The sequence below is a fragment of the Labeo rohita genome, chromosome 7 (genome assembly GCF_022985175.1).
Source record: "Labeo rohita strain BAU-BD-2019 chromosome 7, IGBB_LRoh.1.0, whole genome shotgun sequence".
Taxonomy (NCBI): domain Eukaryota; kingdom Metazoa; phylum Chordata; class Actinopteri; order Cypriniformes; family Cyprinidae; genus Labeo; species Labeo rohita.
The window spans coordinates 30,217,023-30,333,728 of record NC_066875.1 but is presented as its reverse complement, the minus strand read 5'-3'; the positions used below and the strand labels follow the sequence as shown (position 1 = coordinate 30,333,728).

At 36.7% G+C, this 116,706-nt stretch overlaps 4 protein-coding genes, 1 long non-coding RNA gene and 1 pseudogene across 8 annotated transcripts; 3 read left to right on the top strand and 3 right to left on the bottom strand.

Moving 5' to 3' along the window:
• The first annotated feature begins 3,668 nt into the window (after positions 1 to 3,668).
• Positions 3,669 to 48,835, top strand: kcnc1a (potassium voltage-gated channel, Shaw-related subfamily, member 1a). 4 transcript variants are annotated; one of them, XM_051114574.1, is made up of 4 exons: positions 3,669 to 5,067; positions 26,496 to 27,426; positions 41,471 to 41,656; positions 48,155 to 48,835. In XM_051114574.1, the coding sequence occupies exons 1-4, from the start codon at positions 4,498 to 4,500 to the stop codon at positions 48,262 to 48,264; spliced, it is 1,797 nt and encodes a 598-aa protein (XP_050970531.1). In that variant the 5' UTR covers positions 3,669 to 4,497; the 3' UTR covers positions 48,265 to 48,835. The 4 variants fall into 4 exon arrangements, with proteins under 4 accessions (XP_050970531.1, XP_050970532.1, XP_050970529.1 ...); XM_051114575.1 differs by lacking the exon at positions 48,155 to 48,835 and adding an exon at positions 46,487 to 47,644; XM_051114572.1 differs by lacking the exon at positions 48,155 to 48,835 and adding an exon at positions 45,432 to 47,644.
• A 10,300-nt stretch (positions 48,836 to 59,135) lies between these two features.
• tph1b (tryptophan hydroxylase 1b) lies at positions 59,136 to 65,714 on the bottom strand. Its single transcript, XM_051113865.1, is given in 12 exon segments — positions 59,136 to 60,578; positions 60,676 to 60,809; positions 61,312 to 61,407; positions 61,524 to 61,559; positions 61,561 to 61,651; positions 63,146 to 63,281; positions 63,682 to 63,878; positions 63,966 to 64,033; positions 64,136 to 64,236; positions 64,349 to 64,508; positions 64,768 to 64,902; positions 65,551 to 65,714. Coding segments are annotated over 12 exon segments (1,419 nt in total). The 5' UTR covers positions 65,641 to 65,714; the 3' UTR covers positions 59,136 to 60,403.
• Positions 65,715 to 70,723: 5,009 nt separating this feature from the next.
• Positions 70,724 to 76,470, bottom strand: mns1 (meiosis-specific nuclear structural 1). The gene is made up of 10 exons (XM_051116198.1): positions 76,342 to 76,470; positions 75,931 to 76,155; positions 74,782 to 74,909; positions 74,593 to 74,695; positions 74,285 to 74,514; positions 73,919 to 74,135; positions 73,721 to 73,828; positions 72,104 to 72,361; positions 71,858 to 71,983; positions 70,724 to 71,738 (listed from the first exon to the last, which is right to left on the bottom strand). The coding sequence occupies exons 1-10, from the start codon at positions 76,342 to 76,344 to the stop codon at positions 71,625 to 71,627; spliced, it is 1,512 nt and encodes a 503-aa protein (XP_050972155.1). The 5' UTR covers positions 76,345 to 76,470; the 3' UTR covers positions 70,724 to 71,624.
• Positions 76,471 to 78,487: 2,017 nt separating this feature from the next.
• LOC127169005 (intelectin) lies at positions 78,488 to 83,295 on the top strand. The gene is made up of 8 exons (XM_051116203.1): positions 78,488 to 78,510; positions 78,592 to 78,658; positions 78,763 to 78,915; positions 78,997 to 79,244; positions 79,379 to 79,537; positions 79,638 to 79,758; positions 79,962 to 80,065; positions 82,862 to 83,295. The coding sequence occupies exons 1-8, from the start codon at positions 78,502 to 78,504 to the stop codon at positions 83,012 to 83,014; spliced, it is 1,014 nt and encodes a 337-aa protein (XP_050972160.1). The 5' UTR covers positions 78,488 to 78,501; the 3' UTR covers positions 83,015 to 83,295.
• A 2,361-nt stretch (positions 83,296 to 85,656) lies between these two features.
• Positions 85,657 to 89,659, top strand: LOC127169007 (intelectin-like; annotated as a pseudogene).
• A 5,123-nt stretch (positions 89,660 to 94,782) lies between these two features.
• Positions 94,783 to 95,063, bottom strand: LOC127169011 (uncharacterized). Its single transcript, XR_007828170.1, has 2 exons — positions 94,940 to 95,063; positions 94,783 to 94,850 (listed from the first exon to the last, which is right to left on the bottom strand). It is a non-coding gene; the product is annotated as an uncharacterized LOC127169011 (long non-coding RNA).
• Positions 95,064 to 116,706: the final 21,643 nt, after the last annotated feature.

The window sequence follows — 116,706 nt, the reverse complement described above, 5'->3', positions numbered from 1 at the left end:
TTGGGCCTACATTTACTTTTTTATGTATTAGTACATGATTACATTTTTATTTACACAATAGCAATAAATTATTCAGAATTTATTGATTGTCTCTAATTCCTCATTTTTCATCTTTTAAATTGCTCTTCTAAAATGGCCTAGGCCTACTGCTTATATACACTCAAAAAGTCTTAAGTTTTGTTAACATTTACACAAAGATGAGTCATTAGCAGCTGAGGACACAGCATTTGACCAAAAATCATTTCGCAACATTGCATTAACTAATTATGAACACATTTTTATTTGAATGATTACTCAGTGGTTATTTTACCAAGTATTTCTATGTCTTTGGTAAGCTTTTGTCTTTCAGATACAGTGCATCTGGAAAGTATTCACAGCGCTTCACTTTTTCCACATTTTGTTATGTTGCAGCCTTATTCCAAAATGTATTCAATTCATTATTTTTCCAGATTTTACAAACAATACCCCAGAATGACAATATGAAAGAAGTTTTCTTGAAATCAAATTTATTCAAAACAAAAAACGAAAAAAAAATCACATGTACATAAGTATTCACAGCCTTTGCCATGACACTCAAAATTGAGCTCAGGTGCCTCCTGTTTCCACTGGTCATCCTTTAGATGTTTCTACAACTTGATTGGAGTCCACCTGTGGTAAATTCAGTTGATTGGGTATGATTTGGAAAGGCACACACCTGTCTATATAAGGTCCCACAGTTACCAGTGCATGCCTCAGAAAAAACAAGTCAAGAAGCCCAAGAAATTGTTTGTAGACCTCCGAGACGGGATTGTATCGAGGCACAGATCTGGGGAAGGCTGCAAAAAAAAAAATATAATAAAATTGTGCTGCATCAACCTGGAGCTGGCCTCCTGGCCAAACTGAGCAATTGATTAAGAAGGGCCTTGTCTAGAGTGGTGACCAAGAACCTGATGGTCACTCTAGTTGAGTTCCATTGTCTTTATGGCGGTGTGACCAAACTCAATCCTCTCCGTGAAGACACATGAAAACATACTTGGAATTTGCACAAAAGCTGTTTTTCAGCGGCAGGGACTGGGGCACTCAGAGTAGAAGAAAAGCTCAATGCACCAAAATAATGAGATAGCCTTAATGAAAACCCAGTTCCAAGCATTCAGACTGGGCAGAAGATTCACTTTCCAACAGGACAATAAGCCTAAGCACACAGCAAGAGTGGCTTATAGACAACTTTGTGAATGTCCTTGAGTGGCCCAGCCACAGCCTGGGCTTGAACCCAATCAAATATTTCTGGAGAAGCCTGAAAATGTGCATCTGCCCCCATCCAACCAGACAGAGCTTGAGAGGCTGTAATTGGTGCCAAAGGTGCTTCAACAAAGTACTGAACAAAGGCTGTGAATACTTACCTGTGATTTTTTTTTTAAAATAAGTTTTCAAATATTTCAGACAAACTTCCTTTGCGTTGTCATTATGGGGTACTGTCTGTAGAATTTGGAGGAAAATAATGAACTGAATTCATTTTAGAATAAGGCTGTAATATAAAATGTAGAAAAAGCTGTGAATACTTTCTGGATGCACTGTACATTAAAATGCACACATCTAGCAAGTATCCAGAATCTGGCTTACATCAGTAACAATAAATCAAATGCAATGCAACAGCATGCAAAACAAAGGAATGGAGAAATAAGATGCAATACAGATGAAGTCATGTATGTCGGGAGGTTCAACAAACAAGACTTCTGTGTAGGATGCACCTGTGTTTTCTTTCTAATAAGGAAGCATAGACTGTTTACATTTGCATTAAAAATGCTAATGAATAAATTAATGCATCTATTTGATCATCTTCATGAAATTCAGCAAAAGAGTTAGTTAACTTCTGCGCTGTTAAAAACTTTCTGCCGCTAGATGTCACTAATATTCTCTGTAGCATCAGTTAACAGAGTGACCCTTAGAAAGGTTAGTATATTTAGCATACAGCCTATCTTACGTTTATGAATACAGTTTTTGTTATAGCATTTTTATATATTTTTATATAATAAATTCGCTCAGAGCTCTTTTAATTATGACGTGCTGCTTTATCCAACACAGAAATCTTTCTTTATTCCTTTTTTGTTACATTATAATAAAAGTTACGACATCATAACAAAGGTTTGTGATGTATGAATCAATTCACTTGCTATTACAAGCAGTATATAAATGTTGAGGCTGTTGAACGTTTTGGTTACCGAGAATAATTCCTACCCCATAAGAGTTAATGGGTTTCTGACAGTGGAGGTGATGCCCATGGGACCACGTACCAACAACCCACCAGTGTGAGTGGACATTATCTTTCCTTTGAAGCCTAATTGCTTTTCATCCTCAGCAGAACAGGATAATTTGGGATAAATCCCATTATGTGTTTTCTGAGAAGAAGCACATACTGTAATCTGACTTGAAGTTGTCAGGAATGATGATTTGAAAAAGAAACAGCAAAACTAGAACTGAAAACAGGCCTAGTCACCAATAATGTGATTTCTTAATGAGTTAGATCAAATGACTGATTACATAATTATCAGTAGCTACATCTGCAAAAATAAAACGCCTACAAATGTGTTTTTTTTTTTTTTTGTTAAAAATCTAATAACATGAAAACTGTGGACATTTTTCATACTTTGTTTGTAATTTATGTCATTGTCACTAAAACTATGATAACTTTTAATGAACACATTTAAGTTTTGTTTCACAGAAAAAAAAATTACACAGTCCTTAAGGGGGACGTTTTCCCCCACTCAACCCTAATTGGATTAAATTTGTACCAAGGGGGCATTTCACCCTACCTATTGGGCAAAACGCCCCTTTGGGTGGGGTAAAATGCCCCCCAGTCTGACAAAGCTATTTGCTTTAAACTTTCACAGCAAAATCAGAGTACAGACAGTTTTAGCTTTAAATAAAAAAAAAATATATATATATATAATAAAGAATAATGAATTACAAAATTATAATAGCCTATTTAAAACATTTTGTTAGCTGATGCTAATTGGCTAGCTAACTAGCTACCTGATGCTAACTTGTGGTCATTTTTAAATATATAAAATCCAAATATTTTATTCAACGAACTAGTTAGAATACATTTAATGGAAAAAAAACACAAAAGATTTAATGTTCAGAACAGAGTAACTACAGTAAACGCCCATTTTACCCCATTAACTATGAGCATAAAAATTGTGTCATTCTGAAAATATAATTATATTTTTATTAAATAACACATACGTCCTATCTACAGCCCCTACTGTTCTCATATCATATATAGCGTTTATGATCTACAAAACAACAAGCTTTAAAACACTTTTTTTCTTACTGCTGAAAATTAGATCAATCATTTCATCTTTTTGTGGTTATTTTGGGAAAAACAGTAGGGAGGCGTTTTACCCCATGGGGGCGTTTCTCCCCACTCCACCCTATATTAGGTTTTTCCCCAAACCCTGTAAGATTTCTGACCCTGACTCACACTTCATATTAATATTTATTCTCTGGCCTTCCATGTTAGCAAATATGTTTTTTATAAGCTGTAAGCTTTATGGCGCCGAGCTTTTTCAGGCTTTTGTCTCAAATATTGCATGTTTTTTTTAATAGAGCTTTCCACCGTCTGCAGCCATCCCAATATCTGATCTAGTGCACGCGTCGACTCATCCACTCAGCAATTGCGCATGCGCGTCAGTGGGCTCTAGAGGAGGCTCATGTTGTCTCTCCGCAGGAATGACGAGCCTCGCTCCACTCTCGTCGACAGGCGCGGAAAGGGAGACTGAAAATATTCATTTGGTGGAAATAAAGAGGATACGATCAATCACTTTCGAGCAAACACCGGAGGACGTCGCCAAACTGGACATTGTGGAGACAAAAGAAGATTTTTAAAGGATCTGTCATCTTCCACTTCAAAGCTGACGTCTCCTGTATGAGTGATGAGGTGATGTCTGTCGTGTTTGTCAACAAACGGCGAGTGATAATGGGCATCTGGATATGCTTTGAAGAAAACGACTGAGGTTGCATCGAAAAAAACGCTTAAAATGTGACCGTTCCAGTGAGTCTCGATCCCTCCACTTTTGTCGGATTTGAGGAGGCGTCTACAGGGAATCAGGGCAGTGCATGTGTCTCGTTTTGGAGAGAGGAGGGAGCGTGAGCGCTGGAGCTGTCCGTTCAGAACCACACACACACACACATCTGCCACCAGCGGTGCACCACAAGCCATCAGCCTCACACCTTCTCTGGACCCCATGGTGCGAAGCGCAAATTTATGACAACCTCTGCATTCATTTAACGTATTTATTTTCTCATTTTCTCTGGAGGCAATCCCTTATTCACCTGACAAGAACATCAAACGCTCATGCGGCGATTTCCTGCAGTTGAGCTGCCTTTGCGCACCTGTTTTTCTGCGTTTGCTCAGTTCCCTATCTTTTTTCCGTTGCCTAACAATTGCGCACATGTATCCTCCGGGTCTTTCAGCGTTGTAATGCCTGGCCCGGGCTCGAGACATGCCTAAGCGACGAGATGGGCCAGGGCGACGAGAAAGACCGTGTTGTGATTAACGTGGGAGGGATTCGACACCAGACCTACCGCAGCACCCTGCGCACTCTCCCCGGCACTCGTTTAGCCTGGCTCGCCGAGCCCGATGCCCACAGTCACTTTGACTATGACGCCCAGATCGACGAGTTTTTCTTTGATCGCCACCCCGGAGTTTTTGCACACATTCTCAATTATTATAGGACTGGCAAGTTGCATTGCCCCGCTGACGTCTGTGGCCCTCTTTATGAGGAGGAGCTGGCTTTCTGGGGAATCGATGAGACAGATGTGGAGCCCTGCTGCTGGATGACGTACCGGCAGCACCGGGAGGCCGAAGAGGCACTTGACAGTTTCGGTGGAGGGCCAGCTGAAATGGGCAACGATGATATGGACACAGAAGTTTTGGGTGATCCAGGGGATGGAGACGAAGAACTTGAGATGACTAAACGCCTGGCCCTCGGCGACTCATCTGACGCGAAAGGTTCTGGCTTGTGGCAACGTTGGCAGCGTCGTGTTTGGGCGCTCTTTGAAGATCCATATTCCTCTAAATATGCAAGGGTGAGTGATAAACAAGTTTAGAAGTGGCAACCCTGCTATTCACAGTTTTGGAATATATCCAAGCACGTGTTGCATTGGATAAGAATAGCCTGCCAATATTTAAGTCTGCTTGAGCTACCAAAAAACAAAAACAAAAAGCAAAACAAACAATATTAAAAATGTAATTAATGCCAATAAAAACATAACAATACAAATATAAAAACAAGTTAGTACATGTCTTTTATAATGAACAACTGTTAAGAGAAAAGAAAATTTGATATTTAAAGCCTGAGATTTATTTCTGAACTTTATTTCTAAGCTACATTTATTAAAATGCATGAAACATGTTTATAAAATATTACAGATAACTTGGCCAATGCGTCTTTAAAGAATCTCTCCAAATTTTCAACATCCTTATTTGACTCTTGAAACACTTATGCTTTTGAAAGCTGATTACAGTGTACAATTGCTACTGAACCAAACAAGAAGCAACTGGTTGTCTATATATTGACTGAGTGTTTGATGAAATTATAATGCATGCATTTCCTGTAGCGTTATTAGAGATATATCAGGCTGAAGCAACTAAACTGGGTCACCCTGGGGAAAACATGTGCAATCATTCCAGGCATCTTGCATGTAGCATTGATCGACAGCTCCTCTGACTGCAATACTGCTGTGCCACGCGCCGTGAGCTCCCTACCCTGCCGCGGGCGTGCTCGTGCACAAATTAATCACTATGGGAGAACATTAAAGAGAATACATCACGAAGCAAAGGCTTTTCTTTATTTATGTGCCCATGCTGCTTTGAGATAAGACACACAAGGCCGGTAACATCATTTTGCTCAGGAGGTCTGAGTGACAGCACTTGAGATACTAGATGTGTTACACATTAGTCCTGTCAGACTTTTACAGTGGGCATTAGCTGCTGTAACGTGTACAGTAATTGCTGAATCCTGTAGCTCAAACAGTAGAGCGGGGATTAGCAGTGCTATGGTTTCACTTCAGGACATGCCAGAACTGATAAAACATATGTCTACCTTTAATACAGTGTTAGTTGCTTTAGATAGAAATGTTAGAAAAATGTGGTCAAGAGGATTTTATGCATTCTGTATGTCAATTACAAGGTCAGTCTGGTTTGGACAATTGTGAGATTGCCCTGTCTGTTTTATGCTTGTTTAATGGGAGTAAAATGGACCAGGACCACTGCCAAGATCCAGGTATTGCACCCTAGGCTACTGAACTCTGATAAACGAGTCAAGGAATGTCAATGTACAGTTAGAAGTAGAGTGGATTTATGTTAGGAATCAATGAATCAAATGAACTTATTCTATGATTAGACAACACTGAACGCCTCAAAGCCAGAGACAAGCGTTCAAGTGCCGTTACGGAAATACACATCTTTTACTTTTATTTGTATTTTAATTGTAAAATATATTCACAAAACATTCATTTATTTGCTATTTAAAGATGTTGGCTTTGACATTTTGTCAAATTTGCAACAAATGTCATTTCATTTGGATGATAAAAATACACACCAAAATATTATTTATAATGTGGAACATAGTAATATTTCATTGGATATTAATAAGGGATAGTTCACCCAAAAATGAAAATTCTGTCATTGATTATGGGTTCCAAACCTGTAAGACCTTTGTTCATCTTTGGAACACAAATTAAGATATTTTTGATGAATCTGGGAGCTTTCTGACCCTGCATAGACAGCAGTGCAATTACCATGTTTAAGGTCCAGAAAAGTAGTTAATCCATATAGTCCATGTGACATCAGTGGTTCCACCGTAATTTTATGAAGCTACGAGAATAGTTTTTGTGCAAAAAAACAAACAAAAAAAAAAAACTACTTTATTCAACAATTTCTTCTCTACAATCAGTGTTCGACGTGCTTTCACCACAGTACCATTACTGTCATGTGCGGTGTTTGTGAAGAGCTCTAAAAGAGATCTGAGCAAGTCAGCCTTATGGCATTTTCACTGATCAGTGAATCAGCTATTCAGCACATCTGAATTAATAAAAAAAAGAAAAAAAAAAAATGAGTCATACATCTGAATGAACTGCAGGCTTTACCCAACACACAATGGACATGGCTCAGACAATCTTTATGTTTATTGTTCCTGCATGTGTGTGGGAGCATGAGATTGAGAGACAAAGACAGAGCAAAAGAGTGAAAGAGAGACAGAGTTGTTATCCTGTTGTCATCTGGCAGATGTTTGTGCTGGTTCCCAAAGGCACCTGATATTTTCATGTCCTTGGCAGGCAAGATGCTGCTTTTTACAGTGTATGTCTTGGGAATAAGTTGTCATGGCAACGCTTTCAGAGCTCTAATGAAACTGATGAAAGCTGGTCTTCCTCATGAGACGTCAGAAAATGCGGTAAACTTCTCTGGAGGCTTTCGGATGATGATTTGTCTGTGTACATGTTTGTCTCTGTGTCAGTTAGTTTATTTTGTAAATCCATCAAGTAGTATGAAGTTTTGTTTATGCAGTGGAAAAAATATAAGCCAATATATAAATAAAACACTGGAATAAAAATCTTCAAGCACTTTAGAGAAAGTGAGAACTGTTATGAATTCTCAAAGGTTTATCCAGTAGTTTAAAAGCAAATTATGATATACAAAAGAGGTGAGAAGGCTGACTGGGTACACAAAACTTACCACATATCAGCATGATAATCAGATAAATTATACAAATAATCAAGGCAACTTGTTTAAAATACGGCCAGTTGTGCTATGCGATATTCCCATAATGTCCCATTCCCCCAGGAGGCCATCTAAGCCATTACATGCTCTAGTGGGCCTTGCCCTGTACAACAACAGGAAAAGTGTTGGTAATTAATGCATTGGTCGATATGTGAATGCACCTGCTGGCTCATTCCTGAATGAGGGAATTGGCATGTCTCCCAGACTTCCTTCTTCCTCCCAGTCTCTCCCAATGGAAGCCCCACCAATGTGGAATAAAGAATGGTAGCTGCTAGGGCTTTATCTAGTTATCTTCTCACACGCTTGTCTTGTGAGAAACGAAGCAATTCTCGCTTTTACCCATATATGTCTTTGGTCAACAACAGTAAATGAAATAAGAGGACATGAGCTTTTTGTTCAGGTTTTATGGAATTGGAATGTGAGCGTCAGCTATTAAAGCAGGAACAATGGATTCATTTAGCAGATGCTTTTAGTCAAACGTGGCTTGCATATAAAGGTAAAATACAAAACAAGTGATTAATTATTAACAGGGCTGCAATCCAAAACTTTGAAATGTGATTAGATGAAAAAGGCTAGCTCTGTGCTTTGCTTGTATATTACAGTATATAACATTTGTTTTAGTAAAAGATGAATTAATTCAGGTCATTGGGGTTAAAAATACAGGTCCAGTTAAAAGCTTATGGTGGGATGTGAAAGTATCAATGACACCCACAGCTGTTTGCAGTAAAGAGTAGGATTTGACTCCAGATTGTACAGAATGAAAAATACTATGGAAATAACTAGAATCTGTGTATATGGGGATCCAAGGGATAGTTCACCCAAAAATGAAAATTATGTCATTAATTACTTAACCTCATGTTGTTCCAAATGCATAAGGCCTTCGTTCATCTTCTGGATATAAATTATTTTTGATGAAATCTGAGAACTTTCTGACCCTCCATAGACAGCAACGCAACTGACACGTGTCGTGAATGTGCGGCGGAGACTGCCACGGAAGAGAAGAAATTGTTGAATAAAATCTTTATTTTTATCTTCTTTGGGCACAAAAAGTATTCTTCATAAATTTATTGTTAAACCACTGATGTTATGTAAACTATTTTAATGATGTCCTCACTACCTTTCTGGGCCTTGAAAGAGTTAATCACATTGCTGTCTATATTAAGGGGCAGAAAGCTGTCGGATTTCATCAAAAATAATAATCTTAATTTGTGTTCTGAAGATGAACGAAGGTCTTACAATTTTAGAACGATATGTAAGTAATTAATGACAAGATTTTCATTTTTGGATAAATTAGCCCTTTAAAGGGGTCATCGGATTCTAAGTTCACTTTTACATGTTGTTTGAACATTAATGTGTATTGGCAGTGTATGTACAAATCTAGCCTATAATGATAAAAATCCATGCAGTGGTTTTTAATTAATCTGTAAAAATAATATCCCCTTTTTCAAATCGAGCTATTGTCAGATGCCTGTCGCTGTGGCGTCACACCAACAGAGGCCGCTCCCACGATAGTTGATTGACATGAGCGTCTTACCTCAGATCAGTTGTAACAGTCCAGCCTCTTTGTTTCGATGCCAGAGCAGGGATGTAAGTTAGACAAGAATATCTCTGATTGAGCGATTGAGGTGTTCTGTTGCTGGTTGTAATAATGAACATAGTGGTCATTATTTACTCCCGACATCTGAGCTGTTAAAGATGCAGTGGATTACGTTTGTTTGTGAAGGGAATGCACCTCCCGATCTACATATATTCGTCTGTGTTCGCGTGAGTCATTCGTGTTCCAACTTCACTTACAGCAGAAGTGAGTATAAGGGTTTTTTTATGAATCTTTGCGATCACCTTTCCTAATAATGTGCTAGTTAGGAAGTTTAGAGGCTGAACGTGGCTGAAGTAAACAGGCTCATCAATCCACAGAGAGAAGAGAGGGGCGGGGCGAGCAGAGCTCATTTGCATTTAAAGCAACCTCGACCAGAATAGGATGATTTTAGCTGATTTTGTAAATCTTACAAGTATAATGGATTAGCGAAAAAGTAAAATGTACAGGGTGAGGACTTGGTACTATACATCAGTTGTTGATTGGATTTCAAGATGTCGATGTTGCAATTAAAAATAAATGGGAGTTTCTGGAGTGGAGGGTGGACTAAATGATTGGAGAATTCTAGCATATTTTCATAGAGAAGACATATAACCGCACACTCACAACGTTTGTAAAAAAGTAAAAAAGAGTGTGCGGTTACATGTCTTCTCTACGAAACTTTGGTGTTTCCTGACCTGCACCTTGTACGGTGTGCATAAGCTTATTTATTTCAGTAAGAATTCTGGCATATGTCACTAGAGACGTTGCTGCGTAAATCTCACATTTGAAGAAGTACAGTATGAAGACAACTCCATGTTGTCTTTTGCAGGTCAAGCAGTGGTATGTCAATACATTAAACATACTTGAGAGTAGTGGTAGGTGAAAAGATGAAGCAAAATCAAGGCATTCTCAGTGTCTTTTTTAGTCTTCAGCTCTGGCTTGGCTGTGATAAGTTTGTTGTCACAGCAAGATCACATGATCTCCCACCTCCAACTCTTGTTTCTGTACCTGCAGAGAGGGAGGAAACACACATTATCACCTTCACCTCAACAGACTTCCTACAGTCCTGACCCGCTCACCCGCTGTTCTGATACTCTCACAAACACTGAGCAGAAAGCACTTCCCTGCCTCTCTACGCTAAATCACTCTCTCCACAACAGGGCTGTCCTATACATGCCCCTTGGCAGATCTCGAAATAGCCTAATTAGGAACAGAACAGGTTCTTAGGTGGCTTGTTTTGTGACTAGAGTCTCATTTAAATTGATAATGTTAACTGGCTTTGATGATATGATATAGTTCTTGAGGAGAAATGTTTAAAAAGAAATGTAGGTGCGAATAGGTATTATAAAGAATATTAGTCTATCTAAGGGGTGATGAGGTTTGGGGGTAGAGAGAAAGAGAGGGTGTTGGGGCAGATTTAATTTTAAACTTGATGAACAGCATGAAATCTGAAAGATGCTCATCAAATTTATTTGGTTGCCATAGAAACATTAGAAGGGGGTTTAGGAGAGGGAACCCACCACTGCGAAATCAACAGAGCTGACAAGATAAAATCTGTTATCATGGCTTACAATAATTACAATTCTAATCAAAGAGAAATGTCTCTTCAATTATGTTCCTGTGTGGGCCACAGATAAAAACTCAAAGGGGTCAAACATTTTTGAGAATATTAATCCCATAAGGAAAAACAGTCATCTTACGCTACACAAAACTGTCATTTGAAAAGAAAAAAAAGTTGGAAAAAAATTGGAAAAATCAAATCAAATATAAAAAATATGTGTGCCTAAATTGTGCTTAATCATGTTTAAGAAAATTAGCATTACTGAGCTCTGGCCAGAAAAGTCTTAAACACGCTCGACCGGGTTTGGACAGAGGACCACTAATTGATGACAACTGCACAGTATTGAACTCCCCTTTGACCTCTCTGATGTATCAGTCAGTGCAGTTACTTCCTCTAAATCAATCAAAAGGATGTTTAAAAATGACTGACATACCTGATTTAATTTGCGGGTCACAATTTGAGAAGTCCACCTGTTAAATTATAAAAAAAGTATTTTCTTAGAATTTTTAAGAAATATTACATAGGTAAAAGGGGCATAGGCACAAAGGATAAACAAGCTCAAATGTGCACTACCGTTAAAAAGCTGGGGTCAATACGCTATTTTAAAAGAAATTATATTCAGCAGGGATGCATTAAACTGATATTTTTGAACATCTTATTTAACAAATTATTTTATCCACAAAAACATTAATTAGCACAACTATTTTCAACATTAATTATAAGAAATGTTTATTAGATCATTTGAATGATTTCTGAAGGATCATGTGACACTGAAAATTTCAGCTATGCCATCACATAAATACATTTATTATTTTTAAAACTGCAACAATACTTAACGGGGACATCGGTTGCAGAATTCACTTTTACATGGTGTTTAAACTTAAGTGTGTCTTGGCAGTGTGTGTACACAACCCCACAAATAATAAGCACTTTCTTAGAGCAAGCTGTTCACAGATTCTGGAAAAAGTGATGTAAGACCCTTCTCCCTCCTCAAAAAACATAATGTCTTTACGACTTAAGAAAGAATGACGTGAATGGATGACAAGGGGGTGAGTACATTATCTGTAAATTTTTGTTCTGGAAGTGGACTTCTCTTTTAACAACTAAAAAGTCATTTACAGGCGTATTTTAAATTGTTTTTGATAGTTATAACTGCATGAATAAGAATTGTGACTTTAATGCACGACTGGAAGAGAGGGGCGGGGTGAGCAGTAGCTCATTATCATTTAAAGTGACATGCACCGAAATGGATCGCTGTGAACAGAGCTGTTTTTGACAAGGTAAAAAGGATACTGTTTTACACTACCATTGAAAAGTTTTAACCAAAGTATGTTATAGACTTTTCATGTAGACCCTAAAGAATCATATCAACTTGTGGAAAATGGTCCTCCCATGTCCCCTTTAACAATATTACTATTTTAACTGTATTTTTAAGCATTATAGATGTCTGTCAGAAACAACTATAAATCTTCTTTTGAACAGTGGTGTACATCTCAGATGTTAATGGGTGTAAAAGTGAAATGTATAGTATTCATTTATCAGATCTCTGTATCCTCAAACCATGAACACACTCTCTCTCTCTACAAAAGGTTACAAGCATTAAATCAAATAGATTTTGTACCTCTTACATAATCATTGTAATGTGCACTATAATGCATACAAAATATTGTGATGTTGGTCTTATATGTCACATTACGACATTAAGTCAAGCACACCATCTGTTATAATAAACTGGGATTTTTTTGTTCAGGCAAGGTTGCTTGCTATGTATGCTGGTTGTTTGAGGTCTGTGGGTACCAGGGTTTCACAAGCTCGTGATAGGAAGCGGTCAGGTATATAACAGGTCCCTCTGTGTGTGATTTGTTGTTACTTTATGCTGAGTCATTAAGCTTGGCTGTGATTTAAATGGAAAGGGACATAATTGATGCCTGGTCCAGCTTTTAAACTGAACACGTCAGCTTAAACAAAGTATTTATGCCTCCAGTGTCCTTAACAGGAGAAAAACATTATGCTTGGATGTCTTCTGAATGTCTGCTATCAGTGTATGTTCTAGCTACCTTATTTTTAACCTAACAGTGAAACCATATTTAACTTCAGTGTGCGAGGCTTCCTGTATAATCTGCTTTTAGTTATTTTAGCTTAAAAAAGTGTTATGCTGCATGATGTTGCCAAAATGATATTTGTAAGAATTTGTGCCATAAACACGCTGATTTGTAGTGCAAATAGTTTTACTATTTACCTCACTTTGTTATTCTTCTTGTTATTTACCAATTTTGGCCAATGAAAAGGAAGTCTTGCACATTTAGAGGGAACAATTTACTTCTACACTAAAAAATAAGGTGGATAAGTGCTGAGATATTTGGAGACAGAAAAAGACACTGGCAACATATGACGACGGACCATTATTGGTACACATAACTGGATTTATGTAATATATGTTTTTATGTAATATAAGTCAGCATGAAAAATTGAAACAAGACAAGAAGAGGTTTCCCAATCCCTGGATTCATTTTTATTTAATAGAACACTTTTCTATCTGCCTTGTGGCCACAGGCACATTTCTTTCATTCTTTTCTTCCTTCTCCTCTCTCTCTCGGTCTCCCTTAGTGAGTCATTTGTTTACAAGATCATTTTCACTATTATGACACAACTCAAAGGTTGTTATCTTGGAGACAGTATTCCAAAACACTGGACACTGAATGCCATGAAATAATCATGGGGCAATTATAAAACAGTGATAAGACAGACCTACCTGTTGTGAGACGTCTTACCCTCCTCTCATCCGAACAGGCAGCCCATTTTGGACTGAGGCTTGCACAGATTCTTGCTATGTAAATGCAGAACAGAAGCCAGCCCCAGAGGAAGCCTACAGTGATTAACATTAATTAGATTGCAGTAGCAGAGTAGAGCCCAGACCCCCTTAATTACCGGAGAGAGATAGGGTGGAGTACCTTGACACAGCGTACTGCCTAACCTCCGGCATGTTCTGCTGAAAATGATCTGCTGAGAAGGCACAGAGTACTGCTCATGATGCTTACAGCCAAAAAACAAGAACTTTAAATAAAAGGCATAGCAACATATACTGTAATATACACACTCTACTGTCCCATTCCTCTTAATTTTTAGGACAACCTGCTGCTACCTCCCTCTCCCACCCCATCTCCCCCAGTTCTGTCTATGAGCAGTAAGTAGAGCAGGACACCCTTTTAAAAAGCTTCAGGGCAGCGGCTCTAGAGACTCAGCAACTGTGAATAGCCTTGATACCATGGGCCATGAGAATTGGGTGTTAGACACTCAAACTGGGGCACCCAAATGCGAAGAGTTCTGGCTTTATAGTGTATTTTGCTCAAGGCAGGTGCAACTGTATTTAAGCTCCAGAGGATTTTGCTCCGGTGCTCCCAAACTGTTTTAAAGGCATAGTTCAACCAAAAATAAAAATTCAGTTATCATTTATTCCCTCTTATAGGGGTGTAATGATGCACTCAAATGACTAATGATACGGTGTTCTGATGGAACATGTTAAAAAAAAATTTATTTCTTTTTCTGTACTGTATTATTTTTCAAGAATGAGAGTACTGCATTTTGTTGTGTATGTCCACTCGATTTACACCTTTTTTCCCCCATTTGTATCATGGCCTATTTTGAATCTGCAAATAACATATTTGCTGGGTAGGAGAATTTATGTTATGATGAAACATCTGGCTCAAATACAGATTTTCATAATTATTTGTAATTTATATATATATATATATATATATATATATATATATATATATATATAATTATTATACACTACCAGTGATAAGTTTTTGAACGGGAAGATTTTCAGTGTTTTTAAAAAAGTCTCTTCTGCTCACCAAGCCTGCATTTATTTTATCCAAAGTACAACAAAAACTGTAATATTTTGAAATATTTTTGCTATTTAAAATAACTGCTTTCTATTTGAATATATTTTACAATGTCCATTGTCCATACACATTTCCATTATTCCCGTGATTTCAAAGCTACATTTTTAGCATTATTACTCCAGTCACATGACCCTTCGGAAAACATTCTAATATTCTGATTTGCTGCTCAAAAAATATTTATTGTTAATATTATGTTGAAAACGGCTGAGTAATTTTTTTTCAAGTTTCTTTAGTGAGTAGAAAGTTCAGAAGAACAGAATTTGAAATAGTAATCTTAGTAATTTTCATCACTTTTCATCACTTTTGTTTAATTTAAAGCATGTCTCAAAAAGCAACTTATACTCCAAGTTTTTGAATGGTATAATGTATAATGTTACAAAAGCTTTTTATTTAAGATAAATGCTGATCACTGGATAATTCTATTCATCAAAAAATCCTGAAAAATGTATTCAACTGTTTTAAATATTGAAAATAAAAATAACAATAAATGTTTCTTGAACAGCAATGATTTCCGAGGGATCATGTGACACTAAAGACTGAAGTAATAATGCTGAAAATTTAGCTTTGATCACAGGAATAATTTAGATTTTTAAATATATTAAAATAGAAAAGAGCTATTTTAAATAGTAAAAATATCACTGCTTTGCTGTATTTTGGATCAAATAAATGCAGGCCTGGTGAGCAGAACATAATTCCTTAAAAATCTTACTGTTAAAAAACTTTAGAATGGTACTGTATATAATTGTTTCTTTTCTTATAAATTATATTATCAAACTATTATCTTTTAAATAAAGTAAATTGTATAGGTTTGGAATGACATGAGGGTTAGAGTTTTTTTTTTTTTTTTGTTTTGTTAACTGTTCCTTTTAAGTCTCTCATTTCAAATGAACATATATGATTATTAAGATAATTTGAACTTTGCATAAAAGCTGCACATTAAGTATGATATTTTCAAATAAGAAAAAGGTTCATTTTAAAATAACCTGTCTATACCAGTGTTCATTTACAATCTAGCCATTGAATTCATGGTAGATTTAAAATCCTGTTTTATCCTGAAGGGAGATCCCAGAATAGAACAAGACATTAAGCGGAGCTTAAAACAAAGCACACAGTGAGAGCCTGGGGTATAAAGTGCTGCAGGAGGGGATGGAGAAGAGGCTTCGGTGCGAGAGATGTAGCAGCCTATCTGTGAAAACAGGGGAAGATAGCTGATACCTTTCATTTTAATCAGACCACTGTCTGCTGTTGTGAGAGAGTTTCGACCATTGTTCCTATGACTGCAGTTAGCAATGAGTTCACATGATTCCCAACCTAAACAGTCCAACAGGGGTAATTCATCTGTTTGAATACAGAAAGAAGAAAAGAATCAATATCACAGGTAAACAGTTGTGCTGACAAAGCCATTCAACAGTGCATGAACTGGTCATTCAGATTCAGCCACCTGTCAGCCTCACAGAAATGAATGTTCTAATAGCCATTGAGGGGCGGCTTATTATGCATATAGCCGAAAGGCATTTGTGTAAACAGGAGAAGATAGCCGATACCTTTCTTTTTAATGGACTTTATGATATGCTGACTTGCTTCCGTTGCAGTTTAGTCAGACCACTGTCGATCAGCTCACTTTATTGAGGCAGGGCAGTCTGTTTTCACCAATAAGCAAGGTTACGTGATTCTCAAACAAAATATAGGAGCAGCAATTCATCGTGAACACAGAGGATAGATAAAAATCATTGTCACAGGTAAACAATTACACTGACAAAGCATTAACAAACCCATTAATGCTAATTCTGAAAACAAAAAATACACGACATGATTTGTTTAAATATTGTACAGGAGTCTATCTGGTGGTATTCATGAGGATTTATCAGTAAAGTTTTAGGGTTAATAAAGGGATCATCGTACATTTGCTGAGGTGGACGTGTGTTTTATGCATTATGGAGTGGATGCTTTGCACGTGGATGAATGCACAGTATTGCTCTGTATAGAAAGTAAGTGTGTGATTATTTGTGTTGATAGGAATTGCCCCATTAATAATAATTTGTACAATGCTGTCATTTGAGATCCAGTGGTGACAATGTGAACAAATACAAAGCTGATGAATGACAAGCTATTAACTAGTTAATTAGCTGAATGACTTTCCTATAGATGTTAATTTAGTACTGTGTAAACAAACTACACAGACCTTATTGCTTCTATCCATACCAGTAAAACCAAGTGTCAAGGTGATTTTTTTTTTTTTTTGGAAACAAGTAATATTTTAAACTAAACACCTGCAATAAACAAAGTTTAAACTTCCATTGTTCTTTATTTATTAAAAAAAAAAAAAAAAAAAAAAAAAAAAACATGCAAATGTGTGAGATTTTTAAGAGCCCTTGCTGGCCAAAAGCGACTGCATTAATTTATTTAATTTAAGTTTTCTGCTGATGAATGACAAGCGATTAACTGGTTAATTAGCTGACTGACTTTCCTGTAGATGTTAATTTAGTACTGTGTAAAAAAACTTCACTGACCTTATTTCTTCTATCCATACCAGTAAAACCAAGCGTCAAGGTGATTTTTTTTTTTTTTTTTTTTTACATTTACATTTATTCATTTGGCAAATGCTTTTATCCAAACTGACTTACAGTTGAGAAAAACAACATTCATCATAAGATGGCAATGAACACGAGAAGTGTCAGTTTTCAGTCATTGTTCAAAACAATGAAAGGACAGGAATATATTAGGGGAAAATAAGAGCATAAAAAATATGCATATATATATATGTATATATTATGGGTGTAACGTACACAGATGTCACGATTCGATATGATTTCGGTACAACAGAAAAAAAAAATCTACTATGTTAGATTTCTTTTCATTTATTTTAAACAGACAGTAGTACAAATTACAATTTTTTCCACCTACATGTAAAAATACTAAATATTATATCAAATTATAATGTCATATATATGCTATAAAATCTGCAGTACATATATACACACAAGGAATAAATACCTGACATATATTTAATTTAGTTAACTGTTAGACAAGTCAAACAGCGTTTCATTACTGCGGGCGCCCCCTTCTGGATTGAAGATGAATTGCCTGTAATCGTTGTAAGGTCTCATGCACCGGACCGAGATGCCCGTAATGCCTGTAATGCCCGTACCGTGCCGGTTCGGTACGAATACATGTTTCGCCACACCCCTAATATATATATATATATATATATATATATATATATTATAGCAGGAAGAGGCAGTTAGATGCTTGGAAGATGCTTTTTTACATAACAAATAACATGCATTCAAAATCAGAGACAAAAATGTAGTTTGTAATTTTAGTATCCTGCTTTGTTTGCATGCTTTTTTTTGGATTTCACTTGTGAATCAATATCCGCAGCTTTTTAGAAGACAGGGTGTGGCCTTGTGTATTACACACAATAAGCCACAATAGGCGTCTTTTACACTGCTAGGATAAGTTGGTTTTGCTGCATCTGTAGGTCTGCTAAAGCAAGCATCTGACTCACTTGATGTCCTAGTATGAGATGCAACTCAAATAAGATTTCATTTCACACCATTTAAATAGGTAGCCCCACCTCAAATTCACACTTGTGGTTAAGCCAGTGTTCTTATGTCACAAATAGAATGCATTTCTGATTAGTGCAGAAATGTTATGCTGCACCTTTCACCTTGTATATATCATACAGTAATACTCCTTCTATATTCAGAAATGTCTTTGAAGCTGTTCTGCTGCTAGCCATGAATATGCACACACATAGAAAACCAACAAACCAAAGACTGTCGGTAGCACTTTAAGTTGACCACTGTTGAAGAGGAAGCCAAGGGAGAGGTTGTGTTTTCATTTTGAGAGTAGTGTGTTGGTTTGGGTGTTGCCTGTGACTAAGAGTATTGGCGGCTTGTGCTAAGTGCCATAAAAATTACAGTGAGGTTTGTGATGGAATAAGTTTAAATAAACTGCTGTCAGTTCGTGTAGCTATAACAGGCTTCTTGACTATAGTCAGTTTGAAGTTCATTATGAGATGATGACGTCAACATAAGTAACTGTGGTTAATAAATTAGTGGGGTGTTTTACTGAATACACAATAATGAATTGCTACCTCTCACTCCTTCAAGACTGGCCAGCACCATCTTTCCCATTCATCTCCCATCAGCGGAGAGAGCCACTTATTTCTGCTTTAAGTAGATGAACTTCACTCCACATTAATGGCATAGCAGCCGTGTGTAATGTACATTTAACAGCCCTCCTTTCTGTACACATGTCATCTTCACTGACCAGCCAAGCTGGGCAGTCTGAGGCTTGAGTGGAATATATTTATGAATTACTGCAGGCTAATGGAATTTTGTTGTGTGGATTCAGTATCAAGCATACTAGCACACACACACAGGAAGTTTGTGGTGATGCGGCCCACAGCCTTTTATGCCTCTGCTCTTTTCTGCACTTGCCTGTGAGTGTTTGTATTTTCTGTTAAAATCTTTAACATGCATAATTTAGAGAAGATTTGCACACATAGCATAGTTGAGTATATTCTGAAAAGGCTGTCCTTGGTTAAACCTGCTAATGCACTGTTAACTGACAGACATAAACACAAAATTGGAGATAAGGACCTGTGCATTAAACATAAAGCCTTCTTAGAAGAAAGGGTTTTAAGGTTTTATCTGATGCCTCTCTAGCCAAGGATCTTTTTGATAATAGTAAAATATTCTGTGGTAATGATTACTAAGCTCCAGAAATGAATGTGGGCTTGGGACATAAAAAAAATAAAATAAATAAAAATAAAAAAATAAAATAATATAAAATAAAATAAATAAATAAATACATATTAAACTGGACATCGGATGCAAAATTGTACATGGTGTATGTACATTTTTGACCTCAGCTGTAAATGTATCTTAGCAGTGTGTGAACACAACCACCCTACAATGATAAAAATCCATTCACTCCTTTTTTTAATCTTTAAAAAACCTAAACAGTCTTAATTATTAAGCCGTTTTGATTTTCTTAGCAGCATGACATCATATTGCTTAAGCCCCATCCACGGCTGCTGACGGACTGTCCTATATTAGCATATATCCACTCTCAGCCAGTTGTACACTGTTTGCTAGCGATAACAGTGTCACGTAAGCACCGCAGGTGTTTTGTATTTGGATGTAAAAGTGAACATAAGAGTCTTCATTTTCTCCCGACAGGACACAGTGGATCAGTTTTGTTTTTGATGGTAATGCGCCACCAAACAGACCTATATTTGCTTGTGTCTGCGCAAATCATTTTATTCCAGACTGCTTTCTGAACGAGAATTATATATTTATGATTTATTTTATTATTATTTGCAAATCGCCATTCTTCTTCCACGGAAGAAAGGGATGGGGTGAGCAGAGCTCCTTAGCATTTAAAGAGACATGCACTAAAATGGGTCACTGTAAACATAGCTGTTGTAAACAAGGCAAAAAGGGTGTTGTTTTACACGACCACTGAGGAATTTTAACCAATGTATTTTGCAGACATTCCAAGAAGACCCTAAAGAATCATACCAACTTGTGAGAAGTGGGCTTCCGATGCCCTTTCCTAAATAAAAATATACATATAATAGGATGATATAATGACTCTTTTATGTTGGTAGAAAAAAGCTAAAAATGCTCGTAATTGAACATCATCTCAGTACAGAAGTCTTGCTGCTTATTTAAAAAAGGTTGTACAACCTCTGTTTTCCACTTAGCTAATTACATCTCTTTCGACCTAGAAAGCAAATTTGACCTGTCTCAATCATGATCTCTGAGAGCTGAATTTCTGACCCTGTTTTTTGCACCTGGAAAACCAGAAAGAGTCTCTCATATGTAGGGAAACTAGGGAATATACATATGAGTGAAGTGTTTTTACCAGGGGCGTTGCTAGAGCTTTTTTACTGGGGAATGAGCTCCAGTGAAATATGGCTGTGCCCCAGTAAAAAATCACTGATAAATCTATGTCTCACCGGAATTAAGGTATACCAACCTGAGAATAATTTTCTTTAAACTAGTGATGTCAGATTTGCGAATGAATCACTCTGACTCTGTACTTCAAGGAAAGATTATCCATATCTATCCAAAACAGTATTAAAAAGGAACATCAAAATATGGGAAAACTTTCTGGGGGGGCCTTTGCCCTAATACTAATGAAAGACTAGAATAGCCCTGGTTCCTACGTTTGTAGAGTATTTTTATCTGATTGTAAAGATTTTTAGATATAAAATTATGTAACTTATAAAATTAAGTAACAAAGTTTCAATTAATATTCATTAATTTTTTAGATGTTTCTTTGCTGAATCAGTGCTTTTGAACAAATTGAGTGAAAGACTGATTCAATGATTCATTCATGAAAGCAATGCTGTGTCTGAAATCACATACACTCTGCATTAATATTTGTTTTGTATAAGTAATTACTTCATGACTGCTAAAAAATATGTTTTATATAGTGTGAATGTGGGTAGTATGAGTGTAATCTGGACTGAATTTGCCATGTTGTCATTGTCATATGACCTACCGCTTCACTGCTGTTCACAAATCGTCTATTGTGCCCTCATGGGATACACATCGAATGCACACTTCACAGTCTCACCGCAAGTAGTGAGTCTTCTGGTTACTTTTCCCCTATTGTTTTATGAATACTGTGGATTTGGACATACTACTTTTTTTACATACTGTTTTTCGCCTACTATATAGGGAATAATGTGATTTAAGATGCAGCCAGTTTCTTGTTTTGTTCATAAATTAATCTAAAACCAATCGGTTCAATGAATGATTCACACTCACAAAAACACTCGAAAATATCATTGTTGCCACACAATGTTGTAACCTGCAGAAAGAGCTACTGAAAAAATCCAGATGATATTGGGGTTCTATATGCAATTCTGAAACACTGGTCATTTAATCAAAAAATGCATTGAATATTTAAATAATAATAATAATAATAATAATAATAATAATAATAATAATAATAATAATAACAGCTAGAACAGCCTAAATGTAAAACAGCAAATGGAAACAGTTTACAGATATGTGACTCAGGATTTGTCGTGGTTTTTGTGTTTTTAGTATTTTTCATAAAGAAGAAACCAGCTTTGCCACCAGCTCCTTTATAATTAATACAGATGGTCATAAACTGGCAGGAATTAATCAGGACTCCCCAATTGTCTTTTCACTCCAGCCCCAGTGGGACATTATTGTCCAAAAACGAAAGCACAGCAGTGCCAGCACTTACAGCCGTATACAAAATCCCAATACCCAAGCCCTCCCTACAGATGCAAAACACATGAATCCACAAATACAGACGCAGTCCCAAATGTGGGTGCACTGTGTTAGGCAGTGTTTGGTTACATAAGAGAACGTGACAAGCTTTCATCTTCAGGAAGAGAGGTACAACCAGAGAATGAGAGTAAGAGGTGATGTAAGGGAGAAGGGGGAGGATTTTGTGCTATTTCTGAGACACTTGAATGAGCCTCTTCCCTTTCTCTTTTTCCCTCCGTCTCTCCCTCTTGCACTCTCTCCATTTTGCCATGTAGTGCAGCAGAAAGGCTTGAGCAAATGGGTCACTTAGCACTTTTCACCTAATCATTTACTCACATCATCTTTGTCTGCAAAAAAAACTGCATGTTTAATAGTGAGATGTGAACTTTCATAGCAATAAAATAACAGCTCGTTTCATGTGGGCTGAGTGTTTTGTCACTACAGAAAACAGCAACTCTGCCTTTTGCCTGAATGAAACAAACATGTAACCCAGTGCTTGAAGTGAAAAAAAAAGACGTGCCAGTACGCCCCCCCAAAAAAAGTACTTTTGAATTTGTATAATTCACAATGAATTTATAGTACCACAGTCAATCAATCATTAAAAAACGTTTTCAGTACAAATAAGCACAAGTCCTGTCCTGACTGTACCTGACTGTACTACTATGTGGATCAATTCAGAATCACTATCTGACCACCGCGTAAAACACCTTTAGCCAGCATTCATTTTAAAACACTCCTGCTTTTAACCCAAATACACGCTGAAAAGAATAATTTACCGGCATCTGGATGTAAGTCACTATTCTCTGCATCATTCTGGACTTTCCAGGAGTTCACCGATTTAAAATTATGTGATCTCAAAAACCTGCTTCTTTTCATTTTTAAGGTATTGTTTTTGTTATAATGTACTGATTTGAGAGCCTGGTCTTATGAAACTGCCTATCAATAGCACAATTTTCTGTCTATTTGGCGTCCTATTCATACGTTGAAATTGACTTTGGCGTGCACATAATAAACAGTTTTCGTGTGCATATGATACGCATCTGCCTCACACCTCTAATCCTAATGTAGACCTACTCCGCTTGCATTCATTTCATTCCTAATGTGCTTTGACTTGAGTACAGGTGTGTGCCATTTTCAACACCCTGCCAAATTATTATCCCCTCTCGTTGAAATCGCTACCTGATTGCCTAACCCCACCCCAATCCTAATCTCTCCCCCAAACCTAACCCTAAACCCACCAATGGCAACATATCAAAAGCGGCGGTACGCATGAAAAAAGTGCCAGTACGCAAGAGCCTAAAATACAGAAGTGCCGGTACTGTGTACCGGTGCGTACCGGCCCACTTCAAGCACTGATGTAACCCCATAAAAGCTTAAGAAGTTCATATTTTATTTAAAAAGAAATATATTAATGCACTCTGTGGTATACTGAGTGTCAGAATACATAGTATTCAGCATTTTAATCAGACCACAATCCGTCCACACACAGTGCTGTGTGTTTAGTTGAGGTAGATCCACAGACCGAGAGAGTTTCAGGTAACTAGTCGTTAATCTTTTGATGACAGTAAGCGGGGTAACATGATTCTAAACCCAAACAGTCCAGCAGGGGTAATTCATCAGTTTGAATAGAAAGAGAAAAGAATCAATATCATGGCTAAACAATTGTGCTGACAAAGCCATTGAACATGGACATTGCATGAACTAGTCATTCAGATTTAGCCACCTGTCAGCCTCACAGAAATGGATTTATTCTGTGAAAGGAATCTGTGTGTGCGAGTTTTTACAGAATTAACAGAATTAAATACTACTGTTCAAATGTCAATTTTAATGTGTCCTTGCTGAATAAAACTATTAAGTACAAAATAAATAAATAAATAAATCTAATTTTCTTGGAAACTACTGCCAAATGTGAAAATGTTTTGACAACTCAAGCAATGTCCTTGAGTTTGAACTTTGTTACAGACCTAAGGTTAGTCAGGAGTCAAAGGTCAACATTAGAAATAGTTTTTGTGTTCCCTGATATTTGTCTGCTGCAATGCACTGCACCATTACACCTGGCTTGTTACTGAGATCTTTCTACTATGCTACAGTGTTGCTGCATTGAGTTTCACCTCTGAGATTGGAAGTGTTGCTCAAGCATGTGGTCTTGGTGTAAGACTTCATGCGTGGGACTTGCTGTAGGAGGCTTGCACAAGGCCATGTTATGCGGACCATTCTGCTTACCTGTAAAGAAATGTAAGGACACGCTAACAGGCGGAGAACTCATTGTACTTCAAATTTATCAAATATGCTATGAAAATGAAAAATAAAATAGTTTGAGAGGGAAGCTTGAGGATGCATTCTTGCCCTTGACAAAAAAACTAGACAGGATTCTTATCAGAATTTCTATCATATTTTAGAACCATTCTTGTAATATTTCTGTAGGACTTTCTGGTACAATGGATTTTGCTCCTGTCTTGTTCATTCTCTTTGCAGCAGCTTGTTTACTGAGACAATGAACATAAAAGAGAATGAATTAAATAGGACATCAATAGATGCCAGTAAAAAAAAAAAATCTCATCAGAATCTTAAGTCCTATCCACCTTATTCTTAAATGCAGGACTAAGGCTTTGGGCGAGACTTCCGGTTCATTAGCTGCTGTAGAGGAATAACGAGAAAAATAACAATGTGTAGTAAATGGTAAAACGGTTTGCACTACAAACCAGTGTGTTCATAATTAAGATAATACATTAAAATAACATGGTAAGACACACCAATTTGCAATATCAAGCAGCTAAACAAGCTGCTTTGTACATCAAAAAACAGATGAATGCGGATGAGACCGGAAGCCAGACCTGTAAAATTTACAGATGGCCGTGCCTGCTTTTACAGCAAAAATGTGGACAAGAATCTCATTGGAATGTTTCTAATTATGATAGAAATTCTAATTCTTTTTGTAATCCTTTATGATTTTTTTGACAAAAAAAAAAAAAATAAATAAATCAAGTGCATATGGTGACGTTTACTTCTTATTGTTCCATTGATGATTCTGAAATTTGGTGAATATTTTGTTTGGATATACAATATGTTATATGATACATTATTGAATGTAAAAGTGGCATGTCATTTGTGATACATTGACCTGGTTTCCATTTTTGTATCACTGATGGTAACTGATGCTGAACTGATTGATTGGCTGGATTGAAGTGTTACATTTGTAAGCTCAATTCACCATCCTTTCAGAGAAGAGTTGCAGCAACATTTAATTAGGTGATGTACTATGAGACTATTAGGGCGTAAATTATTAAATAATAATTTATTTGAACGCTTTTTAACAATGACTGTATGATTTTGGGATCCATTTTTTCACACTGAGGACAACTGAGGGACTCTATTCCAGAAGGTTAAAATGTTCACTGATTCTTCAGAAGGAAAAAGATGCATTAAGTGCCAGAGGGTGAAAACTTTTTAAATCTGAAGATTAGGGTAAATGTAACTTATTTTGTCTTCTAGTAAAAATGTAACTATCTTCTGCAGCTTCTGAAGGGCAGTACTACATAAAAAAAAAAAAAAAAGATATTTAGGCAAAATAAGAAAGATCTACACATCTTCTTTCTGTTCAAAAGTTTTCACCCCCTTGTCGGAAAGGGTTCAAATACACAAAAATGTTGAAAAACCAAAGAATTTGTGGGACCTGAAGGATTTTTCTGTAGAAAAGTGGGCAGTTTAACTGTTCAGGAAAAGCAAGGAACCCATAAATAACTATCACAAAACAACAACAACAACAACAAAAAAACAGCTGTGGATCATTCAGGTAACAACCCAGTGTTAAGAATCAAGCACATGTAAACTTTTGAACGGGGTCATTTTTATAAATTCAACTATTATTTTCTCTTGTTGACTATAATTAAACGTCTTTTATGTGTAATACCTTATTCAGTCAGTACTAAATAAAAAATAACATGCATTTTGAATGATCCCTCTTATTTTGGTAAAATGATTAACATTTTGCAGATTCTACAAGGTAAACTTTTGACATCAACTGTACATGGAAAATTACAGTGTTGTAGTGTGTACGTTTTTGCTAACAATTAGCACACAGACTGGGGCCTAAATGCTATTAAATATTAAGACTTTTTTATTTTCTAAATGAATATAAGGTGGTCTCTATGTTGTTAAATGAAAAGAAATTGACAATGATATCAAAACCACTATAGAAGTGCTTCTCTGTTGGGTCTGACTTGTTTATTCAGTTGCTATTCTATTAGCTTTTCATTAGCTTGTGTTTGCGAGTGTGTGTTTTTCAATACAGTTTGTTTGCCTGTACGTTTATTCTGTATTTGTTTAGATTGCTCTACTCACAGTCTACACACAGTGCATTCTTGTAGATGATTTTAACATTGTGTTTTCCCCGTCTCACTTTTTCCCTCTTGTTCTCTCTCTCCTGCAGTGGGTGGCATTTGCCTCGCTGTTCTTCATACTGGTTTCCATAACCACATTCTGCCTGGAGACACACGAGGCCTTCAACCCCATCATTAACCGGACATATGTTAACCCTGTAGACAACAGCACCAGGTTTCAATTGGAGACAGAGACGGTGGTCTACCTAACCTACATCGAGGGAGTGTGTGTGGTGTGGTTCACCTTTGAGTTCCTCATGCGTGTCACCTTCTGTCCAGACAAAAAGAAATTCATCAAAAACACCCTAAACATCATAGACTTTGTGGCCATCCTGCCATTTTACCTGGAGGTGGGCCTGAGCGGGCTGTCCTCTTCCGAAGCGAAGGACGTTCTGGGTTTCCTCAGAGTGGTGCGATTCGTTCGGATCCTCCGAATCTTCAAGCTGACGCGGCACTTTGTGGGCCTGCGCGTGCTGGGACACACTCTTCGCGCCAGCACCAACGAGTTCCTCCTGCTCATCATCTTTCTTGCGCTCGGAGTGCTTATCTTCGCCACCATGATCTACTACGCAGAGCGAATCGGTGCCAATCCCAATGACCCACGTGCCAGCGAGCACACCCATTTCAAAAACATTCCTATTGGCTTCTGGTGGGCTGTTGTGACTATGACCACACTGGGCTATGGAGACATGTATCCTCAGACTTGGTCAGGCATGTTGGTGGGCGCACTGTGCGCTCTGGCGGGTGTGTTAACCATTGCCATGCCTGTGCCTGTCATTGTCAATAACTTTGGGATGTACTACTCTCTAGCCATGGCTAAGCAGAAGCTACCAAAGAAAAAGAACAAGCATATTCCCCGTGCACCCCAGCTGGGCTCACCTAATTACTGTAAGTCTGCCATGAACTCGCCCCACCACAGCCCACAAAGCGACCACTGCGCTCTTGCTGCCCAAGAGGAGATTTTAGAAATGAACAGAGCAGGTAGGAGGCTTGTTTAAGTAATGCCCTTCTGAATTAATGTCATGAAATCAGAAATGAGATTTAACTCACCTTTTCTTCCCTTCCACCTCACAATCTTTCTAGACCTGCCTGAAATCACACATGTAACCTGTTTTCAAAATCTCTCATTTGGGAATCGTTCAAATGCAGCTCAACCATCTGGAGACATTATAAATTCTCATCGCACTGCATTCTTTGCTAAGCACGTAGAAACAAACACACATCTTCACCATGGTTGCATAACGACCAATACCCCATGCAACATTTTGCATATCTATCATATATGTTTTTTCCATCAGACTCCTGTGAGGATAAATTATATCTACTCAGACAAACAGGAGCACACTTATTCAATAGCTTGCTTTTGTTTTTGTCTATCAGCTCAGCTTAATTATATCCAACATTTATGTCAATACACAATAGTTTTTTTGTGCTTTTGTGAAGTTTATTTCCTTGAAAGGTTGCCCAGACTGCAACTCTTACTGTGGACAGTTTTTTTTTTGTTTTCATATAATGTTTATATTTGAAACATTTTATGCACTAAATATGCAGATATGTACATTACATGCATAGAACAGTTGTAAAATGTAAACGTTGCATATTAGGGAAAAAAAGTTTGTCCACAGTAAGCGCGTTTCCATTACAGATTTCCACAAAATGTTTGCGATATTTTAAAAATGTCCATAAAAATTGAATGTGAAATGACATTCACCCATACTATGCGACTAAAACATAACTTTTTTCCTCTCGTGAAAAGTCATGGTGACAGATATTGGTAGGTTTATGTATATCGCAGCCACTGCACTGCCCATTATTTTTAACCGTAGAAGACTTCTGAAAGGTGCTGTGGTGCGGCTGGTATTAACACAAGCACTGAGTGGCAATCAGAATGACGCTATCTCACAACCTCATACATATTTTATGAGGTGGTTAATTTGTATGAATTCATACAACCCCCTATGAATTTGTGCGATTTGTCTAGACCCCAGTGCTGGCTAGGTTTAGGGGCAGGTCAGGTGTAGGTCATTCTAACACGTCTCACTCCCAACTCGTCACATATTGATGTTTGGCCAGGACCCCTTGGCTTCACTATTTTGATGCCAAGCGTCACTTGTGGATGTGTAGGGTCCTCCATTGCTTCTAGTTGTTTGCATTATGCGTCGCATTTAATGGTTTTGCATGTATTTGCAAAAATCATTTTATATGAATTTATACTTTCATAGATATTTTGGAGCACCTAACCCCAGCCCTACCCTAAACCTACCCACTTCTGAACAATATGCAACAGTACCCAATTAATACCCAGTATGTACTTTAATCATGATGCTAAAATTCCCAAAGCCTTTTGTGTCAGCATATTGATGCCAAAGGTTTTTTATTTAAAGCAATGGAGGACCTTGCACTTCGAAAAAAGAGGTGAAAAAAAAAGTGACACCAAGGGGACCTGACCAAGTGTCAATATGTGATGGGTTATGAGTGGGAATGTGTTGGTTATTCATACAAATTCATATGAATTAGCCGCCTCATTTAATATGTACGAATTGTCATGGAATGACAAACTAAAATCGGTGTACGGTGTACTGTTTTGGATAGTATTTTGTTGTAGCTGCAGAAGAGTGGTGTGGTAAACAGGTGGAACTACTATTGTGTGGTGAACCATGCACTCATACTCATTATCCATAACTTCTCCTGCTGGGTTGAGTTCAGGTTTGTGGTAAAATTAAAAAGTGAAAAAGCACTGAATTTGTTGTAGCCTGTCAGCCACACACTCACGTGTAGATGCGACAAAGTAAGTGGGCCTGACCAGCATAAATAAGATATTCCAGCCCACTCCACTCTGTCCTCAGTGTTCTTACCACGAGTAAGTGGTGGTGAGTGCCTTTATTTGGAGCACTCATTTAGAGATTGGCTGTAAAAGAGAAGTGAAGAGATAGGCTTGTTGGTTGTGTCTGATCAGGTTGGGTAAAGAATCTCTCATTAATGTGTGAGAGTAATTGTGAGTGACTCCTTCATAGTGACTGCAGTGAGTGAGTGAATGACTGGAGGGATTCCTGCATTTCTAAAAACCATAATTACATCCAAGCTTTAAAGGGGTAGTTCATCCTAAAATGAAAGTTCTGTCATTCATTACTCACCCTCATGTCATTCCAAACCCTTAAGACCTTTATTCATTAAAATCAAATTAAGATATTTTTGATGAAAACCCTCCATAGACGGCAAGGGTCCCATTATGGTCAAAACAAAGGTAAGGACATCGTTAAAATGGTCTGTGTGACATCAGTGATTCAACCGTAATTTTACGAAGCTACGAGAATACTTTTTGTGCACAAAGAAAACAAAAATAATGCCTTTATTCAACAATTCTTCTTCTCCACGTCGCCATTATGTGTATTAATTTGTGTTCTGAAGATGAAAGAAGGTCTTATGGGTTTAGAACGACATGAGGGTGAGTAATTAATGACAGAAATTTAATTTCTGGGTGAACTATCCCTTTAAATTGACCAATCCATGGGTTTTCAAGCTTTTTGATTTCAAGGACCACCAAATATTATGATCCCTTTGCTTTACTTTGGAAAGAAGAAACTCCACTGAAAAAAAATACTCTTGAAGCGATGTATGTTTCCAAAATAAATAAATAAATAAATAATAGTAGTAGTAGTAGTAGTAGTAATAATAATAATATTAATAATAAGAATAAGAATAAGAGAGAGAGCGCAATATATCTGCCCCATAAACAGAATATTAAATAAACGTAATATTTGAAGCAGGTCTTTAGAAAGCAAAATGAAAAAATATCAAATTGTAATAATATCGAAATTGGTAAATGTACAATTATTGACTTGCATATTTATATATATAGTTTAGTGAATTTAGTTGACTCTAACAATACACACACACACACACACACATGTTTGTTTTTGTGCGGACTGTGGGGACTTTACATAGACTTCTATAGATTTTATACTGACCAAACGATATTGTCTATCCCCTAACCCAACCCTAACCCTAAACCTAGCCCTCACAGAAAACATGTTTGCATCTTTACACTTTCAGATAAACATCATTTACTATTTTTAATCATTTTTTAACATTGTGGGGACCGCAGGCCGGTCCCCACAATGTCAAAAATTTCAGGTTTTACTATCCTTGTGGGGACATTTGGTCCCCACAATGTAGCAAAAACAAGTACACACACACACACACACACAAAGTTTGGGGTGAGATTTCAAATATACATTTTCTATTCATCAAAGAATCCTAAAAAATGTATCACAAATGTATCACAAATATTAAATGAGAAGTCCACTTCCAAAACAAAGATTCACATATAATATACTCACCCCCTTATCATCCAAAATGTTTATGTCTTTCTTTCTTCAGTCGTAAAGAAATTATGTTTTTTGAGGAAAATATTTCAGCATTTTTCTCCATATAATGGACTGATATGGTGCCCCAATTTTGAACTTTCAAAATGCAGTTCAAATGCGGCTTCAAACGATCCCAAATGCGGTTGTAAACAATCCCATCCGAGAAAGAAGGGTCTTATCTAGCGTAACGATTGGTTATTTTAATTTAAAAAAAAAAATACAATTTATATACTTTTTAATGTCAAACGCTCATCTTGTCTGATTTCTGAGAGATCATGAAACACAAAAGTCTGGAGTTAGGGCTGCTGACAATTCAGCTATGCCACCAAGTAATAAATTACATTTTAAAAATCTATAAAAATTAAATTTGTTCTTTTAAATTGTAATATTGTTTCACAGTATTACTGCTTTTACTGTATTATTTACTGTATTATCAAATAAATGCAGCTTACAGTAGATCAACGCAAGAGGATTCTTTAAAGAGGTCATCAGATGCCCATTTTCCACAAGTTGATATGATTCTTTAGGGTCTTAATGAGTGTATAATATACTTTGGTTAAAAATTCTCAATGGTTGTGTAAAACAACACCCTTTTTACCTTGCCAAAATCAGCTCTGCAAAAATCAACCCATTCTGAAAAATGCTCCTTTAAATGCAAATGAGCTCTGCTCGCCCCGCCCCTCTCTTCTCTCTGTGGAGTGACGAGCCTGTTTACTTTAGCCGCATTTATCATGTTTAGCCACAGAACTTGCTAACTAGCACGTTATTAGGAAAGGTGATTGCAGAGATTCATAAGAACCCTTATACTCACTTCTGCTGTAGGTGAAGCTGGATCATGAATGATCTGCGCAAACATAGACGGATATATGTAGATCAGGAGGCGCATTCCCTTCACAAACAAATGTAATCCACTGCATCTTTAGCAGCTCAGATGTCGGGAGTAAATGACCATCACTATGTTCATTATTACATCCAGCAACACAACACCTCAATCGCTCAATCAGAGATATTCTTGTCTAACTTACATTCCTGCTCCAGCATCGAAACAATGGAGGTCAGACTGTGACAGCTGATCTGAGGTAAGACGCTCATGTCAATCAACTATCGTTGGAGCGGCATCTGTTGGTGTGATGGCACACCGACATGTATCTGAGAATGGCTTGATTTGAAAAAGGGGATATTATTTTTACAGATTAATTAAAAACCACTGTGTGGATTTTTATCATTACAGGGCAGATTTGTACATACACTGCCAACACACATTAATGTTCAAACAACATGTAAAAGTTAAGTTTGCATTCGATGACCCCTTTAAAAAAAAAAAAAAAAATTACATAAAAAACAAATCTTTCTCCAATTTTCTGTGGACCCCCGTCTGAAAAACAGATGTACAGTAGATGGACAAATAGCTCGGGATCCTTCCACTGTTGTGAGAGTTTGTGAAAAACACTAAACTTTGAGAACTCACTTAATGTAATGATATTACAGCATTAGAGACAAGCTTAAGTATGCCAGTTATTTATACAGGGCAGGAATGGAGAGTCCTACCTGCAGGGTTTATTTACGTGATCATTCTGTCCTGTTAAAGGCAAAGCTTTGTTATGAAGTGAAAGGATGGGTTATGCCTTCTGTTTTCACACAGTCTCTTTATTATTTCATTCTCTGTGTTTTTACACTGCACTAGAGCCTGTTGCTATGGCAACAGTGTCCAAGCAACCGCACAATAGGAATCGCGTTCTGCAATGAGCTGCAGTCATTCACCCGCCTTGCACGACTCCTGTGCTATTCACACGGTACTGCAAAAACACAAACACACATCTCGCACACACAGTTAGATGGTCTGAGGATGAATGCAGTATAAATCAATACATGACCTACTGTTAATTGGAGCTCAGGTTTTTAGGGGAAAAATGTCTCTGGATGTTTTTAGGGGTTCATCTGCACCATCTGTAATGTCTGGATAATGAATCCAGATGAATTTTGGTCTCCGTGCCAGTTGGATTTAAAATATAAACTAACGAACTATACATAAAAAAAACCCTAGATATTCTTCTTTTTTATTCTTTCTCTCCCTCTCTGCTCAGCACAGCCTTTCTAAATCTCTCTTGTAAATGAGTTTACAGATGGCACAAAGGCCTTGATTATCAGCTCCATCCATTTGACTTTGGGCAGAGAACCGTAAGATTCACCAGCACATAGAGCGAAAGCATCTGTTGAATTGGCCGCGGTCGCAGAGAAACACGGCAAACACTCTCAGTGCAGCTCTGTAACACACACACACACACACAGTCACTGTTTGAGATGAGTCAACACTCTGTCCTCTATAGACAGTGCCTATATCCATCCCTGTCGTATAGTTATTTCTAATTCTGAGGTCTCCTGAGAAATTTGAGTTGTGTAATTATCATTATGCTTTTGGCCCTGTCTTTTTAATTCAAAACTGTCCACTCACACTTAAAGTGATCGTTCACCCAAAAATGAAAATTCTGACATTAATAGGGCTGTCCCCTAATAGTCGACTGTTAGTCGATGAGAAGAGGCTTGGTAGACCAAAATTTTATTAGTCACAGAAAAAATAAATAAATAAAAATGTGTGCTATTGAAGTGTCTGTGTGAAGTGTGGAAGCTGAATAGTAGCATGTTTACTGCATGACAGATGGAGGTGCCAGTGCAATAATTTGCTCTTATATTCCATCATTTTTGGTCAGAGTAATACATCTTTTGAATCTGTAAAGACTCTAGGGTTATTTGTGTCCATTCAGAATAACAACAAAACGCTGTGCTTTTGTAAAATAAGGCAAGCAAACAGGATGCGATTTCTGCAGTTTCTTCCCTGTTTCGCGGCTGAGTTTGCAGTGCTGATATTGTGGTTGCTGGATAACTTGTACTGTGCCGTCTGTTTGTTTGCTCATCACTTTTGCCTCAGCCACAGCAGTTTCTATTTGACCGGCGATGGTGACAGCCTTTTTTAAAATAAGGTCCACTTCTAATAGTAAACATTTCCATATGCGGGTTGAATTAGTTTTTTCAACAAGTTGATCCTGGATCATTTCTTCCTCCATGGACATGAATTCACATGTAACCGCTAACTCCTTAAGCACCGCAACATATTGATCCATAGTTTCACCATGACTTTGTCCTCGCTGGCGAAATCTGTACCGTTCAGCTACCACATTCACTTTTGAACCGAAAAATGTGCGGATAGCTTGTAATGCCGTGTCGTATTTATCATCTGCAACACTAAGCATGTAAAATAGTCTCTGCCCTTCTGCCCCCAGGTAATGGATTAGCAGAGCGTGTTTTCGGTGTCCTTACTACCTTCTCTGCCTTGAACGTGTCATTTGTGTTGCTGTCTAACCAGGTTTGATTTCTTCAAAAATATCTTCATTTGTGTTCCGAAGATGAACAAAGGTCTTACAGGTTTGGAATGATATGAGGGCGAGTAATTGATGACAGATTTATTTATGTATTTATTTATTTATTTGGTGAACTAAGCCTTTAACTAGTATTTCAAGTTCTGCACACGCTACACATCATTGCAAATGTGCCTGTCACTAAATGAATTTTTCAAAGATGTATTTGGTTGTAGAAATCATAAACAGCTGAACTCTGTACAGTGTACTGAACAGGGAAAAACACTCTAACGAGGACTGGCAACCATGTTTACATTAGTATGTGGCCAATCTGAACTGATGCTTGAGGTTGTTTGTCACTTCCTGCTGTTATCATATCATAGGACTGAGTGCTGAGGAGAGGAAAAATAAGGAGAGCGCTGAAAGTGAGGGGGATGATGAAGAGAAAGAGTGATTTGGGGGTGTTTGGAGCAGAAATAGCAGCGAGTAAGTAGGGCAGGTGCAACAGGGCCCCAGCAGATCTGTCCTTCACTACAGACTCTACACTGGGGCTCTACCTCTCATATGTAAATAATAATGACTGTGTGTACTTACAGTGAGTAGGTTCTCATTCACACAGAATTAGAGGTGAATATTCCTGCTAGAGGAGGTGTAAACTGCAGCCAGATGTCTCTGGATTTTTCTTTCAGCAGAAAGGAGGATACGTTCTAAAATAGTCATGATCATTTACTGTGTTTAACTTCACATACACACTTTGAAAAGTGGCAATATTGAATTATTGGAGGAACAGGATGAATTGGATGAACTTTCCGTTTGAGATTTTTGTTACATTTAACAGTACCACATGTGGTAGCATTTTACCATTATAGTCAAATACATTTCACACATTTTTTAACAATTTATAAATTAGCCACGTGTTGTGTCTAGGAACTAGATGGACGTCTCAAATGTGACTGTGACAGATGGCAAAACCAGCCATAGCAGCACCATACAGAATAACTAATCAGGATTTAGGTATGCAAATTTCTTTAAAAAGACTTAATTTTAGAAACAAAATATCAACTGATACTTCAGATCTTTCTACTTCCTACATTAAAAAATACAGTGAATTAGCAAACTTTACAAACACTAAATTGCAATGTTGGGGGTAACGCATTACAAATAATGCGAGTTACTTAGGTTACCTTTTCCAAGTAACTAGTAAAGTAACACAATACTTTTTAATTTTACAAGAAAATATCTGAGTTACTTTTTCAAATAAGTAACGCCAGTTACTTTGTTTTCCCATTTATTGACTGACAAGTCTCTTGTCCCCATGTTGACAGAAATCGGAAGTATAGAGGCATTGTGTGCACTGTGTAATCATGATGTTACTGTAGTTCTAGACTAAACTTGAACATGTATTAATTCATCTCACTTGCAAAAAAACAGATTCAGTATCCATCAAAATGAATTAAAACTGAAATGCAAACTTGCAATAATTAAATGTTAAATAACACAAATATCCTTTATGCATTTTATTAACCAATGTCTTTGCTGCTGACCTTTGATCTCGTTCAGCCATACTATTAGACAAAAATTACTTTAGATAAATCAATATTTGAGCTTCATTGTTTTTTGCTGAAGAGTGTTGAACCTTCTTCTCCTGCGTTCTACTGTACAGACAAAGAATTTATTTTTCAGCCTGAGGCTTATTCACTTCACTTTTTGGTGTGAAAAGGCTTTTACATTTGTTAAAAATATAACTTTTTATTTTAAAACAAACAAGCAAGCCCTGCCCAGATTTAATAAGTAATGCAAAAGTAACACAAAAGTAACATAACAAATTACTTACTATAAAAAGTAACTAAGTAAAGTAATTAGTTAATTTTTAAAAGAGTAACGCAATATTGTAATGCATTACTTTTAAAAGTAACTTTTCCCAACACTGCTGATTTGAAATCTGCCAACTTTGTTGATAAAACTTCTTGAGTCAGTCACCTGAGATGTAAATGCTGATCACTCTGCAAAACAGCTATTAATATAATGAATATTTAAGACTTAAATATTGCTTGAATTTGTTTTTGTTTTTTTAAATGGCAGTGATGCAGAAACAGTTTTTTTAGTGCCTGCACTGTAAAAGAGGAACAGAAACGATAGAGAGAGTGAGAGGAATGCCTGTTTATCAAACTATTCATAAATATGAGTCATCTCGTCCTTCCTCCCATCTCGTCCTTTCCAGACTCTCCATCACAGAGGCTTGCATCACTTCACAACTTTTCCTGTGTGTGTGTATTTAAGTATCAGTGTGCTGTTAGCTCAAACTGTAAATGTGCACACCATGAACCATTAATAAACACAAATTCTTACAAATACCAAAACGCAAATCTGCTGCCTTGAGATTTCTTAGAAATCTTACCTTCCTCTATTCACACTTGCACTTGCTAGAGTAGACTGGGCAAATAATAAGAAAGAACTTAAATCAGGTTTAGCCTCATTAAATTAAAATACTGTTCACCCAAAAAAATTATATATATATATTTTTTGTCACCATTTACTCTAGCCTTATGTCATTCCAAACTTGTACAATTTTGCTGCAGTTATTTTTTTAAAATATCAGTGTAATGTTTTAGTGTAATGAAAGTAAAAAAGAACTGTGGCTTTATCATAAAGTGTCGTAAAAGTGCTTCATATAACTTGTGCTCTAGATTTCAAGACTTCTGTGTGAGTTAAAATACTCTTACTGTGCCTTTGAAGTCTCCAGTTAAAATCTCCAGTCTCCAATATATATATATACAGTGCTGCTTGAAAGTTTGTGAACCCTTTAGAATTTGGAAATTGACAAAGAGAACCCAATTAAACAAATGAGATGAAAATATGTACTTTGTCATTTTTTTTTTTTTTTTTTTTTTAATTATTCAGCGTTAAATATTTGTGAGTTGCAAAAGTATGTGAATCTCTAGGATTAGCAGTTAATTTGAAGGTGAAATTAGAGTCCATCTGTTCAGAAGTGTTTTCAGTCAATAGGATGACAATTAGGTGTCAGTTTATGCACTGTTTTATTTAAAGAACAGGGATCTATTAAGTTTGATCATGTTTGTAAAATTGAATCATGGCAAAAACAAAGGAGATCTCTGAGGACCTCAGAAAAAGAGTTGTTGTTGCTCATCAGGCTGGAAAAGGTTACAAAACCATCTCTAAAGAGTTTGGACTCCACAAATCCACAGTCAGACAGATTGTGTACAAATGGAAGAAATTCTAGACCACAGTTACCCTCCCCAGAAGTGGTCGACCAACAAAGATCACTCCAAAGCAAGATGTATAATAGTTTCCGAGGTTGCAAAGAACCCCAGGATAACTTCTAAGCAACTAAAGGTCTTTTTCACATTGGTTAATGTTGAAGTTCATGAGTCCATCATCAGGAGAACAATGAACACCCATGGTGTACATGGCAGGGTTGCAAGGAGAAAGCCACAACTCTCCAAAAAACACTGCTGTCTTCTGCAGTTTGATCATGTGGACAAGTCAGAGGGCTATTGGAGAAATGTTTTGTGGACGGATGAGACCAAAATATAATTTTTGGTTTAAATAAAAAGTGTTATGTTTGGAGAAATAAAAACACTGCATTCCAGCATAAGAAGAACCTTACCCTATCTGTGAAACATGGTGGTGGTAGTATCATGGTTTGGGCCTTTTTTGCTGCATCTGGGCCAGGATGACTTGCCATCTTTGATGGAACAATAAATTCTGAATTATACCAGCAAATTCTAAAGGAAAATGTCAGGACATCTGTCAGAGAACTAAAATCTAAAGAGAAAGTGAGTCATGCAGTAAGACAATGACCCCAAGCTCATTCTACCAAAAAATGGTTAAACAAGAACAAAGGTAATGTTTTGGAACGACCGAGTCAAAGTCTGGACCTTAATCCAATTAAAATGTTGTGGAAGGAGCTGAAGCAAACAGTTCTTAGGAGGAAACCCACCAACATCACAGGATTCAAGTGTTTCTGTACTAAAGAATGGGCTAAAATTCGTACAAGTCATTGTGCAGGACTGATCAGCGGTTACGAAATATGATACCTGCAGTTATTGCTTCGAAAAGGGGTCACAACAGATACTGAAAGCAAAGATTCACATAGTTTTGCACCTTGCAAATATTTAACTCTGGATCATTTTTCTCTGAAGTATATATTTTTGTCTTGTTTGTTTGATTGGATTCTCTTTGTCAACTTTAAGGACTGTGTGAAAATCTGATGATGTTTTGTGTTATTTTTATGCAGAAATATAGAAAATTCTAAAGGGTTCACAAACTTTCAAGCAGTACAGGACGCAATCCTGTGAACCCTCTCCTAAGTCTCGATTTAAATCAAATGATTTGCAATACGCACTTTGAAATCCCGTTCTCAATCAAATGATTTGTGATACGCACTTTAAAGTCCCGTTCTGAATTAAATGATTCGTGATTGGATTGGAGCACTTCGAAACGGTGAATCATTTTGCGATGTTGTGGTTTACTGGTTTGGAGTTTCAAAACGCTCCGTTGACAATGTGTTCTTTTACTTGCTTTCTCTATATACTTTATTTGTTGTTTGAAATGAAATCATTACAATTAATAGGCCTAACTTACAATGTTTTTATTAAATTGTGATGATGTTAGACAGTTTCCGTCATGTTAAAAACATTTCATGACATGACACTCATTATCTGGTTGCACTGTTAACAGATCACACTAACATTAGATTACTTACTATAGCCTTACTGAAGTTAGGGCAACCTCTGGCTATAGAAAAAAACGTTTTCAAAAGCATCCCCCTCCCTGCTTTTTTCACAAATTGCACCCTGTATATATCACATTATATTTCACATTAATCACACAGATTTGGAACAACATGATGGTAAGTAAATGATGAAAGAGTTTTCACTTCGTTTTTGGGTGAACTTTTCCTTTAAGAAGGTATCCATATTTTGTTAATGTAAACCATAGTGTATGTGTGTCTGCAGGGTGTGTACTATCTATCAATAGACCATAATGAAATGTAGCCACTCTAATATTACCAACAGGACTCATGTCCCATTTGAATAACCACAAAATTGAAGGCTGCCGTTACTGATAGATGCTCTTTTGTTGACAGTAATATGTTAGCAAGGACGTGCTTGAATCAGTGTTGGCGATACAATGGAAAATCCAGGTGGGAGATATGATAGTTCACAGCGCTTTTTCCCCTGAGGAGCTCTGGCAGCGTTTTCCCTCCTCACAGGTCTGATCGATGAGGTGTAAATCGAGTGAGCAGAAGCTTCTGGCTGCCAGAGAGCTCACAGGTGAACAGGCTGGTTGCCATGAGCTGTTTCTATATATTACGCCGTGGCTAGGAGCTATAATTCAATGCTCCTCCTCCTTTCTTTGGAGCAAAACCAGAGCTGCACTTTGCTGTTTGGTCAAATGTGGTGCTGTAAACAGAAGAGCTTTAGGTTTTTGCAACACTAGGAGATTTTTTTATGTGTTAACAAATGCGTAGCTAAATTTATTCCTATATGTGAGGAAAAATGTGGGATACAATTAGATTATATTATTATAATTTATGCATTTTGCAACCATTTTTATTAAATACAAAACAAAATCACTGCATCTAATCTGTACATTTTATCAGTCTATGCTTTCCTTGGTAACTGAACCCATGACCTTGGTGTTGCTAGCACCTTGCTCACAAGTGGTAAATTATAATTAAATAATTTGGTTGATAATTTAGATTTCATATAACAGACATAAAATGGTGGGGGAAAAATAAGAACTGCGCAATGGTGCGAGGCCATTCGTTACCATTGACGGATTTGTCACCACTGCTGCTTTGTCACAAAAGTTTATCATTTGCATGTGTTTTTAAGCCTTGCCAATTGAAACATTCAAGTGATTTTAAACCATTCAAGTGCAAGACATCACACAAGACATCTCCATTCAGTACTTAAACACTGTGGACACTGTACACACAGATAGCTGCATCTCTGACAATGTGCAAGCCCCGAATTAATTGATATCTTGCGATTTAACTGACAAATACACCTTGCCAGTGTAAACATTCAAGTGATTTTAAAGCATTCAATTGCAAGAAAATGTGAATAACAACTCCATTCACTGTGTTCTAGAGGTGCATTTCAGGAAACACACAAGCACAGATTGGAGTTTCTTTTCCCTTCTTCTTGCACTTGAACAGACAAATACATACAAAATGATGTCCAACAACCGTCTTGGCAAATATCCTCAAAAACAGTTGAGAAACATAAACAGAAAAAAACTGGATGTGCATCAGTATACCCGATCTGTGCATTGTGCCTTAAAGTGCCTAATTTACCAGCTTAATGTTGTGTTGTGGTATTAAAACTACAATCAAGAATTGTAAGATTTAACTGACAGTAAGTAAAAATTTAACATGACAATTTTGGTGTCATGTAAGGTTGTTTATTAGAATACAAGATAACATGGGTCAAAAACAATGACAACAACATCTATTTTATTTATTTCTTTATGTATTTTTTGTGGCAGGGCAAGTAAAAAACTGAAAAAATCCTTAGCATTGAGCCTTGAGGGATATTTATTAAAAACAATTTTGACTATTCCTTTATCAACCTGATCACATGATGAAAACGTAACTGTGGGAACTTTGCGAGACGCGAAATACGTACCCACAAGTACATATCACTGCAGTTTCCAACAAAAATGTCCAGAAATCTCATTAATTTGGGATTAATTTGATTAATTATTCACTTGATAGCCCTATTTAAAGCATAAAATATACACAATACAACCCCCCATGAAAACGATTACAAGTGCTCACTGTTTCACCGCCTCTAGTGTTCATTTCTGTTGGAAACTGCAGTGATATGTACTTATAGGTACATACTGGTACATAAATTGGTATTTTGCATCTTGCGAAAAAGTTGCCACAGGTACGTTTTTGTCATGAAATCAGGTAGTCCTATATTGTGCATAAACTGCAAATTAAATATGTCAATAATGATCAAAGACAACTTAAAATACTGGGTTCTTTCATTCATTCATTCATTCATTCGTACATTCTAACTGGTGATTTTTGGAGTGCTGTTTCCCAGAAACGTTTAGGCAGCGTGTTAAAATATGACCAGAGCTGCTAATAAAATACTGTTGTAACCATTTAACAGTTGTTAAATGAGTATGCTCGCAACCCCAAAATAAATAAATGCATGCATACATAACATCCATGTAGGGCTTCCCATTACCTGCTCTTGCCTCTATGTCCTGCACAAGCCCTCTCTTGCATCAGTCTTCTTCTTATATGTGCTTATGTGTTTGAAGATCCCAAAGTGAATGGTGAGGCAGCTAAAGCAGCGCTGGCCAATGAGGACTGTCCCCACATAGACCAAGCCATTTCCCCTGAGGACGGCCAGATCTTTAACCCAAGCGAGCAACGGGGAGACACTCCGTGTTTTCTGCTAAACGTCGGCAGACGATCCACAAACACGGGCACCCGAGTGAGGAAGGGTATGTAACCACTTTGTGAGGCTATTGCCTGACACACAGAAACACATACACAAACACAAATGTATATATCAAGTGCATTACACAGTAAATACAGACAAGCAGAGCGCGCCCACAACAGACAGTTTCTAATGATGCAGTTTAATAACTGCAGATCAATCACAAATGAGACCAAATTTGTGCACCTCAACCATCTCAGATTTTAGTCAGATGAATGGGCTTAAAACTACATCTTTTGTTTAAAGTTTCTCTTTCATTAGTTCTTTTATTATCTTTAAAACACTACTGTCAAAATTTTTCATATGTAAACAAAACGAGACAGGGAGTTTCAGAGATAAAGACCCTTCCCTGCACGCTCAGATCCTTCCACAAGTCACATTTCTCCAACCCTCTTCTCTTTTAACATATTGTAAATAAGTTTTTTCCACACCACGCTGCATTACGTCAAACTCATATTAACACACATACAGCTGCCTCCTGGGGCCAACCTTAATCTTCCCTTTTTTTCTGTTTTTCTTTGTTGTTTGTTTGTTTTTTACTTGTTTCTTCCACCACTGTACATGCCTGTGGTCTGTCTCTATGTTTGTACCTCCTTCCATCTCTCCCTCTCTCCCGTCTTCCTTATGCTACCCGATTGGCTCATAGCCGGAATGTTCTCAGGGAGGTCAGGGGCGGAGCCGGCCGGCCCGACGCACGGCACACAGGGTTACCCACTGCTGCAGCTAGGCTGGGCGCACAGCCCAGAAGACGGCCATGCCAGGGTCACCACCTGAGATCCATCCCTGTTTCGCTGTCATACGCTCAAACCACTCACAGCAGCCTTAGATAAATCAAAGGCCCCTACACGCTATGTAGCTTTACAGGCTTTCAATTAACGTCAGCATATGTAGTGACATAAAAAACCAACACGCTTTCATGTTATCTCACACCTGTTCTAGTTTGACCCCTGACCCCTTCAGATCACATGCAGAGTTTTCCACAATAATTACACCACTGACAGCGACAACATAAACCGGCCATTTCCGATTACTTTCAAAAGAATATCCCGCTACCATCCACCAATTTGTCATGTGATCATTTTCTAACCAATAGCGCTGTCTGTCTGTGTCTTATGACATGTTGCTCTGTGTGAGCATGCTCTGTTTGACTTCAGATCTTACCCACAGCCAAAAGCACCACAAGAAGGTCAGCATCAACACCAAGCAGAACTACACACACTGTTCCCTACAAATATGTTTTTATGTCTTTTCGTGTTATATTTGTATGTGTTTGTGTAAGTTTATGAGTGTTTTGGGAGATGTCTGAGTGGGTGTGTGTGCATGCAGTGCTTCAGAATGCACTGTTCTTATTTTTCTGTAGCATTATGTTGTGCATGTGTTGGGGCAGTCCTGCGGCCTTGCTGCACTATCTGTCCTGATGCCTGTATGGTATTGGATAAGAAAGTGAAGACTTGGTTTTGCACACAGGCAAAGAATATGATGAAATGGTGTATGTACACCACTGACGTATTTGACATGCTCTTTCATTTTGAGTCGAAACTCACAATAAGCCATTAGTGGAAAAATATGAAAAACCTTTAAGTTTGCTTAAAAGTCTCTGCTTTCAAATGATGTCAGTTTTATTATGAAATTCAAACAGTTTGCACTTGCCTTAGTTCAAATGATCATCTCTTTCTTTTTAATAGTTGTATGAAAACACTGATGAACTTCGGAAGGTATGTTGATATAGTAAAACTTATTAGTATCATCGCTCAAGTAGTCCAAAAAAATTTTTAAACCATAGAAAGAAATCAATAAAATGGCTTGTTTTACCTGCTAGAAAATAATAGAAAAATCAATTCAACTGTTGATAATTTGGAAATTTATTGTTAAATATATGCACTATAACATTTTATTTTTTCTTAAACTGTTTTTATGACATCCTCATTATTTATTGTATGTTTGAATTAATTTCCTTAAAAAAAAAAAAAACATTGAATTGTTTGTAAACATAATAATCAGAGCTGGGTAGATTACTTACAAATTGTAATCTGTTGCTGATTCCAAATTACGTGACAAAAATTGTAGTTAGTAACATAATCCATTACATTACACATTTTAGGTAATGTAATCAAACTACTTTTAGATTACTTCTCTTTTTTTTAATGTATTGATTTTAATTAGGATAATCTAAGTGCAGTAAACATCATATTATGTCAAGGTTTCCCAAACTGACATTTGTAAAGGAACTGCAGGGGGTTTATGAGTTTAATTAAAATAAGTCATTATAAAATTATTCAAAATAAAACACTTACTAAAAAAATTAAAAAAATGTTTACCCACGTTATGTGACTATAACTAACGTCAGAGAACCATGAACATGCAAATCTGACACTTAATTATTAAAATATTTATTTTAAAATCTCAGGGGTTCTTTAAGTAAATATAATAGGTAAAAGAGGATCAGATGAGAAAAAAGATTTGTGAATTTGTGAATTCATGAATTTGTGCATTTTAATGTGTTTGAAAAACAAAAGCCTTCTAAAGACATAGGAATATATGGTTAAATAACCTACAGAGTGATAATTCAAATAAAAATGAATGTGTTCATCAGTAGTTGAAGCAATATTCAGACATTTATTACATCCAAATTGTCAAATGCTGTGTCGCAACCTAACTAATGTGTCTTTGTGTGAATGTCTGCAAAACTGTAGGACTTTATGAATGTATATAAGTGGTATTTCAGGAAGGAACATTTAAAATATGTGACCCTGGACCACAAAATCAGTCTTATGTTGCACGGGTATATTTGTAGCAATAGCCAAAAATACATAGAATGGGTCAAATTTATCAATTTTTCTTTTTTGCCTAAATCATTAGGATATTAAGTAAAGATCATGTTTCATGAAGATATTTTGTAAATTTCCCACTGTAAATATATCAAAACGTAATTTTTGATCAGTAACATGCATTGCTATAAACTTCATTTGGACAACTTTAAAGGTGATTTTCTTAGTATTTAGATTTTTTTGCACCATCAGATTCCAGATTTTCAAATAGTTGTATCTCAGCCAAATATTGTCCTATCCTAACAAACCATACATCAGTGGAAAGCTTGTTTATCAGATATTTCAGCTTTCAGATGATGTATGAATCTCAGTTTCAAGAAATTTATACTTATGACTGGTTTTGTGGTTTTGTGGTCCAGTGTCACATATGAAAAAGAAGAATTAGAGAGAATTAATAAGATTAATTTAATCTAATTACAAGTACTTAAATAATAGAATCTGATTACGTAATCCAGATTACATGTAATCAGTTACTACTCTCTGTTAATAATTATACCATTTGAAAGCAGATCCTTTCATTTTTTATTGTGTTTATGCTTAAAATGTTTTTCTTGTCAAAATGACTCGAAATGATGGTGCAAGTCATTTAGAGACTATGGAAAAGTGCCTGAAACTGAGAGTCTGACCCTGACAAATCATTGGACTGGATTCTCGGTTGCCTTAATTTCAAATTGACCAGTTAATTTAAATTCCTAGATTAACGAATCTGTGAACTTCTAAATTCTATTTGCAACATTTTTGCCTTGCAATACACAGCCTTCTTTGCTTGCTCTAATGCCAGATTAACCAACCGATCTTTGTGCATGCCCTCACAGAGATTGCATGCGATATTAAACCCTTTAAACCTGACCCATAGCAGCAAACATGGTGTGGAGCAAACTGAGAGAGGTCAAGACGAAACCTTTGTGTCTCAGCAACTGCCATGTGCACATTTCTCTCCACTAAACCAAGGTTATCAAAAGTCCCGAAGCCTGGGCACCATAACCAGCAAGGCCCGAACACTGGCCGAGGTGGTATCGATGTCCACCGGGTCCTGCGGCCCACCTGTTCTCCTGCGGCGGTCCCATTCTCCAATCCCCTCCATTCTCTAAGAGATGGAGCAGTTGTGTAGTTAGAGCTGTCTCCCTGGGTCTTCCTCCTGCTCTGCTGCCTTCTGTTCCCTGCGCTGTTTGAGTTGGTCTGGTCTGTCTTGTTCTCTGGTCCTTGTTTTCTGGAGCTGTGTTTTTGTCTCCTCCCCTCCTCCTTTTCCTCTTGCGTTCGTTTTGCTTGTTTCTTGTCTTTACGTATCGACTCTCAACTCATACAAAGCCATCAGAGAGAAAGAAAACCTCCAAATGATCTCAGGGAAATTTTTAAGGATTCCCTAGTTGTGAGTGTTTATCAGACACAATAAAAGAACTGGGATGAGAAAGGTAAACCTTTCTTTAAGAGCACATTATTGTTCCAGCACTTGGAAAGACTTGCGTCCTCCCTTCGAATGATAGAAATAATGATTTTTTTTAAGGATTTACTATGAATATTTATTTATAAATCCTCTCCCGTCTGAGTACATTCTCATATAGAACCCTTTTAGACACCTGGAAGACAAAACAATAGCTTTTTTATCAGCTTCTCTTTTTTTATGGTTTAGCTTCGCTGTTTAATTTTTACTCTACTTCCCCTTTGCTCCGGTGGAGTCTTCCTCCCTTCTTCCTTCATCACCTCATTAACAAGACCCCAGGTAGGAGGTATCAGGACTCCCTCTTTCTCGCTGTCCACAGCAAACGTCTCTCCCTCCTCTGCACTTCTTTCATTCTCCCTGTGCATTTCTGTCCATCTCTCTTTCTCCGACCTCTTTAGCCCTGGATTGCGAAAGCAACCCAAATGAACGTTTTTACAATGCAGACAAAAAGGAAGTCTTATTTTCTCAGCCCATTTCCTCCTCATTCTGTGAGATGAATGAAAACAAGGCCCAATGGCAGGATGACCCTGAGCAATCCAATCCTCCCCTGTATTTTCTACTGCAGATCCCTGCAAAGAGGAAACTGCCCTAGTTAAGTATATGCAGTCAGAGGTGCTCAAAGTGACCTGAGAAGGCAGCAGCATCTCAAAAACCTTCGTTTCCCTTCTCCAGCCTTGCTGGACTCCACAATGGCCAGAGGGAATTCAGGCTGGTGTCCAAAGGAGGGACATATATGTAGAGAAAGAGAGCACAATAGAGGATGTTGTTAGTCGACGCAGCGGCGAGCATTTTTATCCAGATTCCGGCTGTGTGAGGAATCTCATGGACCAGGACTTTTTTTAAGGAAGACCTCAAGGACCATCGACCGAAGAGTGCGATGAGCGGATGGCTTTAAAGCCAGCAAAATGAGTTTTATAAACATAACACTAATGATAGTACCTGCAGTGACAGATGTAGTGGACTCTTACCTGTTCATTTTAGCATGAGCTGCATGGTGTTACATTTAAAAAAAAGAGGAAAATATTCTATATCTGTTATGAATCTGTCTGTACAAAAAAAAACAAATATTTTCTTTCAAGAGTTCTTGACTTTTGCAGAATTGACATGTAGCCATGGATAATGAGATGTTCAGAGACCATGTCCTGAATTTCAGCAACTGATTTCTCCATTCTGTCTTTGTTGTTAACCACATGACTCAGCTCTGGTCACATTGACCTCAAATTCTGAATGAGACGCTCGTGGTTACTGCCGTGAGATCGACTGTAAATTCCACCTTTCGACTTTGTTTCTGTCTGGCATGCTTGTGATTCTGGATCTTATAGAAGAAAAAAAAAACAACTGAGCAAAATGAGTTATTTTTCTGTTCTATGTCTTAACTATTGGTGAATAGATCCTGTGCAAACTGTCGTGAGCAACTGTTTATTTCACATATCAAGTGCAGACTTTTAACAGTGTTATTTTTGGAGAAAAAATATCAAAAACGAGAAAAACGGCATCCTGTCGAGATGTTTTACATTTTCTCTCATTACTTTTAGGTACTAAAACACAAAGAAAAGCAAAAAAGACAGATGTATATTTACATTATAAGAGAACTGTATGCAATTTAGCTAACTTTGGGGAAAAACAAATGCATGCACTATGTTATGCAACAATAACTGCATAGAAAAACAGGAAAATATGACTACAACCATAGCATGAAATAAATTTTCTATGAAAACTGTTAGAGCGCTTGGGTTTTATTTCATTTATTATGTTTGATTTACTTGTTTCCCTCATTGGACAATGTACCAATACTCTCTTTGACCTGAAGTCGACAGGCACAAAGAGCTGAATTAGGTCTTTGATGCGAAAACATGTCTCCAGGTGGAGCAGCATGGCAGACTGCACTGATGAGCATGGTGATGAATTAAATCATTAACATTTGAAGGAAAGAGTGAAACACCTGCATGCTGTGAACAAGCTGAAGTTTTGAACAAGCGGTGTCAACATACACTCAGCTCAATGAGGTATGATGCTAAAGCCTGCCTTACGCCTGCTAAACGTGCCTGCTAGCAGACCGCGTTAACGTCACCCTCTGCTCTCCTTTCATCCCTTCCTCCTACTCCTCCTGACCCCTTCCATCTCTCCTCTGCGCTGGCTCGCACGTCATCCCGCACCCTCTTCACCCGTCTTTGTTCTCTAGGTGTCTGGGTAATAACTCGTCTGTTGTCTCTCTTCTTTTTCATGTCTGTAGAGGCTTCTCGGCAGGGCCGGCACAAACCGCCTGCAGACTCTGTGTGTGTCATGAATCGTGGTGTTCCAACCACTGTGTGCATGGCCCAGAACACCCCTCCCACTTCTTGATAACGCTCTATAAGTCTGTTTGTCGTACGCGAATGGGTGGAAGACCCGTTTCTACACATTTAAATGTATTTCAAAGGGACTTTTTGGTTTTGTTGGTGGCTGATAGTATTGTCAACTTGTAGTGGTGTGTAAAATGTCTATTTGAGTGCATGCGTGTTAAATATGTGTGTTTTTGTACGTGTGTCTGTACTGCAAATTTGCTTTTTGTGTTGCCCACGCTTGCGACTGAATATTTAGACCATCTAGTAATCTTTACAGGGTTATAAGGTCAAACCTATCCAGTAACTTTTTGCTCTTTTCGTGAATCACAAGAAATATTCACAAAGCTGCCTTTAAATTAGAATGGGCTCAAACTAATGATGTTGTTCTCTGTTGTGCTGCTGCTGTAAGTCATCAGTTGCCTTTGTTTGCTGTTTGCACTTTTACACTTTTACATTCCGGGGCTCAACAATAAGAATTTTTCCTGCTGGCCCTAGACAACAACAACAACAACAACAACAACAACAACAACAAACATGTATGTATGTCAAAAAAGGTATTTGAACATTGTTTTCTTTACATCAAATAATCCCCCCCCTTGTGGAACATGAAGGAACATATTTTGAAAGATGTTCATATCTCACTTTTTTTAATTGAATTTTTGGTCTATACAATGGTAGTCAATGGGAAACTGGTTTCTAATATTCGCATAGTATGTTCTTTTATGTTCTGCAGAAGAAAGAAGAGTAAATTATGACAGAATTTTCTTTTTGGACTATCCCTTCACTTTGCAGTTTTTAAAGGAGACCGATTATGCCACTTTTTACAATATGTAATAGTAAAATTTTCAGGTGCTTTTAGAATGTGTCTCAGCTTAAAATACCCCACAGATAATTTATTATATATTTTGAAAACGCCTATTTTGAGTGGAATCAGAAACATGCTATTTTCTGAGAGTACACATCCGAAACATGCACACAGAAAGCGGCAGTCACACGTTCTCACTCCCAACTCATCACATATTGACGCTTGGTCAGGACCCCTTGGCATCACTTTTTGACGCTCAGAGTACCCCTTTAGAGTAATTTTTTGATGCACGGAGGTATCCTTTTGGCGTAATTTTTTTGACGTGCAGGGTCCTCTATCATTTTCAGTTTAATGTATTTGTAAAAATAGAAATAATTTTATATAAATGTATACTTTCATTGGAGCAACTAACCGACCCCTACCCAGGGGCGGATTTAGAAAATAATTTTTAGGGTGGCAAAGGGGTGGCATGGGGTCTGTGAGCGGTGGCAACACCAAAGCAAGCCCCCATGCATAGTTTTTGGGGATTTATTGTCTGACATACAAAGTACAAATATTGCATTACCATTAAGTAATGATCTATACTGTTTAAAATGAAAAATAAATAACATTTCAGTGTCCATCATGGCACCAAGTCAATAAACAATCTAAAAAAAAAACTTCAACAGGTTATACAGTAAATTTTACTGAGCTTGTATCACTAAAGAAGACATGCGATTCTGTTAAATTACTACTTAGATGGTATAAATCACATTTTAGTGGAAGTTTAAGATGTTAATGTTGATGGTTTAATGTTAATTTCCTAACATTAGAAAGAAATATGTGACCCTGGACCACAAAACCAGTCGTAAGTCGCTGGAGTATATTTGTAGCAATAGCCAAAAATACATTGTATGGGTCAAAATTAAATAAAGATCATGTTTCATGAAGATATTTTGTAAAATTCCTACTGTAAATACATCAAAACTTAATTTTTGATTAGTAATATGCATTATTAAGAGCTTCATTTGAACAACTTTAAAGGTGATTTTCTCAATATTTCGATTTTTTTTTTGCACCCTCAGATTGCATATATTCAAATAGTTGTATCTCGGCCAAATATTGTCCTATCCTAACATACATCAATGGGAAGCGTATTTATTCAGCTTTCAGATTATGTATAAAGTTCAAATTTGAAAAATGGACCCTTATAACTGGTTTTGTGGTCCAGGGTCACATATTATGATATAAAAGCACTGAAAATGGATCAGTTTTGGAAACAATGTTTGATTTTCTGTTATTAACAGAGGTGGGAATGTCTGTAATCACAACACACTATCAACCATATAATCTAGCAACACCCCAGCAACTGCATAGCATGAGCCTAGCAACCACCCAGAACATTCTAGCAACCAACCAGCAACATGTTAGCAAACATCTAGAACATCTAACTGACCAAACTATTTATGTTTTTAAACCAGACTTTCAGACAAGCCAGCATACGATTGTCTTTCAAACTAGTTATTGCAGGTATTCTTAAATGCTTACCTTAATATATATATATATAGAATAGCAAAATGTCCATCATCTAATGTACTGGTGCTGTACTATGTAATTATACTGTATTTGTAAGTATAATACCCCTGTAAAAGATTCGTTAATTTCTCTCCTCTCTCCTTTGTTGGATGCAGAGATTCTGATTGGTGTGTCATCAGTTTTGCTACTTAATGTTTAACTCACTTATTGTTAAACTTTTTGAGAAATGTGTTTTTGTTTTGAGCACTGAATTAAGGGTTTGGGGAGATGAACTAAAATCAATTTTGTTAACAATCAAGAAAACTGCAATATGACCAGATGCTTATCTAACTCTGCTATTAGTGTTTGTGATCAGCATCTTCTTATTGATTTCATGCTATTATTGTTTCGTCGGATACGGCAAAAAGGCCTATATCCATGATGAAAGTTGAGCGAGCGGTCAGAGAATCGGATCACCAAACAATTACGCGATAAATCTCAGACATATCCGGACATGATTAGATGTCTCAGAGGAGTTAGTCAAAAAGCAGTAATTATCTGATTCACGAACAAATGTAAAACAATTCGTTAGTGAACTGGGCCGCGCTTTGTGTTTTTGACTCAAAAAGAACCGGTTCATAAGAGTCATTTGTTAATTAAGTCGAATACACTGTTACAAGTCATGTTACATTCCAATTCTGAAGCCGTACAACATCTTTATGCTAAGAAGAGAGTAAAACAAGTTTCTAATCGCTGTAATATGATCCCGCTCCGCTAATGCACTCACATCTTTAGTGATGCAATCAGTCACGAGACACACAGGAGCCAATAGCATTATGTAACTTAATGCTTCTTCTGGCGGCATTTGTGAATTCGTGCACAGACTGCGGCACACAAGATGAGCTTGGCGATCACATCTATTCCTCTCACAAATCAATCGTTTAGCCTCGGAAGACTTGGAATATTAATACTTTTTGTACTTGTTGTATCTGCCTGCTATATCTTGTGTTTTATTGACAAATGGTAGTTTTAGGGGCAGGGGTTGGGTTACCTGCTCAAAAATGTGTAAATACTGTCATATAAATAAAACTCTTATGACTGTTTACATTGAAAAAATCACACCCTAACACACACACACACACACATATATATATATATATATATATATATATATATATATATGCAATAATGGCAAAATTATTACCCAATATATAATTTAATCATGATGATAAAATTCCCAGTGCCTTTCACATCGGCATATTGACGCCAAGGATTTTGTTTTTAAAGCAATGAAGGACCATGCACTGCGAAAAATGACGCTAAAGTGGTACCCTGATCGTGGGAGTGAGAACATGTTGACTAAACTAAGTTCTCTTTTATGTCTTATTGTGCTTAAACTGTCAAATACACACATATTAAAAAACACAAGTTACAAAAACAGTCGGTTATGTCTGTGAAGGTAAACAGCTGGGAAAGAAATAGCATGTTAATATTAGATTTGTGTGGCAGCCACGTAATGTACAGTAAATGAATCAATAAAACATGCAGAATAAGGGGAGGTAATGTTATTATATAAAAACGTCACTGGGGAGCGAAATCTGATGCGCTACTTTTTTCACATGCCTGCAGAAAAAGGCTTATCAAAACAAAGTTACTTGGTTGTCCTTTATTACATTTTCCGGGTTGGTAGATGCACTGGGGACCCGATTAGAGCACTTAAACATGGAGAAAGTCAGATTTTCATGATATGTCACCTTTAAACATGATATGTTCAAAGAAATGTCAGTATGTTAGTAAGATAATCTTGATCTTGGTGGCTTTTTTCAGCAGAATATGCAACAACAATGTTCAATACATTATAGAAATACAGTTAAACATAAAAAAGATAAACATAGTGACAATATAACACTGATCTGACTGAGCATCTGACAACTGAGCCAAAACTTGTTCACACTAGCCCTGGGCCATCAGGCCGTCCTTATTGTTGAGCCCTGTATTTGCTTAGTTTATAAATGTTAGTAGACAAATTGTATATCACGCTGGTAATTTAGCAGTTATGTATTTATAATGTTCTTAATTCCATTCTAACTCTTTCTTTCCCCTGAACCCAGCAAGAACATCAGTACACTCCAGTGAAAGCAAGAGGTTATTTAAATGAAGTGAGATTTTAAATTTTTCAAATACAAAGTGGTCCACACTTATGTGTTCTTTTAGAATCATGCAGTAAATACTGATGTCAAAATATGAAAGACATCAGTATATCGATGTCCAGTTAGTTTGAACTTAACTCACTGCCAATGAGAAAGACACGTTTAATGGAGTTTTTCAAATCTGCAGATGAAGAAACCAGAATGACAAGTAGAAATACTTTTTAAAAAGCTTTGCTGCAAATGTTGTGTTGAATTATTCTGTAATTATCTCAAATAGATTCCAAAGTAGATACTACTGTACTAACACATTTAACCCAATCTAAAATTTTCACATTTAAAACCATGTCTTTTGTTAAAAGAAAATTTACATCATACCACAAGGCTACACTTCTCTAGATTGAGTGATTAATTCTACACTTAAGAGGAGCTCAATGATTAACGTATTTGTATTTTAAGAACCAAGGTTGACCCTAAATCTGTCACCAAGCATTTATATGTTTGTAAATATTACAGTAATTTATCCTATATTATACTATATAGCTAAACTTTGCAAGGTTTTATTCTTAGGTAAATTTCCCTGCCATCCTTAGGTAGCTACTGTACAATCTGCATTTGTTAGGTGGAATAAGCAACATTATTAATGAATGCAAACTGCATGATGTTGATGGTAAATACTAAATATACCTCAGTTCCACGTGTGCATTTGAAAACAACTATATAGGCATGATTCCACTTACACAATGAGCTAAATATAACTGAATTCTGTTGAGAGGATGCTTCAAAGGCTGTTTTATTGCTTCTAAGAGATTACCAGTTTTGTAGCTAACAAATTGCAGTTATCAGCTTGTCAGAAAGGCTGCCTTTCAAATGAACTCTCTATGATAACCTACTAATTATTTAACCAACTAAATGTTTTTAGGGGATACTAACAACAAATTCAGTAACAACAAATTAAGGTTAAGACAAATAAATAAACTATTTGAATAACTTCGTTGTATTTGTCCTTTCATTTTTTATATATATACTGTAAATCTTTAAGACTTTGCATGTCCGTCATAAATGTCTCAATACAAAATGTGTCAAATGTTCCCAAGGTTTGATTTATGATTTTGTTTTCATGTTCTTCTTCTGTTGTGTCCATGTTGACTGAAGTGCACGTGTGGCCCTGTGTGAGAGTGTGTGTACGGGTGCAAAGGTCTGTGTTTTCTCTGTTTGAGTGCATGTACCCCCAGTTCTTTGCTCTGCTGCTGAGCTTTGATCTTTTCAGACACTATGGCAACCTAGTTACCTAATAGGGACCGTAGCCATAGCAACACAAGTATGTGATCGGCTTTCAAGGGCAGCCCATTTCTCCCATGCCTCCCTGCTGCCTGGTTACATTTGTACGTGCTATTTGGGTCCGCAATTCATCAGACACGTTCACACATCAGAACACAAAGTTCTTCACATAATTATCACTGATGCTATTCTATGTCAGTAACAGTATCATTACAGTCGGTTGCATCTGCCTACATAGATCCAATGCTGCTCATGAGGTACATAAACAAAACTAGACCCTACGATAATTGGGGTATTTACAGTGATAATTACCTTACCGTAATTACTACCTGAGTCTATGTGTGTGCATGAAATCACAACCCTGGTTATTCACCTTCTCCAATTGCAGTTATCGTAAATTACCATCTACACACCCTCTCACATAAGAAGCTGAACACCTGTAAAATTCTGGAGGATGGCCCAAGTTGAGGTAAGGAGACAAATAGTAACACTTCTGACAGTGCAACATTGGGTTTTAACCTGCAGGAACAGCACAGCCTCATTCATACTGGTTCATGCTGCTAGCAGCCCTGACAAACCATTAAAAACAGCATGCAAGACATCAAATTTGGATGAAAGCTTATGGGTCATTATGAAGACATTATTAAAATGTAATATATATATATGCTTTAATTATCACTTAATGGAGTAGCATGCTAGTGTTATATATAATATAGTAATATCTGTAATTTAGCCATTTTTTTACCTTGTGAGGGGGACTTTCTGACCCCTATAAGAAAAACAGCTTAGAAATCAAACAGAACAGTTTTTTTTCCCCATTTAAAATAATAAAAACCCCCTGCTAAAACTACTTTCGGTGAGTGATACACTTAGGGTTAGGACAGAATAATTGTACAGTATAATTTACACAGTAAAATTTCTTTTCTTTTTCTTTTTTTAAAGAAATTACTAATTACCTTCATCATGGATTAAATTAATTAGTTTAAAAGTGACAGTAAAAACCTTAAATGATTGTGTTTTTGAACTGTAAATTTTATTATTATTATTTTTTTCTGCAGTAATTATGTTGCATTATTAAGCATTTAAACTATGTATACAAGACTTGTGTTGAGAAGGTTACTTTGGAAATGTAATTAGTTACAGATTACAAGTTACCCTATTTAAAATGTAATAAGTAGTGTAACTATTTTAATTACTTTATTAATGTAACTGAATACATTTGATTACTTTTTGACAACTTTTTAAAATCTAAATTTCTAATTTTCTCAAACATGTCAGACATTTAAAATCTTAATTTAAAAGCACAGCCACCACAAAATCCGACTTTTTACTTTGAGATCGTTCTAACCTAAAATTATAAGATATAGTGTAATAGATTTGATAAATTAAATCTTTGCATAGCATCTAACAATGCCTTGGAAAAAACAGTTAATTTGAAAAAAATAAAGCACACACGTAAACCCAAATAGGAAATAAAACAGCTGTCAAATAAACGTGTGTCCTATTCTGTGTCCTAAACTCCTGCAACATTGGTGTGTCATATGTTAGAGCAGTCAATGCAATTTGAGAAAGAAATCAATTAAATTATAATATTCAGATGTAACCCCCTTTGTAATCATTACAATTTTCATAAGTAACTGTAATTTAATTACACATTTTCCCCCAGTAACTGTAACTGATTACAGTTACATTTAATTTGTAATTAAATTACAAAATTCTGTTAAATGTAACTAGTTGCTCCCCAACACTGTACAAGCCTTAGGCCTATTTAAGAATTGTCAGGTATGAATTATACATATGATAATTGAACTGTATGATAATTTGCCAGTTAATATAAGATTAGGTGACGAAAGTTTTCATTAAATAATTAAGTCATCTGCAATTTTACTTAATAATATGCAAGTGTTAATAATAATCGACTTACAATTTCAGAAGTATGTTGAATTCATGAGTAGGCATATGGCGCTAAAGCCATCACATCTCCCATCAGCTGACAGCAAATCAGACAAGTCATTTTTCTCTTGCACTGTCCTTTCTTTAAAGGGGTCATCGGATGCCTTTAGGGTCTTAATGAAAAGTCTATAATATACTTTGGTTAAAAATTCTCAATGGTTGTATAAAACAACACCCTTTTTACCTTGCCAAAATCAGCTCTGCAAAAATCATCCCATTCTGAGAAGACTGTTCCTTTAAATGCAAATGAGCTCCACCCCTCTCTTCTCTCTGTGGAGTGACGAGCCTGTTTACTTTACCTGCATTTAGCCGCATTTAGATCAATCGGAGATATTCTTGTCAAACTTACATCCCTGTTCTGGCATTGAAACAATGGAGGTCGGACTGTGACAGCTGATCTGAGGTAAGATGCTCATGTCAATTAACTATCATGGGAGCGGCCTCTGTCAGTGTGACGCCATACCGACAGGCATCTGAGAATGGCTCGATTTGAAAAAGGGGATATTATTTTTACAGATTAATTAAAAACCATTGCGTGGATTTTTATCATTATAGGGTAGATTTGTACATACACTGCCAACACACATTAATGTTCAAACAACATGAAAAAGTGAACTTTGCATACGATGACCCCTTTAAATAATACATTAAAAGTAAGCGAAACCTTTTCACCTTTTATAAAGATCAGTGCTGTGCTTGGGAAGGGGGCAGGATTTCACTTGCAGCTTGGACTCCATTTGGAACTGAAATCAGGAAATCCCTGAGGGTCTTACTTCTGCTTTGAAGTGTCATATCTCAGAGGGACTAGGAGATTCCAATAAGTCCAATAAGTCTGCTGGATATTGTATCCAGTGTAAAAATATCTGCTGTTTAGGTCAGTTTGCCTTAAGTGAATCCAGGGCAACAGTAGGACATAACTTCCTCTGCTTCTAACTGGAGGAGAGTAATGAGCTAAACTATCTGTGACTGAACTGATGATGAGGCTGAGGGCCATTGAGCATGTGCAGTAAGTCTGCTCAGGGCCTTCTGCTGTTCATGCAGTTACTTCATCTTCTTGTGCTGTCACAGGATGGCCTGCCATCGAGCAGCCAGCCCTGAAAGTTTAATGAACACCAATTAAGCCTTCAGAATCGCTTAAGTGGTTGGGACTACTGGCAGTAGTGATAGAGGAGCTCTGGGAGGAGATAATGAAGAGAGAGAAGAGAAATAGAGAACAAAATGGAAAAAGGAGTTGATTATGAAAGATTATAAATACAATTTTATGGACTTAGTTATGGACTTATTTAATTTTTGAATTATGATGATCTGCTTTTGATGGTATTATGCACTCATTAATATTATATAGACCATATTATTATTACTAAATTGTTAATATAAATGTGACCCTGGACCACAAAACCAGTCATAAGCCGCACAGGTATAATTGTATAGGTCAAAATTATATTTTTCTTTTATGCCAAAAATCATTAGGTTATAAAGTAAAGATCTTATTCCATGAAGATATTTTGTAATATTCCTACCATAAATACATCAAAACTTACTTTTTAATTAGTAATATGCATTGCTAAGAAATTCATTTGGACAACTTTAAAGGTGATTCTCTCAATATTTATATTTATATTTTAATATTTTTTTTGCACCCTCAGATTCCAGATTTTCAAATAGTTAAATCACAGCCAAATATTGTCCTATCCTAACAAACCATACATCAATGGAAAGCTTTTTTACTCAGCTTTTTATTCTCCCTTATGTTTTTATGTCCAGGGTCACAAATATCAAAATATTTAATAAACACAATAACGTTGCAGCTCATGTGCTATACCCTTTCATGTGCCTTAATATGAATGATAAAAACCCCCATCTTTTTCCATTAGTGTCATTCTGTGATCTTTATATCATTTCTGACTGCATACTGACTGCATGCCCACATAAAACATTGACATGCATGCATTTCATCTACAGTTCTTTGCTGTCTGCCCTTTCATATCTCTTCTGGTGGGAACCCTGTAAAGCAGCCAAGCCCCCTTTGACTCTCTATCTCTCTCATCCTTTCACTTCTGTAACTACAAAAGGAGCACTAGAGTGTGTGTACAGATTTTTTACTGCCCCTGGAATAAGCTTGAAATGCACACTAAGTTGATGGAATATGCAGATAGGAAAACCTAATGTTTTCAGCCAATAAAAACATATGTAGCCTACTGCTGCAACTGACAGAGACTCATGCATCATAAATTAATTCTACAAATACTTATGGTATAACTGCATGAACTACCAGTCTGTGTGCAGTGCACTCAATAAATGCATATTGCAAAATCTACAGTAAATAACCCCATACAGATCTGAATGTTGTTTAAAATGCAACATGACTTATTTTACTGTCATAGTGCATGGAATTTTTATGAAAACCGAAGATCATTGATTTTTAATGTGGCTGTCTACCCGAAATCTCCAGAGGACTTTGAACGTTCTGTTGTTGGAAGCAGTTCTGGAAACAGTCTAAGTACTTTGATGTTAGTGCTCCTCCATTAAATAAGCATCTCGTTCATTTATCACAAGATATAATGCACAAGAAATAAAACCTTCAAATGTAGGCTACTCAGATGGTAATCTAATTGCAAGTATTCATATCTCTAATGAAAGGGGATCTTGGAAATATCCCAAGTTCTTCTTTGTACTCTTTTGGGAGCTAAGTACCTCTTCAGTGTGATTCAGTAACAACCTGGTTGATTCTAGAACAAGCACTGTCATACATGACCCAAGAATCTGAAACACTTTTACTCCCTAATTATTTCAGAAATATGTATGTGGAGAGGTGTTTATAGAAACTTAGGCCTACCTGGCTGAAAAAAACAGCTAGTACATCCAGTTTAGTTTCATAAACATCTGAATGTAACTCTGTCGCCCTCCTGAGTACTGACTGCAGACTAGCAAGGGAGCAAGTCAAAATAGTTCATTCAGACGTCGCGTTAGCCAGGCGTTCGATTCTGGTTTCGTATCCGTTTTCTTTAAATAAATGTTTTTGGTTTTTTTTAAACGTCATATTATTATTATGATTATAATGTGACGATTATGATATAATAATACATATGATATAAACAAAAGAGATGCACACGTCAACAATTGCAAGTTCTTACAGTTTGCTTACATTTTTGTGATTTCCTCACAACTGTAAACAAGTGTTTGTACAAACACTATGCAAAATAGCCTACATGAAACCAAGAACAATCAACACAAAATCATATTTTTCCACAATAACAGACACAAGTTTGCAACATTTCAGAAAATGTGCATATTTTTGTAAACATTTCTCTGGGATTTGTTACCTCAGTGTATCGATTGTGTCTCAAGTTTGAGTTTTACTGAGTTACCACTGTAATACAGCTGCATTGCCATCTCCTGGCTACAGTATCACACTGCAGAATACAATAACTTCTTATCGAATGATAATGTTTACAAACCAACAAATATATATTAGAAGTGTGGGTTTTATGAGTTACTCATTGTTTCAATAATACCGTTTGAATCGTTTGTGTGATTCAGACAAACTATAACTACTAACTGCTAACAAATTATTTAATAAAAGTTGGCTACATTTATACATTTATTTATTACTTACATTTTGATCTCTCCTTGTAAGAATCACTTATTTAGCATTCAATAAGCATAAACATGAATGGCCATGGACAAGCAGCAAGGATTACAGTCTTCAGAACACAAAACACACAACATACACACCACAGTTTCAGATTCACATCAGGATAATAAGAAAAATGAGAAACATTTTAGATATAATATATATTTTTATATCACAAACACCAATAAATAAATTATTCAGCTCATGGTAAGAAACTAATGGGCCTATTTACTAGAATTTACAGTAGGTTTGATGTTGGGAAAGCAACAAAGGCCTTTAACTGGTTGATAATACACAATAAGTTTAGAATTAAGAATTTAGAGTAAGCTAAGCTTTAGTTTAGAGTGTATTTATTTAACGACTATTAACACAAATGTGTGAAAGCCTTGAGATGTAACATTTGTAGGAGTGCTTTTAAAACCTATAAACTGTGCAAGGATGACCCATTTCCATGTCTGAGGTGTATTTAGAGAGACTGTAAGTGGAGTGGAGAGAAGGTTAAAGTATATATACTATGAATCTAGTGATCATGAGATAATGTAGTTTTTGCTGTGGTGGTGTTTGAATAGCAGTGAAGGACTCTGAGCTGGTTGGTGTATTTAAAGAGCACTTAAAGACTCTCCTGAAAGCAGTGTTTGGATATCGAAGTGCTTTGTGGTATTTGGACGATTTTCAGTAGCAGAGGAAAGGTGCTCACAGAGACGTTAAGAGTGATTCACCTCTGCAGTCAGAGAAGGCAGGTAATGAGATAATACTATTGCAGTGTTGAATGTTGAGTAACGTGCTTTGATATAAGAGATAGCAAGAATAAAAGCTATTAATATGAGCAAGAGTCATAATGGTTTCAGACGCCAAGGTGTGCACTGAGTCGACAGAGAGCGTCTCCTACAATGTCCAGCTCGTGTCTGAGCTCCTCGACCACATCGTTGATGCTGGGCATGTCCCTCAGCACACACACGCTCTGTGTGTACGGGTTATACCGCAAGGAGAATGGACGCTGGATTGTCTTTGCAAATTCACTGTGATTAAAAAAATAGAGGACATAAATGGTCAAAGCAAAACAATAATGATATGGCATGCGAAAGTAACAGGTCACATATTTAAAAATAGATTTACCGCATTCTAAATTTGGCTTCCTCAAAGCTCTCCGAAACGAAGTAAACATCTTGGAAGGTGGTAATGAGACACTCCTGTTTACAGGTGACATTGGGCTCAAAGGGTAGGATTTTGGCAGAGCCTGAGAGAGAGTGCTTCAAAACAAAACAAAACAAAACATATGCATTTCAGAGTCATTCACTTTAGTTAAATTCATTAACAGCAGTTGCAATACTCTTCAACATTTGGGGCCAGTAATATTTCTATCTAGCATGGATGCAGTAAATGTATCAGAAGCGACAGTAATGATATTTATAATGTTACACAAGACTTCTATTTCAACTAAACGAGTTTCTTGAGAATTAAATGAGCATATTAGAATGATTTCTGAAGGAACATGTGACTTAACACTGGAGTAATGGCAGCTGAAAAGTCAGCTTAAAATGTATAAAATTGAAAACGTTACTTTAAATTGTAATAATAGTTTACAATATTCCTGTTTTTACTGTTTTTGATCAAATTAATGCAGCTTTGTTTTTTTAAAGCCACTTAAAAATTGAATTTTATTCAATTTGATTGTTCAAACTAGTTATTGGATTAAACATAAAAAGATTATTGTTGTAATCTATGATTCTAAAACTGACATTGTGTATTTACCTTAAGTTCACTGATGGAAGAGAGCAGCCCAGCACCATATGCTCTGAGTGAACCCTCCTGTTTACACAGTCCAAACTCTACTGTGAAGAAATAGCACTGCAATGGCACACACACCAACATAACAATCATTAAAACCCATGTAAAAAATGTTAAGTCTTTATATCTACATACTGTATAAACAGCAGGACAGCGAAATGTATAGAAATACATACTGTTGCTAACTTCTGCACAGCATCATCAGACGCCCCCGAGAGAAGCCAGTCCTAATTCCTGAGAGAATTGTGCGAAACTGGGTTCGGCCAATAGAGGAACATGACCCAGCAGCTCATGACATGTGTCCCTGAAAGACACAAATGTGAAGATCTCTTTAATTGTTTGTCAAGCTTTGTTGACCAAGCAGAATAAGGCCTAGTACACAAGACATATACAATCAGTGTGTAGCAGGAAGTGAAGCAGGAGTAAGCTCGCATAAAGATTTGATGTTAACACTGTTTCTGCTGTAGAGTTGCAGCTCTATGCAAATGATTAATTTCTGTGTTACTACATTGAGTTTTTTTTAAAGGGCACTTTTATGCTGTTTATGATTTTAACTTTCCTTTAATGTTGTAATAAATCTGTTGGTGCATATAAACCATCTGCAAAGATACAAAGCAGAGATAATCTCTCTAGTAGAAAACACTTTGTTTGTAGTCCTGCCATTGTTTCTGTGACTTAGGTACATCGCCATGTTAAACGTTTCCATAATTCCCACCTACTGTTTTCTTTGGCCCACCCTTAAAGAACAATTGGGTAAGTCATTTCGCAATGTCTTTGTAAATTAGGTGCTTTTTAAAAACAAAAAATTTAAAACTTGGACTTATACCTCTACCAAAACCACAGTTACACTAGAAGCCTTGGGAGCTAAAAACCCAGACGCGTCATCAGTTGGCCATACGGTCGGCACTGAACATATGCCACTGAGCTGAACACAACTTGCATATTTTGCTGATTATTGCTGCTGAGAATGATCAATTATTGCCAAGTTTTGGGCTGTACTAATTGGTCGGAACAGGAAAAACACTATAGTGACTGCCAAAAGTTATAACAAATTAAGGAAAAGAGTGCAAAAAACTGAGGAACAAAAGGCATTTGTGGTTAGCCAAACTGAACCAGGATTTCAAGGGCAAGGATCCTAAAAACATTTGCATTTGTTCTTATCATTTCTGGTCAGGTAGGTGAAATATTACACTAATTTCTTAATAAATACTGCTTGTACACATCTTTACCACCTATTAACTTTAGTTTGTCAAAATATTGCATCCCTTCCTGCTCACTAATTCCTTCTCTATATGATTTAGCAGCTTCCACACACGGTTTTTCGTGGTTTATTATCCTAATAATAGCATAAATTAGGATAACTGACCAAATCGTAAGTGCAAATCCTCTATTGAATTACAACAGACTGGGCCAGCTGACCAGTCAGAGAAAACTGGGCTTAAATATTCAAAAGATTAAAGGTTGGAAAAGATGTGTTAAAAAGATGTTAAAGAGGCTAAAAGGAGTGTACAGTATGAAATGTATTTAATATCATGTAAGTTATTCTACCAGACCACAAAAATAAACCCAAACTCTGAAGTGCAAAATATAAACTGCTGAAATCATCTGGATTCAGTTTGATTTACTGAATAGAAGGTGATATGTTTGTTTTCATTTCTGCATGTTCATGCATCAGGTGTGACAGACAGTGGGTGTTGCTTCAACAATGGGTGCTGCTTCATAAAAGCCTATTTCAAAAGATGGTGTCAATAAACAGACCTGAAGAGATAAAGGCATATACGGTATGCTTTGTACTCACGGTTCAGGAGTGTAAAGAGGATCTGAGCTGTGACGCACATATTGTGTACAGTGAAACACTCTGAAGGCCAGACCAGCCAGAAAGTCTCTTGGTGACAAATACCCAGCAACAGGACGAATGGTGAAGCCAGTTCGCTCTGAAACAAACATGTTTGTTTTTGTGAATTGTGGGGACTTTCCATAGACTTCCATAGTTTTTATACTGACCAAACGATATTGTCTATCCCCTAACCCAACCCTAACCCTAAACCTACCCCTTACAGGAAACATGTTTGCATCGTTACATTTTCAGATAAACACCATTTACTATTTTTAATAATTTTTTAACATTGTGGGGACTGCAGGCCGATCCCCACAATGTCAAAAATTTCAGATTTTACTATCCTTGTGGGGACATTTGGTCCCCACAATGTAGCAAAAACAAGTACACACACACACACACACAACAGCTATACAACTACTGCCCTCTGCTGGTGACACAACTAATACTTCTCATCAGCATCTTAAAAAACATATTTTATGCATGCTCAGTCTCACCTCTCAGGAAGTTGGACACATCCTCCAGTTGTGGTATGTTGTCCTCTCTGTAGCCACAGTACTGGGTGAGCAGTGGCAGGTTGTTCAGGTACTCTCGACAGGCATGTGTGGGATACAGCTTATTCAACTCCCGAAAAACGACACCCCACGTCTTCACCTCTTCCTCCGTAAACTCTACATGTGGTATAGGTTCTCCACTGCGGAGTGAGAGAGAATCATGTGAATACTAAAGATAAATATGTGGAATTAATATACGAGTTTTAAAACCTTATAGTTAAACGTACTGTTTGTAACTCATGGCAAGATCTGCAAAATATTTCCTTCTCTTACGATAAACGTTGTCTTTGAATCCCTGAAATCATATAGAAACAAAAACATACGTTTCTCATACATAAGGTATGACATGAATACTATTATCAGTGATATAGCCTAATTCTCTAGCAAAAATACTGACCGGATGATCTGCGTCCAAATCTGAACCATACATCAGAACACGACAGGCACTCTTATCCAGATCTGAGATCTTCTTGGGGAACCAAGGCACCTCAGCAACATCTGAAAAATGCATTTTCAGTGTTACACGACATTTATGCACTAATGTCTGTGTAGTAGTCATATCCAATGAAGGAGTGAAACACAGTACTGTTTGAAGGAGTCCAGAACTTACCAGGTGAGTCCATGGTTACAATGCTCGTTTGTTTGCGCAGTAGGCGAACAATGTCTTTTAGAGTTTCTCGATCACTGTCACAGTCCACCAGTACCTCCAACTCTGAGTTACGCCGCCGGGACTTACGTGACTCAATGTGCAAAAGCTTCACCTGGCTGTCCTGTTTATAATGAATGAAAATATGTAATTTAGCCTACTTAAAACTTAAATTTAGTGTAATTCCATAATGTGTGTTTGAATAATATTTATACAAAATACATGTATTTTATACATTAATACATTCATATATATATATATATATATATATATAAGAAAGAAAAAAGAAAGAAAAATGATACATTGAGATTAATTCATATTGAAAAAAATATGACAATTACACCAGACTGGTAACGTTTAAAGAATGGAAAACATTCATGTACCTGAAATAATTTTAATGCCTTCACAAGCCCTCCGACTTCATTCTTCAGAGAGAAGACAATTGCGGCATGTTCTCTCTTAGAGGAACGTATCTTCTCTTTGTTCTCATCTGTCTTATGAAAAGTAGGTTTGTTCAACTTAAAAGAGAGAGAGAAAGAGTGTATTGTAATCAGTATCATTGGGTTTTACTCAGGTGTCTTTTGACATTAGCATGACAATCTCTCTACTACAGAGCAGATGTTTAATATCCCGTGTGAGTGAACTTATGTTTGTTTTTGACATGTTTCTCAAACAGGAAATCGTTATCCACAGGCAAATAACATGTAAATATCATTATTTTCATAAGGTTGGGTAGGATGCATCATGCTATCAAATATATGACTAGACCAGCACTGTGTTGGACAGCAACTTCAGAGTCATGTAAACGCGATGACATCAATATACAATACATAACAGATCATACACAAGTTCAAAAATGAATATATGTGGAAAGATTTATGATATTTAAATGTACATTAATGATGTTAAGTACATAATATAATATTTAATTAGGTTATTGATTAAAGTCAAAATATATAAAAATAAATATGCTCCAGTAGAAACATCAGCAATTTGTGATTACACACTTAAATTTTCAAGATCAATCTATTATCCGTTTTGACAGCTCACTTTTCTCTTCATAATTAGAAATGTTAGCATTTTGATATGTAAAACATAGCAAAAATGTTAGCATTTGGATATGAAAAATGTTTGCATTTTGAATATACGCCAAAAGTTCTCCTTACCTCATTGTTGAGTTGCCTTTCTTCGTAACTCTTATTGATGGAGTCAAAAGAGCGTCCTCGACGCGGTCCGTCAAGCTTGTTGGAGAGCATGGATGGGTTCTCCTGTTTTTATAGTAGAATATGGAGAGGTGCGTGGCTCAGATAGACGCTTCTGTCAGTCTGATAATGATGTTTTCTCTCTGGATTTATAAAGAGATCAGGCGGAGGAGGAGGGAGGAGCGCGCAGCTTTGGAAAGTCCGAAACGACCAGCCCGATCAGAAAATTTTCACTGGAGAAAATCGACCGTTCGACCGTTAGATCATTATGATACAGTTAATGTTTTTTTTTTTACTCGAGGCATTATTTCTGAATAATGTATGAATGCATGCCAGTTTGCCTTTATTGTGTTCACCTGTTTTTCCAAGATCTACAGAAAAAAATAGGATGTTGGGAAACGTGTTCACAAAATTATTCACAAAATTTATATAGTTTAAGGACGTTTTAAACTAAATATTAATAAAACACTCAAAACCATGTTAGAAAATTATACTTTTGATTCAAAACCTTAGTTTGCATAAACTGATAATTATCTCTATCACATTGGTTAGGCCTATCACCTTGAAGAGTCAGATCATAACAAACACTATTCATAATGTTCATTAATTTATAATAGTAATGTTTAATATTGATTGTCAACATCAGTAGCTGATCACAATCACAAGAAAAGAGAAGAACAAAATGGTAAGGAAATGTAAATAAAACAGCAAATCGACTATCACATAATGATGCTGATATACTTCAGAACTATTTCGTGACCATCCATTAAAAGATTCATACAAATCGAGTCATAGACCTTGGCATTTAAACACACCCAATCTTTCATTTGGTTCATACTGTTGACATTTGTTTATTTATTTACTCTTTCCAAGGTTGGTCTGGGATCAGTGAGCTTTATTTCCACACCTCTGTGGAAATATCAGTGATGAAAGTGATGTGGATAACGGTCTAATAAGCCACGGCAGCAGGCCTAGATTAACTGGCGACGACTGATTCGGAACGTGCTTGTCACTGGTTCCTGTTATCTCCAAACCGAAGGCCCCAGTCCACCCTATAGTTCCAGTCCGGGGGTGATTTGTTCCAAAGGGAGAAACATGGAAAATAATAAAAGCACGTCAATGAGCGTGGCTCGGATTAATAATGATGTGGTAGTTATGAGCAATGGCTGTTTACAAGCTCACACCAGCATTAATTAGCTCAAAACGCAATATAATTAGGTACTGCTGTACGTCCATTTCCAAACAACATGACTAATCTTTTATTCAGACGTTCTCACGCTACTTCTGTGCTTTATTGGTCCATTGTCTGTGCCTCCCACTGCTTGGTCATTGATCTGAAAGACCTCCATACCCCTCCTCAGGGGGACAGACAGACAGTCTTTTGTAAGGCAGCCCATAAGTACACATCTCATTAGGCTTTATGAAGTGAGAGATGCACCATCTATTGAAACACAGCCAGTTTATACCAGTTCCAACAGCATGTCGAGATTTTTTGGCACTAATTAGTGCAAATGTTGATTTTCTTTAGCTCTGCAAATCAATTTCCTATATCATTAAAATGATGAAAAGCAAGACGTGAGCAAATCAAAATGCTTTGTACTTTATGACTCGAAGAAAATCTTATTTGTACAACCACAACTCATTTAGCGGTAAGACACAGGAAATGCTTGAACTTTTTGGTGGTAACAGCTATCTGGGGGTCAAAAAGAATCAGGGAATGAGCAACGCTCCATCTTAATATAGTTAGCATGTACATCTACTTTTGAGATTTACATTCGTTTCCTTTTGGCTATAGATATAATAATGGTGTTTGTGCAGAACCGGTGATGTACAGCATGATGAGCCAAGTCAAATCATGTTCAGACTAATCCAATGCAGCACTGGAGTCTGGTCTATTAGCATATGCTTCATTGTAGACGCACAGCTTTGGCAATCAGAGACTTCATTCTGAGACAATTCAATCTGCGCTCCATCTCAGCAACAGAAAGTTCCCCTCCATCTAGGTTGCGAGGAAAAGGCAATGATAGAGTAAGCTATGATACATACTGTGAGTTCATTGGTCTGTCAAACAGTTCCTTCAGGGTATTAATGCTTCCTGCCCTCCCAGGTGAGCAAGACAAGGTATGTGATGCAGAACAATGTCAGGAAAGATTACGTCTGGTCATGATCACTGAGCTTTAGCTGAAAGATGACAATCGTAAGAAATATTTGGCCAGCCTAGTAAGAAAATCCATTACAGTAGGTGAACCAAATAAGATTTGCTCCAGTGCTGGGAAAAAAGAACTAGGCAACCCTCATTAGTGGTTTAACTGAGCTGCAAGGCACTTGAGTCAAGTTTTGGCACGGTCTACAAACTTTATGAGACTGTAGATTTTCATGTTGACCTTTTGTATCTGTTACTTAAATTGATATACAAAGAAAGGAAGAAATTAATGTGTACAGCTCAGAAGCTCTGTGAGCTAATTTCGCTTAATGTCTGAGTGTATGACCACATGTGCGTCAGCATGCTGCATGTGCATCTGGCACGCTCGGCAGCCCATGATCTCTTCATCATCCTGTATGGATGATGGAGAGTGCAAAACAGGGCTGTGACAGGACAGAGGAGTATATGATTTCCTCATAATCTTTTCAAAGCTCTGGAGGAAATCAAGAGGACTTCCTGTTTCATAAAATGAAGTAATAACATGTATAATGTTCCAAAAGATTTCTTTTTTTTTTAAAGTGCTGTTCTTTTGAACTTTCTATTCATCAAATCTAGAAGTAAATGATTTCCACAATATTAAACAGCGCAACATTGATTATGTTTCTTGATCACCAAATTAACATTTTAGAATGTCTTCTGAAAGCATTTGTGACTGCGGACTGCTCCAGTCAGTTATTTTAAATTGTAATAATATTAGGATACAATTTAAAATGCTTTGCTGTATTTCTGATCTAATAATTAGAGACTAGTAGTGTATGTACAGTTGAGGCCAAAAGTTTACATACACCTTGCAGAATCTGCAAAATGTTAATTATTTTACCAAACTAAGAGGGATCATACAAAATGTATGTTTTTCTTTGTTGTTTTATCAATACTGACCTGAATAAGATTTTTTGCATAAACGTTACATAGTCAACAAAAGAAAATAATAGTTGAATTTATAAAAATGACCCTGTTCAAAAGTTTTAATACACTTGATTCTTAATACTGTGTTGTCACCTGAATGATCCACAGCTGGGTTTTTTTGTTTTGTTTTGTTTTTTTTAGTGATAGTTGTTCATGAATCCTTTGTTTGTCCTGAACAGTTAAACTGCCTGCTGTCTTTCAAAAAAATCTTTCAGGTTCCACAAATTCTTTTGTTTTTCAGCATTTTTGTGTATTTGAACCCTTTCCAACAATGACTGTATGATTTTGAGATCCATCTTTTCACACTGAGGACAACTGAGGGAATCATACACAACAATTAAACAAGGTTCCAACGCTCACTGATTCAGAAAGAAACATGATGCATTAAGAGCCAACGTTTTTTAAATTTGAAGATAAAGATAAATTTAACGTCTTCTGGGAAGCACAATCTTCTGTAGCTTCTGAAGGGCAGTACTAAATGACAAAATATATACAGTTAGGCAAAATAAGAAAAATGTACACATCTTCAGTTTACACTTCTGGCTGTTAATGCATTGTTTTTCTTTCTGGACTGTTGCCCTGTGGTCCAAAGTCCTCTTTTCAGATGAGAGCAAGTTTTGTATTTCATTTGGAAACCAAGGTCCTAGAGTCTGGAGGAAGGGTGGAGAAGCTCATAGCTCAAGTTGCTTGAAGTCCATTGTTAAGTTTCCTTAGTCTGTGATGATTTGGGGGTGCAATGTCATCTGCTGGTGTTGGTCCACTGTGTTTTTTGAAAACCAAAGTCACTGCACCCGTTTACCAAAAAAAAAAAAAAAAAAAAAAAAAAAAAAAAAAATTGAGCACTTCAATTGCTTCCTTCTGCTGACCAGCTTTTTAAAGATGCTGATTTCATTTTCCAGCAGGATTTGGCACCTGCCCACACTGCCAAAAGCATCAAAAGTTGGTTAAATGACCATGCTGTTGGTGTGCTTGACTGGCCAGCAAACTCACCAGACCTGAACCCCATAGAGAATCTCTCTATCAAGAGGAAAATGAAAAACAAGAGACTAAAAAATGCAGATGAGCTGAAGGCCACTGTCAAAGAAACATGGGCTTCCACACCACCTAAGCAGTGCTACAGACTGATCACCTCCATGCCATGCCAAATTGAGGCAGTAATTAAAGTGAGCTCAAAATGAGCCCCTACCAAGTATTGAGTACAGTAAATGAACATACTTTTCAGAAGGCCAACAATGTTTTTTTTTTATTGGTCTTATGAAGTATTCTAATTTGTTGAGATTGTGGATTTGTGAATTGGTGGGTTTTTGTTAAATGTGACCCAAAATCATCACAATTAAAAGAACCAAAGACTTAAACTACTTCAGTCTGTGTGCACTGAATTTATTTAATACACAAGTTTCACAATTTAAGTTCAATTACTGAAATAAATGAACTTTTCCACAACATTCTAATTTATTGAGATGCACCTGTATATATATAAACTTTCGAACAGGGTCATTTTTATAAATTCAACTATTATACATATCTTTTATGTGAAATATCTTATTCAGGTCAGTACTAAATAAAAAATAACAGGCATTTAGTATGATCCCTCTCATTTTGGTAAACTAATTAACATTTTGCAGATTCTACAGGGTGTATGTAAACTTTTGACCTCAACTGTATTACAAGAGCCAATCCATCCTATATTTATGCCCATTTAAAATGTCATCTGACATTGTAACATCACTGACAACATGCTTTTGAGACTTTCCGCAATCATACTCTAGTGTCTTATTGACTCATTACCAGTGTTAGCTTGGTATTGACATTTCAGTGCTGAAGCTTCATGACACAGGAAATTAGCTGCAAGACACATAAAAAGGTTTACTGACCTTTCAGTTTTTAACATATAGTACCTCTCAACTAGTGAGGTCATTTCTACAATATCATTAAGAGAATGGGATGCATTATGCGGAGAGCAAAGGAGCTTTTATTATAAGTGTTTTGAGAAGAGTATGTGGTGATCTAATAAAACTGAATTTGCCAGACTTAGAATTGAAAATAAACACCAAATGCTGATGGATGGTGATGTTGCATGAAAGTTTAAGGGATCCATTTTTAATGAAATTCATTATATGATGACTTAGCTTTTTTTTTATTTACCATTTTTAGAGGGAATTTTCATAATAGCAGTTACAAGAGAGGCTTGCCATTTTCATAGTACAGGTACAGATAACAGTCAACACTTAAATGGAAGAACTGTACGGCCATGACAGCAACCAGACCAACGTAATGAACAGAATGACTGACAGCTGTTGAGACACTGACAGACTTGACTGTACATGAGCAGTCACATTTGATTAAATTCTTGCTCGTATGATATACTGCCTGCCAACCATCAACCACATTCAGTTCTTTCTTGGAAAGCAACGAAATCACTCAGAGGAAAGGAAATGCTTGTGTGAGAAGGGCTAAACAAGTCTAGTCCACAAATGGTGGACATTTGGTGAATTTATTTGGAGCGCTACAAAAAGTAAAATTTAAATTTAACAGTTCAAGAAAGAGGAAAAACAATGTATTACCCAGTATGAACCCTAAATACTTACATAACGTTACAAATTCATTGTTGGAGATTCAGATTATCATATGATTAATATGTAGTATCCTTTTGAAACTAATATTTCATCATTAGCCTAATTGGTTTGCCATTTTAGAGTTTGACACTATACTACTTGTAGTTATAAAGCAACACACTATAGACTTAGTTTGAATATACTGTATAAATTTATTCAAGATAAAATTAAATTTGTTTCATGCATGAAATTTGTTAAATAGTTTGTCAAATTAGCAGATGCACCTAACAGGTTATAATGCACTGTTCAGTATACAAGCATTAACAGACCAGATTTAGAAAGAGTGCCACATTGTGGTCATGACAGGAATTACCCTACTGCGAATCATCTCCCCAACCCTCATCTGAGAAAATATCAGCCTGTCGTTGTTTGAAATTGTTTCTGAAATCCTCATCAAAGTGCTCCAGGTCATCTTCTTTAAAAATTCCCTAGAAAATAAGGAAAACAAGAAAAGATATTTTGTATTACAAAAAAATACAGTAATGAGTCTGAACATGTAAGACGGCTTACAAATGAGTGTCTGTGTACTATGATGTGGCGTTCTCACCTTTGGTAGGTATCCCAGCAGTTTTGTCGCATGCTGTTTTAGAAGCCTCTGTCTCTCCTCTTCAATGATCTTTCGCCGCTGAGACTCTCTCTCCTTCTCCATTGCTCGCTCCTCTTCCTCCCTCTCCTGTTAAATATTAGATTCATTCATTCCATGTTGCCTGTACTATCAGCAGTTATTGATATAGGTAGGAACTAATGTCTAAGCTGCTCATTTGACTGGTTGATTTGTGGTTTTGAGTCTTACTTGTTCAGCCAGATACTGCTGTCTCCTTTCTTCCAGCAGCTTCTCTACAGCCCGTTTGTGTTCCAACTGTTTCATACGACGCTTCTGGGCATTCATCTGCTCGATGCGGTCATCCTCTGCAAACTTGGCCATCATCATTTGTCTAAAGGCCTCCTCTTCCTCTTTCTCAGCTTGTATGCGCAATCGCTTGAAGGCCATCATTTCCTGACATGTCTGCTGCAGCTCTAGCCGCTGCCGGATCCTCTTCTCCATCTCTTCCTGTGAGTGACATGAAGAAATGGTAAATGTAGACTTTTTCTAGACAGGCATCATAAGATTAGTGTTGACAGGGTCACTGTTTTCCACACAATTTGGCTATTTTAAAAATGTCACAGGAAAAATTGATGTATTGTGTGTTTTTGAGACACTTTTATAATGTACCGTTGCCACCAAAAGCATTATTTGCAGACAAAGAAAAATGAAAATGTTTATTGATCCTTAAAATTAATAAATGAATAAAAGTAAAATTTGTGTAATGTATGAAAATTGTTTAATGGTTTGTGAAAGTGGCAGATGCATTTAACAGTTCAAAATGCACTGTTTAGTATACCAGCATTAACAGACTGGACTTAAAAAGAGCGCCACGCAGTGGTCATGACAGGATATCACATCACAAAGTAGAGGTTGCATGAGTTTTGCCCACATCAGGAATTTGAAAGCAGGTTAATTAAGTTAATGCCATTATAGATTAATTGCACATTTATGCTTCTACGTAAACAAAACAATTTTCTGCATTTTTCTCAATATAATGAATTGGTATGGTGCCCCAATTTTGAACTTCCAATTTAAATGTGGCCTCAAACGATCCCAAATGCAGTTGTAAACGATCCCAGCTGAGGAAGAAGGGTCTTATCTACCGAAGTGATCAGTTATTTACATTAAAAAAAAAAAAAAATGTCAAACGCTTGTCTTGCCTTTTTTTTCCCCTGAACTCTGTGTATTCTGACTCAAGACAGTTAGGGTATGTCGAAAAACTCTGACCATATTTTCTCCCTCAACTTCAAAAATCATTTCAAAATCACCCTGCATCACTGCAGAAGTTCCGACCCAGTATTTGCAAAGTGAATATGCAAATAAGATCAAACACCCTCAACAAAAAAGGTAAAACAGCGATATAGGGCGATTTCGAAGTTGAGGGAGAACATGAGATGGGAGTTTTTCGACACACCCTAACTGTCATGAACCGGAACAAAAACAGTCCAAGCGCTGTTCTTCTGAACTTTCTATTAATCAAAGAAACCTGAAAAAAATTCACTCAGCTGTTTTCAACATAATAATAATAATGCATGTTTTGTGAGCAGGAAATCAGAATATTAGAATGATTTCTAATGGATAATGTGACTAGAGTAATCATGCTAAAAATTCAACTACATTTCAACTACAGTAAATCAAAATGTTTATTTTAAGGTCCTTTATCTGTCAACTTCTGACAAATTGAGTGGGTTTTGGTTCAGTTTTGGACTTTTTTCTGGGATCTGGTGACCCTGCATGTGATTAACCTGTGTCTTCTATGGAAAATGTACATAGTGCATCCAGTAAAGTAAGATGTAGTAAAAAATCTAGTAAGAAAGTTCTCACAATTTCCTGTCTTCTTGCAGCCTCAGCCTGCTCTTCCAAGTGAAGTTCCTCACGGACACGCTCCATCTTCTCACGTTCTCTTTTTTCCATCTCAATCTGCTCAGCGAGCTAAACAAAAAGGAAAGAAAGAACACATTAACATTCAAATCTTGATTACTCGCCTGTACTTAATGGTGCAGAGGGGGAGCTGTCATGTACCATTTTGTGCAAGGTTTCTTTCGCTTGTTCTCGTTCTCTAACTTTGGCCATCCTGTCCTCCTCCTTCCTCTGCTGGTAGTGGGCAAACTCAATGATGCGCCTGTTCTCCGCCTCTACCTTCTCTCGCTCTATACGTCTCCACTCCGCTTGCTGCTTTTTAAAATCTTCAATGTATCTCTGAGTGGCCACCACTTTCTCGAGTCGTAACTGAATCTCCCTGTAAATGAAGTTTGTCAGTTTCAAACTACCCTAGAACCATCTTACCAGGTCATCAAAAGAGATGATATTGTCTGTTCACACCAGAATTTCCAAACGCAGTACAAAATATTACACACGTAAAAATAGAAAAGCAAAGATCACACTTACCTCTGATCCTCCTCATAGATCTTCCGCACTATTTCATCCACCATGAGTTTCTCTTTAAGAAACTCCTCATAGGCTTCCTGTCTCTTGCGGTCCTTCTCCTCGAGCTGCCGCTCAAGTTCTTGCTGGTAACGCGCCACCTCCTCATACTTCTTCTGCTCCTGCTTCTCCTTCTCCATCTCTGCACGCTCGTGCTCGTCCTTCATCTTACGGGCAATGGCAGCCTCTTGTCGCTGGTAAGATAAAATTCGCAATAAGCAAAACCAAAAAAAGCCCCTATTTTAACACACATTTGGAGATTACACACTCACCACTGTCTCATATCGCATAGCTTCCTTTTCTGCCATCTGTGCTGCCCGTTCTCTGTTTAGGTAGGCAGACTTGAGCTTTAACTCTAGCTCTCGAAGTTCAATGCTGCCAATAAAACACAGAGTTTAAAAAATAGTACATTTTATAAAAACATTCTACTGTGCTATAGAGTAAGCTCTCTGGTCTCTTACCTGTTCTCTTTAATGTACTGCCTCATCTTCTCATCTCGGAGTTTCTGATTATTAATTCTCGCCAGCTCCTGGGCCATCCTCTCTTCCTGTTCAAGCTGCCTCTCTTTGAACTGTCTTTCCTGTTCTGCCTAAAAACATACATTTTGCAGGTTTTTAATACAGTCTTAAGTGTCCGATTTTGTTAAATATACAAAAGGTTTTTGCACAGTAAGATTTTTTTTTTAATGTTTTTTAAAGAAGTCTCTTCTGCTCACCAAGCCTTCATTTATTTGATCCAAAATACAGCAAATATTTTTACTATTTAAAATAACTGCTTTCTATTTGAATATATAGTTATAAAATGTAATTGATTGATGTGATCAAAGAATTTTCAGCATCACCACTTCAGTCTTCAGTGTCACAAGATCCTTCAGAAATCATTCTATTATGCTGAGCTTCAAAAGCTTGGAGTCAGTATATTTTTAATTTTAATTTTTAATTATAGAAATGAATACTTTTTACATAATTAATACTTTTATTTAGCAAGTATGCTTTAAATTGAACAAAAGTGATGACAAAGCCATATATAATGTTACAAAAGATTTCTGTTTCAGATAACTGCTGTTCTTCTGAACTTTCCATTCATTAAAGAAACCTGAAAAAATCTACTATAATATAATATAAAATCTACTTTAATATAAAAATAATAATAAATGCTTTTCTGAGTAGCAAATCAGAATATTACAATGATTTCTGAAGGATCGTGTGACTGGAGTAATGATGCTAAAAATTCAGCGTTGAAATCTCAGGAATAAATTACATTTTAAAATATATTCAAATAGACAAAAATATGTTAAAAAGTAAAAATATTTACAAAATTTTACTGTTTTTGCTGTACTTTGAATCAAATAAATGCAGGCTTGGTGAGTAGAAGAGACTTTTGACTGGTAGTGCATATTAAATATTTTGATTTAGAATAGACTGCAATGTTCTGTGTGTGTTCCTAAATGCATGGTTAATGTTTCATGCATGTTCTTAAAGATATGTTTATATATTTATACTGCAGGAAGATTTACAGCTAATGGGGATTCTAACAAATAAACACAAGCGACACTAGGCATTTCTTTTTGAGCAGCTGACGCAATGTTTAACAAGCGGGATAAACTGAACCTTGACAAGGGATTCCTCGATTTGTCTGCCATACTCTTCATCTCGCATCTTGCGCAGGAAGCGCTTTTTCTCGACTCTCTCTTCGCACTGGATGTTGGCTTGTAGCTGCCTCTCTTTGGCGATGCGTTTAGTTTGATCTTCACGCATTTCCTCCTGTTTGCGGTAGTCCAGGATCATCTTCTGATGGTGGTTGTGAGAGATGTTGCGCTGCTGGCTCATGAAAGACTGCAAAGAGACGGTCTCTTATTTAAATGTTCATGTTCTGCAACACAACTTCGCTAATGAATGGCTAACAGGGTATTCTGACATGTCATCCTTTTTGCGCATGTAGCATCTGTTTAAATGATTACCTAGTTTATTAAAACAGACTGTTTATAGCTTTTTAACTCAGAAAAACTGCGTCATACTTACCATTCCTCAAGTGTGCTGAACGTTTTTAGTCCGCTTCTTCAATAGCACGATATAAATTGGTTTTGTTCCTAACCAAACAAAGTGGGAACCACCACCCTCATTTGTTTGTGAGTCGTTGTCCTAGAAACGCCGGGCTTTCAGACCTGGGAACAAAGACGAATATTATTGGCCAGCGCAGGTCTTGCAGAGCCAATAAAGTGCAGCAGATTCCGGAAGTAAACATTCTCGTTTATATTAATCAAAACAAACAAACAAACAAACAAACAAAAAAAAAAAAAATTGCTATCAAAGGTAGTGAAGGGAGAAACTAAGCATGTCAAAACTTAAAACTATAAACTATAGCTTTTTTCCCACCTCGGAATAAAAAAATAAATAAGGTAACTCATTCATATCTAGTATCAAATTGAACTCACTGTTCATGCATTTCATTTTTTCAAGTGATCAAAAGTTGAAACAAATGTATAATGATCAAATAAAACCAGTGTGTTGCCAGTACTGTTCAGACAACAATCAAAACCTGTTTAGTTTTATTTCTAGTCTACAAGTTGCATTGAAAATGATTAATTAATATATTTGTGATATATTCCCCCTGCCCCCCGAAGAGTGTGGGGACTGACAGAGAGATAACTAAAGCAGCTGTACTTTCTTTTTTATTACTGACAATATGATCAATCTAAAATCATTTCCCCCTCTCTGAGATAACATTCAGGTGTTAATCAATGTCATGTGGACAACTGTACTCCTACCATATATTAACATATATTCTTTATGTTGTCTGTGATCTAAGAATAAGTGCAATTTGTTCTGTGGAAATTTTTGTGTGTTCAGGTGTTTGTTACTCATGAAACAAATAACTTGTAAGATGAGCTGTTTAATGAGTAGTCCCTTTTTAAATTCATATCTAGTACAATACACTTAAACTCACTGTTCATGCATTTCATTTTACAACTAATCAAAAGTAGAAAGAAATGTATAATGATATAAAGCCAGTGCGTTGCCAGTACTGTTCAGACAATAGTCAAAACCTATCTCAGTTTAATTTCTAAGTTAAACTGAAAATGATTAATTAATATATTTGTGAATATTTCATTAGAAACAGCATGGATTGAAACATTCATCATCCCTTGTCATTTCTAAATCCTCTTTTTTTCCTGCAAATTTTAATTTATGTATTTATTCTATTATTTTGGTCATGTGTGTGCTTATGCTTACATATAAGGCCATGCAATGCCTTATATACGCATAATGATTTTAAAATCAACACAAAACCTGACTGGAAGGCAGTGCAAAGACTTCAGAATTGGACTGATATTCTTATTTGTCCTGACATCAGTCAGGATCCTAGCTGCTGAATTTTGCACATATTGTAGTTTGTTAAGTGTGGTATTAGGGACCTCAACAAGAAGTGCATTGCAATAGTCTGAGTGAGCAAAAACGAAAGTATTAATAATAAACCTTTCAGTCATAGGAAATGATAGTGCAGGGCTAAGTCTAACGATATTTCTGAGATGAAATAAGGAAGTCTTATTTTGCACGTGTGGATAAAAAGGCAAACTCTAGTCAAATATAACTCCTACATTTTTTGTTTTAGTTTGAAACTCCAAAACTGAGCCATCCACACCTAAATGGTGAATCAGCTTTATGAAGCTGACGAGGACAGCCAATGAGCATAACCTCAGTCTTATCAGTATTAAGACACAAAACAGTTTGGGTCAAAATTTTATCTCAGGAATACAGTGTGAGAGAAAAGAAACATCCACATTTTCACCAGGCTCAGAGTGAATATAAATCTGACTACCCATAGAACCCTCTGATTTCTGTTTTATAGACAAAGTATCATGTTTTGTGTTTCATACAAGAAATGAAGTAATTCAGGTTTGGAATAATATAGTCATGTAAGAAGTGATATAAGTGAGTTAATGATTACAGTATGTTGTTCGGCCGCCTCTACAGGATATCCAATGATGGGAATAGATCTGATGTGTATCAGAGTCCTAAGAAGTGAATTGGAAATGTTTTGTTTGGTTCCTGATTGCATACTGTAATATCTGTAAACTTTAGTTACTTATAAATCATCCATTGATAAGAAAAGGATACAAATACACCTTAATACATTTCCTTAAGCCACTTTAGACACATGAAGACATTTACCCCTGGTGTATGAACATGGTAAGTTAATGAGCAAGGTTTGAAAGTTTTGTGTGTGTGTGTGTGTTTAAATCATGAAAACTTTGCTTCTTTTGTTTGCAGACTGTCTTTCTTATAAAAATATTTCTTAGTTTCTCACTGAGTTTATGGTTCTGTGATGCTAAATCAAGTAAGTGTAATTTTATGATTTAACTGATATTTTTCACAGTATATTATGACCCATGTTACAAAAACAAAAGCATTTTTTGTTTGTTTTAAATGTTCTTTCTACAGTGGGAGCTATGTATGTAATACAAGAAAGAGAAGCACCATGTATTAACATCAGTGATACCAACAGCAACCATGAGCTTGAAAAACTTCTGGACAGAATTAAATATGTTGCTCGAAGCTGTAAAGAAATTCGTAACAAGTATCATGTTTATGATGGTACAATATTTTCTATTTATTTTTGTGATCTTGAGCACAAAACTGCTTTTATCTGACTCATGAATACTTCTGTTCAATTAGATGGTCTGTACTATCTGATCTCATCAAGAGGAGTCCTTTACCAGACGTTCTGTGATATGACCACTGCTGGTGGCGGCTGGACACTGGTGGCCAGTGTTCATGAAAACAACTTGTATGGAAAGTGTACTGTTGGTGATCGCTGGTCTAGTCAGCAGGGCAGCAACCCAAACCAGCCTGAAGGTGATGGGACATGGGCAAACACAGTTACATTTGGAGCTGCAGAAGCTGCTACAAGTGATGACTATAAGGTATTTTTTATTACATTAATGGTTTTACAGCCATGGGTCCAAGGGAAACAACCTAAAGGACACTAAGACATTGGAATAACATTCGATTGTTTCTCTACAATCTAAAATGACAATCTGTTTTCTTTCTGTCACAGAATCCTGGATACTTTGATATTGTGGCACAGGATGTATCTGTGTGGCATGTTCCTAATAATGTTCAGTTGGAACACTGGACCACTGCCTCCATCCTGAGATATCACACTGAAAATCGATTCTTAACCCTACATGGAGGAAACCTTTTCAATTTATTCATGGTCAGATAAACTTCAAGACTAGTTTCACAGAAATATAGGCAAAGACTTATTTTGTTGCGAAGTTCAATAAAACACTGAATATTTGTAATAATTTTCCCAGAAATTCCCTGTGAGGTTTGGAATCGGGACATGCAACATTAATAATGGACCTGCTATTCCAATAATGTATGATACTGGAGATGCCACATCAACCAGAAATCTGTATGGTCCTCATTCAAGAGGTATGACAATACTTAAGCCAATATTTTTCAAAGTAGCCACACTGATTGACAGTCATATCTGTGTATTATTCAGTGATGGTGTATTATTTACAAAGCATCATCATTGTTGAGATCCAATCATTTTAATGAATAAACGCCATGTTGTGTATGGACCTAGTATGACAGATCATCATCAGTGATATATTCTGTGGATGTTTTTTCAGGAATATTTGAGCCCGGATTCATCACATTCAGAGTCTTCAATACTGAAAAGGCAGCTATGGCTCTTTGTTCAGGAGTTAAACCAACCGGTTGTCACACTGAACATGTGAGTTACAACATGTACAAAGAAAATCATCATACCCAGTGAAAACCTTTACTCTTTATCACATTTCACCTTGAAAAATAAAATAAATTAAGTCTAACTTTTTTTGAGCTATATATACACAATAGCAGTGGTGTTGATTACTTCACAATAAAACAAGCTGTTTCTTGAAGATTCCACTGTTAGTGTTGGGGAAAGTTACTTTTAAAAATAATGCATTACAGTATTGAAATACTCCCGAAAAAAGTAACTAATTACGTTACTTAGTTACTTTTTATGGAAAGTAATGTGTTACATTACTTTTGCGTTACTTTTTAAATATGCGTAGGGCTTGCTTGTTTGTTTTTAATATAAAAAGTTATATTTTTGGCAAATGTAAAGGTGAATTCATGTCTGTACAGTAGACCGCAGAAGAAAAAAAAATCATCTCTTCAGCAATATATAAAAAGGAAAACAAATGTTAGATTATACTGAGTAATTTTTGCTTACGGTTGAATTGGATCATTAAAGGTCGGCAGCAAAGACATCGGTTAATAAAACGGCATTAAATGCGTAAAGGATATTTGTATTATTTACCGTATTTAATTATTGCAGGTTTGCATCATATTCTGAGTTGAATTACACTGTTTTTATTCATTTTTGAGGAATGCTGAATCTGTTTTTTTGTGAGTGAGATGAATTAATGCATGTTCACATTTATTCTAAAACTAATCTTACTCCCGATCTCTCAACATAGGGAAAGGAGAGCTTTTAATCAATTAATTGGGGGAAAGTAACTGGCGTTGCTTATTTGAAAAAAGTAACTCAGATATTTTCTTGTCAAATAAAAAGTAATGCATTTGGAAAAAGTAATAATATCACGTAACTTGCGTTACTTGTAATGCGTTACCCCCAACACTGGTTAGTAGTGCATGGTACGGGAAAGAATTCACCATGGTTGGGAAAGTGCTTTCAAAAGACCTCCAGGATAAAGTTGTAGAAAGGCACAAGTTAGGAGAAGGCTACAAAAAACATTTCAAAGGCTTTAGCTTTCCCTCGAGCTACTGTTCAAAGCATCATTAGGAAGTGGAAAGAGTATGGTACCACCAGCACAATGTCTAGATCAGGCCGTCCATCCAAAGTGGATGACAGAGCCAAGATCACATTGATAAGAGAAGCTACCAGGAGGCCAAAGGCAACTTTGAAGGACTTACAAGGCTTTATGGCTTGGGTCTGGTCAGTCTGTGCATGTGACAACTCTCTCCCAAGCTTTACACAAAACTGGTCTGTCAGAGTGGCACAAAAGTAGCCTTTCTCATTTACGCTATGCAAAAAAAAGGTGCTATGGTGTGATGAAACCAAAATTGACCTTTTTGGACTGAACTCCAAGTGCTACGGTTGGCGTAAAGCAAACACACCATTACTGTGAAGCATGGTGGTGGCAGCATTATGTTGTGGGGGTGTTCAGCTCTTCAGCTGGGACTGGGCGATTGGTCAGGATTAAAGGGAAAACAGACGCTGCCAAGTACATCCAAATTCTTGTGGAAAAACCTGCGTCCCTCTGCTAGACAGCTGAAGATGGGCAGGTCAGTCACCTTCCAACATGACAATGACCATAAACATACTGCCAAAACAACTAATTAAATGGCTTAAGAATAAGTTTAGTTTAGTTTAATTTATAATTTATAAAGCACATTTAAAAACAACAGATGTTGAAACCAAAGTGCTGTACAACAAATATAAAAAAATCTTTACAAAATACCTAAAAGGATAAATAAAAACATTTACCCTTTTCACAAGACTGTGATGATGGTTTTCAACGGTCATCATCATCATAAATCCTTGAAAGTTTTTCATATTTGGATTTCTTAAAAAATGTATGTACGGTTAGAACACTATACTTTGTATTATATCATCTTTTTAATCAAGTTACAACAAACTAGTTAATGCTTATGCGAGGCACGTCTATTGGAGGATCCTTTTGATTGAAAGTTGTGAAAACAACAATACTGTGAAGTTTTTCTTTTGCTATTTGAGCAAATTGGAATGCAAAAAATATATTTGTGGTACTCTCCCATTCACTGCTTTTGGACCCAACTATGAGGACTTCCGCTATGAGAAACTCGGAAATGTAAGAAAGGTCCATTGCAATAGAACCCAGATAAAGTGAGCTGCAGTAATCCAGTCTTGAAGTTATAAACGCATGAATTACAGTTTGTCCCTGATAAGAAGGTAAATGTTCTTGAATGGCCAAGTAAGAGCCCTGACTTAAAGCCAATCAAAAATCTATGGATGGACTTGAAGAGAGCAGTCCATTGCCGTTCACCACAGAATTTGAGTGAACTCGAGCAATACTGCAAGGAAGAATGGGCAAATATTCCCCAATCAAGTTGTGCAAAGCTAGAACAGACTTATCAGAACAGACATTCAAGGGACTGATGACTTTTCCAACCTTGTTATTCTAGTTTTGTTTTTGTTTTGTTTTGTTTTTATTAATTAGCAGAACTGTTGTGTTTTTTCTTCAGATGGTTTGATATTGTAAGACCAAAACTGTAAATAAAGCTGAAAAAGTGATATGGAATGGGGTTTGATTTCAGGCTGTATGACAAATAACGTAACTATTTCAAAGGGGTATGATGTATATATAAAATGTCTTTCATATACAAATTTAAAATACAATGTGTTAAATTTAAACACACCTGATTCAGCTAATCAAGATGCATTTACAATAATACACTTACAACAGAAATGTTTCAAATGCACCAATGAAGAAATGCATAGGTATATTGTGTTGTTAATAATGTACTCATGTTCTTACAGTTCTGTATTGGTGGAGGTGGACACTTTCCTGAGGGTGCCCCTAGACAGTGTGGGGACTTCACAAGCTTTGACTGGGATGGCTATGGTATTAATGCAGGATGGAGCGCTTCCAGAGAAATAACTGAAGCAGCTGTACTTCTCTTTTATCGCTGATACTGATTACTGTAAACTCACCAGCGTCTTTTCATTCTGTTAGATATATACCACACTGATTGAAGATTACAATGACACAATGATGCATTTATTTACAATATATATATTATTTTTTGCATTGATCTGTAGTCTATGAATAAGTGAAGTTTGTTCTGTGGGAATTTTAGATAAGCATGTTCAGTTGTTTTTGTTGTTCTGCTGTTAATAAGCAGCTTCTACTATTAACTTCTATTTTATAACCAAAAGTGGAGAAAAATAAAAATAACATTTTTATAAATTCAGTGGATTGCCATCTATTACAACATTCAGTATTTATTGTCATTTATAAACACTCTATAGTTCAAAAAATCTTTTTTTCCAGTTGCCCATAAAGCAGCACAAGAAAATATACTGGTTTTATAATCACAGCCCTTTGGGGTTTCTCTTGTACATCTGCTGAGTAAGACACAAGGTTTAGACAAAAATCTAATTTAACTTTCTCCTCATAAGCTTTCCTTATGAATGCATCTTTTGAAAGTCTCTCTGCTGGATGTGTTTCTCTCAGAAGAACACCTTTACAGTGTGTGTGCTAGTGAACACATATGAGAATTAGGAGTGAGAGGAGCAACAATCCTGCACTCTCAGAAAATAAGTACAAGGCTGTCACTGATGCAGTAGAGTACCACTGCTAAAAAGTACTTATTCACCCCATACCGTAAAGGTAGGCCTACACATCAATACTTCAAAAGTAAATATTACCTAAAGTGTACATGTTAGTACATTTTGAACGGGTAACGCCCCAGTGACAGTTTTGTACTGTTTTTGTAAGTGCAATTATAAACATCTCGCCACATACAGTAACAAAATGGTTAGCAGAATGAAACAAGGTGTTGTGACCCCGAAAGGATCACTACAAATAAGGAGAAGACGAGTGCATTTGCGTTGAAAAACGTCCAAACTTTATTTAACCATCAGGCCTAAAATGAGTCATTGTTAACCCGTCTCAAGCTACGTAAACAGGACAAAAAGACCGGAGAGCTGACACCAGATGCCACCCAAAAGCCACATCCTTTCGTCACAAGCAAAGAGAAGTTTTATATACAAAGAACCGCCTGCGCACCGATGTTCCCAGTCACACAGCAATCATCCGGACACCTGTAAAGACTCAGAAACAACACACACACACACAACCAAGTAACGACCAAAAGTGTCGTCACAAAGGTTACACTTTATTTTAGGGTGTCCTTGTTACAGTGTAATTATACATTTAAGTAATATTAATTAACTACATGTACTTACTATATGGTTAGGGCTAGGATTAGGGTTTGGCTTAGAGTAACTTCAATTCAATTCAATTCAATTCAATTCAATTCAAGTTTGTTTGTAAGAAGGAGCACAACTGAGTAGACACAACTTTTTCTAAAATTTTAGACAATAATTTAGACAGTAATTTGCTCGTTCATGGGGGTGATTTTTTAAGAAGATGCTTAATAAAAAAAGTTTTCAGTCTTCCTCATAATATATGTGACTGCTGTAAAATTGACACCATTTTACCAATCGTACGGAGACCTTTAGAATGATACCAAACATGAAAGGGAAAAATCAACATATGCACAAGATATAACACATGTGTTATATGGATATTCTTGCTTTGGTGGAAGAAGAGTGATGCAGGGAGGGGAGAGGAGAGGAAGGAAGGGGGGTGTTTGCTCTCTTTGCAGATCTCTTCTCCAGATTAGTTTTGTTGCATGGCATCTGTCAGAGTTCCTGGACTTTAATTTCATGAGGAAATAATTTCACCTCTTACACATATAAGGTCATGCAATGCCTTATTTACGCATAATGATTTTACACACAGGATCTTAGCTGCTGAATTTTACACATATTGTAATTTGTTAAGTGTGGTATTAGGGACCCCAACAAGAAGTGCATTGCAATAGTCTGAGTGAGACTACTCAGAAAACAAAAACAGCAAAAACAAAAGTATTAATAATTAACCTTTCAGTCACAAGAAAAGATAGCACAGGGATAAGTCTTACAATATTTCGGAGAATAAATAAGGAAGTTTTATTTTGCACGTGTGGATCAAAAGACAAACTCAAGTCAAATATAACTCCTACATTTTTTTGTTTAGTTTGAAACTCCAAAACTGAGTAATCCACACCTAAAGTTGGCAAATTAGCTTTATGAAGCTGACGAGGACAGCCAACGAGCAGTCTTATTAATATTAAGACACAAAACAGTTCGGGTCATCCAAAATTTCATCTCAGAAATGCAGTGTGAGAGAAAAGAAACATCCACATTTTCACCAGGCTCAGAGTGAATATAAATCTGACTACCCATTGAACCCTCTGATTTCTGTTTTATGGACAAAGTATCATCTTTCACACAAGAAATGAAGTAATTAAGGTTTGGAATAATATAGTCATGTAAGAAGTGATATAAGTGAGATAATGATTACAGTATGTTGTTCGGCAGCCTCTACAGGATGTCCAATGATGGGAATAGATCTGATGTGTATCACTTCCTAAGAAATGAATTGGAAATACTGTAATATCTGTAAACTTTAGTTACTTATAATCCAGCCACTGATAAGAAAAGGATATAAATAAACCTTAATACATTTCCTTAAGCCACTTTAGACATTAAGGACACATGAAGACATTTACCCCTGGTGTATGAACATGGTAAGCTAATGAGCAAGGTTTGGAAGTTTTCTGTGTGTGTGTGTGTTTAAGTCATGAAAAACTTTGCTTCTTTTGTTTGCAGACTGTCTTTCTTATAAAAATATTTCTCAGTTTCTCACTGAGTTTATGGTTCTGTGATGCTAAATCAAGTAAGTGTAATTTTATGATTTAACTGATATTTTTCACAGTATATTATGACCCATGTTACAAAAAACAAAAGCGTTTTTTTGTTTGTTTATTTGTTTGTTGTAAATGTTCTTTCTACAGTGGGAGCTATGTATGTAATACAAGAAAGAGAAGCTCCGTGTATTAACATCAGTGATACCAACAGCAACCATGAGCTTGAAAAACTTCTAGACAGAGTTAAATATGTTGCTCGAAGCTGTAAAGAAATTCATGACAAGTATCATGTTTATGACGGTACGCTATTTTCTATTTATTTTTGTGATCTTAATCAACAAACTGCATTTATCTGACTCATGAATGCTTCTGTTCAATCAGACGGCCTGTACTACCTGATCTCATCAAGAGGAGTCCTTTACCAGACGTTCTGTGATATGACCACTGCTGGTGGCGGCTGGACACTGGTGGCCAGTGTTCATGAAAACAACATGTATGGAAAGTGTACTGTTGGTGATCGCTGGTCTAGTCAGCAGGGCAATGACCCAAACCGGCCTGAAGGTGATGGGACATGGGCAAACACAGTTACATTCGGAGCTGCAGAAGCTGCTACAAGTGATGACTATAAGGTACTTTTTAGTAAGGTCGATGTCCAGGAACAGGGTTGGGCACTCCTGGTCTACAATCTAAAGTAACAGTCTGTTTCCTTTCTGTCACAGAATCCTGGATACTTTGACATTGTGGCACAGGATGTATCTGTGTGGCATGTTCCTAATAACGTTTAGTTGGAACGCTGGACCACTGCCTCCATCCTGAGATATCACACTGAAAATCGATTCTTAACCCTACATGGAGGAAACCTTTTCAGTTTATTCATGGTCAGATAATATAGTGTAGGTAAAGACTAATTTTGCTGTGAAATTAAATAAAACACTGAATATTTATATTTATTTTCCCAGAAATTCCCTGTGAGGTTTGGAATCGGGACATGCAGCATTAATAATGGACCTGCTATTCCAATAGTATATGACACTGGAGATGCGATATCAACCAAAAATCTGTATGGTCCTGATGTAAGAGGTACGGCGATACTTTGTGAGCCAATATTTTTTAAATTAGCTACACTGATTAACAGCAGTGGTGGAAAGGGTACTGAAAAAATATTCTCAAATAAAGTATACTCCTAAAAATGTAGTGTGAGTAGAGTAAAAGTACTTGTCCAAACTACTTGAGTAAGAGTAAAATAGTAGCCTATTTAAAAGTACTCATAAGTATTGAACATCAAAACAAAATACATCAAAACAATACAAAAAAACTGTTAAAGTGATGAAAAGATGGCGTTTACTCTCAGTACAATCATCACCATTTAAATTACAAAGTAAAAAAAAAAAAGATTTCAAGTCAAGTGTAAGGCCACTGAGACAGCATGCTGTTGCTGCTCATAAAATATTAATGTCTATAAAAATGCGAAGAATATTAACACTATTAGAAATTAACGTCAGAGTTCAGCATCACACACACGATATGGGTTAAAATGAATTTACAAAGAGCCAATTTCTCTCCAAAACGGTGCCAGTTTTAGCGTTTTGTGATAAAGAAATGATAATCATTAAACATACAATAACAATTTTAACATATAGGGTAAAATGAAAATAATCACATGATAAAGTCAAGATACATTTTTATTGTAACTATATTATTTATATTGTAACTATTTATTGTAATTTTTTATTGTAACGTTGACAACATTGATGCAGAAGTATTCACTATGAAGCTTATATTATATATCATTTTATTTTTAGAATGACAGATTTTTTTTCTCAAAAATAATCAGTGGAGTAAACGCTCCCAGGGAGCATTAGGCAATTACTGTAGTTATTCTGTTCTGAACATCAAATCTTTTGTTTTTCCATCAAATGTATCTAACTAGTTGGTTGAATAAAAATGTTTGGACTTTATATTTAAATATTACCTCAAATTAGCATCAGGTAGCTATTTAGCTAGTGAGTTAGCATCAGATAACAACATTTTTCAAATAGGCTATTATAATTTTTTATTATAATTCAGAATTATTGATTATATTCTTTCTCATTATAAGCTAAAACTGCCTGTATTCTGAAAACACACACATGCTAACATACGTCTCTGGGCCAATCGGTGAATCAGCAGCATCCACAACTGAATGGGACAAAAATGTTGAACTTGAAAATTATTTTTGCGCAAGTGCACTTGCTAAATGAAGGCGGATTGTATAAAATAGATCAAACAAAAAAAAGTGCTTTATTAACAAGTTGCAACTTTATTACATCACACGCTGACACAGATGCAGTATATTAATGCCACAGGTCATCAGTGAATTCTGAATCTGGTCCTAATTTCAGTACATTATTTTCCAGCCTTTTTGAGTGTTCCCAACAAATTTTTTCACAGCGCGCATTGCTGATACATCACTTAAAATGTACTCAATAAAAGTAAAAGTACACAATTTTTAAACTACTCCAAAAATAAAATTAATGATAAAAATTACTTAATTACTGTAACATTAGTATTTGTAATTCATTACTTCACACTCCTGATTAACAGTCAGAAAATCTGTATATTATTCAGTGATGGTGTATTATTTACAAAGCATCATCATTATTGGGATCCGATCCCTTTAATGAATAAACACCATGTTGTATATTGACCAACCATGACAGATCATCATCAGTGATATATTGTATTCTGTGAATGTTTCTTCAGAAATATTTGAGCCCGGATTCATCACATTCAGAGTCTTCAATACTGAAAAGGCAGCTATGGCTCTTTGTTCAGGCGTTAAACCAAAAACCTGTCACACTGAACATGTGAGTTTAAAAAAATATTATTGTTTATAAACAACAATTATGACATGCTGTTAATCACCACAGGCAATAATTCACACTTCATTGTATAAATGAAGAGCAGGGGTGCAAACATACATAACCGGCCAGCTTGACCTTTCCCATACGATCCAAAATCCAAGTCAAACTGTCACTACCGAAACACTTGGTGAAGTTTTGGTAGTGACATCTTTGTTTGTTGGGTGTTATCACACAGAATTTTCACTACCGAAACAGTCACAACCGAAACATGTCATCACTGTTTCGGTAGTGACAAAAGAGAACATATAATCCTTTATTTGGGGGAAATAAACTAAATGTTAGTACAGTTATGCAATTTATTTATTTATGTATTTATTTTATTTATTTATTTTTTTTTTTGGTATTTTAGTATGTTTTAGTAGTGTTTTAGCTGCAAGTTAAAATTCAGTAATGTGATGTGGGTGCTAGAAAAACATTACTGTCAAAAATGTGCTGTCACTACTAAAACATGTTGTCAAAATGATGTTTTGTCAAAAATAAAGTATACTGAATTATCAACTAAGATGTTATGATATGTTTTGGTTCAATGTATATTCAAACTAATGTATCCTTAACTCTGAAATCAGTATGATCAACTTTTTGGCTTTTACAAAAAAAAAAAAAAAAAAAAAAAAAAAAAAAAAAATGCATTAAAAAAATGCATTAAAAAAAAAAAAAATATATATATATATATATATATATAATAATTCCAAAAACAAGGATACAGTAATACACCTACAACAGAAATTGATCAACTGCACCAATGCTATTTGAAGAAATTGTATATTGTGTTATTAGTAACATACTCACTCGTATTGTTTCAGTTCTGTATTGGTGGAGGTGGATACTTTCCTGAAGCAGCTCCTAGACAGTGTGGGGACTTCACGAGTTTTGACTGGAGTGGCTATGGTACTAATTCAGGTGCTAGTGCTTCCAGAGAGATGACTGAAGCAGCTGTACTTCTCTTTTATCGCTGACACTCTGATTATTGATCATGATGCATTTATTTAAAACATAAATTCTTTACACTGGTTTGTAATAAATGCAGTTTGTTCTGTGTAAATTTTAGGTAAGCATGTTCAGGTGTTTTTTTTTTTAACTATTTGTTTTTGAGCTGAAAAACCAAACCAAAAACAAAAACAAGAATTTACAGGCTGTTTAATAAGCAGCTTCTACTATTTTCGACTCCATATCCATTAGTGTATTCATTAAAATGCACAATGTTCATGTGTTTCATTTTTTAACTGCCCAAAAGTGGATACAGATTTATAACATTTTAATAAATTCAGTTCATTGTCATTAGTTCAAGAAATCATTTTCCAATTGTCCAAGAAGCAGCACCAGAAAACATAGCTGTCTTATAGTTGGGGTTTCTCTTGTATATCATGTGAAAAAAAAAAAAAAAAAAAAAAAAAAAACCTTTTCCTCACAAGCTTTATATAAATTATTCTAATCACCATACTGGCAAATGTTCATAAGTTTTAAACTATTGCGAATCAGTCAACCAGCACCAAACTGCTGGTTACTGAATTAACCCCTTAAGCTCTTAGCATATATTTTGGATTTCTGTTAGAATTTGGCCTGCCTGAATTAAAAAGAGTCCCTTATCCCAATACATTGGAGTAAATGGGAAAAAATGGCCTCATTTTACAGAAAAACACTTACATTTAAATAAATGAGTGGAATTATTCAACAATTTTATTGTATGTGTTCACAACTCCATAGTACACATACAATTAAACAGGCGGATTTTGCTTTTTTTTTTTTTTTTTTTAATCTTGATTCAATTTGACAGCCTATCATGTAGGATCCTTTTGATGTAGGGCTGTACTGAAAGTTTCTTGTGATTCTATTAGGGGTTAGCAAACAGAAGAACATGTTTTTCTTAAAAGTTAGGGACATTTTCCTGAGGGAAGGCAACGCCATTTTTCTCAGGGTGTCCTTTTGGGGTCTCCATAAGCCCCATCTATAGAAATGCACATGACAATACACATAAATACACATTACACATGATTTATTGGTTTGTTGCGTGTTTATGTGAATTGTGTTTTGCATTTGTGTGTGTGTTTTGCATTTGCTGTATGTGTGCCACTATCAATTTCTACCAGAACAATCAGTGGTGGACGAAGTACACAAGTCAAGTACTTGAGTAAAGGTACAGATACGTATAATAAAATATTACTCCAGTAAAAGTAAAAGTGCTCCTCTTTCAATTTTACTCAAGTGAAAGTACCAGATTTTTTATGTACTTAAGTAAAATAGTACTGATAGATTTATTTAGCAATTTTATATAGGCTACTTAATTGAATTTTATAATAGCACATATTTTTTTATAATCCTACTGCTCAAAATACCTGGGATTTTCCCAAAATAACCACTATATGGAGTAAAAATACATTTTTGTTGTTGATATGGACTATGTCGATGAGAGTGATGTAGTAATATTCACTGTGAAGTTACACTGCAATGTACCTGAGAGAAAACAGATTTGACCATCTAATTTTCACCAATAAGAAAAAAAGTGTTTCAAAGCTTGTTGTTTTGCATAACGTCACAGTTATATGACATGAGAATAAGGCCTGAAGTTAGCAAGAACATTTGAAGGAAAATATAATTATATTTTCATAATGATTTTTTTCCTTTCAAACATTGTCTGTGTAAAAACACCCCTGGCCAAATGCCCCCAGAGGGCATCCCTTCCCACTTTAATTACTGTAGTTACCATGTTCTGAACATCACATCCTTTCTTTTTCCCTCGGATGTAATCTATCTAGGTTGTTGAATACAAATATTTGGACTTTATATCTAAAAATGACCTCAACTTAGCACCAGCTAGCTTGTTAGCAAGACAGTTAGCATCAGCTAACAACATATACTTATTTTCAGTATGGTTATACCTGTCTATTCTAGTTGATCCAAACAATATAAAAATGTATACTGTTGCTAAACAATATAAAAACAGACGTCACGTAGGGCTACATGCGTAGCATTTTAATAAAACTGCTAACCTTACAGCAGTGGGAATATGAACGTACATGAGTTATTTTATTTAATCTGTTATTTAATTTTTTCGTTTTTGACCTAAAGCAGAGCCACTGATGTTGATGTGTCTGAATTCAAGCATTTCAGAAACAGATCACCCTTTACAGCAGATGTAATTCACAAACAACGGACAGCTTTGACGTAAATATGATTTTAAGTTACAATAATTAATCCTAAAATTCGACATTAGTAAGTTACTTTTCGCAGCATCAGTCGCGCGCGCACGAGATCTCCCGGTTCTTACTTGTGAATTCAGTTGACTGGAGACTCGCTCTAAACGGATCATTTGAATCAATGGGTTGTCGACTCGAGAACAGCTGCAATCGGATCATTGGCTGCGTTCGAAACCGCATACTCAATGAGTAGGTACTTAATTTCAATAAGTGCTTACTTAACGAGCGCTAAAAGAGTACGTACTTTACAGCCAAATCTTGTTGAGTATAGCTGTGTCCCAAAGTGGAGTGCGCGGACTCCTAAGTGCTATTTTAAGTGCGAATGCGTCACGACGAAGGCTGTCCCAAACTGAAGTGCCTGGACTCCGAAGTGCCAATTTGAAGGGCGATTAAGTCACAGCGTCACGACGTAAGCTGTCCCAATTCAGAATGCACCCTCCGAAGTGCGCATTCCAAGGCCGAATGCGTCACCGCGGCACGACGAATGCTGCCGTAATTCGAAAGGACATTTCGCACCCTACCGTATCCCAGAATCACTTGCGCGCAGATGACGATGGAATTTATATTCAAAGAACATGACGGGTGAGAGTTCTGTTGGGGAATTCACATTGAAATGTAAGTAAACAAACTTTAGTATTTTGTATGCATGTCCTGCTGTGTCATGTTTTCTAATGTTAAGATTGCAAACCTTTCTTTATATTATAAGTGTTTCCATTTTCTCTTGTTGTAGGACTGTTTCAGAGAAAGTGAGCCTGCTGGGGAAAGACTTAAAAAATACAAAGTAAGCAAATTAATAGAGTTTTTTTTTTTTTCCGCTGAAATTCATTGTGCGGTTGTTGTTAACAGGCATGGTTTATTTGCTCTGATTTAGGATTGCAAGTGTCACAAATTTTTAATATCTTTTTTTCTGTCACTTTTTCAGTGAAACAACGTAATTTCTGTAGTTTATTTTTGTGATGTAAGTTAAGAATGAAATGAATAATTTTTTGTACATTTTGTATTGTATATTCACGTGTTAATAAAAGAGAACTAATTCTGTACAATTTGTAAATTACAAGGTGTACATTTCTGTAATGCAGCTTATATTTTTTTCACAACACTCTTCTATACGTTTATTTTATTTTTTGTCCTGTAATTTTTTTTTTTTTTCACATTAAAACAAAATTGTTCTATACGTTACTGAAAATACTTTTTACAACTATTTACAACATAGCTTAGGTTTAACATTAGAAAAACAACATCAATTTTAAGTCCAGCCCTGCCTCCATGTGTTCTGGGGTCTTCGGGGGAGGTGAATCTTTGGTGGCGAATGGCCACCAACTCCTCAGCAACTCGGTGGACAATGTGGTGGACAGTGGAACGAGGCATGTCAAACACTCTGCTGCCGCTGAACATTGAGATGAACAATGCATAATTTGTTTTTATTTATTCACTGTTTTATTTTTATGGTTACTTAACTGCCTAAAATCAGGGTTTCTAAATATGTTCACCTTCAAGACAATGAACTATTATAAAATCGCACCTTGGTAACATATCAGTCAGTATTTGAACTGCTATACAATTCTGTGTGCATGGTGTTGTATTTTTTTCATATGTATCTTTACATAATTCAAGTCGGTTCCAACGCAATGAATGCATTTAAAATTGTAATCCGGCAAGGATGCAGCAGAACAATATAATTTACCCGGCCATGCTCTTGGCCAAGGCTGAGGTACATCCCCACCATCTCCTCCAGTAAAACATAAAATATAAAAACAAATATGACCAGTGCCATCTCCATAACTTAAACGTCTAAACCTGTCAGGATGGCAGCGCCCCTCTCGCACCATTGTTATGCGACAGGAGCGGTAATCGGGAACATCTGGTGGCGCAATTAGGAAATCCTGCGAAGGTGGAGCGTCTCATGCACCTCTGAGGGTCCTTCGTGCACATCGGAGGCGTCATCCGCCATGTTTACGTTATCATGTGATCTACGAGCTCATAACAAGCGCAACAATTAAAAGATACCAGCGGCAGGTTTGATCTATCCGTAAATATTTTGATGTTGATAATTTGCTAATTTTGTGGTCTTGTTAAAGAAACAATTTTACATTTTATTGTGATTGTAGTATAACCATTTTTTATTATTTTACATTTTATAAGAAAACTTATAAGATGAAATCGTTCTCTTTAATAGTTAATTTCTTCATTTTATGTGTAAAATTTGCTTAAGTGGTTTTAATCTCCATTGTTTTCTTTTCTTTTTTTTCTTGTTGAATTTAACTGTCGTTTCATCCACCAGGCTTCTAAAAAAAGCACCGTGGTGAATTATTTAGATATTTAACCTTGTTATTAGGTTGTTGTTGTTTTTTTCTGTGTACATAATCTCATACCATGATGAATGCATGATATTTGTTTTCTGTTTTTTTTTTTTTTTTTTTTTTTTTTTTTTTTTTTGTCATTACAGTTGTCCATTGTTAGGTACAACCATATTTCCAGATCTTATATGTAATTATAAGCAATAATAATAATAATAGTAAGTAATATTATTATTAATTAGTAATAATAATAAGACACACCACTGAACCCCACAACCTTGAGGCAAGAGCAGGAGACCATGTGTGGGACAATCTGGCTATCACCGTGTCTGCTTGACTACCTGTGAAACTTTTAAACAGTGTAAAACATTTTACAATTCATGTTGTCAGCATTCCATTTCTTGACAAATTTCATTTCATGTTTACACTCAGATGCTAATTTTTTTGTAGCTCTATTACTTTTGTAGTTGGCTAAATTGCTGAACTGGTAAGCAGAAGGTTGCTGAAGGTTGGCAACTACCTGAGCAAGGCACTTTTCTCCAGGGGATTGGAGATCCCTGTAATAAGAGCACTGTAGGTCACTTTGGATAAAAGTTTCATGACTTTATTTGTTGATGCTTTTGGAACGTCTGAAAGTTGGCCTCCATTGACTGATACTGTAAAAACAGAAACCGGCAGAACAGAATCACATCCTCAATGTCTTTTATTCTTTTATTCTAGATGCTCTCACTGGCTCTAAACTTACTGAGGATGAAGAGGGCACAGAAACATCTGGCCCAGATGAGGCAGTAATGGCAGGTGGAGTGATGGAGGATCTCATCCATGGCACCAGGCCATTTCCAGGATGCTGCTGTGGATGTCTGCAGACATTTCAGATCATACGAAGAAGCACAAATATAATACAAAAGCATTCATTTTAAGTTTTTTTTAAAATTTTTTTTACAATAATTAAAAAAATTGATTTCTGTATTAAAGTAACAAAATGATCTTACTTTATATTTTTGTCTCAGGTCCTCCTTTCTTTCCACAAATGCTGCCATCACCTGCTCCACCACAAAAGATCTGCAGAAAATGCACAAAAATCACACATCAAAAGTGCTGTAATAACTCTGTTTGAGGTTACAATAAATAAAATAAAGTACAACTTAAGATTTAAAAGATGTTTTATTCATTTATGTAATGTATACTCACTGAAAGCCTTTGATGGCAGCATTCCTTCATCAGTCACTCTTCACCAGATAAACACATCTGTGTCTCGTCTGTCCCTGTAACATCAAGACATGATTCAGTTACCTCTGTGATTCAATTCTGCATTTAAATTTTGAGGTAGTTGCTGATTTGTTAACTGGCATTTTATCCAACACAAATGCTCCTCAGTTTATCAACAGTAATGGACAAATGAAACAGATGAACTCATGTTTAGTTACTTTATGCACATGTGTTTATTTACACTATTTACATTCAACTAAAGCAGTGTTGACAGCAGTGAATTCTACATAATAAGCGAACATAACATACACCACTCACACAGATGCCTGTTTCATGTTGTGATGTGCTCATCTGCAATTCTCTTACAACACTTTACTGTCAGTTGTTAAATAAACATTTAGTAATTGGAAATGTATATGGCTTATGTAAATCCACTTTGTTGACGTATGTGTGCTTACTGGTGCTCTACTGTTTGCTATACACAATTAAACTTGTTTTTTACAGCAAAATTACAATATACTATAACGTTACTGCCTAGTTTTTGCACCTACATATACAGTTTAGTAAGTCAGCAAATACGATTTTAACACAAGGAACCGTGTTTTGGTTTGCAATACTCACATTTGAAAACACCCTTGTCGCGGTTCTTAATCACGTTCGATGATGACGTATTGCTCTCCCGTGGACTCCTGGGATTGAAAAGTATCCATCGATGAACACTCCAGAATCTGGACGGTGGCCAAGATGGCGACCGAGACACACGCGTATTTCTGTGCTTAAAAATACACTTTCTTTTTGCCTTAAATAAACAGCGATAACTCTAATTATTTAATGGTGTGCAGTGTTAACTTGTGAGACATTGTGAGGAAACCCGTCCGACGCTTTCAGTTTTCGTCTGTATTTGGCATACTGAATTACACAATGGCAGAGAAGAGACCTGTAAAGAGCAAAGATAAAACGGCAGTTGGGCGCGCTAAGGATTCCCCTGATGAGACGGGCATGCACTCATATGCACGTAAACATGGTACCGATACATCTCTCATAACCCTGCCTGAATCTGAGCCTAGTACTCCGGACTCTAAGAGAAGCTGACCTGAACCCACACTTGCGGAGGTACAAGATAATATCGTCAAGATATTAGTGGAAAAGATGAGTCAGAATACAGCTGTTCTGAATCAAGAAATAAAGCAAAATCACGAGTGTGTAAATTCTTTAAAAGAGTATCTCTTTCAGGAGTTAAGGATGTAAAAGCAGACATCTCTAATATGAAAACAATGGGAGAAGATCATCAGAAACGTATAACTGAATTGGAGGACAAGCTCAACGAAACGGAAAGGTACCAACGACGATGGAATTTGAGATTGTATGGCCTAGTCGAACAGGAAGGGGAGGATGTCAAAGCCCAAGTTGTTCAAATTTGCCGCTCTGTCATCCCGGAAAATGAGGAGGCTTGTCAACAGCACATCGATGTCAGCCACAGGGTTGGTAGGAAAAACGCGGAGAAGACTCGACCAGTTATCATCAGATTCGTTGGCAGGTCAACAAGAGATCAAATTTGGAAGAATGCTAGAGGATCGGAATATCTGAAATCTAGGAAGCGCCGGTTTGGAGAGGACCTGACGACAAAAGACAAGGAGGCTCGGAACAAACTGTGGCCCCAAATTGATGCTGCATGTAAAGAAGGAAAAAGAGCCTTTTATGTGGGAGCTAAAGCAATAATTGATGGACAAGAGGTTCAAGTGTAGTAAGCAACAGCCGTTTGCTTCACTGTAACAGGACTCCAGGGAAGCGTGTAAGATCCAGATGCAAGCTTTATTTAACACAGTGTAGTCAAGAGAGGCAGGGTCGATCTCAAAAAAACACAGTCATACGAAGGCAAGACAAAAGTGTAATCCAATAAAACAGGCAATGAGTCCAAATACCAGTGAGCAGTCCAAAGTAACAAATGAACAAGGCAATGAAACTAGGCAAAAACTATGGCAATGAAGCAAAAACAAAACTATGGCAAAAACAAGACAAAACTATGACAATGAAAAAAAACGTGAAAAAGGCAAAAACAAGGCAATGAAACAGGATAAACGCTTAGTAGAGTCTGCACAGGCAAAACAATACTTCACTGAGTCCTTCTTCTTCTTCTTCTTCTTCTTTCTATTTTTGGCAAACCGCACCTATCAGTGCATTACTGCCATCTGCTGGAGACTCGGATCAGAAACTTTCCTATCAGGGTTCCCCTCCCTCCCAGCCACATGAAGCCAGAAGTCCTGGCAGCGCTGCGTGTTCAGCGCTGCATGTTCAGCACCTCTGCCTGCACCTCCAGCACCATGCAGACCCTTCACAGAGTCCTGTTTGGTGTAGGCCTCCTTAAATGGCCACCAAACAGAAAGTAACCCATGAAGCAGCAGAAGGAAGCGGTAACAGAGAGTTCATGGGTGAGGGCTCCCTCTGCTGGCATGGCGTTACATTCACATGTTTAAGTATTTTATTTCTACTTGAGATATTCACTTACAAGCTCCTGTGTCACTTTGGTTTTGAGAGCGTTGGACTCTAAGGTAAATTATGTATTACGTCTCACATCTCTTTGATATATTTGTTTAAATACACACTGGATTAGTAATTTTAGTCATTTGTTTATTTAGTTGCGTTGTTCATTGGCGTTTAATGTACCTTTTCTTCACCACTTTTTTTTTCATCCTCTGCGCAATGTCGTTATGTTTATATTCATATAATGTGAGGGGTATTCGCAATATGTTAAAAAGAAAAGCAATTTTTTTATATCTTAAAAGATTCAAGGCGGACTTTTACATTTTGCAAGAGACTCATGCTCTGGAATCTGACTACAAATTTTGGAGAAATCAATGGGGAGATGATCTTTGGTTGTCCTATGCAAGCAGCAACTCTGCAGGTGTTGAGATTTTAAGAGGAAGGTTTAAGGGAAAAATAATTAAAAGTAATGTACACTCCTTTGGAAGATGGGTAATTTTGGTAGTTGAGATAGAAGACAATATTGTTATTCTAGGAAACATTTATGGTTATAATAACAAAACTGAGAATCAAACAGAGTTTTGAAAAGGAGGTTTCGAAAATGTTGTTAACATCTGATGCTAATTTAGTTTTGGGTGGAGACTGGAACAATGTCAGCAATCCTTTATTGGACTGTCTACCCCCACAACATGTACAACAATATTGTTTTTCTTTCATTAATGATTTATGTTTGCATCTTAATTGTCTTGATGAATGGAGAAATAGGAATCTTGATAAAGTTGAGTTTACATGGAGTAATAAGGATGGTTCCAAATAGTCCAGAATTGATTTTTGGTTATTGTCTAAAGAATTTGCACATAAAGTTAAGGAAATTGATATAATTCCTTCCATTCTTACTGATCACAAAATGATTTACGTTACATTTAATTTTGATAGTTTGACTGGAAAAAGATTAGGGTTTAATTATTGGAAGTTAAATAATTCTCTCCTTGGAAACGAACAATTTAAAAAAATGGTTAAAGATATTATAAAGGATTCTTATAAGAAGGCAAGTGCTTCTAAAGTATATGGGAAACACTGGGAATTTATGAAGTATTCAGTAATGAGGTTTGCCATCAGTTTTGGAAAAGAAGTGGCCAAGGCCAGAAGGGTTAAGAAGGATTCCATAATCAAACAAATTACTTTCATATACGGAAAACATAATTTGTCTCAGATAGATAAAGACACGTTAGTTCAATTACAATTAGAGTTGGATCAAATATTTGAGAATAAAGCTAAAGGAGCTTTTGTGAGGTCGTGACGTAAATGGTTGGAAGAAGGAGAAATGAACTCAAAATATTTTTTTAATTTGGAAAAGAGAAATACTGAGTTCTCTTCTTTAAAGAGTCTTCGAATTGATGCTAACATTTCATCAGACTCAAGTGAGATCTCTCACTTTGTAACAAGCTTTTATAAAAAATTATATACTAAAGATGACAGTATTGTAGATGCACAGTCCTTTTTGGATAATATTAAAACAAATTCTACAGTAATAGATGAAGACTCAAAAAAAATTGTGAAAAGGAAATAACATTAGATGAAATTTATAAAAATATTGCCAAATTGAAGAATAATAAATCACCAGGTAATGACGGTTTAACCGCTGAATTTTATAAAACCTTTCAAGAAGATCTTTGTGTGTTTCTCTTACATGTTTTTCAGGAAATATTGGAGGCTGAGAAAATGCTGCCTACAATGCTTCAAAGTTTAATAACCCTCATTCCAAAGTTAGGGAAAGATCCACTTAATATTGAAAATTGGAGGCCTATATCATTAATTAATAATGATGCCAAATTGTTATCAACTATATTTGCAGAAAGGCTGAAACTTTGTTTAGATAAAATTATTGATGATTGCCAGTCTGGTTTTATGTGTGGCAGATATATTGGAAATAATATTTGTTTAGTTTTGGACCCAATAATTTCTAACCTATAATTTCTTAATTTGGGATGAAAGTTATATATTATTTGTTGATTATTATAAAGAAATGTCTTTCCGACCATGTGCTTCTGGATGTGGTAGCTTCCTTACCTCCGCTGACGGACACGATCGCTGCCTCACGTGCCTGGGCCGAAAACACGCTGAGGCGGCGTTTGTGGATGGGTCTTGCGTTCATTGCGAGTTCATATGCCCATGGCCACGCTTAGGTCCCGCCTCTCCTTTGTGAAGAGGCTGCCTTTGTCTTCTACCCAGCCCAGTTCGGCGAACTCTAAGAGCTCCTTGGCTGTGTTGGTTAAAAGCAAGGGTGACTTTAGGATTACGGTTCGGAACGCTCCGTCGGGTCAGCCCCCACGGAAGTCTGAACCCTCCATCCATGGTCCCGTCGAGCTGCCGAAAGATGGTGCCGGTTCGCCTCGTGGCAAACCCAACGTCTCCTTTGGCGCTCCTGAGGAGGACAGGATGTCTATTGCTGCATCAGAAGAGGGGCTTACGCCTGCTGAGGCTGATGAGTCCGCTGAGCGACCCCCCTCCGTGGCGGCTGCTCTGTCGGAGTCTGAGGCTGAACTGGCGGCCATGCTTCTCCGGGCGGCCAAGAGCATCGAGTTGGAGGTGCCCAAGGTGCCTTCTCCCGAGCGCTCGAGGCTCGACGATTGGTTTCTGGGGTCCGGTAGCGACGTTCCACCTCGCTCCACCCAGGTGCCTTTCTTTCCGGAGGTGCATGAGGAGCTTACTAAGATGTGGCGGGCTCCTTATACGGCTCGTTCGCGTCTGAGCTCCTCCCTCCTCACCACCCTGGATGGCGGTGCGGCGGGGGTATGTGGACGTTCCCCAGGTGGAGCAAAGATTGTGCCCGCAAAACGCCGCCACCTGGAGGAATCGTCCTCACCTCCCGTCCAAAGCCTGTAAGCTGTCGTCAGCTCTCGCTGCCAAGGCTTACAGTGCTGCGGGCCAGGCCCCCTCCGCTCTGCATGCCATGGCCATCCTGCAGGTCCATCAGGCCAAGGCATTAAAACAACTGCACCAGGGTGGTCCTGACCCAAGGTTGATGCAGGAACTGCACACGGCGACTGACTTTGTTCTTTGGGCGACAAAAGTCATGGCGCGGTCCCTTGGGCAGGTGATGTCCACGATGGTACCAGGGGTGAAGGTCAGAGCTGTTCACCGCAGCGTAACACTTCTCCAGAACGCTTTGTCTTCTGGGCAGGGTCACCTTCCCTTCAATATGTCGGTTTCTTCCGATGTTGCGCGACAAGCATGTGCTGATTCGAACAGACAATGTAGCAGCGGTAGCGTATATTAACCGGCAGGGTGGTTTACGCTCCCGTCGCATGTCGCAACTCGCCCGCCATCTCCTCCTGTAGAGTTAGACGTGGCTCAAATCGCTGCGGGCTGTTCACATTCCGGGAGAACTGAATCATGCAGCCGATGCGCTCTCACGACAGTTCACTCGTCCCGGAGAATGGCGACTCCACCCCCAGGTGGTCCAGCTAATTTGGAGTCGATTCGGCGAAGCTCAGGTGGACCTGTTCGCTTCCCTGGAATCCTCCCACTGCCAGCTGTTTTATGCCCTGACCGAGGCCCTCCTCGGCAGGGATGCTCTGGCACACAGCTGGCCCCGGGGACTCACCAAGTACGCCTTTCCCCCAGTGAGCCTCCTTGCACAGACTCTGTGCAAGATCAGGGAGGATGAGGAGCAGGTCCTGTTGGTTGCGCCTTATAGGCCCACCCGGACCTGGTTTGCCGACCTCATGCTCCTCGCGACAGCCCCTCCCTGGAAGATTCCCCTGAGGAAGGACCTTCTTTCTCAGGGGATGGGCACAATTTGGCACCCGCGTCCCGACCTCTGGAACCTACATGTGTGTCTTCTGGACGGGACTCGGCAGACCTCACCGGCCTTCCCCAGGCCGTGATTAATACCATCATTCAGGCTAGAGCCCCCTCTACCAGGCAGGCCTATGCTCTGAAGTGGGGTCTATTCGCTGATTGGTGTTCCTCCCGCCGGGAGGACCCGCAGAGATGCTCGGTCGGTGTGGTGCTTTCCTTCCTTCAAGAAAAGTTGGAACGGAGGCTGTCCCCCTCCACTTTAAAATTATATGTGGCAGCCATCGCGGCGTATCATGATGCGGTTGATGGTTTGTCCCTCGGGAAGCATCACCTGATTGTCAGGTTCCTGAGAGGTGCTAGGTGGCTAAATCCCCCTCGTCCGCACCTCATCCCCTCTTGGGACCTCTCCATTGTGCTATTAGGCCTTCGGAGGGCTCCCTTTGAGCCGCTTGCATCAGTCGAGCTGAAATATCTGTCTTTAAAGACATCGCTCCTGATCGCGCTCACAACCATCAAGAGGGTGGGGGACCTGCATGCCTTCTCGGTCAGTGAGTCATGCCTTGAGTTCGGTCCGGCTGATTCTCACGTGACCTTGAGACCCCGGCCTGGTTATGTGCCCAAGGTTCCCACCACTCCCTTTAGGGATCAGGTGGTGAACCTGCAAGCTCTGCCCCCAGAGGAGGCAGACGCAGCCTTGTCGTTGCTGTGTCCCGTTCGTGCCCTGCGCACTTATGTGGACCGCACCTGGAGCTTCAGACGCTCCGAGCAGCTCTTTGTCTGCTTTGGAGGCCAGCAGTTGGGGAATGCTGTCTCAAAGCAGAGGTTGGCTCACTGGGTGGTCGATGCCATCACCCTGGCTTACCAGTGTCAGGGTGAGCCGTGCCCCCTGGGAGTTCGAGCCCACTCCACCCGGAGTGTGGGCTCCCCCTATGCGTTGGCGCACGGCGCCTCTCTAGCAGACATCTGTAGAGCTGCGGGCTGGGCGACACCAAACACCTTCACGAGGTTTTACAATCTCTGCGTAGAGCCTGTTTCCTCCCGTGTGTTAAGGTAACATCAGGTAATTCGGGAGGACGGTTCGGTGTCGGCTTGCTGCGCCATTCCTTGGATCCGTGCGCATACATACGTGTTGAGATTCATCTGTCCTGACACGCTTGCCTGTCAGCATTTGGATCCCAACCACGTAACGCAGTTCAGAATTGTGGCGTTTTCCAGAGGAGACCCCTAATAAGTCAGTTATGACGTAACGTCATAGGGAACGACTGAAGGGGAACGTCTCGGTTACATCTGTAACCCTCGTTCCCTGAAGGAGGGAACGGAGACGTTACGTCCTCTTGCCACAATTCTGGACTGCGCTGGGGCGCTCGGTTTTGGCTCAGCTCCTCAGCTTAAATCTGAATGAGTGGATGCATGCCGCCATCTTATATACCCGTATGTACGGGGGAGTGGCTTGGCATGCAAAATCCACTCGCCAGTTTTCATTGGCTTTTTCCAGTTTATCCAGAGGTGATTGGCCTCCCAAGGGAGACCCCAAATACGTCAGTTATGACGTAACAACGTCTTCGTTCCCTCCTTCAGGGAACGAGGGTTACAGATGTAACCGAGACGTTATTGCAATACTTCTATTAAATTGCCATTTGGAACAACTCCCAGATTTAATATTTCTAGAGGCGTAAAACAAGAAGACCCTGCAGCTCCTTTCTTATTTTGTTAGTTATACAAGTGTTATGTTTTCATGTTAAAAAGAATCCATTTCAGGGTATTTGTTTAGTTGACAAAGAAATAAAATGTTCACAGCTTGCAGATGACACAACCATATTTTTGAGAAGTGAGAGAGAAATAAATGCAGCGCTTGCGTGCGTGTTTAGATACGTTTTCATCTGTTTCAGGCTTGATTGTAAATATCAATAAATGTGAGTTGTTTCCCTTAAAAAACACACCTGACGGTGTGGTGGAATTGTGTGGCATACCAGTTAAAAACCAAGTATCTTACTTGGGGATCAAAATATGTGAAAATCAAAAGAAAAGAATTGATTTAAATTATCTTCCACTAATTGACAAAGTACAAAAAAAATTTAATGCTTGGTTAATTAGAGATTTATCTTTGACTGGGAGGATATTGCTATCAAAAGCTAAAGGGCTGTCAAGATTAGCCTATACAGCAATGGTGCTGGATACTCCAAAGTCAATTATTAGACAAGTTAACAAGAAAATGTATAATTTTATTTGGAGGAATAGGCCACATTACTTAAATAGAGATATATTAGGTAATTTATATATTCAAGGTGGTTTAAATGCTATTGACTTTGACACTGCTAACACTATTTTTAAAGTTAAATGGATCCAAAATTGTATTAAGTCTAATAACAAATTATGGTTTTTGATAAAATTGGTGGTATTAAATTTCTTCTCAATTGCAACTTTGACATTAATAAAATCCCCATTAAGCTTTCTAACTTTCATAGGCAAACTCTGTTATCTTGGTTGCTGGTGTACAAACACAATTTCTCTCCCCACAGATGTTTGATCTGGAATAATAAAGATATTAAATATAAGAATAAAACATTTTTTTTGAACATTGGTTTAGGAATAATATTTTATTGGTGACACAGTTGCTTCGCCATGATGGTCGCTTACTCTCTTATGGAGAATTTTTAGATAAAATCAAAATTTCAATTTCTGCAAAGGATTATGCAGTTGTCTTTGGTGCCATACCATCTGGTCTTCTTCAACTGTTGCGCATTCATTCATCTATTTTAATACCGCTCTTACGAAAATTAACCATGGTATGTGTAGTAAAACTATGGCAATACAATTGGAAATCAGTCCGCGGAAAAATAAAAATATAACATGGTTACTACATTTACTACAGTAAATCCATTGTTAATTTAGTAAGGGTGTTTATTTAAAATGTATTTTAATGTAAACAGGTATAAAATATGATGAGAAAAACATTGTTAATGAGAAGATGAAATTGACTGCAGCAGGTTAAATTTATTTATTATTCAGAATGCACATTTGAGAAATATATTAATAGGAACTTTTTAGCAGGTGATGTGAGATGTAGGCCTAAACACCCTCAGTTTCGAAATGTATACTCCACGCGAACGTGCTCCCGCGTAATATTTCAGAAGGACCTTAATTGATCCCACGCATCTCATCCGTGTTGTGTCAGGAAATCGTGAAAACTGAGGCAGTGTGTCATTGTTTAGACTAAAAGCAGCCAAACACACTGCAGTAACACCGGCGAAAGAAAGGAAAGAGAGGATTCTCCCATTAGTTTTCATTGCGTTGCGATGGGACCGGAAGTGGGGATACACTGCTTCGCTTACTGGATATAGGAAGTGAGATAAAGGTCCATTTAGTTGACACGAATGTACAGCCTTCCGCGCTGCGTCTAGAATTCAGATGGTGTTCAGATCAGTTTGTTAGTTTTGCGGTACATGTGCGACTGAAGTGCAGAGAGGCTTAAGAACGTGCATGAGCATTCAGGACAGTACACGAAAACCTGGATTTCGCCAAGTTTTTGTCTGCTTTGCCATGATTAATAAATGCGTATAATGTCTCCAAAGAGACGGCACAGTGTTTGCAGACGAACATTTCGGGTTTTATGCTAACGTTAGCATTAAATGCATGCTGTACATTTACACGCTTATATGCAGTGTTGGGAAGGTTACTTTGGAAATGTAATAGGTTACAGATTACAAGTTACTTGATTTAAAATGTAATAAGTAGTGTAAATTTTCAATTACTTTATTGAAGTAATGTAACATTACTTTTAATTACTTTTTGATTACTTTTCTAAATTTCTAATATTTTCAACTGTTAATCATTTTGAAACATTTAAACCAGGCAGAGTTAACCTTACAGTAGCACTCAACACTGATTACTGTCAGACTTTTAAAATCCTTCATCACTTGAATTAAGATTATAATAAGTAAGGGATAATATACATCTTTATTTTGCGATAACAACTGGCTGAATGTACATTATCTCACTTATTACACAGCTGCTTGATAGATTATCTAGATGTTTCGTGTCAAAATTATTAGACACGAAACACAGATCTGAGCTGAAATATTTGAACGCAAAGTTTCCATGAAGAAATCAGTTGCTAGCAAACGGCAAGTTCAAACTAGACATTTTAGGGATACAGTGCAGTCATACCAGTTTTTTTACACAACATTTCACCACATAAATAATTAAGTAGTAGTACTAGTTTGTTAGTTATCTGATAATCAATTACAATGTACAAAAAAAAAAAAAAAAAAAAAAAAATGTCAGCAGCTGCGTTTGTATGAAACAATAGAGCAAGTCCACAATACCAGGATGACAGAATTAAGAAATTGTACACATAATATTGAATTAAGCTTTAATATTTTATTAGCTAACCAAACGCAAAGCTTCCGCCAAGAAAAATTATGAAGCATATAGCACTGACTTAAGTTGCCCCGAAATAGTCTGAGCTGTGTAATAATTTAATTTAAAGCACAGCCACCACAAATTCAGACTTTTTTTTTGCTTATATTTTTGGGCTTTTTATGCCTTTTATTGTGATAGGACAGTAGAGAGATGACAGGAAAGAGCTGGAGGAGAGAGGGGAGCGGGGTCAGCAAAGGACCTTGAGACGGGAATCGAACTCGGGTCACCTTGAGTGCAGTTGTGCCATATGTCATAACAAGATCATAACATAAATAACATCATAACAAGAAATAGTTTTATAGCTATGATACTGGGTTTAAAAATCAAATGTTTGCAGAGTTATGACAGAAAACACTAGCATCTAACAATGCCTTGGAAAAAAACAATCTTAAAAAATAAAGTTTATAAATAATCCCTAATAGGAAATAAAACAGTTATTGAATAAGCATGTGTCCTATTCTGTGTCCAAAACTCCTGAAACATTGGTGTTTCATTTTAGAGCAGTCAATGCAATTTAAAAGAAGTCAATTAAATCTGTAAGTGTGGGTGTGTGAAAAATTTCAGATGTAATCCCCTTTGTAATCACTGGCATTTTTCAAAAGTAACTGTAATTTAATTACATGCTTTTTCTCAGTAACTGTAACTAATTACAATTACATTTATTTTGTAATTAAATTACGTAATTCCGTTACATGTAGTAACTAGTTACTCCCCAACACTGCTTATATGTATGGGGTTAATAGGTAACATAAGCACCAAGCGATTTCATAGTGATTAAAAACCACAGCGAAATGATCTTTAAACCAGTTTTAAACCTTTAAAAGCCCGGATTCTTGGTCAACAATTTCATACAAGATAACATAAAAACTCACCTGCTATCAACGTGGTCAAAACCAAGACAGAGACCTGTTTATGTCCACACTTTGACAGTGAAACTTCCTACAAAAAAAGGAAAGAAAAGAAAGAAGATATTTGTTTTGCACAGAACGTTCTCCTCAATCTATAACTGTTCTACAGTAAAGTACAGTTCATATTAATTTCCACACATGTTGTTTTCATAAATGAGCAAGGGGGAGGGGGGTGTTTGCTCTCTTTGCAGATCTCTTCTCCAGATTAGTTTTATTGTTTTCCGGCATGGCATCTGTCAGAGTTCCTGGACTTTAAATTCATGTGTTTGCCCATGTCCCTGCCCCATCACCTTCAGGCTGGTTTGGGTTGTTGCCCTGCTGACTAGACCAGCGATCACCAACAGTACACTTTCCATACATGTTGTTTTCATAAATGAGCAGTATGAGCAGTAAAGTACCATCTTTCACACAAGAAATGAAGTAATTAAGGTTTGGAATAATATAGTCATGTAAGAAGTGATATAAGTGAGTTAATGATTACAGTATGTTGTTCGGCCACCTCTACAGGATGTCCAGTGATGGGAATAGGTCTGATGTGTATTAATTCCTAAGAAATGAATTGGAAATACTGTAATATCTGTAAACTTTAGTCACTGATAAGAAAAGGATATAAATACACCTTAATACATTTCCTTAAGCCTTTCCTGTTTTTTGGGTGTTATCACACAGAATTTTAACTACCGAAACAGTCACAACCGAAACGTGTCATCATTGTTTTGGTAGTGACAAAAGAGAACATATAATCCTTTATTTGGGGAAAATAAACTAAATGTTAGTACAGTTACGCAATTTATTTATTTATGTATTTATTTTATTTATTATTTTTTTGGTATTTTAGTAGTGTTTTAGTTGCAAGTTAAAATTCAGTAATGTGATGTGGGTGCTACAAAAACATTACTGTCACTACCAAAAATGTGCTGTCACTACTAAAACATGGGATGTTTTGTCAAAAATAAAGTATACTGAATCATCATATGTTTTGGTTCAATGTATATTCAAACTAATGAATCCTTAACTCTGAAATCAGTATGATCAACTTTTACAAAAAAAAAAAAGAAAAACACACACACACACACACACACATATATATATATATATATATATATATATACACACACACACAATGTAGATGTAAGCAAAATCTTAATAGGTTAATATAACCATTATAATTGAATTATTGAATTGACAAATTTGGAGAGAGGACAAAGATTCCAAAACTTCAACTGCACAATTACTAGAAATGTGTATCTTGGATATTATACAACTTGCATACATACAAAATTACATACTGTAAATACGCTGTCACAGAGTATGTGAATAACTCAATTTTGACAAATATGTCAGATGAAACCTTAGAATTCCAAAAACAAGGATTTTGGATATTGCCATCTTTGATAAATAGACAGATAGATAGATAGATAGATAGATATGCATATACAGTAATACACCTACAACAGAAATTGATCAACTGCAACTGCACCAATGTTATTTGAAGAAATTGTATATTGTGTTATTAGTAACATACTCACTCGTATTGTTTCAGTTCTGTATTGGTGGAGGTGGATACTTTCCTGAAGCAGCTCCTAGACAGTGTGGGGACTTCACGAGTTTTGACTGGAGTGGCTATGGTACTAATTCAGGTGCTAGTGCTTCCAGAGAGATGACTGAAGCAGCTGTACTTCTCTTTTATCGCTGACACTCTGATTATTGATCATGATGCATTTATTTAAAACACAAATTCTTTACACTGGTTTGTAATAAGAGTAAATGCAGTTTGTTCTGTGTAAATTTTAGGTAAGCATGTTCAGGTGTTTTTAACTATTTGTTTTTGAGCTGGGAAAAAAACAAACAAACAAACAAAAAAAGAATTTACAGGCTGTTTAATAAGCAGCTTCTACTATTTTTGACTCCATATCCATTAGTGTATTCATTAAAATGCACAATGTTAATGTGTTTCATGTTTTAACTGCCCAAAAGTGGATAAAGATTTATGATATTTTAGTAAAATAAGTTTTATGCTAGCGTTAGCATTAAATGCATGCTGTACATTTACACTGCTTATATGTATGGGGTTAATAGGTAACATAAGCACCAAGCGATTTCATAGTGATTAAAAAACCACAGCGAAATGATCTTTAAACCAGTTTTAAACCTCTAAAAGCCCGGATTCTTGGTCAACAAATTCATACAAGATAACATAAAAACTCACCTGCTATCAACGTGGTCAAAACCAAGACAGAGACCTGTTTATGTCCACACTTTGACGGTGAAACTTCCTACAAAAAAAGGAAAGAAAAGAAAGAAGATATTTGTTTTGCACAGAACGTTCTCCTCAATCTATAACTGTTCTACAGTAAAGTACAGTTCATATTTCAATTAAATTCTGTAATTTACAGAAATTGCTAACAGTGAACATAAAAGACCTTTTGGTTCGTCAGGTGCTGCTGAGGAGACCCCTCAGCAGCAAAACACAGCAAAATTGAGACCATTTTACCAATCGCATGGAGACCTTTAGAACGATACCAAACATGGTATCGAAAAATCAACATATAGGGAAAAATCAACATATTCACAAGATATAACACATGTGGTATATGGATATTCTTGCTTTGGTGGAAGAAGAGTGATGGTGGGGTGGTGGGGTGGTGGGGGGTGGGGGTTGTTTTCTTGCATGGCATCTGTCAGAGTTCCTGGACTTTAAATTCATGTGTTTGCCCATGTCCCATCACCAAATTCCTCTTACACATATAAGGTCATGCAATGCCTTATATACGCATAATGATTTTAAAATCAACACAAAACCTGACTTGTCAAAAGACAAACTCAAGTCAAATATAACTCCTACATTTTTGTGTTTAGTTTGAAACTCCAAAACTGAGTAATCCACACTTAAAGTTGGCGAATCAGCTTTATGAAGCTGATGAGGACAGCCAATGAGCAGTCTTATTAATATTAAGACACAAAACAGTTCGGGTCATCCAAAATTTCATCTCAGAAATGCAGTGTGAGAGAAAAGAAACATCCACATTTTCACCAGGCTCAGAGTGAATATACATCTGACTACCCATAGAACCCTCTGATTTCTGTTTTTGGACAAAATATCATCTTTCACACAAGAAATGAAGTAATTAAGGTTTGGAATAATATAGTCATGTAAGAAGTGATGTAAGTGAGATAATGGTTACAGTATGTTGTTTGGCCGCCTCTACAGGATGTCCAATGATGGGAATAGGTCTGATGTGTATCACTTCCTAAGAAATGAATTGGAAATACTGTAATATCTGTAAACTTTGGTTACTTATAATCCAGCCACTGATAAGAAAAGGATATAAATACACCTTAATACATTTCCTTAAGCCACTTTAGACATTAAGGACACATTAAGACATTTACCCCTGGTGTATGAACATGGTAAGTTAATGAGCAAGGTTTGGAAGTTTTCTGTGTGTATGTGTGTGTTTAAGTCATGAAAAACTTTGCTTCTTTTGTTTGCAGACTGTCTTTCTTATAAAAATATTTCTTAGTTTCTCACTGAGTTTATGGTTCTGTGATGCTAAATCAAGTAAGTGTAATTTTATGATTTAACTGATATTTTTCACAGTATTTTATGACCCATGTTACAAAAAACAAAAGCGTTTTTTTGTTTGTTTATTTGTTTGTTGTAAATGTTCTTTCTACAGTGGGAGTTATGTATGTAATACAAGAAAGAGAAGCTCTGTGTATTAACATCAGTGATACCAACAGCAACCATGAGCTTGAAAAACTTCTGGACAGAATTAAATATGTTGCTCGAAGCTGTAAAGAAATTCATGACAAGTATCATGTTCATGACGGTACGCTATTTTCTATTTATTTTTGTGATCTTAATCACCAAACTGCATTTATCTGACTTATGAATACTTCTGTTCAATCAGACGGCCTGTACTATCTGATCTCATCAAGAGGAGTCCTTTACCAGACGTTCTGTGATATGACCACTGCTGGTGGCGGCTGGACACTGGTGGCCAGTGTTCATGAAAACAACATGTATGGAAAGTGTACTGTTGGTGATCGCTGGTCTAGTCAGCAGGGCAACGACCCAAACCGGCCTGAAGGTGATGGGACATGGGCAAACACAGTTACATTCGGAGCTGCAGAAGCTGCTACAAGTGATGACTATAAGGTACTTTTTAGTAAGGTCGATGTCCAGGAACAGGGTTGGGCACTCCTGGTCTACAATCTAAAGTAACAGTCTGTTTCCTTTCTGTCACAGAATCCTGGATACTTTGACATTGTGGCACAGGATGTATCTGTGTGGCATGTTCCTAATAACGTTTAGCTGGAACGCTGGACCACTGCCTCCATCCTGAGATATCACACTGAAAATCGGTTCTTAACCCTACATGGAGGAAACCTTTTCAGTTTATTCATGGTCAGATAATTTAGTGTAGGTAAAGACTAATTTTGCTGTGAAATTAAATAAAACACTGAATATTTATATTTATTTTCCCAGAAATTCCCTGTGAGGTTTGGAATCGGGACATGCAGCATTAATAATGGACCTGCTATTCCAATAGTATATGACACTGGAGATGCGATATCAACCAAAAATCTGTATGGTCCTCTTTTAAGAGGTACGGCAATACTTTGTGAGCCAATATTTTTTAAATTAGCTACACTGATTAACAGCACGGGTGGTAAGAGTACTGAAAAAATATTCTCAAATAAAGTATACTCCTAAAAATGTAGTGTGAGTAGAGTAAAAGTACTTGTCCAAAAAACTACTTGAGTAAGAGTAAAATAGTAGCCTATTTAAAATTACTCAGTATTGAGTACTTGAGCTGTGGATTCTACCCCCTTATAATAAATATAGTACACTGCAATTTAAATTTAAATTATAAAAATAAAAAATATGTATCTAACTAGTGTTTTTCCATCAAATGTATCTATCTAGACTTTATATTTAAATATTACCTCAAATTAGCATCAGGTAGCTATTTAGCTAGTGAGTTAGCATCAGATAACAACATTTTTCAAATAGGCTATTATAATTCTTTATTATAATTCAGAATTATTGATTATATTCTTTCTCATTATAAGCTAAAACTGCCTGTATTCTGAAAACACACACACGCTAACATACGTCTCTCTGCTGGGCCAATCGGTGAATCAGCAGCATCCACAAATGAATGGGACAAAAATGTTGAACTTGAAAATTATTTTTGCGCAAGTGCACTTGCTAAATGAAGGCGGATTGTATAAAATAGATCAAACAACACCAAAAAAGCTTTATTAACAAGCTGCAACTTTATTACATCACGCGCTGACACAGATGCAGTATATTAATGCCACAGGTCATCAGTGAATTCTGAATCTGGTCCTAATTTCAGTACATTATTTTCCAGCCTTTTTGAGTGTTCCCAACAAATTTTTTCACAGCGCGCATTGCTGATACATCACTTAAAATGTACTCAATAAAAGTAAAAGTACACAATTTTTAAACTACTCCAAAAATAAAATGAATGATAAAAATTACTTAATTACTGTAATGTGAGTATTTGTAATTCATTACTTCACACTCCTGATTAACAGTCAGAAAAGCTGTATATTATTCAGTGATGGTGTATTATTTACAAAGCATCATCATTATTGAGATCCGATACCTTTAATGAATAAACACCATGTTGTATATTGACCTACCATGACAGATCATCATCAGTGATATATTGTATTCTGTGAATGTTTTTTCAGAAGTATTTGAGCCCGGATTCATCACATTCAGAGTCTTCAATACTGAAAAGGCAGCTATGGCTCTTTGTTTAGGCGTTAAACCAAACACCTGTAACACTGAACATGTGAGTATAAAAAAATATTATTGTTTATAAACAACAATTATGACATGCTGTTAATCACCACACGCAATAATTCACACTTCATTGTATAAATGAAGAGCAGGGGTGCAAACATACATAACCGGCCAGCTTGACCTTTCCCATACGATCCAAAATCCAAGTCAAACTGTCACTACCGAAACACTTGGTGAAGTTTTGGTAGTGACATCTTTGTTTTTTGGGTGTTATCACGGAACTAATGAATCCTTAACTCAACATATATATATGTTGTAAATATTGTATATATATATATATATATATATATATATACAATGTAGATGTAAGCAAAATCTTTGGTTAATATAACCATTATAATTAAATTATTACTGTTTCAGTAGTGACAAATTTGGGGAGAGGACAAATATTTCAAAACTTCAACTGCACAATTACTAGAAATGTGTACCTTTGATATTATACAACTTGCATTCATACAAAATCACACAAATGTCACATAGTAAGAATATGTGAATAACTCAGTTTTGACAAATATGTCAGATGAAACCTTATAATTCTAAAAACAAGGATTTTGGATATTGCCATCTTTGATAAGTAGATAGATAGATAGATAGATAGATAGATAGATATGCATATACAGTAATACACCTACAACAGAAATTGATCAACTACAACTGCACCAATGTTATTTGAAGAAATTGTATATTGTGTTATTGGTAACATACTCACTCGTATTGTTTCAGTTCTGTATTGGTGGAGGTGGATACTTTCCTGAAGAAGCTCCTAGACAGTGTGGGGACTTCACGAGTTTTGACTGGAGTGGCTATGGTACTAATTCAGGTGATAGTGCTTCCAGAGAGATGACTGAAGCAGCTGTACTTCTCTTTTATCGCTAACACTCTAATTATTGATCATGATGCATTTATTTAAACAAAAATTCTGTACACTGGTTTGTAATAAGAGTAAATGCAGTTTGTTCTGTGTAAATTTTAGGTAAGCATGTTCAGGTGTTTTTTTAACTATTTGTTTTTGAGCTGAAAAAATAAAAACAAACAAACAAACAAACAAACAAAAAACCCCAAAACAAAACAAAACAAAACAAAACAAAACAAAACAAAACAAAACAAAACAAAACAAAACAAAACAAAACAAAACAAAAAAAACACGAATTTACAGGCTGTTTAATAAGCAGCTTCTACTATTTTCGACTATTTTCGACTTTCATAAAAATGCACAATGTTCATGTGTTTCATTTTTTAACTGCCCAAAAGTGGATACAGATTTATAACATTTTAATAAATTCAGTTCATTGTCATTAGTTCAAGAAATCATTTTCCAATTGTCCAAGAAGCAGCACCAGAAAACATAGCTGTCTTATAGTTGGGGTTTCTCTTGTATATCATGTGGGAAAAAAAACCCCCAAACAAACAAAAAAAAACCTTCTCCTCACTAGCCTTATATAAATTATTCTAATCACCATACTGGCAAATGTTCATGAGTTTTAAACTATTGCGAATCAGTCAACCAGCACCAAACTGCTGGTTACTGAATTAACCCCTTAAGCTCTTAGCATATATTTTGGATTTCTGTTAGAATTTGGCCTGCCTGAATTAAAAAGAGTCCCTTATCCCAGTACATTGGAGTAAATGGGAAAAAATGGCCTCATTTTACAGAAAAACACTTACATTTAAATAAATGAGTGAAATTATTCAACAATTTTATTGTATGTGTTTACAACTCCATAGTACACATACAATTAAACAGGTGGATTTTGCTTTTTTTTTTTTTGATCTAAATTCAATTTGAGAGCCTATCATGTAGGATCCTTTTGATGTAGGGCTGTACTTAAAGTTTCTTGTGATTCTATTAGGGGTTAGCAAACAGAAGAACTTTTTTCTCAAAAGTTAGGGACATTTTTTTGAGGGAAGGCAACGCCATTTTTGAAGTCTGAGGGTGTCCTTTTGGGGTCTCCATAAGCCCCATCTACAGAAATGCACATGACAATACACATAAATACACATTACACATGATTTATTGGTTTGTTGCGTGTTTATGTGAATTGTGTTTTGCAATTGTGTGTGTGTGTTTTGCATATGCTGTATATGTGCCAATATCAATTTCTACCAGAACAATGCAGTTTACATGTGCACGTAATAAATGCACAATGCAATTCAAATACGCTGGAAACAGATGCACAAACACAACAATCCACAAATGCAGACATCAAGTACGCAAATACAACGTTGATGTAAGTTGAAAATGTGTACTTACTGATCAGAATCATCAGTCCTCTCCGTGGGTACGTGCTATCACCGAGTCATAACGCAGCCCCGGATGAGAGGCTGTCAGGGTGACGATGAAGCTATTTCAAAGCTGATTCCTTGCCAAAAACCACTTTTATGTATCCTTTCCCCTTCAAGAGGATATTTTCCAAAGACAAGTGAGGATAAATTGCAAAATAATCCCAGTAAACGCCACGCAACAATCTTCTTCTTACTCGTTTTTATTGGCGGTTCGCATTCTTAAAAAGAGCATCTCTGCTGAAAAAAAAAAAAAACAGCTAAAACCAGCTTAGGCTGGCTGGCTGGTTTTAGCTGGTTTAAGCTGGAAGTAGCTGGTTTTAGCTGGTCAAGCTGGTCTCCTAGCCTGGCTGGTTAAAGATGGAAGTAGCTGGTTTTAGCTGGTCTCCCAGCCTGGCCAGGCTGGTTTTAGCTGGTTTAAGATGGAAGTAGCTGGTTTTAGCTGAAAGTAGCTGGTTTTAGCTGGTGTCCATTTGACCTAATTACAAATTAATCAGTTTGTTTCACTTACTGACAAGGTTCAATTCAAGGTCTAAAACAAAATTATTAAAGTGGTTTCACAAATAAATTATAGTATAAAGTATAGCATAAAATCAAGCTAGCACTCAAAAAATCAGCATAGAACTCAAATCAGATTAAATTATTGTCTGAAGAAATACATTCACCATAGTTGTATGACCAAATATAGTCAGCTGTTTTATTTTTACCAAGTGCTGCAGTATTGAATAGACTTTTACACAAAACATAAATGAAACAAACGCAGCGTCTTTATATAATAAATAACAATCACCTGCAATTAAAAAACACTAGAAGAAAAAAAAACAAAAACAATATCTTTAAGAAGAAATGCTTAAAGCATAATCTGATCACGTGGGTCACATGGTGGTTTGACACAAAAGTACAGCATAATGCTTTTCGCCGCTCCCGGTCGACATTCGGAGCGGCAAAAAGTATGACTCACAACTGTGGTAAGTGATTTATTTCACTTTTTATTTTTCATGTTTGGTAACTGCAGTAATATATTGGTGTCTACCAGGGGCGTCGCTAGGGCTAATCATTCGGGGCTCGAGCCCCGAAAGTTTTTACTCCAGCCCTGAATGTTTTTTTTTTTTTGTATAGCCCTATGATTTCGACGGAATTTGTCAAAGTTTGAATTAATTAATCAAAAGTTGGTCATTAAACTTAAATCAAGTCGCGATATGAGCTGTGTCCGAAACCGCTCCCTATCCACTACATAGTGCACTATATTGGGTGTCAGCCATTTTGTCCAAATTCTGAGTGAACGACTTCATTCCCTACATTCGTTCACTACTTTTACCCACAATGCATTCTGATTCCGAGTGTACAACCGATGTACACTCGCTGAAGCACTATATCCCACAATCCAATGCGGAGAACCGACGAGCTGGAAGAGAGAGCGGGATCGAACGAGTTTGAATGAGAGATGCCGTTTACATCTTTATTATTTCTTATTTATTTCAGAAAACAGAATTTGAAAAAAAAATAAAATGAAACGAAATTTGGGGGAAAAAAAATAGGGCCCTATTTTTGCATGCAACTATA

Coding starts and splice junctions, on each gene's coding strand:
- kcnc1a (XM_051114572.1), top strand. CDS start 4,498: ATGGGCCAGGGCGACGAGAAAGACCGTGTTGTGATTAACGTGGGAGGG. Junction 27,427..41,470: donor TTTAGAAATGAACAGAGCAG/GTAGGAGGCTTG, acceptor ATGTGTTTGAAG/ATCCCAAAGTGAATGGTGAG. Junction 41,657..45,431: donor GGGCACCCGAGTGAGGAAGG/GTATGTAACCAC, acceptor CACTAAACCAAG/GTTATCAAAAGTCCCGAAGC.
- mns1 (XM_051116198.1), bottom strand. Junction 74,910..75,930: donor TCGAGGAATCCCTTGTCAAG/GTTCAGTTTATC, acceptor GTATGTTTTTAG/GCAGAACAGGAAAGACAGTT. Junction 71,984..72,103: donor AGCAGTATCTGGCTGAACAA/GTAAGACTCAAA, acceptor AATATTTAACAG/GAGAGGGAGGAAGAGGAGCG.
- LOC127169005 (XM_051116203.1), top strand. Junction 78,916..78,996: donor CAAGTATCATGTTTATGATG/GTACAATATTTT, acceptor CTGTTCAATTAG/ATGGTCTGTACTATCTGATC. Junction 79,245..79,378: donor CTACAAGTGATGACTATAAG/GTATTTTTTATT, acceptor TTTCTGTCACAG/AATCCTGGATACTTTGATAT.